The sequence below is a fragment of the Schistocerca gregaria genome, chromosome 1 (assembly GCF_023897955.1).
Source record: "Schistocerca gregaria isolate iqSchGreg1 chromosome 1, iqSchGreg1.2, whole genome shotgun sequence".
Taxonomy (NCBI): Eukaryota; Metazoa; Arthropoda; class Insecta; order Orthoptera; family Acrididae; genus Schistocerca; species Schistocerca gregaria.
In genome coordinates this window covers 527,041,315-527,185,493 of record NC_064920.1, presented here as the reverse complement: position 1 = coordinate 527,185,493, position 144,179 = coordinate 527,041,315, and positions in this window count along the sequence as shown.

Here is a 144,179-nt window from a genome sequence, read left to right as displayed (position 1 = left end):
AAAAGTAAAACAGTAGCTAGAATCGATCCAGAGGCCTCGTGCTTAGGAAACAAAACGTTTACTGGTTGCTACGGATTAGGTAACATAAGCGGCCCTGCAAAACGTACAGCATAGGTACTTCTATAATTTTCATACTCCATTTTCTCAATAGCGGTTGACAGTTGCGTCTTCCTGTTTGCATATGTGTCCTACACATACCGTCAGTATGCATCAAATCGGCGAGGAGAATTTCGAACTGTCTCCTTGAGAAAACCAACCCTAAAGTTCATGACGCGAGCTCTATTCAAAATGGACGGAATCGATAGATAATTGAAAACTGAGCATTTTTCCTCTTCATTATATATACAGTCCGCAAACAATTATTTGACGGGAAACTGAATAAGAAATTTTTAGGACTGCTACGTATATACTCGTAACGATGAAACCCTAAGTGAAAGCAGCACTGGTTTTTCCATCAAGACAACTGGCTAGGGGCTGCAGGAACGTTTTACTCCTGAATGTCTTGAGTGCTTTTTTTATTCTTCTTCGTATAGAAATGAACATAAATATCGGAGGGTTAACAAGACAGATAAATCAATAAAGAGTAACAACAAGTTAGACAATAATAAGAGATTATACCGATCCTCCATGATGCACAAAACAGGTCAGAATATTGTTGTAGAAAGGTTGCCAAAATTTAAAAGAATGAAAAACCCCCAAGATTGACAAAGATTTACCGAACCGCGAAGCGCGGACTTCAATGTGATGTACTTCCTGATAACAACGGTGACGTTACGAATGTGAGTGTTAGTAAAGCAGAGTTACTAAACAAAGTTTTCAGAAATTCCTTCACCAAGGAAGCCAAAGTAAATATCCCTCAATTCGAATCATGAGCAACTGTCAACATGAGTAACGTGGAAGTAGAAATCCTTGGCGCGCCAAAGCAGCTTAAATCAGGACGTATACCAGTCAGGTTCCTTTCAGAGAATGCTGATAGAATAGCTTCACACTTATCAATCGTATTCAAAAGTTGCAGTAGTCATACCAATACTCTAGAAAAGCTGTAGGTGTAATCCGCTGATTTACAAACCCATATCTAAAATCTCAATTTGCAGTAGGATTTTGAAACATATAATGTCTTCGAACATTATGGGGTGCCTCGAAGAACGATTTAGTGAGGAACAGACAATGCAGATTCAGAAAATATCGGTCTTATGAAACTCAACTAGCTCTTTCTGCTCCTGAAGTAATGGGTGCTGTGGAAAGGGGTGTCAAATTGACGCCACATTTTTAGACTTCCAGAAGGCTTTTGACACCTTTCCTCACAAGAGACTTCTAATCAAATTATGTGCCTACGGAGTATCGTCTTAGTTTCACGACCGGACTTGTGATTTACTGTCAGACGGGAGATCTCATGTAAAACGTAAGTCATATCTGGCGCATCCCAAGGAAGTGTTAAAGGTGCTCTCGTTCCTGGTCTACATGAGCGATTTAGGAGGCAATCTGAGCAGTCCTCTGCCGCCCACAGTGGCCGAGCGGTTCTAGGCGCTACAGTCTGGAACCACGCAACCGCTACGGTCGCAGGTTCGAATCCTGCCTCGGGCATGGATGTGTGTGATGTCCTTATGTTAGTTAAGTTTAAGTAGTTCTAAGTTCTAGGGGACTGATGACCTCAGAAGTTAAGTCCCATAGTTCTCAGAGCCATTTGAACCATTTTTTTGGAGCAGTCCTCTTAGGCCGTTTGTAGATGATGCTGCCATTTACCCTCTTATAAAGTAATCAGATGATCAAAATAAATTGCCAACTATTTGAACAAGATACCTGTATGGTGGGAAAAGTGACAATTGACTCTAAATAATGAAAAGTGTGAAAGCAACCACATGAGTACTAAAAGTAATCGGCTAAATTTCGGTTACAGGATAAAACACACAAGCCTAAAGACTGTAAACTTAGGGATTATAGTTACGAATAATTGTAATGGGAACGACCACATAGAAAACGTTGGGGGAAGAGATTGCGATTTATCGGCAGAAAATTTAGAAAATGCAACAGGTCTAATAAAGAGACTGCTTACATTACTCCTGTCCACCCTCTTCAGTATTGCTATGCGGTGTGGGACTTGCATCAGAAGACATTAAAAATGTTCAAAGAAGGGTAGCTCGTTTTGTATTATCGTGAAAAAGTAGAGAGAGTGCCACGAATACGATACATGAATTCGGATGGCAATCATTAAAGCAAAGACGATTGCGTCAGGATCTTGCCGTGAAATTTCAGTCACCAGCGTCGTGCTCAGAGTGCGAAAATACTTTTTTTGGCGCCCACCTACAGAGGGAAAATTGATCCCCACAGTAAAATGTGAGAAATCAGAACTCGCACGGAAAGATTAAAGTGTTCGTTTTTTCCTGCGCTGCACTCGAGACTGGAACTGTAGAGAAATAGCATGAAGGTGATTAGACGAATCCTGTGCCAGGCACTTAATTGTGAATTTGCAGAGTAGACAGATGTTGTTCTGATTTTCAGTCCAACGAGTAACATGATGCAGCTATGCTACTCTATCCTGTGGGAGCCTCTTCATGTCCCAATAACTGCTGCAATATGCATCCTTCTGAATGTTCTTTCTGTATTCGTCTCTTGGTGTCCTTCCACGATTGCCCGCCCCCCCCCCCCTCATTTTTCTCAATACTAAATTGTTGATCCCTTGATGTCCCAGAATGTGCCCTAACAACCTATTCTTCTTTTACCCGAATTGTGCCACAAATTTCTTTTCCCCCGATTCTGTTCTGTACCTCCTTAAGTGTTATGTGATCTACCCATCTAATCTACATTCTCCTGTAACATCACATTTCGAAAGCTTCTATTCCTTTTTGTTTTGGTAACACTCGAGACACATAATTTCAAAAGAGACTTCCTAAAACTTAAATCTGTATTCGATGTTAATAAACTTCTCTTCTTCATAAATGCTTTTCTTGCCATTCTCAGTCTACAATTTATATCCTGTCTACTTCGGCCATCATCCATTATTTTGCTGCCGAAATAACTGATCTCATCTACTATTTTAAGTGTCTCGTTTCCTACTCTAATTTCCTCGGCGTCACCTTATTTTATTCGACTACATTCAATGGCCCTTGTTCTACTTTTATCAATATTAATCTTACCCTCCCTTCAAGACACTGTCGATTCTGAAATTTCTGGCAGAAGTGAAGCTGTGAGGACCGGACCTGTGTCGTGCTTCGGTAGCTCAGACGGTAGAGCACTTGCCCGTGAAAAGCAAAGGTTCCGAGTTCGAGTTTCGGTCGGGCACACAGTTTTAATCTTCCAGGAAGTTTCATGTCAGTGCACACTCCGCTGCAGAGTGAAAATCTCATTCTGGACTGTCGATTCTGTTTAACTGGTCTTCCAAGCCCTTTCCTGTCTCTGACAGAATTAAAATTTCATCGGCAAATCTCAAAGCTTTTATTTCTTTTCCGTGAAGTTTAATTCCTACTCCAAAATTTTTCTTGGTTTCCTTTACTGCTTGTTCAGTGTACAAATCGAATAACATTTGGGATAGGTTACAACCCTTTCTAACTCCGTTGTAAACACCTGTTCCCTTTTATGCCCCTCGATTCACATAGCTGTCGTCTGATTTGTGTACAAGTTGTACATAGCCTTTCGCTTCCTGCATTGTACCCCTGCCACTTTTAGAGTTTGAAAGAGAATATTCCAGTCAACATTGTCGAAAGCTTTCTCAATGTCTACAAGTGCTATGAAGATAGATTTACCGTTCCTTAACCTATCTTGTAAGATAAGTCGTAGAATCAGTATTGCCTCGCGTATTCTTACATTTCTCCGGAATCCAAACTGATCTTCCCCGAGGTCGGCTTCTACCAGTTTTTCCACTCTCTGTAAACAATTCGTGTGAGTATTTTGCAACCATCACGAATTAAACATTCTTCTTAAAGTATGAGAGTACGTAGATGTGGATGTAAATTTCTGCTGGAACTTGGATTAGCGGCGAATTAACTACATTTGTCCTTCACGCTGCGTGAGGCCTCATTTACCTAGCGCTTAGCATCGCCCTATTATGAGAAAAGTGCGTTGCTCTTCGACCGACCTGAATGTCGGTGTGACTTTAAGTGTGCGCATCGCATCGCATGGTACGTTTGCCTGCAGCCGACAGCGCCGCCTCCTGCGACTCTCAGAGGCGGCTGGCCGGCAGGCAGTGGCACCGCGGGGCGGAGCGGCGGGCAGCGCTAACACGGCGAGGGAGGGCGCGCCCAACTTGCGGACGGCGCCCGCTCGCCACTCAGCCAAGTTAAATTACCAGCGGGCGGCGCGCCCTGGCCTCGCCGGTCCGGGAAAGCAGTCCCGCCACCACCCGGACTCCACTAAATCTGCTACTCACCCCCGGCGCCGGCTTGCACACGTTTAACGGCCAGAATGCCGTGTAGTCCCGAACCACATGTGTCTCCCTTAATGAAAGCCCCTCGTGGGTCGTAGGCTGTCCCAGGGCGATTCACTCTCACGTTGGCGAGGACAAAGCAACCGCTAACTACATTCAGCCCGTGCAAAGAAACATCGTTCTATAAATTGAGACATGTAAATTCACTTCACAAATTCTTACCGCTACTGAAATTAGAAATCCAATTAATGCAATCGCAGGCCGATTACTTATCTATTAAGCAAGTTGGAAGTAGGCTGTTTAGGATTTCTTATTGGTAACGCCACATAGCGCTCTGTATGAAAAATACCTGGCTGTGCTGTGCGCAGTCTGTAGCTAGTTTGCATTGTTGTCTGCCATTGTAGTGTTGGGCAGATGGATGTTAACAGCGCGTAGCATTGGCAGTTGGAGGTTAGCCGCCAGCAGTGGTGGATGTGGGGAGAGAGATGGCGAAGTTTTGAAATTTGTAAGACTGGATGTCATGAAGTGCTATGTATATTATGACTTTTGAGCACTAGCAATGTAAATACATTGTAATGTTACTTAAAAACCGTCTTGATTGCAAATATTTTTATTCATATGACCAGTTTCGGTTCATTCAGAACCATCTTCAGATCTGATATTTCAGTTACAGGAGTAACCCGTCCAAATCCAGCAGTTTTCATATGCTACGTCACATCTACAGGAGTAACCCGTCCAAATCCAGCAGTTTTCACATGCTACTTCACATCTACGCATGTGAAAACTGCTGGATTTGGACGGGTTACCCCTGTAACTGAAATATCAGATCTGAAGATGGTTCTGAATGAACCGAAACTGGTCATATGAATAAAAATATTTGCAATCAAGATGGTTTTTAAGTAACATTATAATTTCACTGATTGCTGTTGTCCCATAATACATTATGTCTGTTTTTGTAAATACATTGTTTGTTCTCTATCAAAATATTTCATTTGCTAACTATGCCTATCAGTAGTTAGCGCCTTCAGTAGTTTGAATCTTTTATTTAGTTGGCAGTAGTGGCGCTCGCTGTATTGCAGTAGCTTGAGTAACGAAGATTTTTGTGAGGTAAGTGATTTGTGAAAGGTATAGGTTAATGTTAGTCAGGGCCATTCTTTTATAGGGATTATTGAAAGTCAGGTTGACTTGCGCATAAATATTGTGTGTCAGTTTAAGCACATTCGTGTATAATTTTTCTAAGGGGAGGTTTCAGAGTACATAAACTTAATACGCAGATCTCTCCGAATAGATCAATTATGTACGAAGTTCTGAAACTGTCTGTGTGTCGTGGAAGGAATGGACCGTTAGGCCCTAACGTTAAAATATGTGATACCATTTGGGCCACAGGAAATAGTTGTGGTGCAAAGCGGCTGGGGTTTTTGAAGTCATAATTGCTTAATGAGTTATATAGACGTTTATTAACAAAAACTTCAGTAAGTCAGAGTGCATGAGTAAAAGTAGGGCGCAAGAAAAGTTACCAGCACTCAATCCACAAATAACGCATTAAAAATATTAAGTTAATGCATAACATGCCAAATTATCAAATTCCTGTCCCTCAAATTAATTCTAGCTTTACAATAAAAGAAGGGCATAAAACAAAAGATAACCATACCAAGGGCACTTATACAGGGTGGTCCATTGATAGTGACTGGGCCAAATATCTCACGAAATAAGCATGAAACGAAAAAACTACAAAGAACGAAACTTCTCTAGCTTGAAGGGGGAAACCAGATGGCGCTATGGTTGGGCGCTGCCATAGGTCAACTGCATTTTTTAAAATATGAACCCCCATTTTTTATTAAATATTCGTGTAATACGTAAGGAAATATGAATGTTTTAGATGTTTTAGTTGGACCACTTTTTTCGCTTTGTGACAGATGGCGCTGTAATAGTCACAATCGTATAAGTACGTGATATCATGTAACATACCGCCACTGCGGACGGTATTTGCTTCGTGATACGTTACCCGTGTTAAAATGGACCGTTCACCAATTCAACGTCGGTGTTGAGAATGCTACATCAACATCGATTGCACCCGTACCATATTTCTATGCACCAGGAATTGCATGGCGACGACTTTGAACGTCGTGTACAGTTCTGCCACTGGGCACAAGAGAAATTATGGGACGATGACAGATCTTTTGCGCGCGTTCTATTTAGCGACGAAGCGTCATTCACCAACAGCGGTAACGTAAAACGGCATAATATGCACTACTGAGCAACGGGAAAGCCACGTTGGCTGCGACTATTGGAACATCAGCGACCTTGGTGGGTTAATGTATGGCGTGACATTATGGGAGAAAAGATAATTGTCCCCATTTTATCGACGGCGATCTAAATGGTGCAATGTATACTGATTTCCTACGTAATGTTTTACCAATGTTACTACAAGATGTTTCATTGCAAGACAGAATGGCGATGTACTTCCAACATGATGCATGTCCAGCACGTAACTCGCGTGCGTTTGAAGCGGTATTAAATACCATATTCCACGACAGGCGGGTTGGTCGTCGAAGCATCATACCATGGCCCGCACGTTCACCGGATCTGACGTCCCCGGATTTCTTTCTGTGGGGAAAGTTGAAGAATATTTGCTGTCGTGATCCACCGACAACGCCTGACTACATGCGTCAGCGCATTGTCAATGCATGTGCGAACACTACGGAAGGTGAACTACTCGCTGTTGAGAGGAATGTCGTTCACGTATTGCCAAGTGCACTGAGGTTGACGGACATCATTGTGAGCATTTATTAGATTAATGTGGTATTCACAGGTAATCACTTTCTCAGAAATCATAAGTTCACAAAGGTACATGTATCACATTGCAACAACCGAAATAAAATGTTCCAACGTACCTACGTTCTGTATTTTAATTTAAAAAACCTACCTGTTACCAACTGTTCGTCTAAAATTGTGAGCCATATGTTTGTGACTATTACAGCGCCATCTATCACAAATCGAAAAAAGAGGTCCAGCTAAAACATTCATATTTCTTTATATACTACACGAATATGTAATAAAAATGGGGGTTCCTATTAAAAAAAAAGAACAACTCTGTTGATATCCGTTTGACCTATGGCAGCGCGATCTAGAGGACCAACCATAGCGCCATCTGGTTTCCCCCTTTAAGCTAGACAAGTTTCGGTCTTTGTAGTTTTTCCGTTTGACGCTTATTTCGTGAGAGATTTGGCCAGGTCACGATGAATTGACCACCCTATATAATGGTTTGTAGGGGGGTGGGGAAGGAGAGGTGGGCGGGGCTGAACGTGGGCGTATGGAGTATTTCTAATAATTTTGAAGAAGAATGGTGACTTGTAAGTAGTCATAAAAAATTCCAGTTCCAGCCTTGTTAAAAACCTGCATAATACCGATCTTTCAGATCATTTTCTTCAAAGAAAAACCCCTGACTTCACTAAATTTCATCCTTTCCCTGTGAGCTAGGGGAGATGGCGGCCCGCCTTGCCTCAAGGTACAGGCGCCCTTGAACCATACCGCTAATAGCTGTACGAAAGAATACTAGAACTGAGAAACGAAATGCCTCTGAGCACTATGGGACTTAACATCTTAGGTCATCAGTCCCCTAGAACGTAGAACTACTTAAACCTAAGAACGTAACCCACATCCATGCCCGAGGCAGGATTCGAACCTGCGACCGCAACGGTCGTGCGGTTCCAGACTGAAGGCCTAGAACCACACAGAAACTGAGAAACCAAGCCCCAAAACTTATACAAATACAACTAATCAATTAGAGTAATACTAACTAGATAATTAAGGCAAACTGAACCAACTACACAATGCTGGCCAAATGACAAAATAAACCCAATCAGTAGTTCACCCAAGGCCAGCAGTCCCGAGATCAGGGAGGTAAAACAGATGAGCACAATTGATGCTAATGTAAGATACCCTTAGTACATAATTCGCACAAAATCTTTTTCTGCCAAAGCTTGTTTCATGTATCAAAATTACGCCTTGCAGCAGCTTCGCCATTTTGGCAGTGTAATAAATAGCACAGCTTCCTGGTGAACACAGTAAGACCGAATCGTCCCCATAACCTAACTTTTCTGTTAATCGTAGCTGGCACAACACACTTCTTGGGTGCCATCTTCCAAGAGCATACACCACAACTGTTACCTGCTGGGATCTCATCAGAGCTTCACTGAAGCCAATACGCCAGGCAACATTCACTTACCTAAAACAGGAACCGAAGCCCTGTGTTGATAACAAGTCAGTGCTAGCTAAGAACCACGCTCCACCAGGCCGCCCCCACTATTAGCCATTCGAACTTGCCGCTCCGTTTGGTCCAGCTGACTGCCATGTCAGTTTATAGCTTGTTCTAATCAATGGTCGTTGGCTCTCGGAATACTGTCCATCACTGCTTACGCTCCTTAATTCCAATATCCATGATGACAGCAGTCACCCCATCCTCCATGTACAACGGTTCGCTATAATTTGCTGCCAGCATCCAACTGTTCCCTCATCCAAGGCTCCGGTGCTCGCCAGCCACTTCCTTAACTAGCCACTCCAGGATGTAAACAACACCAGCCAGCATGGTATCCGTGGTCCTGCACTGTAGTCTCATCCTGTTTCTGATGCCCAAGGCCCCTGTCCCTGGCTTCAAGTTCTTGCCGCTTTCTTGTCCCACACTATACTGCTCTGCGCAGTCACTTATGACCACTCTATGTCTCGGCATATGCACTTCTGCATATGCTCTGCTGCAGATGGAACATATCACTAGTCAACTGTCAACTGAGGTGAGATTTCAGCTGTGCCATAAATCGCTAATTCACAAAACACACAAATCTCTTTTATTAAAAGCCACAATATGGTTATCAGAACAAGCTGATTAAGTACAAATTCTGTTTGTGCCTCACATGATCACAGAGGCAGACATTTATCTTTGGGTCGGTATCTCATGGAGAAGGTAACACTAGAGTTAAAAAGTCCTCGCTGCACCACACGCATATAACAGGGTAGGTCGGTGTGGCTGCTCTTTAGGGCTGGCAATGCAGACTAATTTTTTTAACTCATGGAAACATACAACCCAGGAGACTGCTAGAGAGGCCACGCACGCTCTGTCTCACTCAGTTTACTCATTCGTTTCATGTCATTAGTTTCTGATTAGTTTCTTATTCCATCTACGCTAACGTGCCATTGGTGAAAGCAGTCTGTCGCCACATTAGATAACAGCACGCTCTGACCCCCATTACACTGGAGTCAAGGTTGAAGGGGCTAGGCTTACTATTAATTCTGTAGCATCACGATGGAATGGCATAGACAGATGCCGGAAAGGGACCAGGCACAATTGGGGACGATGTTATGGATTGACGTCAGTTTATGTGAAGTTGACACGTTAGTTAAGGCTATTGGTCGTTGCCGCCCCTTGCAACGAGTCTCTGGAACCCTCATGACTAATTAACAACTTCCATTTTCTCTTTATAGTTTACCCCTAATTGCATTTGAAATTGGAATGATTTCATTTGTTTCTTATGTACGCATGGTAGTTACTTAATCTGCCTCGGTCTTGTCGCTCCGTTTATAAGATGCTATAGCCTGGAGTAAGTTTTCTAATAATATCCCGTGTGTAATATGGCTTTCTTTTAATGATCCGCGCCGGCCGGTGTGACCGAGCAGTTCTAGATTCTACAGTCTGTGACCGCGCGACCGCTACGGTCGCAAATTCGAATCCCGCCTCGGGCATGGATGTGTGTGATGTCCTTAGGTTAGTTAGGTCTAAGTAGTTCTAAGTTCTAGGGGACTGCTGACCTTAGAAGTTCTATAGTGCTCATAGCCATTTCAACCATTTTAATTATCCAAAATTGTAGATTAATGATTCCAGCAATGGAAGGGCTGAACTTTATTGAAGAATATATCTACATATGCAAACATTCTACTATATCTCGTGCGTAGCCGTACCACCAGCTCAAGTACATGTTAACAGCATAGTTCGGCAGAGACACCTGCAATAAGAAAAAAAATTTCGACGCTGCCACGGTCATGGTGACAGGAGAATTTCTGTGGAAGTAATAAATTACGAATCTGTCAAAAGGAGGAGAAGCGGCAGTTGCAGGGTAGACCACAGACAAGATTTACACCCTGGAATAGACAGACACGCCAATTTGTAATTTACACATGCAAGATGTGTGTAGATATCTCAATGTTCTGCACGTGACGTCAGCAAGAGCAAGAAGATCAGGATTTTATGTCACGTCAACTATAGTCTCATTGCAGTTAGTTCACAAGCTCGTATTGTGGAAGAATGGGGAAGAAAAATTTGCCGTTCTCTTTTCAAAGCAACCATCCTACAACACATCTGAAGGAAATTATATGAAAATCATGGAAAACCTAAATAGGGATGAGTGGAAGGGATTTGAACCCTCGTCCTCCCGAATGTCAGTAGAGTGTGCCGGCAGTATCATGTGCTGAATTTGTGTGTGAAGTCTCCATAAGATCATCTAAGCGTCACGGGAGGGAAGATCAAACCTTATTACCACTGCCGACTGCGAAATTGAATGCCGCCCGGTGGATTTTCGGACCCGTCATGCATTAAGAAAAGTACCCAAGCGGAGCAGAGAAGAATAGGCAGTCTTCCAAGCGATGATACGAATCGCAAATGAGGAAATCCACTGACGAAGGCGTCTCTGATAAAGGCTAGATTATAACAGCCCGGCTGCTGGCAACCAGCGTCTCTGAGAAGGAGAAGCTGTACGCCTATTCCTGTGCTGTTTTCCGTGAGCGTCTATGGAAAGTGGTTGAAGGACAGTAAAAATACGAGTAGGCGTAGGTTGTTGAACACACACACCTTATCACAGAGAGTGGAGGTCAGAGGCTTCCTCGCTTTGTAAAGCTGGATATGTGGTGATTTTTTGGCAGATGGGACAACAGAGTACAACAGTGGTGCAGGTACAGGTCTTTCAGAGCACACCATTCAGCGCACGTTGTTGAACATGGGGTGCCGCTAGAGTTGTAAAACTACGGTAGGCGATCGTAAATAACCGTAGACTACGATAGCTTCCACAGTAGCTTTGGTGAGTTAAGGTTGTACTAAAGTTACTTGTGCGTTGTGTGTGTTGCATGCTTATCGGCCGTTACCTCAGAACAATCGCGTTCTTTGCGTATGAGATCAATGTCCTATTAGATTCCCCCAAAAACCGGAAGCTGTGAGCCGTCTAGACACTAAGTGAGGATATAAAAGGAGCCAGGTAACCTATGGAACATTTTTGTTCTATAAAGTATCCTCCAGTCTGTTACTTAAAAGCAAGCAGTAGTTGTAGTAAAACTAAAGTTGTCAATAGTTAATTCAGATTTTTGATTTGTAATATGAAACAAAGAGATGTTGCAGTAAAAATTAAGAAACAATACAGATTTACCATACAGTGCCAGATACCGCAATTTCCTCCATTAAAATAAAAATAAAAACAAAAATACAAAACAAAACTATATCAAACATCGCTTCAATACTTCATCGAACTAATATAAAGCATGTTTCTGTTATTGATTAACAATTTTCGCATTTATAATAGTAACAGGAAACTTTTGCCTGTATCTGTGTGTGTGTCTGTGTTGGTGCATATAAAATGTACTTGCATAAAAAATAATTGTTTTGTTACATAAAAGCTCCGAAGTTACCAGATTAACTAATTTTTATTACTTATAAAACCCAATTTATATTCTGTGAGACATTGAATTATATGCTCTTCTAATTATGTGGAAACAAACAAACTAAAAAAGAAAAACAAAGATGTGTCATCGGCTGCCAGTTTTTCTCTTACGGATTTATTTATGTATCTTCCCCCAACAATAATACCAATACTCCGTGTAATCCTACCATTTACTACGTCATCTATATAGTGTGCCAAAATTACCGAAAGGTAGTTGCTCCAGGACGATGATGGTGTCAGGATACACCGTCACCCATGCTCGTAACATGTAGGGTCCTTTTTGTGCTAGGCGGGATATTCACCTGGTCTTCCTTCCGACCTGTGGTAATAATCTAAAGCACCATGACAGCTGTGGACTAGGTAAAATGTATTGCGGAACGCTTGTCTACCTTCACGCTTGAAGCCTTTGATGACAGCGTGGGCTCTTTCAGCGGGATAACCGTCCGCGTACAAAGCCAGAACCTGACTACAGTGGTTTCAGGATAGTGAATTCACGTACATCTCTTGGCCACCAAATCCGCCTGATCTGAGTCCGGTGGAACGCTTTTTGTGTCCTATCGGACGCCAGCTCCACTGCTGCAAACAACTGGCCCTAAATTAGGAATTGCGTAACCTGCCTATAGACATCTGATGTCACGTATCTCCGAAAAGTTGCCAAGTAATTGGCGAATCCATATCACGCAGAATGTGATGGGCCACTCATATCGGCCGTCTGTCAGTCCTGTTGATCCCTATTGTTGGTAGCAGCATCGACTCAGCTGTGAACGAGGTGACACTTCGTCTAAGCGTCGAAGTTTGTGGTGGTCCGCTTGTATCGGCCGTCTTAAATAAGAATACCTAGAGATCAAACGGGCAAAGCATGTCTTAATTTGAGATTCCGTAGATAGCTTGCGAGGGTCAGTCACTGTCCGGGCAGGGGGAGGGGGGGGGGGGGAATTTTCACGTTGTTTATACAAACTGAAAATTGTTGTAGAAAGCCGACAACAATGTGAGGATAAGGTCCCGCCAAAGAATTCGCGGTGGCAAAAAATTATTGAAAAGACATTTTAAAAAGTCGTGTTCTCTTCTAATAATACGAAAAAATACAGTGGCGTTGATTTTAATTTCTGTTGAAGGTGATTTCTAATCGAACTCTTGATTTTTTATTCTGCTGATCTGTAGTGACACCAGATGCCTTAACTGGAAACTTAGTTCGATTAGCGCTAGTTTTGGTCAAAGTATTGACGATCAGATTTTGCAAATGAAGTTTATTTATTATGTACAAGTGAGTTGCTCTAAGGAAATTGTGATTTTATTCAAGATTCGTAACATTCAAGTTCGTCCTCAGCTATTTCTGAGTAGCCAGACAAATTATTAATTCTGGGCTTGATTACTATCATAAGATAGTAAAATATCCGGAAATAATCATACAGGCCTCTCCCTAGGCCGGTAACTAGTTCTCGGTACGCCTAGGTTCCTACTGGCCAGTTGGTTGACAAAAGAGTTTACTCCTAGCATACTAAGGGCCAGAAGAACGCAAGAGAACCGCTACAAGAATCGCTGCTGTATTGCGTTACAACTGTGGACCAACATGTTGTTAACGAGGTGGTCGTAATGGCCAGAGTAAACAGGTACTTGAAACAAACATGCTTGTATAACACGTCTCCGTTTCCAATGGTGCCTGAGATAAACACTTGTAATCACGTTCTTCTTACACCAGGTCGATGGTCGCGTCTGAAGACGCCGTCATCCAGCGTGTTTTTCTTTCGGACAGGCCTTCTCGTGAATACGTTTGTTCAAGTGTCGAAGAGCAACATTTATTTGACACCGCCGCGTTTTCTCCCGGTGTTCCTTCTCCTTTATTTCGTCCACAGACAATAATCTTTCCTCGTTGGCCGTTACTGAAAACTGTGGACGTTATTAATAAACTGTCTTACCGTGTCACTGTGGGCTACAGTTTCTTTATATCCTTTCCTGAGTCTTTTTGTCTCCATCAGCCACATTAAATGGACGTTTTGCAGTAAATGAACATATGCTTGGTGACTATATTACGAAGAAATCTTTTGTCATGGCCGTAAATAGCTCCCCATTTTCCTGACATTATAAAAAAGATTCTCTGTATGAGAGTAAAACAATGAACTGTGGTGTCTCTGGTATTCTTCGTCTTTCAGCAGTGTACCCAAGGTCGTTCAAAGAATTTTTTTCTCACACTTTCGTTTTTCAATGAAACTTTTTCTCTCTTGTTATACACAATGTTATACAAGGCCTTCGGGATGATAACTGTTGTCTACTGTTTTAGCTTTATATTACACAATAACCAATTGTTGTTGCAGATGTTTCTGTCAGACTGTAGGCTAAGTTCATCTAATCAACTCTAGCGAAAAGTAATGCGTTTCCTAAAAACAAGGTTTAATCTCTCTACCGAAATCTCGTATGGCATGGCATGAAAACTGCGTTTCATTCAGTTGTAGTAAGAAGGTGCAAAAGTAAAAATTATCGATATGCCATAATATTACTTGCAACTGAGGAAAACAAGCATACAAAAGTAGAAGATTCAAAATACTTGTCGGACAGATGTCCGTAAATTTTTGGTAGTGAATCACCAGTTTAAACGATCCACACTACATTATTAAAAATATCTGATATCAACACGAATGCAGTGATTTACTCTCAGGAAAAGGTGTTACAGTGATTGCTTTAGCTTATGTGTAAGCTTACCCTGGTTCACGAGCCAACAGAACCAATTTGCTTCATCGTCGTATTAGAACTAACTGGCGAGTTCTTGTGGTAGAACTCAGAATGTTAATACCTGACTTTCTTCCCTCGTCTCTATGGCAACTGTCAACTATCAGCAATGCACGAAATGTATTCGCACTTGAGAACACGAACAACCGTCAACTGCGAATAACGACGATGAAAATTGGTGCCGTACAGGGACTCGAACCATAATTTCCCGCTTTAAGCGAGCAGCCGCATTAACCGCTTTGGCTTTCCGTGCACGTACACACATTATGTAATTCCCATACAGGACATTTTAACTTAAAGTCGCTGCCTGCTGTCGGTGAATAAATACGATGTTGCAACGCCTGTGTTGCTAAGAAGAACGATGTAATGTTCCTTTGTATCGTTCTAAGCAATACAGGCACTCGTAAACCGCATCTGCGGGATCAAGTCCACACTTAGAAAACCACAATTTGGGATGGTGTGACGCGCCTATTTCAACAGTTTCCGACAAGCATACTATAAAACTCCCCCTTCTCTGTTACTAGCTTTAAATGTACAGGAATCGAATGCTCATCACCCAAAAACAGAACTAGGGACTAAGTATTTTGATTATTTGCCTCATTAAGCGTGCCAAAGGCGACACATTAAAACTAGGAACACGGAAAACTATATAGCTACTGCATTCATATAAGTCTAGTTCCCAGTAAAACAAGACAGCCTTTAAAGGGCAGTGTTTTCCACCTGAGCGCAGGGGGAAGAGATATCCCTTGGTCTGAAAACTTCTTTCCCTTCGAGCTACTTCTTGTACTTTACTTTGATTCAGTCGTGCTCTTATCGAAACTTCTCTTCTCCCTCCCTGCTACAACGGGGATATCTCCCAACAAATTACACGGCCTGTGTGTGTCAACAGCAAACATTCTTGGCTGCAGTATCAGTCACCCCACATCAATCGATATCCACAATCTCTGGCGGTCACGTCTTCCTCCAGCCTTCGTTCCGGTAGAAAGATGTCCTCAATATCCCTAATAGCAGTCTTTGATGTATTTACAGAAATGTTTGTGAAGTGAATCGTAATCGCGAAGATTGTCAGCAAGGTTAGTTCCGGTACAATGAAACAAAATTGCAGTATGATCGTGTTTAGCGCATACGCAAGTTCGTACCTTCCATCATCTTCGAATATGGTTTTCTCTGTTATTACGGCACTCGTAGCTGTGGGCATGTATTTGTACATCTCATTCCTATGATACGGCTACCTGTCACAACATCCAGCTTCTGACATTTTCATTCACATCGTCATGGTGGTGTGGTGAAAAAAATTGGGAGTGAAAATCAGTGATAAAGAGATTAAGTCTGCTGAAATCAGTTCCTTAATGATAGGGGAAGAAAGTAAGTTTAGAAAATATCAGCTAGACGACGTCTGCTTTACTCTATAACGACAATTTTAATTGGACAAGAGCAGAGGAGAATATGAACGCGTCATGCATGCGTCTAAAATGATTTAGAAAAACCTCGGATAGCTTATTTATGTGTCCTAATGGCAATCCAAACGTTGTTCCTCATCTTCAATTAAAAGATGGTTTTTTTTATCACGGTCGAGCTTATAACGCCATTATTAAGAAAACTACTTTTTTTGTAAAATGAAGAAACCGCACAACAATTGCTTGCTTAACAATCTTTTATTCTATACACGACCTGTTGCGGAACACTTAAAGTTCCATCATCTCGTGTAAATTGTAATAATGAAATATTGCGTACAATACAGTGAGAAGGGATCCTCAAGATTAAAATGTCGGATAATGAACTATACTGCTAAAATCCCTAAAATGAATTAAAATAAATTAAAGAGAGAACTGGACGTTGCTTACAAATAAAATCACTTAACCATCTGAGATCATCTTCACCCTTATTCCGTCATGTAACAAAAGTTCCGTGTTAAACCGATAAAAGAGGTACCTAGAAAAATCCTAAAAAACTTATATCACAACCGAACACCAAAAGTCATCAGAATCTTGATAAACATAAAATTCAATAAACAGGGGAAGACAAATCACACATTGTGTGGAATTACTTACATAAATTCAGTAAAAACCGTTCCTCGTTCTGCCCGACAGGGTCCATTAACAGGAAAACTATATACCCGTGAGTACAGAGGTCGAACAGTGACCTATAGCGTTGGCACAGCATGTAACAGATATGTGGTTGGTGAACTGTTTAAACTGGGAAAGCGGGAAGCAACAGCAGAAACCATCACAATATTAGAAGGGAAGAAAACTTGTACATTAAAAAAATTAAATTAAATAAAAAAGAAGAAAAAGGAATAAATATTAACTAAACAAGCTGTCTTTAGCCTTGTTTCACAATTTGTTATTAATGTCATTGCACAACCTAGGTTTCGGGTTATAAGCTCATTTCCAAGTACATTACTGATTCCCAAAGATGATAATACATCGATAAACATGATGACAGCGTCTTAGAAATCGATCCATAGCTTAATGAACACATACATCAATGACCATTTTTAACAAATTACATCCATTAGTACACATTTACCAATTAAACTACAATGACCAGACCAAAGTTATGCATCAGCTAAGATATTTTTAACTACAATAGACTGGGGCCCAAAGTCTTGCTTCTATCCTGGTGTTGTGATCTCATCTAAAGGAGGTGAATAATTGAATTGAGTTTGCTCTTTTAATAATAGATGTTGAGATATTCACATCAGTTATTGTATTTCTAAAACTTCTAATTGGTCGAGTTTGGCCACATTTTCCTCTATATGTAGGACTTGTATATGTACTGTGTATTTGTGACTATGGTTCAGGCAATGTTCTTCAAAGCCTGAACCAAGCTTACTCAATCTCCAGATTCTGTGCTGTTCCTTAAGCTTGGTACAGATTGACCTCTCCGTCTGTTCAGAGTAGCAAGATTGACACTCGCGGAATGTGATTTTATAAACCCCACTTTTTGTGATAGCTAGTTGGTTTTCTTTCGCATTCAACAAGAAACCACCTATTGTCTGAGGGACATAGAAAAAAAAAACAAAGAAACTCTTTGCCTTTAAGATGTTACTTATGCTATTTGATGTTTTCCCTCTAAAAGGTAATCTGCACCATTTCTTTTCCTGTTTGCCTATGTTTTTCTTTGGGAGCAGTAGGGACCTGGCTTGCTTCTTCATCTTTTTACCTACAATTTTATCAATGATGTTGGGGTCAAATTAATTATTTATGGCTATTGTTTTTTTTGTGTTAAGTTCCTAGTCAAAGTCTTCTAGGGACATCGGGATAGAAAGGAGACGGTGGATCATGTGATGGAATACTGCAAGTTTGTAGGTTGCAGAATGTTGGGAGGAAGCCGGGATGAAAGTATCAGTGAAGGAATCTTCTGGGTAAAATTTTAAATTTTTGGTTATGTCTTCCATCTGTAAGCTAATGTCCAGAAAATTTATGTTGCCCTCCGCCGTACCATGCTGACCTTTATATTAGTGTGCCACTGGTTCATATTTTCCACAGATTTAGAAGCTTTTCTGTTGGAACCTTCCCACAAACAAAGAATATCATCTACGTACCTGTACGAATACGCAGCATGTTTTGCCAGTGGTTCTCTCTTCAGAAAATCAGTCTAGCACTGTCCATGAACGTTTCTGCTAGTAAGAGAGATAAAGGTGAACCCATTGCCAGACCATCTGTTTGCTGATAACAGCTGCCTTGAAAGCAGAAATAATTTTGATTTATACAACTTTTACCACTTTGGCCTCCCTAAAATAAAAACGTTCTTACAGGAACTTGTAACAACATTCTCAAGTTTGTAACCTGTAGGGCTTAGTTCACTGACGACTAGTATCGCCGAATGTTCAGGTTTATGTAAGTTGTGCTTTACTGTTCATCATTATAGGTTGTTTCTTGCACTTCTCATCCAGAAAAATCCTACTTTCTTTTAATATCTTCCCGATTTCTTCGGAGTCCATTTTTTTTTTTTTTGTCTGATCGCCGCAGTAACAATAATTTGCTCAACTTTTTCCACTTACTACTACTGAGAAAGGACAACAGTCATTTTTTCTGTGCCAACACAGACGAATATGGCATCATTAACTACAAGTTTTTTTATTAAGTGACTCTGACGACTGCCACTTTGCCCTCCTTTTTCCTCTAAACGCCCTACTTTTATAATGCCTTTGACCTTGTACGAACATATTTGAAACTGAATTTCAGCAATAAACATTGCCAAAACATGCTTTCATCTTGTTTCGGATACATTTATTTTGGTAATCAGTGTATAAACAACTACTCATAGAGTCATGAAATCAGCATGTTCGTGGCCGAAAGCATTATTAGTCCTTGTACTCTACACGTCGTCGTTAAATAGCAAATACAAGGAAAAAGCTGGTTTCCCAATGGGACAAATACTAGAATAAATGTTCCACCTCGCTGTACGGAGCACAACGTGAATTTTAGAGGTAATTAAGTACATAAATGAGTTCAGACTTCACCATCCTGTAGCACTGACCACTGCGCAAGGTGGCTGGAGTCAAGAAATCAAATTCTGTCGGTTCCTTGGCTGTGGCTGTGGCACAGATTAACAGTTCACCACGGGTGGAGAAATTCCATTGCTAAACAAGATCTGGATAGTAAGAGCTATGGTTTATCCGAACGACACGCGGTGTCGGGTGTCACGGAATAAACGCATCCAAACACTGCTGGATGGATGGTTGATTTGGGGGAGGGGACCAAACAGCGAGGTCATCGGTCCCATCGGATTACAATTTTTTTGACAAAATTCACTTTTATCGTAGAACATCTGGTTTATTTCCGTAGTATATTTTGTCCGTTTCCAGTGAAAAATTCTATTATTTAAAATCATACCTATCTCCTTCAACGCATAATTACAAAATTAAGGCAAAACTTATTAACTTAAATTTTAATAAGATGACGGGCTGGTTTTTATTTTCGCAAGTAGGATAAGTAATACTTAGGTTTGCTGAACCAAATCTAATTCGATGTCGAGTCTGTCACGGTTTTTTTGTTTTTCAACACACAAGCTGAGAACCCTTTTACAAGCATTTAATTAGTTGTCATATGGTAAAAGTACCACACAACCTTATATAACAAAAGAGGAATTTCAGACAGATCTTCCAGACATCCACTTGACCACTTGACAAACACTGTGGGACACACTTGCTCTAAATGTCGGCTAAACGCATTGGGATTATTTTTTGTAACTGGCCAGTGTTTCCTCAGAAAATCGTTTTAGATACCGTAACTAAAATATTCTTCCAACATTATTTGTCTTGCATTATCATAGGACGTCGTCTTTCTCTAATATAATAGTTTCGTGTTGCTCAATAGCCTGGTGCACGCCTTTCGTTTCGTCACCACTTCCGTATTTCTGGCGAATGTCCACGTAACTGAGAAGTGAATGCTAGATTGAAAGATCGACTAAGACGTCAATCATCCGACCGCCATTCGATTCCGTGAACCTTTCGATTCGTAGGCACGCTCTTTACCATTAGAGGATTTCGTAATATCAAATGGTTCAAATGGCTCTAAGCACTATGGAACTTAACATCTGAGGTCATCACTCCTCTAGACTTGGAACTACTTAAACCTAACTAACCGTGGCCGAACGGTTCTGGGTGCTTGATCCGGGAACCACGCTGCTGCTACGGTTGCAGCTTCGAATCCTGCCTCGGGCATGGATGTGTGTGATGTCCTTAGGTTAGTTAGGTTCAAGTAGTTCTAAGTTCTAGGGGACTGATGACCTCGGATGTTAAGTCCCATAGTGCTCAGAGCCATATGTACCCTAACAAGCCTAAGGACATCACACACATCCAAGCCCGAGACAGGATTCGAACCTGCGACCGTAACAGAAGCCCGGTTCCGGACAGAAGCGCCTAGAACTGCTCGGCCACAGCGGATTGGCTCTTAATGTCCTCAGTATAATTATAGTATAGACGATTCGGCTATTGTGGAACACCATTCACATTTCTGATCATAATTTACTACAGAATTATTAAAATATAAAAATCCAAAACGAAAAGGGGCTGTTAATTATGTTGGTTAGTTACACGGAGCGCGTTAAATAAGTAATACAATAAATTCTTTTTCTCGCCTAATTTCGGTTGAAAAACTGCAAAATTCGTTATGGAACATCCTTCCAGATTCAGTCGCTATAGTTTCATGAAGTTTCGATAGATGGCGGCACTTCACGTACTTTTAAAATTGGCGTCCATAACGGAGTTGCGTTCCAAGCAGGTAGCTACCACTGAGCATCTTTTGGCGGGAAACCAGGAGCATTGCTGATATTCGTGGGTGCTTGCAGAATGACTCCGGAGACCCAGCAGTGAACAAAGCACGGTGAGTCGTCTGGTGAAATGTCTGTCAGCAACACAACGAGGTCGAGCAAAGCCGTCCGATCTGCCGAGTGCAGTGCAGGTCGGTCGCACGCAGCCATGACTCCAGCGATGAAGCAACGTGCGGGTACTCTCAGTCGAGGAGGTCGACGGATCACAGACCCCCCGCTCCTCAAGTGGACGCCTCTCTTGGTAGTCTTGAAACATTCGTCCACCAGCTGGAGTAATCGAAAGTCAGTGCCCGCTGGGTTACTCGCCTCCTATAAAACACCACAAGAGCAACGAAGGACTAATTGCGCCAAACTGCTTACGAGTTACGAAGCTCATCGTGACAATTTTTTGTCGAACATCGTCTCAGGCCATGAAACATGGGTTCACTTCGAACAGGAAACAATACATGCAGTGGCGCCACACCACCTCTCCTTAAAAAAAAAATATAAAAAAAATAAAACAGAGAGAGAGAGAGATATAGAGAGAGAGAAAAAAAGTTCAGAGCCGCACCAGCAATCGGTAAAGTCACGGTGACGATCTTCTGGGGTTCTGAAGGCGTTATTCTGTTAGATTCCCTCTCTCATGGTGCTACCATAAACTCGGAAGTGTATTGTGCTACCCCTCAGGAACCTAAAGAAATGACTTCAGCGTTTCATTGCCACAAAAATACAAACAAATTTCTCCCTCTCCATGACAACGCACGGCCTCATACAAGTCTGCGTACCCGAGAGGGGCTCACAAAATTTCATTAGACTGTTCTTCCTCATCCACTCTACAGCCAGAATCACGCACCTTCCATCTATTTGGCCCAGTGAAGGACACACTTAGCTGGAAGCGGTACGTGGATGGCGGTGTGGTTCAAAATTGGTTCAAATGGCTCTGAGCACTATGGGACTTATCATCTGAGGTTATCAGTCCCCTAGAACTTAGAACTACTTGAACCTAACTAACCTAAGGACTTCACACACATCCATGCCCGAGGCAGGATTCGAACCTGCGACCGTAGCGGTCGCGCGGTTCCAGACTGAAGCGCCTAGAAGCGCTCGGCCACTCTGGCGGGCGATGGCGGTGTGGTCATTGATGCAGTAAGACGTTGGCTCCGACGTCGACCAGTAGAGTGGTACCGTGCAGGCGTACATGCCCTCACAGAAAGGGGGCGTAAGGCCGTCGCATTGGAGATTATGTTGAAAAATAGGTTGTTGTAACCAAAAGAGTGGGGAATAATATAGTGTATCCTGAATAAAACCCACCTTGTTTCAAAAAAAATGTGTTGCATGGCGCACTAAACGCCCATTGTATCTTGTGAAAAACAAATTTGGAAAAATTTTTCTTATAAAAAAGAAATGGTATTGAAAAAGTTTCAAATAGCGTATAAAAGACGAAACTCACGAATAATATGGAATAAACGGTTGAAGATACAGAAATTAAACAACATTTGGCAAAAAAGATGAGGCTGTTCCGAAAGTAAGGTCCGATCAGTCGCGAAATAAAAAGCACGTGGAAAATCAAAAAAAATTTATTCGCAACATTTAGCCACACCTTCCAGCTACCTCTGTAAATAGTCGCCTCTCCGACTTTATACATTTGTCGTGCAGCTGTACAAACTCTGCAGTACAAGACTCACAGAAAGCAGCCGCCTGTGCCACCCGCCAATTCTCTACACTGGTCTGTCTTCCGTTGTTTGTGCGAAAATGTTGCATTCGTATCCAGTGGTTTATGTGAGCAGAGATGAACATCGGAGGGAGTCAATTAAGGGCTGTAATGTGGGTGATCAAACACTTCTCGTAGAAAAGGCTGCAGGAGCGTCTTCATAGCCCTTGCAGAATGCGGCTGAAAATTTTCTTCAAGAGAGATATGCATGACATTTCTGTTATGTGGGTTGCATAGCTTCAGACGAAATCTGTCACCAGATCAGCATACTTGGCGGGAAACACTATTGTTCTAGGCATTTCGATGTGATCACTTTGCGCTCTGAAGTGAAAAGAGCGACGTGAAGCGATCGACACCCACACTAAATATAATACCTAACATATCTGTGCAAAGATCCATCGGATTATCACAGTGGTGTCCATTTCGGAACTTACTTTCCGAATACGCCTCATATGTGTAATGAGATTTAGACAACACATAATATGTAATATAATTGACGATACCGTTTTACAGTTCAGTAATGCAACTTGACTTATTTTGTTTGCAGAAATCTCAAGCATGATCTTCCTTTTCCAAGACATCACAATCGAGGTGGGCCCAGAGAGAACAAGCCAAACATTACACCCAGATCTCTCCTTGCTGAACTTCGGAAAAGTTTTCGTCGCAAAAGGAGTGTTAACAGTTGTTGTCTTCTGGATGGTAAGAAATTCATTTCAGATGCTACCTGAGTCATCCTACCAAGGCAAATGTCGTTTCTTGAAGAATTTTTCTCCTTTTTTTCGAAGCTTTCTGATTTCTTCTGTTTCAGGTAGTAGCCCTCAGAATTTTTTTTAAGCTATTGTTTAGCTCATATTTCAGCCTCTATCTCCGTCTGTAATGACCGTGCTGTCGACTCTAATCTTCATTCTTCCCTTTGGCCTCTAATTGACTTTTGTAAGGAGAGTAGGTTAGTAAAGATGATGCCCTAGCTTTTATATCCTTATTGAACATGTTTTTTTTCTGGTGGTGATGATAGTTCCAAGAGTAGAACGAAAGTTTTCAGTGAACAAGGAGCAGTTGTATAGTAACGCTTACAAGAAAAGCAACAGTTGCATCGAATCTCTTATGTGATACATTTTAGAAAGAAGAATATCCTTTCTACCATTGAGAAAAAAAACTCGTCAATGAAAAAGGCCAGTGCTTAATAAACTGTTATTCTCTGAATATCGATTACATTTGATCTGAGTATATAAGATATTTGTTAATGGTCAACTGCCGAAATTTCGCAAACTGAGACACAAAACTTCTTTTAACAACGAATAAAGCAATCCTGGTAAGCCGTTAAAACCTAACGGAGGAGAAATACTGGCATCCCATAGTACCTAGCTGTTTCATAATATCCGCATCTGGTCAACTCCACATTGGTATAATGACAAACATCAGCTACAGATTATGAGTTTAGGTGAAAAATGCACACTGCCAGTTCATGAGCCAGTCTCTTTAAGACTTTCAGAAGAATTGATTGATACGGTAGTATAAGAATCTGTTTTATGGTTACTAATTTTTCTTTCATTTTGATAATAGATCCCTTTCAGGTCCATACACGTCTTCCAATTTTTTTCCAGTCAGTAGTTCAACTCTAGAAGGGCAATTCTAGAAGGTCTTAAGTTTTCATATCCAGTTCAGTGGATTAATAAAATCTTCTCCGGCCTCCAGCCGCCCCAGATAATTAAAATCTCATGAACTTTCGACCGGCCTCTCCTCGGCCTTTGTCAAGTGGTAAATGATTCGTGGGATTTTAACCACCTGACGTGGCTGGAAGCCCCAGAAGTTTTTATTACTTCATATTGCTGCGAGACCATGCATTCATTTACTTCAGTGGATGGCTAAGAAACTACAGCTGCCTTCACGCAGAATGGAAATTGTCAAAACTGATGGCCACTCATAACGTTTCTGTGGTAAGTGTCATTTGCTGCAAAATTTCTAACTGATCAGTAGACCATCTACATAAGCTGTTACGGTCTGAAATAATCTCTCTCCAGCATCTTCCACACGTTCTCTAATGAAAGCTGGTGATAAATATTTAAGGAAACAGACTCATCTTTTAAGTGGTATCAGCGGCTGTTTTGTGAAATTACTGTGCATATTCTACTGTAATTGCTGTTGTGGTCTTCAGTCCAGAGACTGGTTTGATGCAGCTCTCCGTGCTGCTCTATACTGTGCAAGCTTCTTCATCTCCGAGTAACTACTGCAACCTACACCCTTTGAATCTGCTTAGTGTATTCATTTCTTGGTCTCCCTCTACGATTTTTATCCTCCACCCTTCCCTCCAGTAGAAAATTGGTGATCCCTTGATGCCGCGGAATGTGTCCTACTAACCGATCCCTTCTTCTAGTCAAGTTGTGCCACAAATTCCTCTTCTCCCCGATTCTGTTCAGTACTTCCCCATTAGTTACGTGATCTGCCCATCTAATCTTCAGCTTTCTTCTGTAGCACCACATTTCGAAAGTTTCTATTCTCTTCTTTCCAAACTGTATGTCGTCCATTGTTGACATCCATACATGGCTACATTCCATACAAATACTTTTAGAAAAGACTTCCTGGCACTTAAATCTATAGTTGATTTTAACAAATTTCTGTTCTTCAGAAATTCTTTTTTTTCCATTGATAGTCTGCATCTTATATCCTCTCTACTTCGGCAATCATCTGTTATTTTGCTCCCTAAATAGCAGAACTCACCTACTACTTTAAGTGTCTCCTTTCCTAATCTAAATCCCTTAGTATCTCCTCATTTAATTATACTACATTCCATTATCCTCGTTTTGCTTTTCTTGACGTTCATCTTATATCCGCCTTTCAAGACAGTGTCCATTCCGTTCAACTGCTCTTCCAGGTCCTTTGCTGTCTCTGACAGAATTACAATGTCAGCGGCAAACCTGAAAGTTTTTGTTTCCTCTCCTACTCCAAATATTTCTTTTGTTTCCTTTACTGCTTGCTCAATATACATATCGAATAACATCGGGAATAGGCTACAACCCTGTGTCACTCACTTTCCAACCGCTGCTTCACTTTCATGCCCCTCGATTCTTATAACTGCCATCTGGTTCTTGAGCAAACTGTAAATAGCCTTTCGCTCCCTGTATTTGACCCCTGCCACCTTCAGATTTGAGAGAGAGTATTCCAGCCAACCCTGTCTACTGTCCGAGTTCAAAACCGGCAGCCATCAGTTGCTCATAGGTCAAGACTTGTCAGATATTTTAGGTATTTAAAGCTCTTTCAGTATTTTCAGGGTGAGTTTTTTGTGGTAGTATTATAGCATTCACGCCCCCACGTGTCTTTTATGAAGTGAGCAGATCCATCTGTCTTGTTATCCATATGAACTGCACTGTATTATTCACCAGATACACATCGATAATGTCATTTGTCAACACGAGTTGAACTTTTAATACTTTAAATTGCATCCACTTAACAGAAGATATAAGATAAAATTTAATCTGAAATGGCACATGCTGTTTTGTTTCTAACCGACGAACACACCTTTTCATTAATGACGGCTTCGTTAAATTTACATGTGAGTTACTACGTGATAATATGGAGAATTCTTCTTTCTCTGCTTCAGGAAGCTGAAATGTATCTTCAGTTTCCTTTCGCATTTCATTAGCAATGTCGTATGTGAACTCATTCCCTATTTTATTGACTTCATAGTCACAAAGTAACTGATTTGCGATTCCTTCATTTCTCATTTTCTTCGTGATTATCACACTCGTTTCCCAGTGCCCTCATATTTTTTGTTGACGAAACCATTAAAATAATTTTACATTCACCCGGATTCTGCATAAACATAAAAATTCTTCCAAAATATTACCAAAAATATCTCTAAGCCAAGCCATATCCACAATTCGTGCAATATTTTAAGATTTGATTAACAGGACACTCTTTTCATGTTCATTCTTTTGAATTCTGAATGTTAGCAAAGCTTGACCTCATACAGGTTTTTCTCTTATTGCGAGTCATATTTATTACTCAGGTACAGTATAATCAACTACAAACACGGGGAACATCGTTTGCTGTTCTGACTCCGAAATAAATATTCTGAAAAAACATGTAGCTCACTACCTGAATCCAGTAAAATGTAGATGTCCGCTCTGTAAGTTTTCATATCTCTCAGTCTAATCTAATGCTTCAGTCCTGTCATCGACTAAACATTATCAGTGCCTTGGTATGCTGTAAGGGCTAACTTTGCAAATCTTACTACCGATAACTTTTGAATGAAAATTTCAGATATTCTTTGTCTCTAATCGGCTAAGCGAGGTATGTCTTATGATCCCAGTAATATTGTAGTCTTTAACAGTACTCTCAGTTCTTGTATTGACGTGTGAAGAGAGGGACATAGATATTATCAGCTGTTTGCTGCCCATTCCGCTCTTACTTCTTTAACTGTAGAATAATTTTCTGCAATATGGATCCTTCATATGAGTAAATCATTTTTCATGTGACGTACACGTCATCCGTTTGTCTTTCAAGTCACTATTGGGAGAATGTGTTTTTAACGTTATTGATAAACATAGCTGAAAGTAGGTCTTTGTTCAACTTAAACTCTTCAAATGTTTGAATTTTATCCATAATGGATGCAGATGAACTACGTGACTGTTCCTTTCAGGGTGTTGAATGAAAACCGCTACCAGTCACAATTGAAGGTATTTATTTACAGCACGACCGGTTTCAGGCTTTTGCCCATCTTCAGGTGCTTACATTCAGAAACATGTGACGTTCAATGATGGAGTTCAATACAGATGGATTATCCATATTGTTGTCACGCTAATCTTGCAGTTTTTGGTCTTTATGTGAAGAAGAACGAACACAAGACCAAAAACTGCAAGATTAGCGTGACAACAATATGGATAATCCATCTGTATTGAACTCCATCATTGAACGTCACATGTTTCTGAATGTAAGCACCTGAAGATGGGCAAAAGCCTGAAACCGGTCGTGCTGTAAATAAATACCTTCAATTGTGACTGGTAGCGGTTTTCATTCAACACCCTCTTCAAATGTCTTATTATTCCAGCGGATATTCTGTCAATGTCTTTGATATCCAATAACGTGATAAAAATTCGGAAAGCACTATGCCATGAGAAGATCGTAGGATTGTCCGACTCACTGTGACTAATAGACGTATAACAACAGCTGAAATCCAAGAAAAGTATCTTTTAGAAACAAATTATGGGCAGTTGTGTTGAGATCTTTCCATGTGTCGCCGCTGATACTGCGCTACTGGCGACAGAGACTCTCACGGTGTGGTACAAGAAGTGGCACTCTGTGATGATTAACGGCGAGTCTCACGTCTATTTGAGACGGTCAGATCGACTTCAACGCTTTCAGACAGGAGCCGATCAAAGATCACAGAAAGCAGCGCTTCTCGAGAACGACACCATTCCAACTGGAATTATGGTGTGGTAAGCTACTGGACATGACAGAAGGTCCAGTTTGGTGATTTATAATTGAGGCTGAATGCTCTACAGTACACAGCAAGAAAAGTAAACTCTGTTGTCATATACTTCATTCTGGTACTGGGCTGCGCGGAAGCTGAATGCCCACCGTAGTAAATGGACCTCGATGGACGATAGGGCGGTGGGGAGAGGGGGGGAGGGGGGGTAGTTGCGGCAGGGCTGCACTCGCCCACTCGACCAGTGATCGCGCCACCATCTCGCCACGTGAATACATCGGCCAATAGCGTCCCCCGCAGCCGGCATAAACATCGCCGCACTTCGACCACTCAGTCAGTCTTGTACTTCGTCTGATAGCACTCGTTACTACCTTCGCCCTACTACTGACAACTCGCCGATGATTTCACTTTGATATTGGTTTTCCTCTTTGGTCTCGATTTCGATTGTGGCCCGTACTTCATCTGTTGTTAGCGTTGTGTCGAAAGCTCGTTGCCCTTCGTTGTAGCCTAGATTGCTAATGCCTTGCTCTTGTTGTGTCGGGTCCGCCGTTCGGTCTGCCCTGTTGCTCGGCTCCGGCGTGGATTGAGTTCCGCCACAGGCGGGCTTCCCGCCTTGCGCCGTCACGTTGCTCGCCTGTTTTTCCGACGTGTGCACCGGTATCCGGCGACTCACGGAGATAGCATTCATCACCAGGGAAACAGAAGTCATATTCCAGCAGGATAATGCAAAATATCTCACTAGAGTTGACACTATGAACATTCAACGCTGTTGCTATAATGCCGCAGTGCATACAAGAATGCATTCGTGCTGTGTGTTCACGCATCACACTGATGTTGATTAACGACATCGATTCTGAATGGAACGAAAGTTTATTCAGTCAATAACTCTTATTTGATGAATATATAGACAAATTCTGATAAATATTACACTGATGCTTCATTGCGTAACATATACCATTTCCGGAAGCGTATTACAGATAAATAAGTTGCAGCTGACTTTTAACTTCACTCTTTCTTCAGTCCCTGCAGATGAGCTAGGGATGGGACGGACTGCCAAATGTCATAATGTAACTTACAGTCACATTGTAACCTACTGTGTCTGATCAAAAGTTCCGGACACCACTATGCAATGCGGAACTGACCAACAGATGTCACGAAAAGCAGTAACAGCAGAATGGGTCGGTCAGGAGAGCTCAGCAACTTCGATGGTGAAATGGTTATTGAATGTCACCTGAGTAAGAAATCCTTTACAGAGCTTCTAAGGCTGCGCAAGTGGACTGTTGGTGACGTGACTGGGACCTGGGAACGCGAAGGATCAATCACAGCTAAATCAAGGCCAGACAGATCTCATGTACTGAGGGGCAGAAACCATCGAACGTTGCGGAGGATGGTTGTAAAAAAGCGCTTAAAACCAGAAGAAGAGATTACTCGTGAGTTCCAAACTGCTACTGGAAGTCCAGCTACGACAATTAATTTTCCTAGCTTATCAAAAAGAATGGTGTACGATGGCCGAGCAGCTCCCCATAATTCGTATACACGGGAGCCCCAAGGAAACTGATATAGGCATGCGTATTCAGAGATATGTAAACAGAGGGAATACGGCTCTGCCGTCGGCAGCACCTATATAAGACAACAAGTGTTTAACGTAGGTGTAGGATCGGTTACAGCTGCTACAATGGCAGGTTATCAAGATTTAAGTGAGATTGAACGTGGTGTTAAGCCGTCGCACGAACGACGGGACACAGTGTCTCAGAGATAGCGATGAAGTGGGGATTTTCCCGTAGGACCATTTCACGAGCGTACAGTGAATATCAGAAATCCGGTGAAAAATCAAATCTCCAACATCGCTGCGGCCGGAGAAAGATCCTGCAAGAATGGGACCAACGACGACTGAAGAGAATCGTTCAACGTGACCGAAGTGCAACCCTTCCGCAAGCTACTGCAGATTTCAAAGCTGGGCCATCAAGAAGTGTCAGCGTGTGAACCATTCAAGGAAACATGATCTATATTGGCTTTCGGAGCCGTAGGTCCACTAGTGTACTCTTAATGACTGCAAGACACAAAGGTTTACGCCTCGCCTGGGCCAGTCAACACCTACATTGGACTGTTGATGACTGGAAACGTGTTGCCTGCTCGGACGAGTCTTGTTTCAAATTATATTGAGCGAATGGAAGTGCACGGGTATGGAGCAACCTCATGAATCCATGGACCCTGCATGAAAGCATGGGACTGTTTAAGCTGGTGGAGACTCTGTAACGGTGTGAGGCGTGTACAGTTGTTGTGATATGGGACCCCTGAAACGTCGAGACACGACTCTGTCAGGTGACACGTACGTAAGCATCCTGTCTGATCACTTGCATCCATTCATGTCCATTGTGCATTCGGACAGGCTGGGGAAATTCCAGCAGGACAATGCGACACCCAACACATCCAGAATTCCTATATAGTTGCTCCAGGAACACTCTCTTCCGTGTTTAAACACTTCCGCTGGCCACCAAACCAGACATGAACATATCTGGGATGATTTGCAACTTGCTGTTCAGAAGAGATCTCCACCCTATTGCCCTGCAGCATTCATGATGTCAGTTCCCTCCAGCAGTGCTTCAGACATCAGTAGAGTCCATGCCACGTCATGTTGCGGCACTTCTGCGTGTAAGCGGCGGCCCTACACGATATTATGCAGGCGTACCAGTTCATTATATGTATCATTAGCTGGTACCGTTCCACCAATTTTAGGGAAGATGCGATCCCTCGTGTCTGCTTTGTAATGGCAGTGCCCCTGTGTCTAGAGGCTTCCGGTGCAGCGACAGTCCGCTGTGTAGTGAATTAGCGAGCGGCGCCCCGCCGCCCCGCAGCCTGCCACCGCCTGGCTGCGTGTGGTCCGTGGCGTGGGCGGTGGGTGGGGGCGTGAGCTGCGCCTGAGAGCTGCTGATTGCCTCGCGCCCTCCCCGCCAGCTGCGCTGTTAGCACCATCTGTCGCTGACGAGGCTTGCTGGGCGACAACAGCTCCAGCCTCACTCGATTACGCCAGCCGCCAGCAGCGCCCCACTGTCTCACTAGAGGCGGACACCACAGCTCGCGTCCACTAGCCACCGTCTCAGATCAGGTCACGTCTTTGAAAAGTAAACGTAATTCCTTTCTAATTAATGTTCAAAAGGCGACCTTCAGATTCGATACATATCTCAGAATAAGTCACCACTGATTCTGAATCTGCATCTACATCTACATACCTACCAAGCAAACCATCATACTGTGTGTGGCGGAGGGTACCTTGTACCACTACTAGTCATTTCCTTTCCTCTTCCACTCGAAAACAAAACGGCGGAAAAAGGACAGTCTAAACGCCTCCGTACGAGCCCTAATTTCTCTCATCTTCTCTTCGTCTGATTCTTACGCGTAATCTACGTTGGGGAGCAGTAGAATCATTCTGCAGACATCCTCAAATGCCAGTTCTCTAAATTTGCTCAATAGCGCCTTGCGGAACGAGCATCATCGCTCCTCCAGGGTTTTTCATTTGAGAACACGAACCATCTCCACAGTACTTGCGTTGTGTGTTAATCAAAGCTACCGGTAAATCACACAGCACACCTCTGAATCGTTCCGATGTCTTCCTTTAATCCAACCCGATGGGGACCTCAAACATTCGAATGGATCGCACTAGTGTTCTACACGCCGTTTTCTTTATGGATGACCAACACTTTCCAAAATACTCGCAATGAAACAAAGTAGACCATTCGCCTTCCCTGCTACCAACCTGACGTGCTCATTCGATTTCATATCGTTTTGCAATGTTACGCCTAGATATTTAATCCAAAAGCTTCACCTTACAGGTGTCGTATTCGAATGTTGCAGGACTGTCTTTTCTACTCATCCGCATTGCCATAACTTACAAATGGTTCAAGTGGTTCTGAGTACTATGTGACTTAACATCTGAGGAAATCACACACATTCATGCCCGAGGCAGGATTCGAACCTGCGACCGTAGCAGTCGCGCGGTTCCAGACTGAAGCGCCTAGAACCTCTCCGCCACCGCGGCCGGAACCGTAACTTACACTTTTTTCTAAATTTAGAGTAACCCGCCATTTAACACACCAACTCGAAATTTTGTCTAAATCGTCTTGTATCTTCCTACAGTCAACAACGACACCTTCCAATACACCACTGTGTCATCAGCAGACAGCAATAGATTGTTGCTCGTCCTGTTCGTCAGACCATTTATTTATATAGAGAATAAGTGCGGTCGTAATACACTTCCCTGACGTTAATCTTGTCTCTGATGAACACCCGCCGTCGATAAACACATACTGGGTCATATTACTTAAAATCTTTTTGCCGCTCACATATCTGGGAACCTAAACGGCGCTTGGACCTTCGTTAATAATCTTCAGCGGATCACCGTGTAAAATGCTATCCGCAAATCTAGGAATATTGAATCTGCACGTTGTCCTTCATCCATGGTCCGTATGATATCATGTGAGAAAAGGGCAAGTTGACTTTCCCAAGAGGAATGCTTTATAATTCCATGCTTATTTGTGAACACAAACTTTTCTGTCTCACTGAAATTTATTACATTCTAACTCAGAACGCGTTCTAGATTTCTGCAACAAACCGAAGTTTAGGAATTGGTCTCTAATTATGTGGATCAGTTATTTTACCGTTCTATATCAGCTGTCATCTGCGTTTTCTTTCCATTCACTGGGCGAGATATTCGCGATAAGTGCAAGCTAACTAAGGGAGCAATATCGCAGAGTACTCTCTGTAAGATCGAACTGGGATTCCATCTTGTTTTCAACTCCTTCAGTTGCTTCTCTACGGCATGGATGCCTATTTTGTCCATGCGGGAATCTGTACGACAGTCAAATGACGGTATGTTCTTACGATCATCTTGCTTGAAATTTAAAAAATCAACTTTCCATTTGCTGTCTTCTATTTCCACCCCAAACTGGTCGATGAAGTGACTGAGTAGAGGTCTTTGACGCGCTTAGTAAATTTATGTACGACCAAAATTTTCTCGGGTTCTCGAAAAGATCTTTCGCTACAGTACGACAGTGGAAGTTGTATGCTCGGTGCATTGATCTTCTTACGGTCGGACAAGTTTCTACTATGTACCTTCTACCTATCAGTTTCTTCGCACCTTTTTTTGAACCGACAGTGCAACAGTCTCGTTTCCTCAACATTTTTCAAGTTCTGTTATACTTCGTACCAAAATGTCAAATGGTATTTCTTCAAACACAATTTGAATCTCATTCCAAAGTGTGTCCAGGTTACGTGGTATACGGTCGTACGTCTCATCTTGTACTGTGCCCCATAAGAATAAATCGAGCAGCGGAACATCTGGAGAGCGTGGAGGAAACTCGGTATGGCCCTGAGTCCTATCCGCAGGCCTGGCAAATGTTGATCCAGTTATGCTCCTACATTTTTCTGGAAGTGCGGTGGGGCGCCATCTTGTTGCTAATAAAACTTGTTATTGCCCCATACTTCACGAAAGGCAAGAAGTATGGAATCAAGAAGCACTGTTAGGTAATTTCTCCGTTTGTATTACCTTCAAAGCAGAAGGGCCCAGTGAGCCCTCTTGCAAGACAAACCACGCAGCACGCTTATATCAGACAAATTCATAGCCTTTACAACTGTAATGTGAGGATTGTCTTCAGTTCGGTACACTCAATCCTGCATATTGACAGTTCCATTAAGTTTTAATTCGACTTCGTCGAACCATATTTTGCTACCCATAAATCCCAGTTCACGCCTCACCATCTGATGCATTTACAAAACTCTAACCTTCGATCTGGATCGCCGTCACTTAAATATTGCACCAGCCTTTGGATGTATATACGACACATACCTTTCTTTAGAATGCGTCGCATACTACTAGCGCTTATGTTACTCTCACGTACCTCTTGCCTTGACGATTTTTTACGTGAAGGCTGAAACAGTTTTGCAGCCGATGATTCATAACTTGTAGCTGAACGAGGTCGCGCTTTACACTGTTCCACGAGCTTAGAGTTTGTCTCGTAGACATGTAATTGTTAACTTTAAAAGGTGGTTCTTTACCATACTCACTTCTCCATTGTCTTTGAACCGGAGTAACCTTCTTACGCTTACAGTACCACTTAGTCACTTGCTTCCCCGATCCACAATTCAAATGTACGTCACACATGTTGAAGTTACTTCCTTGCCACTAACTGGGTTGAGTACCTAGAGCGACGATGCTGCTGCCACCTGCTAAGGAAATATGACATTACTTTCTCCAAAGAACTGAACCTTGTAGAGTGTCAAATAATTTTTTCATGACAGTTCAAAGTGTATATACATTTGGTGGCACTTCCTGCCCGGCCGGTGAGGCCGAGCTGTTCTAGGCGCTTCAGTGTGGAACCGCGTGACCGCTACGGTCGCAGGTTCGAATCCTGCCTCGAACATGGATGTGTGTGATGTCCTTAGGTTAGTTAGGTTTAAGTAGTTCTAAGTTATCGAGGACTGATGACCTCAGATGTTAATTCCCACAGTGTTCAGAGCCAATTTTTCTTACGCTTCCTGTAGTTTTAGTTTTAGTTCATTCATTTCTGAGTACACCAATACTACTTGTTCATATGTGAAGGATTGCTACCATGTTTCCACGAGGTTTCGAAGTTCGCATGTGGGATGATGTCGTCATCTCGTCACGATATCTTGGCTGACAACCCTACAGCTATCTTTAGGCGTGTTTTACACTGGAGACTGCTGGTGCACGTTGCTAAGTTTTTATCAAAAATTGATGCTGGGGCGCATGTGCATAGGCTATAGCTACATGAAGGTATCTATTTATTTCTGTACTTATTTCTCAAGTAAAGACCTGCTGCCTATTATTATATAGTTGGTCGTACGTTGTGTGATTTTACATGTTATATCATACAAATTCAGTTTTATTACTAGTACACTTTTTGCCGAAAATTTTACAAAAGGATAAATTTAAAAAAACAAATAATTATATATATATAAAGTACAAATCCATATATACAATTTCGTTTAAACTTGTTGCTCACTTATACTTAATTTAATATATTGATTAGTTAGATTATAGGTCTCATGTGTTTCCGGACTTAAAGTGACAGTGGAGATTGAGAGTTGATTTAAATGTCATAGTGAGCTGCAGTAGGGGCGAGGGCCAGTCACACCTGATGCAGCGAAAGAAGAAGAAATATCACATCTGCATGAACATCTTCTGTCGAGTTTTGTGATCTCTGTCGAATATTTTCGATCTGAGGTGTGCAGTGCGTAACAGTGGTACAGTGTACACGCCCTCTATCACACTGCAGGTCAGGGAAGTTACAATTCGGTGGTCAGAATAATAAAATTCGGACGCTAGATATAGGATTATGAGTAACTGTTTTTTTATCTTTCTAAGAATATTACAAAAACTAGTCGGTCCAAAATCTAATCAAGTTGAAAGCCGAAGATTAATACGATTTTCCGTCAAACGTATTCCACAAATCCCTCAATAATTGAATCCCAGAAATATCTCGTCGGGTCATGATTTTCGTGGCAGAGGCTGAATTTACCCTATAGATACAATGCCCAGCTACGGCTGATTTACTGGTCTGCGAAAGGCGAATGTAGCGACCGTGTTCCACGCACCTTTCACGTACCGCATGTGTGGTGTGATAAACTTAGGCTCTGCCACACTGCCTTAGCATTCTGTAGACTCCAGCCTTCCGCAAAACCAGGTATGCTTCACCGAGCCGAGAAAGAACAGGCTTTTGTAAGCGACCAGAAGATTATTGTAACATAATGATTCTGAAGGATCCTTCCCAAACATTACTGACATGTACGAGGAACATCTTGGACGTGAACAGCTCCTTCACCTTTTGATCTTCTGAGTGTTCACGTTTCTTCCTTGTTAAAGCTGTGCTGGTTTGATGCGGAAGATAACCATTATCTTTCAATACAGTTTGTTGGTGTTCCTTATAACTTTGCAAGGTTGACTCTATCAGACACTATGTGCGCCAGATGTATCAAAGTTCGAGGGTTTGTGCTGATAGGTATACGAAAGGAAATGTATGTCCATATATGTGACCGTACTACAAATAGAACGCCCTAACGACCTCATCTACATTTACATGTTTAATCCGAAAACTCCAAAATCGACTTAAATGTATGTGGCGGACGTTACAGTATGATCACCGTCACTTCCTCCGTTTCCTGCTTCAGTCGTCAATAACTCTCGTGAAGAACGTTTGTTGTTAAGCCACAGTGTGAGCTCGAAACCAGTTTTACCCCCACAGACTTTTTGCGACATGTACGTATGAGGTAATTTAGGAAAGTACGCTCTGCAAATTTTAACAGTACATCACACTGTGATACAGAACGCCTCTCTTGCAGCATCTGCCACTGACATTGGCCGAGCATCTCCGTGACGCTGTCACGCTTACTAAATGAGAATGTAACGAAACACGCTGCTATTCTGGGAATCGTCTTTATCTCCTCCATCAATCCTATCTGGTACGGATTTCACGTTGACGAGCAATATTCAAGTACTTGTTGAAAGAAGGCTTTGTAAGCTACTTCCTTTGCTGAATATTTTTTCTGAAGATTCTTCAGGTGAGTCTCGGCCTGGCATCTGTCTTATCCGTACACGGTCGTTACACTTTAAATAGCTCATATATAGGGTCCCTCAAACTTTTTGGATCAAACTGAAACAGGTCATAGTGGTCCACAACCAATTATTTTGAGATAGGGAACCAATGGTCGGAAATACGTATTTCTTGTATTATTGAAATACACAGTGTACACTGCATAACAACAGCGTAGCTCATAGTAATTGTTCAAAGCGACGACCGCCAATTTCAATGCATGTATTGCAACGGCGCGTACAGTTCTGCCGCACTCTCGGTCGTCTACCTAGGAAGAAGCAGCCGTTAACTTGTCCGTGAAACCCGAACTTCGAATGATGCAGTGTGTAGAGTACTGATACAACGGGTATTACGCCACTATCATAAAGAAAGTAGTCAAGGACTGGGAGCAACAGTTGTTGAACCTCATTTTCACTTCTGAATATGGATTATCCACTGCAGTACCGTAGTGCCAAACTTCGTACAGTTTGTATTGTTTACTGATGAGTACTCGTTCACCCGTGATGCTGTTTTTAACTGCCGCAACAGCCATATCCGGAGTAGGGACAGCGTAAAATTATTATCTGTCAACGTATGGGCGAGCATTGTCCAAGATAACGTAATCGGATCTTATTTGCTGCATTTCCGTTTGACAAGCCCAAGTTACCTGGTGTTCCTGCCAGATGTACTGCAACAGTTCTTGAAGAGTGTACCCCCTTTTTGTCACGAAAGGATGTGGTTTCAACACGACAGTGCACCAGCGAGCGCCTGAACGACACGTAGTCTCACGGTTGGATTGGAAGAGGAGGTCCTGCCCCATGGCCAATCGGATCGTCGGATCTCACACCTCTGGACTTTTTCCTCTGGGGTTACCACAAGACTTTGGTGTACGGAACTCCCGTAGAGACGGCGAAGACCAGCTTGCTACGTACAAGCCGCCTGTCTCCTGGTACGACAGACACCAGGGACTTTGAGACAGTGCGGCAGAAATGCACGTGCCATTGCGATGCAGCCACTGGCACTGGCGGTCGTCACATTGAACAATTACTATGAGCTTCGTCGTTATCATGCGGTGTACGCTGTGTACGTCCATAACAAAACAAAATGTGTACTCCGACATTTGGTTCCCTACCTCCTATCATATGAGGTACCATGTATTTATTCTCTGTATACCAAAGAATCATCCGCAAAAAGCCTAAAGCAACTTACACGTTATCCATGAGGAGATTCATCTATATTGTGAAAAGTAAAGGTCCTATGGCACTTCCCTGGGTAACGAAGAAAGTTACTTTTATGTCTGAAGCTTTCCCTCCTTTATGAGTGATATTCTGTGTTCTGTTCGCTAGAAACTCTGCATCCAATGACGTAGCTGGTCTCATATTCCGTACGCTCGTATTTTGTTCATTTTATGGCAGTGAGGTACGTATCAGACGCTTTCCTGAAGTCAAGCAACACGGTATCAATCTGGGCGTCGGTAACTTCCGCTTTCTGAGTCTCGTAAACGAACAGCTGGAGCTGGATTTCACACTATCGCTTTCGGAATCCATGCATCAGGGGGGAGTCTTCAGTTCTCCATCCAGTATCCGGCGGTCAAAAAGTCTATATCCTAGATCGTCACAGAATCGTCTATGCCTCTGCTTTAAGCCTTCCATTCGGCTCCAAACCAGAGGAGCGCGATAGGTTCTGGGAACGATGCTGGAAAACGCTAGCTCTGCTTCCACCTCATTAGCTTTACCGAAGCGGCTTGCCGCCTGAAGGAACAGAGGATGGTCTCTGTACCGAGGTGGCAGGCGCCATTCGTGCCGACATATGCCATTTCTCTTATGGGACATTCAGCAGTGGGCGGTACCTTGTATCTGATTTTTAGGCGTATGAGGGAAGCCATGCAGTCAGCGCCCACTTTCAACTTCTGCACAGAAATTCACGACGCTGCCACTGGTAGCCATTCATCGTCAAGTAACTGTCGACTGGTCGAGACAAGCAAACGGGAAGGTACCGTGACGTCAGCATTTCAGGTGACGCTACAATCTCCAGAGGTATCAGAGTATTCGTTTCAAGTGTCTCTATGCCACAGCAGCCATGGCCACTAGCGTGAAGCCAACACGGCTTCCAGACGTTTAAGGACAGCGGTTACTAACCCCGAAATCCGTTGACAACAGGCGTCGTCTCTATCTACATAAAATCACGTTTCGTCTATGCCGCAAGTAATGTAACACTAATCCAAGCAGTGGTTGGGTGCAATTTCAGTTCTGCTGTTGCGCTACTCCTGGATTTTACCACCACCCAGAGCTATGCAAATACACCAAAATTTGCGCAGAACCTTGGAAAACCTTGGAAAATATGGTGTACAGTACTCAACACAGTCAAATACATCGATGCGGTTCAGTTCTTCACAGAAGCACATGAGAACAAAAACCAAACTATCCTGTGTATAAACAGAAACTGTTACTGCTACCCGTCCCCTTTCCGATTAAGACGTGCACTAGCAGTCTTTATCGACGCCATCCAACTGCAATCCTGAAACACCTTTGATTATTGATAATACCGGGGAAATTTGAAGAACTGCAAAGCAGTTTAAAACACAAATTTAATAATCAATAATGATAACACATAATTAAGTACAGCGGCCTAAAAGTGTCTACGTTTTAGATTAACAAACTAATTTTTAAACTGTCATACAAACGCAAAGTCATCATTCATATTTCAATGCCAACTTTTAGAAAGAATTCAGCGAGCAGTTTGTAGATGTTTATATTGATAGCTGTCAGGAGTATCAACAGAGTAGAGGGAAGTTTTTGTTTCATTTTGATCGGTTCTGTAAGTAGAAAGTGACATTCCTTTAAAGTATAGGGCAGCCAGTGAACACTGGTGTGCAAAAACTAAGAACGAAAATAGCTTTGACATGAAGTGTCACTGTGTAGTAACGTAGCTCTATCAGTCTTGGACCACAGAAAGAATTGCTACAGTACGTTACAGAACATAACAGAAAAAAGTACGCAGTGAGACGAACGGGAATGACACATGGACTTTGGTGCTCGTGAACGTTCTGAAACATATCCCGCACGTGATCGATGGTATTTAAGTCGGGGAAACGGGCAGGGAAGTCCATTCGACAAATATCCCCTCGTTCCTAGAGCTCCCCCACCTGCGTCGTTCAGTGCGGTTGCTCATTGTCATCCACGAAAACCAAGTCAGTGCCGAATGCACACCTGAAAAAACACACTTGAGGAAGGAGTAAACTGTCGATGACACTGTCAGGTGGGTATATCGTGTTCAAAAATTCGGAGGTCAGTACGCCCATGCAACGTTATGCCTCCCACATCATACACCATGGACCACCGGAATTATCATGTTCGACAATGCTGGACGTTTCATCATATGGTGAAGCGTGCCAATGTGTAACACGCCCAAGAACAACAGTCGTAAAATCAACTCCAATTATATATAATTACTATATCTTATGCCATAGCTACATACTGAGTTCCGTGAAAACCTTTGTAGGCTAATGCAGTACAACGAACTGAAGTTACTCTTACCGACAGGAGGCCGTGAAATACGCATTTGTTCCTTCTTAGGAGGCCATGGCCACAAAACCGCCTGATGGGTGACTAGAGATTACATAATTATGAAAAACAGTACGACATAATCTGAATAAGTAAAATATTCGTAACACTTGTAGCGAGTGGCAAAATAAAACTAGCCCGCATTTAGGCATTTTCTGACTACGAAATTTAAAAAGCGAAGAGGTAATTAGAAATTCGAACAGAAACTTTTATGTGTGATAATTTTATAAAGAGCAGTTCTGCTGCTCAGTAACCAGCGTCGCACTTAATGTCAAACTTTGAAACATTTTTACTGGTCAGTTTTATCTCTGGGGCTCTGCATTTATTCAGAATGGAGTACCATACAGCTGTATATCAATAACCGCATTCCAGGCATAGCGATAATTATCCTTAGTTTTTGTCTGCAAAATTAATGGCTCCCATAGCTCTAGGCCCGTTCACCGTGTTTTTGCTTATTGTACTACTTGAATCCAAAGATACACATTGGCAGGCCGTCATTATTTATGATAAATAAAGATATTCGTCTTTATGCATCAGAAATATCGAATTAAATGCTTCTCACTACTAAGAAAAATTTCATGCCTTGTCTAATGGTTGTTCTTAACTGACACGTCGGACATTTGTAATCGTAACTACATTATCACTTGTTCTAGAGCACGATACAAATTTATACGAAACGAAAGTGAGATTCACACGTCGCCTCCACACTAAGGCCACTGTGCGCTCCAGCATTGGCGCATTGTCAGAACACAACACATATTCCGGCTTTCCTGCAGGCACAGCTCCACTGCGGTGAGTGTAACAGGTGCGTTACAGTGTGCGAGTGAAATGGCACGGTACTGAAAACGCACTCCAAAATTAGAGTAAACAGAACAATATGATTCTTGTGCACAAAACATGTAAATTTCGCAGAGATTCACGCCGAAACTCTGGCGTTGTATGAGCAAAATGCGGTGTGGCTTCAAGTAGTGATACGGTGCCAAAAATTTAGACACAGCAGTAGAGCCGCGAGTGATGCTTATCGGGAAGGAAGACCATCGTAGTATTCAATAAAGATTACTAGGTCTACCACAGTAATGGGTAACTTAATTTTTCAAGTCCCTTCGAACACAGCTGAAGTATCAACATTCTTTTTCTTCCTAAAACACTTATGTTTAATTTACCATGTGCTTTCTGTACACTTCTCATTTCTTTCGTTTCAGTAAAATCCGTTATATTTTCGATTTCATCAACGAATCTCTTGACCTTCTTCTCCACGTAGTTTTCCTGTATTGTTCTTAGCCTCCCTCGTCCTCTGCTGCCGTTCCCTCCTCTCCAGAATATCTCTGTTCATAACGTTACGCTGTACGTGTCGATCCAATCATTCGTGCTTTGTGAATAGTCTTCATTCAACGTTGTATGCTTAGCGCCATCGATATTTTTTTTCACTCCCACTTTTAAAGTTAATCTCATGCATTTCTGCTTTTCTGTCAACGAGATTACAACGAATTGCTAGGGAAGTTTAAGAGAATGCATGTTCATTAATTTTAAATTTGGGTCAGTGCGCCATTTAGGAACTTGTAAATGGCCGGCATGAAGCCACCAACTGATAATAGTTCCGTGTACGTATCCTATAAATTGACTCGTTCCACGTCATTTCCAGGAAAAAAGATGTTGAAATGATATATAGAGCATATAATTAACTCCCATTTCTACAATACTTCTCGTATTGCTAGATTTTCACTTTGCTTCTACTCGCGCTACATCCGGTACGTGCGTGCTCGTTTTACTGAAGAGGTACTTCTACATACATACTCCGAAAGTCCCAATCCGGTGCTTGGCGGAGGCACCTTGTAACTCTGCTAGTTGTTCCCTTTTATGTTCCACTTGCAAAAGGAACGACTGCATATATGTTTCGGTACGAGCCTTGATTTCTCGTATACCGTGTTGGAGGTTTCTACGCGTCGCAAATACCGATTATCTAAACTTTCCTGACACTTGAGCCGTGTATGGGACATTCGTGACCTGCTCCATAATTTTTATTAAAAATGAAATTCCTCCAGCTGTACTTAAGATTTTATATTTACTTTGCTACTAGTTTCGACGTTGCGTCAACGCCATCTTCAGGCGTGTACATTGTGATGAAATCAGTTGTGTGTGGCTCAGTCTAGAAGTTCGCGGTGAGACCAACACGTGAGCCACACACAATTGATTTCATCAAAGTGTACGGACCTGAGGATGGCGTCGACGCAACGTCGAAACTAGTAGCGAAGTAAATATAAAATCTTAAGTACAGCTGGAGGAATTTCATTTTTAATAAAAATTATGGAGCAGGTCACGAGTGTCCCATACACGGCTCAAGTGTCATCGAGTTTAAATATGGATGTACAAAGATGTATGTAATTCTTTCGTTGGCCACTATTTTGTACTATTGCCTAGACTGTTGAATTTCTGTGACGTTGTATCAAATAATTTCATTAATAATTACGCTTAATTTTACTTTCTATGTAAAAATGTTAAAAAAGAAAAATCCAGTTTCACGTAGAACCACGGACGAGTCAGCTCTGACCCCACTGTTGCAGCCGTTATAGAAATGTCATATCTCGTATCGCTTCATTTTTATTTCTATACCGTGCTTGCTCAACAATCTCATATCTCACTTTACGTCCGTAAGTGATGACGTTGCAGTTCAGCAAGAGCAAAAGGGGAGACGGGAGAGATCATATTGACACACGTCTGATCATGCACACAGCCAATGCTTAGTTCCATGGAATACGATGTTAGTTGTGGATTCTAACTGTATGAATAGTGATTGCAAAATAAACATGTAATGTAGCCTAACGTCAATGGCCGAGCGTCAAAGAAGAGGACATTGTAAATGTCATAAATGAGATTTTGGCTAATGAATCTGAGGATGTGCCACTGGAGTATTCATGTGAGGATAAATTGTCACAACATGAGTGTCGATTTCTTCATCAGAAGAAGACATTACATCGCATGATGATTTACTGATGATTCACTGAATACTGATGCGTTAGGTGTGCATGTTTCAATGTTTATTTTATAACTATTTAACTATGTTCTGCAAAGACTACCTGCATAGATCATCTGATTTAAAATCATTTCTCCCGGCAACTCATTCTATTCCATTGAGAAAATTGTTCTTAAAAACTGGCAACCAGTAAGACAAAAATTTAAAAAACTATTAAAAATTAAGTGTAAATGCGTGTGTAAGACTAAAAATATATGTGTTCATTAATATTAACACCACGCATACATATCCTATTAATTGACTCGACCCACCTCATTTCGATAAAAGAACCGTTCAAATGATCCGTGGAACATGTAACTAATTAACTAACTAACTGAAGCACTTTTCAATTGCAACGATTGTGTTCATACACCGTTGCAACGCTACTTGAGTAAGGGAAGAAATGTCACATGTAAAATGTTTTCCACCTCCTTGGCTGTCTATGAAACATTGTTGAAAGCAAGGGGGGGGGGGGCTCTATAAATCGATCTCGGAGATAAATACCAGTCTCTGTCAACAAAGCAAAAGAAGAGTTACATAGCACAATGTTGAAGAAGAAGAATGATACGAAATTGACTTTTATCTGGGAAGGAGCAGCAAGAATGTAATAATTTCCGGGTATTTGCATCGTTATGTGAAAAGTGAGACTAGTTTGAAAAAGAAGCCAGATATGTTACATTTTATAACTGATCAAATATGGGTGGACGTGCTCCGCCAAATGCCCCCCCCCCCCCCCCTCGTATACTCAGTCAAAGCGCCAACCAGGCGTTGGCTTGTTCACACATTTTACAAATTGCTGTATTTGCCAGGGATAATTGCCTGGGTATTGTAAAATGCTTTAAAGGAGGGAAAATTGAAGCGCAGGAACTTCAAACGGCAGTTAGGAGGGAGCTTGCTGAGAAATACACAAAAACAGGAAGACTAGTAGCTCCATCACTCCGGAACATATTTCTGAGGGACAATAAAACCGAACAAGTTGGCTTGTAACGTCTTACTGCGGTGGAAACAAATTATTTGGAAAGTATCATATGTGTAACAAAACTATCTGCAATAAATGCACGTCAAAATACTATAACATGTGCTTAATATAAGATGCTAGCCACTAAAGGCTTACAACAAATGTGTGCAAGTTTTATTAATAATAACCGATAACTTGAGGAAAGCCCGCAGGGATTTTCTCTGCCTCGTGATGGCTGGGTGTTGTGTGATGTCCTTAGGTTAGTTAGGTTTAAGCAGTTCTGAGTTCTAGGGACTGATGACCTAAGATGTTGAGTCCCATTTTGAACTTGAGGAAAGGTACTTTATTTTTGTTGAATTCTTGAAAAGGTATCCAGCACTTTAAAGAACAGATTCATTAGTAGCTACAATAACCTAGTGTGTCGCAAGCGATCCAGCCTGAGTTATGGGTGTGACCAAATATCAGCGGTTCTAATGTTAATGGTATTTCGCGAAAATAGCTTTTTCTGCCCTCCATGGTTTCGTTTTAAGTTTACGAAGCATTTCCGTAAAACCCGTGTGTTGATGGAAAAATCCAGTAATAAATCTAGCGGAACACCCTAAAATGGATCGATAATTTCCTTTAATTCGACCTGGTACAGATCGCAAACACTCAAGGAGTACTCAAGAATGTGTCACACAAGAGTTGTGTATGCGTGCTCCATTATACATGAACTACACTTTCCCCAACAACCCGAAGTCAACAATTTGCCTTCGCTACGACCAAACTTACTTACTTTTTGCATTTCGTGTCACTTTGTAGCATTAATTCTAGACATTTAATGAACACCACTGTCTCAATAAGGATACCAGTAATAATAAATTGGGACATTGCAAGATTGTTTTTCCTACTCATTTGCATTAACTTACATTTTTCAACATTTAGAACAAGATGCCATCCACCACACCAAACAGAAAGTCTCTCCGTGATATCCTACATCTTCCTATAGTCACTCCAAGGATGACGTTTTCTCACGCACTCACGAACGAGTCGCACAAGTGTTCTGTATGCAGCCTTCTTTGTAGATGGACTATGCTTTCCTAGAATTCTCGCAATAAACAGTCGTCGATCATTCATCTTCCCTGCAACCGGCATTACTTACTCGTTCCTTTTCATGTCGCTCTGCAAATTCACTCCTAGATATTTAACTGTCGTGACTGAGTCAAGCTGTGCGCACTGAGACTATATTCGAACATTACAGGAGTCTTTTCCTACTTTTCAACATTAGCTTACATTTCTCCAGATTCAGAGCAAGACACCACTCATCACAACAAAAATAAATTCTGTTTAAGTCGTCGTTTATCATCCTACAGCCAAACAACGATAAAACTTACTCATAAACTAAACCGTCATCTACAGTCACAGAATGCTGTTAACCCTGTCCGTCAGATGGTTTGTGTATACGGAGAGCAAGAGCGATCCTGGACAACGCAATGGGTTCTATTATTTAAAAGTCCTTCGAGCCACTTACATGTCTTACAATCTGTTCACTTTGTGCAGACCACTGTCAACAGACTAAGTGTTAGGCTGTGTTAAAGCTTTATGGAAATACAGCAATACTGGTTCTGCCTTTTGTCCTTCATCTGCTGTTTGTAGGATATCGTGCGAGAAAATCGAAAGTTGAGTTCCGAACGAGCAATTCTTTCTGAATTCCCGTTAATTTATGGTCAGCAGATTTTCTCCTTGAAGACTATTTATAATATTCGAACTTGGAATGCGTTCAAGAGTTTTGTAGCTAATGAACATTAAAGACAAGGCCTTAATATTACCGGTCCGTTGTATTATACAAAGGCGTCACTTACACTTTTTTCCAGGAACTTGGGAGTCTATTCTGGGCGAGAGCTTCGAGATAAATGTAAAGCCGTTGGTATATGAATCGTGCATTCGGACTTTCAGCGTTGAGCACGCCGAGTTTCTGACGCCATAGCGTGTACGAAGCACTTTGGGGAGTCTTTCCGAACGTGCAGGGAAATGTCTAGCATGTCAGTTATTCCGAACGTGCACCGGAACGAAAAGGAAGAATGGCACCTACTTCAGATGACACCAGGTTTCTTCTGTACAAAGTCGCGAGACGCCATTCTGGCTTTCTCTTGAAGCGCAAATGTATATTTATTTATTTATTTATTTATTTATTTATGCATTTATTTTACCTGGCAAGATTAGGGCCTTCAGGCCCTCTCTTACACCTAACCAGGCATACTCAGATTGAACGAGTTACAGTTTCTAAATAACATTAAGAACATTTAACGTATTATGCAGTATTGATGTCAAACGAAAAAAATTTGAGATTATAACAGTAGTACAATGATAGTTATAACAATAAAAATAATTATAACAATCAACAATAATAATGATAATAATAATGATAATAGTAATAATAATAATAATAATAGTGACTAAGTATATGAAAGTAAACATACATTTCTTTTGTGAATGTCAGTTAGTTGGGAATTTTCTCGTTATATTCTTGCAGCTTGTGAGTTATTCTCATCGAGCAGAGACATAAGACGATAGAATGGGGTGAAAGAGATATATAAGAGGTAGATAGGTTAGAGGAAGAGAAAAAGAATGGTAAAATTCGAAGCTGTGATGGAGAGAAGAAAGAAAGAGATGTTAGGGGCACAACAATGGTGGCTATACCGTCCCTAATATGTAAGTTTTGAGTTCCCTCTTGAATGTTGAGTAGTTCTGGATAAGACGCAGATCACAGGGGAGTGCGTTCCATAGTCGTATGGCTGAGATGGAGAATGACACGGAGAAAGATTTTGTGTTATGTAAAGGTACAGCCAAGATGATAGACGTATCCGATCTGGTATTGCGATTGTGGAATGATGATAGATGTTTAATGTGAGAAGATAAGTATTGGGGGCACCAGTGGCTAAGAAATCGATGAAGTAAGCACATCGTGTGGAGATCGCGTGCCTTATGTGGGCGTATCCAACCTAGCTGGGAGTATGAAGGACTGATATGATCATACAACCGAATATTGCACACGTATCTGACGCAAGCATTCATCACTAGCTCGAGGCATCTAGAATTTTCACTATTTGTGCCGTGTTGAACTACATCGCAGTAGTAAAGATTAGGCAAGACTAGTGTTTGGACTAATTTTTGTTTAACATGGGTTGGAAATATTTTTCTAAATTTTTTAATTGCATGTAGGGAGGAGAGCGATTTCCGGCAAGCTGTGACTGTTTGTTCTTCCCAGTTTAGGTGTTCATCCAAGATTATTCCAAGGTCTTTTACTGTTTTTTGGTATGGTAGTTGGGTACCATTGAGGAGTATTTTAGGGAGCGTTTCGCGAAAGTACCGGCTGATTAACTTTGGATGAGATATAAGTGTGACCTGGGATTTCTTGGGGTTTAGTTTCAGACCTAGGTTCTGTGCCCATCGAGAAACAGAGCAAAGATCTGCGTTCATACTCGCTACTGCGCTAGCAATGTTTTTGGGGCTTGCACTTATGTACAGTTGGATGTCGTCAGCATATAGATGGTATCTGCAGGAGTGAATCACTGAAGAAATATCATTAATATACAGTGAGAAGAGTAGTGGACCAAGGACGGAGCCTTGGGGAACTCCAGAGTGCACCCTTTTCCATGATGACTTTTCCGACCCACAAACGACTTGTTGACTTCTGTTTTTGAGGTAGCTGTCGAACCAGTGTATTGCGCTGATTGAGAAATTCAGCTGTTTCATTTTAATTAGTAATATATCGAAGTCAACTGTGTCAAAAGCCTTGCTAAAGTCAAGCAGTGTTAGGATAGTAGCTTCACGTCTGTCCATAGCATGTTTAATGTCATCAGTTACTTTGATTAATGCAGTTGCTGTACTATGGTGCTTTCGAAAGCCTGACTGATATTCGTCATGGATGTTATGAGTTTTGAGGTAATCCGTCAGCTGTTCATGGACGATGTATTCTAGGGCTTTAGATATTGCAGGTAGTATGCTGATCGGCCTGTAGTCACCTGGCGACTTAGGGTTGTCAGTCTTGGGTATAGGCTGGATTAAACTTTGCTTCCACTCAGTAGGATATATACTACTGACAAGAGACAGGTTGAAGATGTCTGTGATAACTGGAATAATAGTGGCTACGACGTTTTTAATCATGCCAATGCTCACTCCATCATTTCCTACTGCCTCGGAAGAGATTCTCATAATTGCCTTGTGTACTGTGCCGGTAGTGACATGTTTTAGGAAAAACTTGTCTCTCAAGAGATTGATATCTTGGGGCTGGTAATTTGTCGCTGCGTGGCAGATTACAGCTGTTGAGAAGAAATCGTTTAATTCTTCTGCAGACGCTTGATAAACAGCGTCATATCTTCGCTTCCCTATACCGAAACTGCGCAGCTTTTTCCACAGTGCAGCAGGTTTTGATATGCCGCATACGACAGAGCGGGCATGTCTGATTTTGGCATTTCTCACGCTTTGCTTCGTTCTGTTTCGGAGTTTCCTATAAGCTTCGTACGCCTCGGGAGTTGGGTTACGCTTGAAGGCCCTGTGTGCAGCATCACGTTTATTCATTAACTGGCGTAATGCAGTGGTGAGCCATGGAGCAGGAGCTCTCTTTACCTTGACAGTGCGTTGAGGAGCATGTTTATCATACAGTGCAATAATTTTGCTACATAATTGCCGAATTTTTCCGTCTAAAGTCGGTTCATTGCTTATATCATGCCAAGGGATGTCTGAGCAATCCTTTTGAAGAGCGTCATGGTTAACATTTTTTAAGTTTCTGTAGGTTACCAAGTGAGATTTTTCTTTGGTAGTATGCACTGAGTAATTTAAGAATATCACGTCATGAGCAGAGAGTCCCGGAGCGGATGTCTGATTGGCGCGGATTATTTTATCTGGTCGCTTTGTTGCTATTATATCTATGAATGTGTGGCTGTGTGACGTGTGATGAGTTGGGTCCAGCGGTGTTAAACTCATATCATTGGAGTGGAACAGTCGCCTTAGTTTTTCGGCAGAGGCGTTTCGAAGCAAGAGAAAGTTGTAGACCTCTCAAAATCTGTCGTTAATTGTATAACGATGGGAAACATCATACTGGTGGTTAAAGAATTATTCTAATTTGCGTTTTGTGAAAGTATGCCGATTCAAGCAACTGAGTATTGAGGATCCGTCAATTCGCATTGTTCTTGGTGCACTTTATTAAAATTAAATGCCAGTGAATACGTTAATACTAGTAAAGATTTGAGGAGACGCTAAGAGGCAAAGCAAAGAAGTAAGTCCTTTATGGTTAGTGTAGCGTAATGAGTAGAGTCCCAGTTTGGCAACGTAATATACGCTCTCTGTCTGGTTCACGTGCCACTAAATAAAATTTTTTTCCTAACCTTCGCGTTTCTCAAAAGGGTCTGACGCCTTCTTATTGGTTTAATAGAAGTATATTCCATAATAATCGATGTTATGTAAATATAAGTGCGCTCTTTCTGAGGATTATGTTCGATTGGCTTGCAGTAATTGCAGTAATATATTTTGCAGTTTCTTGTTTCAAGTTTTGTATGCCCCATGTTACAAAAGTTCTGCTATTGAATAGAAACAGTGATCAAGTAAGAATTACGGTAAGGTTTAACTAAAAAGTGAGATTCATTAAATAATTTTAACTTATGTGGAAAACAACTGAAATTGGTATCGCCCTATTTGTGTTGGAACTTTTGTCGGCAATGTCCTTATTGACTTGACATGGTACTTTCCTTTTCGCCTTATACTAAGTTCACTGCTGTTGATAGTTTTATTTATGAATACTATAGGCAAAACAACATGACAGCATATGGACAAGGCAGGAAATATGCGTTTTAATAGAGCTAATTCAGGAATTTTAAAGCCGTCTATTTCGTAAAAAGTCCGATTTGCGAGCCAGTTACAGCCAACAACTGCCGCTGGAGCGCTGATACCACATACCGTATAGAGAGCCTGTATAGGGTGAGAGTGGCCAACCGAACTGCGGGCAGGACTTTTGAATGGCCAGTAGTGCAGTGGTGGAGTACACACTCACCGAATCCAAAACACAATACAATACGGTGAAATCATTAGTTAAATGCCTTTCTTTACAAATATAATATACTCATAGTAGCCTAATACGTACAGCTCAAGAAAAGCTGGTACAGTGGCTGTAAGAAAAAGGGTTCAAAGGCTCTGAGCACTATGGGACTTAACTTCTGAGGTCATCAGTCCCCTGGAACTTAGAACTACTTAAATCTAACTAACCTAAGGACATCACACACATCCATGAGTGAGGCAGGATTCGAACCTGCGACCGTAGCGGTAGCGCGGTTCCAGACTGTAGCGCCTAGAACCACTCAGCCACTCCGGCCGGCGGTTGTTTATTCGTTAGTAAAAAGAAAAACCGGCATACTTCGCACAGATAAGAGTACTTGGTTGGTTTCCACAAGGGTGCTGTTTGATTTATGTCAGCCCTGTTGACTGCGACTGCCCACTGCTTTCATCTTTCTTCATTGCGTTGAAATGCTAACATGCGAAATCTACCTTCGCCTCTATTGGAACAACGAAATGCAGCACAAATGGTTCAAAAGGCTCTGAGTACTATGAGACTCAACTTCTGAGGTCATTAGTCCCCTAGAACTTAGAACTAGTTAAACCTAACTAACGGAAGGACATCACACAAATCCATGCCCAAGGCAGGATTCGAACCTGCGACCGTCAAATGCAGCACAACCTGGCAGCGTTTACGCACGTCTGCACAACGAATTACAGATGTCAAAAACAATACTGTACAATTACTAACGTGTTTACTTCAAACATGTAGGCCTGCCGACGTCATCACAAAACGCTTCATTATTTCAACTCGTATTTAAGATCGCAAACGCTAATTACGTACTAAAAACGATATACAACCAAATCGAACATGTATGCACTGCGTATAACAAGTCTCTCAATAATTCAGACACCTTTTAATCGTTTCCAAAAGTCCTCTGAACTTCAATTCAACTCAAAATCACGGCGAAGATAGGAAGCGCGAGAGACGTTTGGCAAAAAAATGGCGCCAAAGCTAATCAACCAATCTCCCTGTATACAGGCTCTCTAATACCGTATACGGTGTTGGGGCAAACCTATCGCACGCACAAGCGTATCGTTCCAGAGCGTTCAACAGCACGCTGAACTCGGCACGCTCTGAACTGAACCAGTGCCGACAAGTGCTCTATCTAAAACCGGACTGGGAATTTATCTGGACGTGGAGACTTACTTGTTTCCAGATCTTTCGACTGTTTTCAACGCTAGGATTGCCTATTTCTGCGTTCTTCATATGGGCTAGAAGCAGCTGCGGAAAGGAGACGAATTTCGCGCGAGACAGACGAGATCGTGAGGGTGGCGAAAAGGTCCGTTGTCGACCAGGCAAGACAGTCTGGAGAGCAGCCGCTGCAGAGGAGGAGAAGGAGAAGGCGGCGGTCCCCAGCGCCCACCACCAGCTGGTCGCGACAGCAACGCAGCACGGCCGACCGCGGCACGCCGTGCGTCACGGCCGCCGCTGTCGCCTGCCCTCACGGGGCACGTCACCGCCAATCACTGCACTGCCACCGACACCAACATCTCACCGTGATATATGGTGCAACGCGTGAGTTGTGTCGACCACGCTTTGTGGACTAAGAATCTGAGTATCTCTGGCCAGAATCTTGATGAGCAAAGAAAAATGAAGAGGATTTGGCCCACTTATAACAATACAACGTGCAAATCATCTAAACCACCACACCTGGAATAAAAATCTACGTCTTTCTAACACTTAAATTACTAATACAGGTTCTGTAACAGGTACCTAGAGTTATTGTCTGCTCTGTTTTAAATATTCTGTGCTACTATCAACACTGAACTATGCATATTTTCCTGGCCTTGTTCATTGTCACTGAGCTATACCCTGTAGAGTCCATTCCTTAGGGTAGGTCAGTACAGTGCAAGCGATGATCAACGAACTTAAAATGGAAACCTCAGGAAAAAAAATCTTATACACTACTGGCCATTAAAATTGCTACACCAAGAAGAAATGCAGATGATAAACGGGTATTCATTGGACAAACATATTATACTCGAACTGACATGTGATTACACTTTCAAGCAATTTGGGTTCATAGACCCTCAGAAACAACCACCTCTGGCCGTAATAACGTCCTCGATACGCCTGGGCATTGGGTCAAACAGAGCTCGGATGGCGTATACAGGTACAGTTGCCCACGCAGCTTCAACACGATACCACAGTTCATCAAGAGTAGTGACTGGCGTATTGTGACGAGCCAGTTGCTCGGCCACCATTGACCAGACGTTTTCAATTCGTGAGAGATCTGGAGAATGTCCTGGCCAGGGCAGCAGTCGAACATTTTCTATATCCAGAAAGGCCCGTACAGGACCTGCAACATGCGGTCGTGCATTATCGTGCTGAAATGTAGGGTTTTTGCAGGGATTGAATGAAGGGTAGAGCCACGGGTCGTAACACATTTGAAATGTAATGTCCACTGTTTCAAAGTGCCGTCAATGCGAACAAGAGGTGACCGAGACGTGTGACCAATGGCACCTCATACCATCACGCCGGGTGATACGCCAGTATGGCAATGACGAATACACGCTTCCAATGTGCATTCACCACGATGTCGGCAAACACGGATGCGACCATTATGATGCTGTAAACAGAACCTGGATTCATCCGAAAAAATGACGTTTTGCCATTCATGCACGCAGGTTCGTCGTTGTGTACACCATCGCAGGCGCTCTTGTCTGTGATGCAGCGTCAAGGATAACCGCAGCCACGGTCTCCGACCTGATAGTCCACGCTGCTGCAAACGTCGTCGAACTGTTCGTGCAGACGGTTGTTGTCTTGCAAACGTCCCCATCTGTTGACTCAGGGATCGAGATGCTGCACGATCCGTTAGAACCATGCGGATAAGATGCCTGTCATCTCGACTGCTAGTGATACGAGGCCGTTGGGATCCACCACAGCGTTCCGTATTACCCTCCTGAACCCCTTGACTCCATATTGTGCTAACTGTCATTGGATCTCGATCAACGCGAGCAACAATGACGTGATACGATAAACCGCAGCCGCGATAGGCTACAATCCGACCTTTATCAAAGTCGGAAACGTGATGTTACGCATTTCTGCTCCTTACACGAGACATCACGACAACGTTTCACCAGGCAACGCTGGTCATCTGCTGTTTGTGTATGAGAAATCGGTTGGAAACTTTCCTCGTGTCAACACGTTGTAGATGTCGCCACTGGCGCCAACCTTGTGTGAACGCTCTGAAAAACTAATCATTTACATATCACAGCATCTTCTTCCCGTCGGTTAAATTTCGCGTCTCTAGCACGTCATCTTCGTAGTGTAGCAATTTTAATGGCCAGTAGTGTATTTTACTCGCGAAATCATTTAGGGTATATACGTACCTCTACCTCTATTCAGAAAAAAGCACAATAAAGCTGTTGCTTCCACTATATACACTCTAAGACCAAAAAAATGCATCACGAAGGGATTAACCGTATGAGACGGAATTCAGTAGGTGCGATGTACAAGTACAGTCAATCAAATCATTACAATTTCAGAAAAACTAGATGATTTATTCAAGAGAAAGAGCTTCACGAGCTGAGCAAGTCAATAACATGCTGGTCCACCTCTGGCCCTGATGCAAGCTATTTTTCAGTTTGGCATTCACTGATAGAGTCTTCGCGAGTGACAGCGTGCTGTAAGAGTGGCGCGAATGACTATCAATAGGGTCCTACTATGAAAAGAAGTGGCACATCCCAGATCATCGGCCTGGTTGTTGGGCTTTACGGCGGGCGACAGCTAAGATAATATCCCACCGCTGTCCGGGTCGTCTCCAGACACGATTTCACTGTTCATCGAGGCTTATTTCTAAGCGGGACTCATCACTGAAGACAGTTCTACCCCGTTCAATGAGATTTCAGACTGAAGACGTACTTCGAGATGCCTCTAAGAGTGGTGGGACACCAATCTGACTGTTGTCCGCCATATGGCCGAACAGCCAGGAGTGGTGGTCCGGGGTGTCATTTTATTTCATAGCAGGACCCCTTTTGGTTGTCGTCCGCAGCACCCTTATGCCACAGCGATACGTCGACAATATTCTACGCCCCGTTTTGTTGCCCTTCATGCGAAATCATCCTGCGCTTACATTTCTGGAAAATAATGTCCTCCATCACACGACGAGACTTTCTACTGTTCGTGTTGGTGCTCGTCAGACCTTACCTTGGCCAGAAAGGTCGTCGGATCTCTCACCAATCCAGAAAGTTTGCAACATTATGGGCAGAGACTCCCAACCAGCTCCAAATTTTGATTATGTGAGGGATCAGTTGGACAGATTTTGGAACGATATTCCCAAGGACAACATCCAACAACTTTATCAATCAATGCCAAGCCAAATAACTCCTTGAATAAGGGCTAGAGATGGGCCAACGGGTCTTTAACTTGCTCAATTTCTGTAGCTTTCTCTTGACAAAATCATCCAATCTTGATAAATTCTAAGCATTTGTTTGTCTCTATAGGTACGTCACATACACGGCTCTCCGTCTCATTTGTATAGTTCTTTCGTGGTGCTTCTTTTTTTTTCTTTTTTGTATTACGATGTATTACGCATATGACTCATTAAGCCAACAGATATTAGCGTATATACCGAAGCATCCAGTCGCTTCAGTCCCGCTCCATAGAAATAGAATTGAAACCCGTTAATGTACGTAATATCTTCCCCTATACAACCCACAGTGATGTGTAGGGTTGAAAGCGTCCTACTTCTTTTCTTATTAACTAAATTGAGAACATAAAAGATGTGACTCAAATGAAAGTACCGAGGATAGATCGAGTGACGAGGTCGATGAGCTGCAACCCCACACTGACGGTAACCAGCGATGAGGTGAGTAGATGCCAGTTAGAAACCTAGTGAGACGGCAGTAGTTCTTGCCTACTGAGGTAAACGCTGACCAGCACATGGATCGTAGCAGCGTCAACACTGGTGAGGCTGCGAGTCCGCAGACCCCATTGAGCCGACTCACTGCGACACCCACACAGCCCAGTGAACACTGGCAGCCTCGGCAGTAGGCGACCAGGTAGGGCATGACCACGACGTAGACTGCATACAGAAAGAACAGCCTTCAGCAGCTTAGTCTGCCCATGTGTACAGCTCAGGCAGAAAATAGTTTGCCTGCACACGTGGTAGTGGATTAGCACCACCCCATCCCCAGCCGCGAAGCACACTGCACAAGCACAGCGGCGCTACTAGAATTGCCTAAGTACACCGGAGAAGACTGTGGACCGTAGCTGGATGCCAGTAGACTGAGATATCTCTTCCTGAAAATGATGAACACTTATGCATGTCTGGACTGTGCTTGTTTTTTTACAGCTCTGGTTCCTTCCACTCAAATCACAACAGAACCCAACGTATGGGGTAATCAGATCATCCACATCAAAGTCACTAACTCTTACTGTTGTATCGGTACTTGTGCGCCTCTGGTAACTCGGAATGGCGACACACTGAAGCAACCATCTTGATGGGGCAGCCGTAACATTTGTTATACAAGCAGGCATTCCACGTTGAAAGTCTGTCTGGTATTGTGGTCCGAACCACTTTCAGAGCTTTTTGTCTTACCAGGGAAGGCATCTTATGTTTACGCACCTACACCAAATCCTTTTTTGCGGTTCCACATGCCCCTCTCCTTTAAAACCCCGCCCTGGATTTTGGTTGGGGTGTCTCTGGAAAAACCTTGACATACATCCACAAACCAACAATACATTGTTAGTTTCTCTGTTATTCTAGCTTAAAACACCAGGATCATTGAGTATGTTCTCAATTTGAAAACATCATTAGCTAAGTCAAGTCCACTGAAGTGTCTTGCAACCTCACATAAATGTATTCCGACTGAGACATCATTTACAAACTAGTATAATCATTTCATCCTATTCTGTCATTTCAACCGATTCTCACAAACACTCCACAGCTATTATCAATCTCGCTTACTTTTGCTCATTTATCAAGTAGTTTTTACTCCAGTCTTATTTGACTAATCCTTACTTGCAACTGGTTATCCATTCCTCTGGTATTTGATGCAATGATAGTTCGTGGGCGTGTCTGGATTTGTGTTTAGTGTAAAACGTTACACAAGACGCAGTCAGAACAGTTATATCACTAAAAACTGATATTCTTACATCACTGTGGCGGTGCTCATCATGTCGTGCATGCTGTAACATTTGTTTGGAAGTTATCCATCTCTCTCATCATGCTATCAACTCATTTCGAGAATGAAAGAGCTCGGGAGTGAGTGTATGTCCTTCAGAATGATTAGATTCTGGAAAGGCAACACATCTATGTGCTTCTCGTGCCAAAACAACAAAAGCTATGTCAGATTCATCACAGTGTTTCAGTGACAGTAGCTAGAAGTGAAACGTCGCCCCTGCAGTGTCACATATTGCACCCCTAACGAGCAATCCGCTATCCTGTAACTCCAACCTTGCATGCTTTCTAAAAACGTGCAGTGTCAGCGCTTTCCTCTGTCACCTGGCTGCGTCTGATTCCCCAAAAATGATTGTACTACACATGACTGCACACTAACCTGGACCACCGTAGCCAGGCTATCGTCTCAGTCCACATTCGGTACATGGGTAGTTTCTCAGCTGTTTTTAATGTATAGGTTTCCTTCCATTCCAAGATTAGCAACTCTGCCTCTTACTTCATCCATACAAAGATAATGACGAATTATGGAGCACTGGTACCTTGTATCACTACCAGCAGCTGGTAACCATGTGGTGCTCGACGTCCTGTCTCCTTGTCCTCAACCAAACTTTCTCGGCTTTGGGATGATCATTCGTTTTTAATCTCCAGTAACCCACTAATGCATGGTCATGTGCTTGAATTAACACTTCATCCTTCAAATCTGCCGGTACCATCACATGTGGTCTGCACTTCGTCTTCACACACAATAGGCCCTTGTGCGCTGTAAACTTTGGCTGTGCCCTAAATACTTGGCAGTCAGAGTCAGAAGCCTGTGCGTCTTTCCACTCAGCAAGGCTCCTTCCCAACATATACATGACCCCAGTCTTTCTACACAAGTTTTCGAAATTACTGGTTTGCTTGCCTGGTTTGGGTACGACTTCACAACCAGTTTCGGAGCCCAATACCTTAACCTAAGCTTTCAACTTTTTTCCACGTAAGTAACAAGGGAAATATGCAATACTATAAATGACAGCTAACATTTCTTCCTCTGTGATTGAATAATACTGTCCTGCTTTATTGAACTTTCTCGCAAGGCTATTTCGATAATATTTTGCCTCACAAACACATTGCATCCCGTCCCCCTTTCTTCTATTATGCACTATCAGCTGTGGTAGTTTTTGCTGCTAATTGTGGTACACAATATACAAATCTGGCACTTGGTTGCACCTCTCAGCTTGCAGCCCCCCCCCCCCCCCCTCTCCAAATGGCTACCACTATATGTTTTTGTCCTTTATGGAAACCTTACAGTAGTGGCCTCTCTGGCGACTCTCTCAGATTGGTTCCCCCACTGGTGGCTTGCGTCACTTGGGCCTTAAGCCGGCCCTGCTGCCTCGATGTATAAGCCACTGAATGTTTCTTGCAATCTACATTCTGACTGATAATACGTCCAATCACCTGACTGCTCACATCACATGGGTCGCATGATAGGATAAATTCCCTCTTATACTATAGAAATATAGTACTGGGATCATTGATAACACTTCCTTTAATTTTTAAAATGCTGCCTGACACTCAGTTGATCACTGAAACTTCACACCTTTATTCAACAAATCAATAAGTGACTAAGAAATTTCAGCAAACCCCTTAACAAATTTCCTGTCCTAAAACCGATTGAAGCTGCTTTGTTGTTTTTTTTTTGGTAACCAGTCAGTATGACAGAGATCAAATGTGGGTAAGTTCTCACACATTTATTACCAATAATGTGACCATCATATTTTACCTGTGTTTTTGTGAAATGAGACTTCTCAGTACTGTGTGCTAAATATGCTGAATGCAGGCTCTTAAAATGTTCCTGCACTCTGCGCATGTGCTCTTCTACGTCCTTAGAAAATACAATTGTGTTGTCAAGATAAATCATACAATGTCTCGGTTTTAATGCTATAAGAAACCCCATTCAGTAGTCTCTTAACGGTAACTGGAACATTATTAAGGCCAAATGGCACCTGATGATTCCAGAATGAGATTTAAAAAAATGGATCCAATCGCTCCGAGCACTATGGGACTTAACATCTTAGGTCATCAGTCCCCTAGACCTTAGAACCACTTAAACCTAACTAACCTAAGGACATCACACACATCAATGCCCGAGGCAGGATTCGAAGCTGCGACCGCAGCAGTCCCACGGTTCCGGACTGCAGCGCCTAGAACCGCACGGCCACCGCGGCCGGCTGAGATTTTCAATCTGCAGTGGAGTGTGCGATGATATGAAACTTCGTGGCACATTAAAACTGTGTGCCGGAACGAGACTCGAACTTGGGACCTTTGCCTTTCGCCTACCGACTGAGCTACCCAAGCACGACTCACGCCCCATCCTCACAGCTTTACTTCTGCCAGTACCTCGTCTCCTCCCTTCCAAACTTTACAGAAGCTCTCCTGCGAACCTTACAGATCTAGCACTCCTGAAAGAAAGGATATTGCGGAGACATGGCTTAGCTGGAGCCTGGGGGATGTTTCCAGAATGAGATTCTGGCAGAAGTAAAGCTGTGAGGACGGGGCGTGAGTCGTGCTTGGGTAGCTCAGTCGCCAGAGCACTTGCCCGCGAAAGGCAAAGGTCCGAGTTCGAGTCTCTGTCCGGCACACAGTTTTAATCTGCCGGGAAGTTTCACGGCACCTGATGATAGTTGTAGATAGTGGCCTCCAGTGACAGTGTTCACCAAAAGAAGTCTTCTGGAACAACTTCCAACTAGAGATAAGAATTATTTACACTGACGTGTCAGAAGTCTCTATTACACTTAGTACAGGATATGCATCTGTAATAGTTCTTGTATTTAGGTATCTGCAGTCATAGAAAAATGTATAGTTCTTTGTTCCATCTGATGATTTCTTCAAGACAATTACAGCTGCTCCTCATGGGTTATCACTTTCTCCAATAATGCTCTCAGGCAACTGTTGATAGACTAATTTTTGCATAATTTGCTGTACATTCCTAGAGGTTCTGTAAGATTTATTGCCCAGAGAAGCGTTATGACTAATTGGTATCCTATATTGTGTTAGCAGTGTTGCAAATAATGATCAACTAGGACTGAACAGATCAACGAATCAAATTAAGAAGGCTTCCATAGAGGACCTAACTCTTTCCTTCAAATTCTTTACCTTCTCATACAGTGCAGGTGCATTGATGGTCTGTTGGTGGAAAAGGCCCTCACTCGACCAATCCAGATCATCCTTGTCTAGGTTGTCAAAGTTTTCAATCAACGAACATTTTGGTAGACTTACCTCAATAGAGTCAAAACTATCCACACTTACCAGAACCTCATCTGTTTTCGTCACATATACCACACTTCTATATATAAAACATTGTGACATATCCTTCTCATCACTGTCATTGCATTCCAATGGCTCTATAGGACTCATCATTTCACATGTTAGGTCAGTGCCCACTATACCAAGGATAGTTTCCGTGTACCTCTCAGAAGTTTATCATACGAATTTAGCATTTTACTGCAAATTTCTGCTGTTCATTTGATACTACCATCCTGACTGGTGAACATTGCGACAATGTAACACTTGAAGTGGTCAGTTTCAGCTGGAATAATGACCCACTGAGCTCGATCGTATACATGAAAGTTCAGTTTTGTGTGATGCTTATCCAGAAAACATAGTCTCAGTATCACGCAATACCTCTCACCAACCTGTGGCAATATTTCCATATTTTCCAGGAAATTCCTCGCTCCAAACCTGAAATATAGCAATGTTGATCTCAATGATGCCATATCGTTGTTCCCTACTGCGTGTGGCTTATACTGGAAATGTTTTAGTGTTATCCTACCTACCAGGCCCAGGCCCAGGCTAGCTACCGAGACATGAGTCCTTGTGTCCTCCAAAATCTTATGTTCTTTCTGTTCACTTTACTCATCAAGCGGCACTCCACCTTTCCATATGCTTTTGCAGTACTCTGTTTTATCGGAAATCCCATCCACCGGTTGAGGTATTCACATCAGTGAGGAACGAACACTTATCGTGACTGTGTCTGCTTTCCCCCTTATTCTGGTAATCTTGCACACATGTAGGTTCACGACATTTCTTCATAATGTGGCCTGTATGTCCACATCTATAACGTTTCACCTGTGAGGAAAAAGCACTAAGCCTGTCTTGTCTTCGGGTCACAATGACGATCTCTTCCAGCCGTGTAGCAGCCATAACAGCGGCGAGAAAATCCTTCTGTTTTTCCATTCTTACTCCTCTCAGCATATCAGCTGGAAGTTCTCTCAAAAATATACCCAGTGCCCTGTGTTCCATCTCTCGTTGAATGACTGTATCTGCCTCTACATACCGGATCAACTGGTAGTTTTGTACGTTACTCTTCCTAATTCAGACCGAGAACGCCTCTACCAACTCGCTTCATTTCTGAGACAATCCATTAAGCTGTTCCCTGAAAAACCTTGCTTTCAATAACGTTGATAAAGCCTTTCTTAAGTTTCTTAACTGTCTATGCCTAATTCAGCACTTCAGGGTACAATGACATATGTTATTGCATCATCAACTGACCGTAAATGATGTCTCATCGGACCAATTATGCAACTTAGCTTATCATCCAGGTCACCAACAAACAATAACACATCCTCACATAGTTTAGCCATAAAATAGATTAGCTGCATTACGACCCACAGAAGGGACAGGTGCACATACCAAAGCTTCGGTTTCCACTACCTCAATTTGTTTATGCTCAATCACGATTTCTGAAGCGTCTGCCTACCACTGCATTGCCTCATTGCTCTCTGTCAGCTTGGCAATCTGCCTGGACAAAACTTCAACATGTCCTGAATCGCCATTGCTCGCTTTTCTGTTATTTATGCAACCTGTATCTAACAACACAATGTAAATTAAGACATCAACTAGAACATACAGACACGAATACTACAGCAAAATACAGTAATCGTTACGATGAATCATAGCCCAACGTGATCCAGAGCACTGATGTGGTTCATGGCCATTCCGTCATCATGTGCTACACACAACCAGCAGCGCTTCCAAGTCACGCCCAGCCAAATTACAATCTGACACATCTTTAGTCGTAAATAACTTTCCCTATAATTACCACTAAATTGTGAAAAATCCTGCTGCTCTACAAACCTGACACTCATCAGCGTCGCAATGCTGGACCGTGTGCTGCAGCTGAAGTCGTAGTCATGGACACAGCTGCAGATGTCATTGAGCAAATGATGGCCATTGAGGTAGATAACCTGTAACACCCAAAGTGCAGGATGCATGGCACCTGCCACCGATATATAATTTTTTTCTGAACTGTATGTAAATATTTGCAATTTAAATTGCTTTCTTTTAATAAGTAAGCACATTGATTCACTGTACGTGTAAATTTAGGTAGAAGTCTGTTGACGTTTCGTGGTATTTATCTGTGTCTTACTGTGGAACTTATAAGCTATGGGAAAAAGCCAAAGGAATTCTTATTTGCATCGACTAGCAACGACAATAGCAGTGCATGTGGGTTGTAAAATCTTTGGGTAGGGAGTTGTTGTGCGGAGCGAGCGGAGAGAGGGGGAGACGGGTTCCAGCGCTTGCAGTTCCTTCTCTAGATGGTCGCACAGATGACAAAATGGTAGATATCCAAATAGACGTCAGAGGGATAGAGAAACAATTAAAATTGCTCAAAAGTGGAAAGGCCATTGGACCTGATGTGATACCAGTTCGATTTTACACAGAGTACGCGAAGGAACTTGCCCCCTTCTTGCTGCGGTGTACCGTAGCTCTCTAGAAGAGCGTAGCGTTCCAAAGGATTGGAAAAGGGTACAGGTCATCCCCGTTTTCAAGAAGGGACAGATGTGCAGAACTATAGACCTATGTCTCTAACGTCTATCAGTTGTAGAATCTTGGAACACGTATTATGTTCGAGTATAATGACTTTCCTGGAGACTAGAAATCTACTCTGTAGGAATCAGCATGGGTTTAGAAAAAGACAGTCGTGTGAAACCCAGCTCGCGCTATTCGCCCACGAGACTCAGAGGGCCATAGACACGGGTTCACAGGTATATGCCGTGTTTCTTGACTTCCGCAAGGTGTTCGATACAGTTCCCCACAGTCGTTTAATGAACAAAGTAAGAGCATATGGACTATCAGACCAATTGTGTGATTGCATTGAAGAGTTCCTAGATAACAGAACGCAGCATGTCATTCTCAATGGAGAGAAGTCTTCCGAAGTAAGAGGTATGCCGCAGGGGAGTGTCATAGGACCGTTGCTATTCACAATATACGTAAATGACCTTGTGGATGACATCGGAAGTTCACTGAGGCATTTTGCAGATGATGCTGTGGTGTATCGAGAGGTTGTAACAATGGAAAATTGTACTGAAATACAGGAGGGTCTGCAGCGCATGGTGCAGGGAACGACAATTGAATCTCAATGTAGACAAGTGTAGTGTGATGCGAATACATAGAAAGGTAGATCCCTTATCATTTAGTTACAAAATAGCAGGTCAGCAACTGGAAGCAGTTAATTCCATAAATTATCTGGGAGTATGCATTAGGAGTGACTTAAAATGGAATGATCATATACAGTTGATCGTTAGTAAAGCAGATGCCAGATTCAGATTCATTGGAAGAATCCTAAGGAAACGCAATCCGAAAACAAAGGAAGAAGGTTACAGTAAGCTTGTTCGACCACTGCTCGAATACTGCTCAGCAGTGTGGGATCCGTACCAGATAGGGTTGATAGAAGAGATAGAGAAGATCCAACGTAGAGCAGCGCGCTTCGTTACAGGATCATTTAGTAATCGCGAAAGCGTTACGGAGATGATAGATAAACTCCAGTGGAAGACTCTGCAGGAGAGACGCTCAGTAGCTCGGTACGGGCTGTTGTTAAAGTTTCGAGAACATACCTTCACCGAAGAGTCAAGCAATATATTGCTCCCTCCTAAGTATGTCTGGCAAAGAGACCATGAGAATAAAATCAGAGAGATTAGAGGCCACACAGAAGCATACCGACACTCCTTCTTTCCACGAACAATACGAGACTGGAATAGAATGGAGAACCGATAGAGGTACTCAAGGTACCCTTCGCCACACACCGTCAGGTGGCTTGCTGAGTATGGATGTAGATGTAGATGTAGATGTAATGTGTGGAAATGTGGTGTTAACGCTCTCGCAGTAGAGAGTTCCATTTTCGGTGGCATCATGTAGGCGCGCCGGCCCGATGTCTAGCAGCAGGAGTACGGACAGTCGACGGGCGGAAGAGGCTGTATTAATAACGATTGCCTGTTCCTGTAATTAGCCGTGGCTCCATGGCATGCTACCGTCTTCAACAACAGTAGCAGTTCCAGCAACACAGTTTCGTCGTCATCTCCGAGCATAGCACTGAAGTAAGTCTGTTCATTGGTAGAAGGTATTAACAGCTAACCCAGCGGCAACACTGAATGTGATTTGATGGATAAAATTTATTTAAATAATCATCAGATAAACTCAGGGTGACTGTGTGCTCACTGGCCAGCCGCAGTGGTTCAAATGGCTCTGAGCACTATGGGACTCAACTTCTGTGGTCATTAGTCCCCTAGAACTTAGAACTAATTAAACCTAACTAACCTAAGGACATCACACACATCCATGCCCGAGGCAGGATTCGAACTTGCGACCGTAGCAATCGCACGGTTCCGGACTGCGCGCCTAGAACTGCGAGACCACCGCGGCCGGCCCGCCACAGTGGCCGTGCGGTTCTGGGCGCTACAGTCTGGAGCCGAGCGACCGCTCCGGTCGCAGGTTCGAATCCTGCCTCGGGCATGGATGTGTGTGATGTCCTTACGTTAGTTAGGTTTAAATAGTTCTAAGTCCTAGGCGACTGATGACCTCAGAAGTTAAGTCACATAGTGCTCTGAGCCATTTGAACCATTTTTGTGTGCTCATTGCCCCCCAGACATTGTTACCAAGCAGGGTTCTTGTTCCTTTTTTTCCTTATATACTGAGTGACATACGAAACAAATTGAATACGGACAGCCAGATTATTAATGAATAATTTCACTTTTAAGAATTTTAGCCTCAGTCTACTTTCAGTTAACTGTTGTACAACACAGGTTTCAGTATATGACTAAACTAAAGCAATTTAATTTTTCAAGTTTGAAAATCAGTAACGGGAAAAAATCCAAATATAAAGAAATGCACAAATTAAGTGTGCGAGAGCTTTATTTATTTTACATATAGCTTGGAGTACATGGCTGTTTGGTTTGATACGTATTCTAGTGTTTAATTATGTTCAAGTCAGCAAAATAGGCTCAGTTATTCAGACAATATTTGAAATCCAATTTCCAAAATACGTAATGGCAAAGTAAAAAGTGCTTGCTTTTTTTCTAAATTTCTTTGATGACGTTATGTTGAGGTCACTGATGTCATGGTTTACGTAACGAAGTTGAGTACTAACATATAGCTTAATTACATATTTTCAAATCATTACTTGATTGCCTTTTTCAAAATTTAATGCCAAACATAACGTAAGTATGACTTCTCAGTTTTCTTTATTTACATACTCACTTAAAATTAGTGTCAAAAAAGCGTGACAACCTTCAGTTGCTACGTCAGTGTTTAATAATACATGGTTTTCTTTCCCATCGTCTTGTACATGATTTTGCCCTACTGGTCTGGCGACCGTTAATTACTTCCTTTTCGTTCATTACTGTAGCTTTTGGATTCATGATCAGTAGTACCCCTTTTCTTTCCAGTGTTCATTTTCCAAATTATAGCCCTGTTCGGTTTAATTACTTTCTATTTTTAGTAGGCTTTTCATCAGAAGGGTCGGTTTTACACTTTCCTCCTACTTACCGCTATCACTTCTTCGGGAAATATAGCCTTATCCAGTTAGAAAAAATCCATTAGGCATACACGCCATCCACGGTCATATTATATATTGCAAGCCGGTTAGTAAGAGGGAGGTTACAAACTCTGGAGGATAGATCGAGTTCAGGAGGTCGATGAACCACCACCACGTGGTAAGGAGAGCTATGTTGAGGTCAGTGGATGCCTGTTAAGCACCCAGTGAGACATCACTGAAACAGTACAGAGAACATGAATATTTATTGTACAGTGTACATCTGTAACTGAGGTGTTATTCCAGGGAGCCAGCGCTCTCAGGACGACAGTAGTGCAGGTAAATGCTGACCAGCACATGGGTCACAGCTGCAAGCGAGTGACGTCGAAGAGAGCAGTTGAATCAGCACTGGCCACCGCTGTTGCTGACCCCACAGAGTCAGAGAGTGGCCCAGTGGTCACTAGCAGCCTCAGGAGTAGACGATCAGGGCGGACATGACCACGGCGTGGACCATGTACAGACGGAGCAACGCCAGCGGCAGATCTACTCATGTGAACAGCGCAGACATAGAGCGGCTTGCCCACACATGTGGGAATGGAGTAGCAGCTGCACATCCCGTCCGAACTAGTGGTCACCGAGAAGTCCTCCAGCTGTACAGCACGAAGTACCCAGAGTTGGACACTGCACGAGCATAGTGACGCGGTTGTTAGCACCTCTAAGACATATACACCCATGGAAATCGTAGATCAGCAGATGTGGAGACTGTTCAGTCTGGAACCGCGCGACCGCTACGGTCACAGGCTCGAACCCTGCCTCGGGCATGGATATGTGTGATGTCCTTAGGTTTAAGTAGTTCTATGTTCTAGGGCACTGATGTCCTCAGATGTTAAGTCCCTTAGTGCTCAGAGCCATTTTGATGTGGAGACTGCAGATCATCGTAGGTCTCACATGATAGCTGGACGCTAGCAGACTGAGATAGTTTTTCTGTAGCTCTGGTTTCTTCCACTCAAGTCATAACAGAACACCAGAATGCTAATGGTTACTTATGAGATAACCATGCCATCAGCGCCATGGACACTCCGTCTGTCTGCTGTGTCGGTACTTAACGCACTTGTAGCTGCTCAGTTTGGCGACAGTGTGGAGCAAGCGCCTTTATGGCGCGGCTGTAGCACTTGCTACATCGTTGGACATTCCATGTCGACATTTCGCCTGCCTGTTGTCGTCTGATCCCTTTCACTGGATTCTTGCCCTACCAGGCAAGGAGCCTTAATTTTGCATGACTGAGCCAAGTACATTATTTTGAGTGTGCAACAGCGTGAACTATTTATAACTCGAATTTCAGAGTGTGCACATTAATATAGATGCACTATTTCAAAGAATTTTCATAGTCGCTAAAGTGACATTGCATCAGTTGTACACATCTGGCGAAACCTTGTAGATCACTACTCACCAGTCTAGAAATGATTTCTGCCACTGCAGTATACGCATCGTCTAATATGATTTAAACATTCGCTCAGTGACTTCTGGACTGAAAAACAATTTGAAATTCTACAATTTTCCCAACAGGACAGAAATTAGGGAGGAGAGGATTCAAAATCTGTCCAAACCATCAGCCTAAGGTTTTCTGTGGTTTCCACAAATACAGTAAGGAGGATGACGGGGTCATTCCTCTGAAGATGACGCTACGTATTCTTCTACCCGCTTCCCCTCCCCTTCCACTCCTCCTTGACCCCTTTCCCCAAATCCGATCTTTCGTCGTATTTCCAGTGCCCTTGTTCACTTTGTTAACAGGTTTCCAAGGCAAATTAAAATGAAAATTCTGGCTGTAAATACCAGATTTTCATATATAGCTTGGGAGGCGTCGTTACAACAGACTCCCATTATTGTTACTCAATTCAAATCCATATAAGCAAACACTAAAATGGCAATTTATCTTAATGCACGGATTTCGTTTTATTGATCTGATGCATCGTCAGTGGTTTATAATAAAAATATTAACAATTTCGGCTTTATTCTAAATCTGCAAACAGTTCATTTCATCAGCTATGAAAATGTGATTTTTATTTACTGCATTTCCATGTGTTTTCTCATTACGTCTGTAAGTGTCGTCTGAAAGCAGCATGAGTTCTTCTCTCTAACTTTGAAACGTTTGCTGTCATGAATCTATAATATCGACAAGGACAAGATGAATATTTCTCAGTGTAGCGTAGATATCTAAAACTACATCTACACCCATACTCTGCAAACCACCATGAAACGCATGGAAGGCCGTAAGTCCCATTGTATCAGTTATTAGAGTTTCTTCCCGTTCCACTTACGTATGGAGCGTGGAAAGAATGATTGTCTGAATGCCTCTCAGAGTATTGTAATTATTCTAATCTTGTCCTCAAGATCGCTGTGTGAGAGATACGTCGGAGGTTATAGTATATTCCTAGAGTCATCACTTAAAACAGGCTCTTGAAACTTTGTTAGTAGACCTTCTCGCGATAGTTTACATCTATCTTCAGGAGACCCACACTTCAGTCACCTCTGTGACATCCTTCCACTGGTCAAACTACTCTGTGACCATTCGTGTTACCCTTCTTTGTATACCATCAATTCCCCCATGCTAGTCCTATTTGGCATGAGTCTCGTACACTTCAGCACAATTCTATAACGCATCTCAGGAGTGATTTATATAGAATGACTGCTCTTCCTCAGTATTGCAGCAATATACCGAAGACTACCATCTGCTTTACATGTGTAATCATTCTACTTCACATCCCTACAAAGTCTTACACCCGCCGGCCGGGACGGCCGAGCGGTTCTACGCGCTGCAGTCTGGAACCACACGACCGCTACGGTCGCAGGTTCGAATCCTGCCTCGTTCATGGATGTGTGTGGTGTCCTTAGGTTAGTTAGGATTAAGTAGTTCTAAGTTCTAGGGGACTGATGACCTTATCAGATAATTTTACAAGTCTGAAGATTTAAGGCAACTTGCCAGTCATTGCACCAGTTTGAAATCTGATCAAGTGAACAAGATCTGACTGAATACTTATGCAGCTTCTTTCAGATAGTACATCGTTATAGACAACTGCGCCATCCGCAAAAAGTGTGAGGTTGCTAATAACAGTCTTCTGTAGCACCACATACTAAAGACGTACACTCTCATCTTATCAGTGGTGTTTATCGAACGCATTTCATTTCAGTTCAAAGCTGCTCCCCTGACGCATACCTTCAGAAAAAACTTCCAAATACTCGTACTTCAATTTTTATATGACACTATCATTTTATTTCAGAATACATGTTCTTGCTACTCGATCACTCCTTTAATATCCTCTTTATTGCAGCAGTCGTCAGGTGATTTGCTACTAAAGCTATTACTTTTAGCGTCACAGTTCCTAAGCTAGCTTATTCTGCATTCCCTTACACAAATCGACTACACTTTATTATCCTTGTTTTACTTATATTCTTCTTATAACCTGAACGAATTTTCACTCCGCAGCAGAGTGTACGCTAATATGAAATTTCTTGGTAGATTAAAACTGTATGTCTGACCGGTTCTCGAACCCATGACTTTTGCGTTTCGGGTGGTGCGGGGAGGGGGGGGGGCGGAGCGGGGAGAGGGGAGAGAGAAGTGTTCATTAACTGAGCTACCCGAGTAAGACTCACAGGCGGAAGCACTTTTGTCTTCCAGGAGTGCTAGATGTCACTGGCAGGCCTCAAAAGTATTATTTCTTTTTCGTGAATTTTAATTCTCTTTGAATTTTTCCCTTGACTTCCTTTAGTGCCGTAAAATGGTATGAGCAGAAACGATACGATGAATAGAACGCAACTACCAAGAAAATTCTCCGCTATTATGTCGGAAGACAAAGATTTATTCGTGTATGTTAGTAGCGAATCAATCCAAAAGTGAAATTGTGAATTTCGAAGTTGACGACACTGTCAGTTGAGGTTTTGTTCGCTCTATGACAAACATCGCATATGGTGCTGAATGTGCTTATTTCTAACTTTATTTGTAAGTACTCATCCAAACTGCGTTGTTTTCAGTACAAGTAAGCAAACTTATAATCCCGTTTTATTAATTATAAGTTGTTTTAAAGCATAATTTAATCTGACATCTGTTTCAGCCAACTGAAAAAAAAGGGTTGTGTTTCCGTAACTTGTGGAGTTAATAGAAGCAGTAATTGCCAATGTTTCTTTACCAAGAGTTTAACGAAATGAACACGTAGCCCTATTCTGAACCCAGGAGGCTATGCTATGATTAAAGAGTATAGAAAAAGTAATCAGTCATACAGATTACCTACATGTAACATTTTTTATTTAGAAGGCGAAGGTTATGTTAACGTGTTTTTGAAAAAACAAGACGGATTAAACATCTTTATTTTAACAGATGAGGAGTCTTTGTTTCAGTCAAGGTGATGCCTTTGCAAGTCGAAAGCTCTTCGTACTTCTGGGGGCACAAATTTTAGATCCAAAGAAATCACGTTTAAAAAGTTTTCGATGGTATTAAGCCACAGTGATACAGTATTTTTTAACAAATAAACCACATTTATCAACTCAACGTTACATTAAGTAATTAGCGATATAATGATTTCTATTTGGAAAACAAAATAAAAGATCACAATTCATGAAATGTTTTTAGTGTCTATGCAGAATGGGCCTATTTGAACTGTATAACTTTTGTTTCTTATTTTCATAAATCCAAAACAGATTTTGACTAGCCCCTATTCACCGAAAGACCAGTAGATGGAAAAACCATAAGATTTACACTGCTGTTTCTATTCCTCCCTCTCTGCTGGGTGACTAGAAACACTAAGTGTCTATTTTATTTATTTTTTATGTTATGGAAGCGTGAGCTAGGTCACATATCTAATCAGAAGTTTAAAGTTAGGTACATGTCAAATTGATTTTCATACTACTTTTTAAAATAACGAATGTTTTCTTTCGAAATTGAAAGCTGTGTCTGTTTGCCTCATTTTATGGTACATGCTGTATGTATAGACTGAATAACAACTCTATCTCAGTCTGCCCCTCAGCAACTGCCTCCCTTTGATGTCATTCAACTTTTAGAATTGCACTATGGTTTCTGTAGAAATACGAATTATCGATAGACTTTCTCTCCCTATTTTTTATTTTTTTTCCCCTTTGGACTACTTAAGTTCAAATAAGGCACAAGAGATAGCTAACATTTCATCAGAATTTCTAAAAGCATTGGGGAAAGTGGCAACAAAAAGACTGTTCACGTTGGTCTGTAGATTATATGAGACTGGCGATAAAACTTTTTCCACACAGTTTCGAAGATAGCAAAAGTCGACGAGCACGAGAGTTATCGCACAATCAGTTTAACAGCTCGTGCATCCAAGTTGCTGACAGGAATAGTATACAAACACGCGATCTAGTGTATTGTGGATCTGTTAGATGGCGATCAGTTTGGCTATAGGAAAGGTAAAGGCAACAGAGAGACAGTTCTGACTTTTAGATAGATAACTGAAGCAAGACTGAAGAAAAAGCACTGCACCTTCATACGAGTTGTCGACCTCAGTGGAAGTGAGCAAATATTACAGAGTCTAATGAGTACAAGATATGGACTGAAGTAAATCGAAGAAAGAAGAAAGTACTGGGAAGTAGCAGAGATGAAAACAGCGAGGAACTTAATAACATAGTTGAGGTCACGAAGTTAAGGAATTCTGCTGCCTAGGTAGCAAAATAAGCCTTGATAGACGAAGCAAGGAGAACACAAAAAGAAAAAAAAGCAGATTAGCGCTAGTAAAAAGGCCATTCCTGGCCAGTAGAAGTCTGATATTATCAAATATAGGCCTTAATTTGAGGAAGAAGTTTCTGAGACTACGTTTGGAGCACAGCATTGTGTGGTAGTGGAACATGGACTGTGGTAAAACCTGAACAGAGCAGAATCGAAGCTGTTGAGACGCGGTGCTACAGAAGAATGTTCAAAATTGAGTAGACTGATAAGATAAGGAATGAGTTGGTTCGCCGTACAATCGGCCAGGAATGGTTTATACGGAAAACACTGAAAAGAAGAAGGGACATAATGATAGGACATGTGTTAAGATAACTTTCATGGTACGAGAGTGAGCTGTGGAAGGTAAATCTGTAGAGTTCGAGTCTCGGTCGGGCACACAGTTTTAATCTGCCAGGAAGTTTCATATCAGCGCATACTCCGCTGCAGAGTGAAAATCTCATTCTGGATACTCATTCTTATTTGAGGACGTGGTTTATGGAGAAGCTGGCAGCTCGCTACGGGCCCTTTGAACTGGACTGGCGATGACGGCATAAAAACGGTAAGGCGATAAATTCAGCTGGGCGTAATTTACGACCTGCGCCTTCTATGCCGACGGACGTAAGGAGAGCTTCCGGCTTGCCCTCTTCCGACTCCATCAGACCACGCCACAGATGAGTTCCGCTCTACTGGCAGTAAACACGGCCCGCTCTCCGAGGCGCGCCCCGCCATTTCCGTTTTATGAAAACAGCTACACGTTGCAGAATCTTTGCAAACAACGCCACGTCGTTTTAACGGCGCCAGGTTATGGCGCCTCTCGCGTCGTAACATCCAGTGCTTCACATGAGCAGGAGAACACTCGGTGCACCTCTCGGGAAATCTGCGGAATACGCTGCGTACGCCAGTTTTTCGAGCGATAAAACTCCTATCCTTGAAACGAGGGTAAACAGGTCTCTTCGACTGCAATGCCAAACATTTTCTTTACCCGCTTCTTCTCTTCACTCTAATTACTGTGCGTGTGGCAGCCAAGAGGTTACTCTTCTCAGAAACGCACCGTCTCTCAAACGAATGCGTTAGGTCTACGATGATTTTTGAAAAACTTGAGTTTACACCTATGATATAAAATACTACGATCACTGCTATCACGAGTGTGATAGCGCCCAGAGACAAGGTGGATACCTGATATGATTATGAGACATATGTACGAGGGTTATTCGGAAAGGAACGATCGGTCGCGAAATGTAAAATACAGTGTAAATCTGATGAATCTTTGCACAGATGGGTTGGGCACTGTGTCTAGTACGCCCGTCGATCGTATCGTGTCGCTCTTTTCAGTTCTGAGCTGACAGTGAGAACGTAAAGATGGCTAGAAATTAGCGTCTCCCGCCAAGTCTGAGGGCCTGGCGAAATATGTCGCCTGAAGCTATGCAATCCACATAACGTAATTGTCATGCTGTTCGTTCTGCACGACAATTATCGGCCGCACTCTGCAGGGGCAATGAAGATGCTCCTACAACTTTTTCATTAGGAAGTGTTTGATCACGCACAATACTGCCTGCAAGTGGCTAACCCTGAGGTTCATCTCTGCTCAGATGAACCGCTGGCTATGAAGACAATATTTCGACACAGGAAACGAGCTGCAGTCCAGAGTAGAAAATTGTCGAAAAGCACTGGCGGGTGTTTTCTATAACGAGGAAATTGAAATGTTGGTACAACGCTACGAAAGATGTCTAAGTCTGAGCGCCGACTGTGAAGAGAAGTAGCTGGAAGGTGTAGCTAACTGTTGCAAATAAAACAGTTTTGATTTTCAGTGTGGTTTCCAATTCACGACCTATCGATCCCTACTTTCCGAATAGCCCTCGTATAATCATTTCAGTGACAATATGTGCCGTGGTTGGAAAAATTCACTGACGCGAGTTAGTTTCACAAAGCGCAGATTCTAATGGCAGTATATGGTACCAGAAACCTTTTCAAGTCTCAAACATTTATTATGTATGTATGCATACTGAGGCAACGAGTGAAAATTTGCACCACAGCCAAAATTGTAAGAGTGATCTCTTGCTAACTAGACAGATGTGCTAACCACTGGGCCACCCACGCTCAGTGGCTTTGGAGTAGCTCAGCACGCCTCCTTCCTCAAGCCAGATTCCAGCAGCAGATCCATGTTCGAGGAGGAGGAGAAGGTTAGTTTTTAACGTCCAGTCGACAAAGAGGTCGTTAGAGACGGAGCACAAGCTCGGATTAGGGAAGGATGGGGGAGGAAAATGGTCGTGCCATTTCAAAGGAACCATCCCGGCATTTACCTGAAGCAATTTAGAGAAATCACGGAAAACTTAAATCTGGATGGCCGGACGCGGGTATGAACCGTCGTCTTCGTGAATGCGAGTACAGTGAACTAACCACTGCGCCACCTCGCTCGGTCCCAGGTTCGAATCTCAGCCTTGGTACAAATTTTCATTCGTCGTTTCAGTCTAACACACTACTTTCCGGGAGGATTAGGAACCATGTCCAGTGTGCTGGCCAGTCTGTGGCTGGTTTTGAAGGCAGATTTTCCATCTTCCTCGGCAAATGCGGGCTAGTTACCCTTATTCAGCTTCAGTTACACTACGTCGCCGATTGCTGAGCAAGCACTGTCTCCAAATAAGCGTACACCGTACTTACTCTACCACGCACATATTGAGGTTACACTCGTCTTGTGTGAGACGTTCCCGGGAGGGGGAGAGGGGGGCGGGGTCCACTGTGGACCGCACCGCACAATAACCCTGGGTTCGCTGTGGGGTGAGTGGACTGCAAGAGCCTGTTGTGGGGTTGTGAACTACTGAGGGCTACGGCGGGGACGAAGTGTCTCCGTCGTTTCTAGGTCCCCAGTTCCATACAATACATCACAATCCAATGCATATACCAATGCCTGAAGAGGTCTCTGGAACCATATACTGTAGTTTCATTTGATTGTCGGCCGGGGTGGCGGAGCGGCGCTACAGTCTGGAACCGCGCGACCGCTACGGTCGCAGGTTCGAATCCTGCCTGGGGCATGGGTGTGTGTGATGTCCTTAGGTTAGTTAGGTTTAAGTAGTTCTAAGTTCTAGGGGACTGATGACCTCAGAAGTTAAGTCCCACAGTGCTCAGAGCCATTTGAACCATTTCATTTGATTAAAGCACTTGCACCTGGGTTTCAGGCAGGGTCCTCCTGAATCGTTGGGTGCTAAGGTGATATTCCAACACAGTTTGAGTGCCTCTGCAATGGTGTTCGAGTTTAGGACCTAGAACCGCTCGGCCACAGTGGCCGGCTGTTGGTCTGAAATCGTTCTATTGTCTGTGCGTTCTCTAGCTTCAGAGTTCTTTCTATTAGTTGTTTCAGTCTTTACTTACAATAGGCGACCTTTTGCCTGTACGTCGTCCGTGTAGTTGTCACTGAGTCAACAGGAAATTTCTTGATGATGGCGGATGGTAGCCAGCTGTCGTACTTCAGTATTTCAGACCACATTTATAATACGGAAGATTTTCTTGGTTAATCCAAAGTCTATTATTCAAACTATATATATACAAAATTTCTGCGCCTTTCCGCGTATTGAAATCGCATCGTTCCGTCATGGGATTCTGACAGAGGTACTTACCGTACAGTGTTGCCAGATTTCCAATGCTTGAAATCCATTTACTGCTCAAAATATGCACAAGACGAAATTTTGTGAGAAATATTTTGTATTGCCAGTGTGTGAGGAATCACGCTGTGTGTGTGTGTGTGTGTGTGTGTGTGTGTGTGTGTGTGTGGTATGGATACTTTAATAGATTATCCAGAAACGGCCGTGGGACAGAACAGTTACAGTTACGAGGGTCATTCAGTATGTACTAAAACAGGTTTTTTTCCGGAAGCAGATTAGTTTTAATCAGGACTAGTACACACCATATTATTCCCCACTCTCTTGGCCACAAAACCCTATTTTCGGTATAATCTCCGTTCAATACGACGGCCTTAGCCACCTTACTGGTAGGACCTGTATGCCAGCATGGTACTACTCCACTGGTCGACGTCGGAACCAACGCCTTGCTCCACCAATATCCTCCCCATCATCCGAGTACTGCTTCTCGTGGAGTGCATCGTTCATTGGGACAAACAGATGTCAGTCGGAAGGTTCAAGGTACGGGGTGTGGGGAGGATGACAAAGAACAGTGCAATGGAGTGTTGTGAGCTTCTCTCGGGTGCGCAGGTATGTGCAAGGCCTTGCGTTGCCTTGGAGAAAGAGAAGTTCGTTGGTTTTTTGGAGCGACGAATACAGTAAAGTTATTTCTGCGGCATCGGTCGCTATCCGTCGCTTTCAAATACGCTCGCCGCCTGCTAAGCCGCAGCATTTTCCACAGTGCCACGGCGCCACGAGGGCGCCCCCATGAACGATTACGCCGCTGCCAATGAGATGCAAATACGACCTCTCCGGAGCTTCAGAGGCGGGTGTACTTAATTTCGAGCATTCATATACAACACGCGATCTAGTGTTGCCCGATGAATAACATTTACAGACTTTAACAGTGGCCACGGCTCGTGATATACTCAATAATTATTGTGTCGAAGACTGACTGATTTGTAAATTTGCCGTATCTTTGTATGTTCCAACATTCAAAGTTATTGTTAGCAACTAACACTGCAACTACTGCAACAGAGTCATGTATGAATTTTACTATTTGATATTAGACGTAGAACAAATTAATATCTCAATTCCCTGTTCATGAACGGAGTTGTTCGTCTCCCCTGTATCCACTAAAGGACAACACAGCGTGAAGGGCGCTATAAAAGTGTACTTAATTTCATGAGGGTTGCATAGCTGTGTCCGACGTGCCTGCACACTGGAGATCGGATAAGTTTGGACGAGCTTGTTGCCACGATCACAGACGTCTCGACCAACGACTCATCGTGCTTTTCTTCACTGCGAAGTCTTCATAGACATTATGCAAACGCTTATGAATATCTGCGAAGCTCTGATTTTCTACCAAAAGAAACTCAATGACAGCGCTCTGCTTGGAACGCACCTTCGTTACAGACGCCATTTTGAAGGCTACGTATAGAGCTGCCGCCTGTCAGAACCTCATGAAACTATACGGGCTGAAGCGAAAATATTCCACGATGTCCCACAACAAATTACGCATTATTTTCAACCGAAACTGGCCGAGAAAAAATGTGTAGCATCGTTTATTGAACGCCCCTTGTAAAGCATAGTAGTTTTGTCTCTCTGAGCGTGCTAGATATTTGCATAATGATAGTTATCAGGAGTCCAGACAATATCATTTAAATGCTAACACAGTCAATATGTGGTCTTATATGTGACGTTGTCAACTGATTTTCGTTCCAAATTCTCCAGGGTCACTCGTAACCAATAGCGTGTAGGACCCATTTTTGTCACCATCAGAACATTAAATCGTCAAAGAAAACTTACCACTTAGCTCTGATGCAGTAAATGTTGTACATCTCTGCTAGTTTCCTGAGGTGTGAAACAGCTGTCTCCAGGTGCTGGGACTAATATTCATATCAAGCAGTCGACACTAATTCATTCCCAGTTGTGTTCATCACGTTTCGGTCGGTTTTCTGACTAGTCATTTCAACAGCTTCAGTCGATGATCTGTGAACAAGAATGTAATGGTTTTTTGCTTTATGGGTAGGGACATCAACACGATGCTGTACCCGCCTTCCTAGCCGAGTTCCTAATAGTGCCTATGCAGTACAGACTAACAGCTACGGGTCTAATCCTGGTTTTGGAAGAAAGTCTCCCACATTCACCTCCTCCTCCTACACATTAGCCGCATGGTCTCAGGCGCCTTGTCACGGTCCCTGCGGCTCCCCTCGTTGGAGGTTCGAGTCCTCTCTCGGGCATGGAGGAATGTGTTGTCCGTAGCGCAAGTTAGTTTAATTAGTGTGTAGGCTTAGGGACCCATGGCCTCAGCAGCTTGGTCCCATAAGCCATTACCACAAAAATTCCTACACAGTATTTCGCCAGAGTGGGAAGAAGACGTGGTGTCGTCAAGTTCCTGATCATCAGACTTTCCATCTGTGCCTTGAATTAACACAGGGTGTGTGACGCTCTCGAATCTATGACGTTTACGTGTTGCGTATACACTCATGCAGAGCGTCAACACATTTAGAGTCAAATTATGTGGGTTTGAGATGATCCAAAATTGAATACGAAAAAATTAACCGAAGGGATGGAAAAGTTAAATATCAGGATTTATAAAGTAGCATAATTTTCATATAAAGTTAACATTGAAAAGGGAGGAGCCGCAAGACATGTAAAAGTTGGATACAAATTCAAAGCTATTGAAACAAATAGTTTTTGTGTGGATCATAACCTAGAAGCAAGTCCTTGTGAGTTGTTACTGAAACAGTTAATAGTCTGTGGAGAATTCAATGTAGATTTATTAATTGATACTGAAACGAAAATTGAAGTTGACAGTTTTTCAAGATAGAAGTAAACTGATTGATAACAATTTTACAGGCTGTGCTCAGACTAAAACAATTAACGTACTCCCAGTTGTTAATGTACTATCTGATCATGATGCAGAGTCCACGGAAATAAGCAATAGAGCACACTGCAGTCCTGCGGCAGATTCATATAAAGCAGTCAGGCTTGTTAATGAGAACAAGATACGATGTATTAAGAGTAAATTAAAATAAATGGTTTGAGATGAGGTACACATAGGAAGAGATGCTGAAGTACATTTCTGTCAGTATACGAACGTAGATTTCTGTAAACATTATCCAGAAAAGCTATCAAAAAGCAAGTCAGCCATAGATAACTAAAGGAATTAAAATCTCATGCAGAAGGAAAAGGGTAATTTATATAAAAGCCAGACTAAATCAAAATCCAACATTACTTGCGTACTACAAAAAATACTGTTATGTTTTAAATAAAATCGTTAAAATGTAAAGAAGTACACATGTCTTGACAGAAATTGATAATGTGGACAGTAAGATTAAAACTATATGGGATATTGTCAAATGGAAGACAGGACAGTCGGTCAGTGTACAAGATATCACAGCAATTAAACTAAATGACAATGTCGTAACTGGTAATGCACAAGTCTGTGAGTACTTGTAGCAATTTTTTTCTAAATGAAGCAGCAAAAATACTATTAAATGGTTCATTTGAAGAAGCAAAGGGATATATTAAAAATGTAGGTAGAAGCAGCACCAACATACGTCACTGAAATTAGTAAAATTATAAAGTCCCTAAATAACAAAAACTCATATTATGGTATTGACGGAATTTCAAACAGAAGTTTGAAAAGTTGTTCTAACTTAAAAAGTAATGATCTCAGTGACACATGTAATGCGTCAGTGGCATAGAGACGATTTCCAGACAGATTAAAACATACAGTGTCTAAAACTCTTTTTAATAAAGGCGACAAGAAAGGCTTACATAATTATCGTCCAGTTACGTTACTGACATCTTTTCCAAAATAATAAATATAAATGTATTCAAGAATAGTCTCACATTTCAGTAAGAAAATGAATTACTTATCGTATCACCATTTGGATTCCAGATGGGCTGCTCAACTAATAATGCTATTTATACATTCACTCATCAAATATTGTGTAAAATGTTTTTCAAAGAATTATTAAATGTATGTCTGAAAAATGAACTCTTCCTATTTTTTTACAAAAAGAAACACATTATATTGAGTTCTATAATCAAACAGGATAATACATATTGGGCGATGTCCATACCTTCCGCAATAGATGAAAAATGGCCTTTATTAACCATTATTAATGCTGTCAGTGGCTCAGAAAGGAGTTCAATATGCAGCAATAAAAATTTTTGGTCATTTGCCCAATAACATAAAATGTCTACCACTAGCAAATTAAGTTTTAAATCTAACTTGAAATCATTTCGTTTGGACAACTTTTTCTGTTCCAAGACTAATTTTATTTTAAAACAAATCAATAAGAAAGAAAATCAATAAGAATCAAATCAATAAGAAAGAAAAGACATTAAAAAACTTTTTTAAGTGCAGTTGCATGCCTAGGAATAAGAAATAATGCATTCATTAATTTTAACATACGTGTCCTATAAAATGACTGTTCCACGTAAATTCGACAGAATAATCGTTCAAATGATCTATGGAACATGTAACTAACTAACTATTGACGTAAGTAGCTTACATCTTGCAGGAAGAATTGATGCTCTTAGGAACTGCTGAAACTGGCGATCACCAGTCTCTATGCAAACATTGCAAGGTCGTGTACAAATCTGTCGAGTCGCGTCAGTTGTAGAAAAGAAACAGATAACCAGGTACTTCCTACAAATCCTCCTTTAATTTCTTGTGTTGTTTAACATACTTATAACTTAACGTATCTCCACAGGACAAAAACGACTATCGACAAACCATAGACGACTTTGTATTTTTGTCAAGACAGTGCCGTGAGAGTTGGAGGTTAGAAATGAGTGAGCAATCCAGTGGCCTATACATACTGAGATGTGGACTTTGAGCACAATTTATTAGTTATGAACTGTAGATTAAAACTGAAGAAATTGCAACAAGGTAGGTAATTAAGAAGATGGGCCTTGGTTAAGTTGAAAGAACGAGACGTTGTTGAGAATCTCAGAGGGAGCATTAGGAAACGATTGACTAGAATATCAGAAAATAATGTAGTAGAAGACGAATGGGTAGCTTTGAGGGATGAAATAGTGAAAGCAGCACAGGATCAAATAGATTAATAGACAAGTCCTTGTAGAAGTCTTTGAATTAGAAAATGAGATTGACAAGAAATGTAAATGGCTAAGCAGAAATGGCTGGAAGTCAAATATAAGTACACTCCTGGAAATTGAAATAAGAACACCGTGAATTCATTGTCCCAGGAAGGGGAAACTTTATTGACACATTCCTGGGGTCAGATACATCACATGATCACACTGACAGAACCACAGGCACATAGACACAGGCAACAGAGCATGCACAATGTCGGCACTAGTACAGTGTATATCCACCTTTCGCAGCAATGCAAGCGGCTATTCTCCCATGGAGACGATCGTAGAGATGCTGGATGTAGTCCTGTGGAACGGCTTGCCATGCCATTTCCACCTGGCGCCTCAGTTGGACCAGCGTTCTTGCTGGACGTGCAGATCGCGTGAGACGACGCTTCATCCAGTCCCAAACATGCTCAATGGGGGACAGATCCGGAGATCTTGCTGGCCAGGGTAGTTGACTTACACCTTCTAGAGCACGTTGGGTGGCACGGGATACATGCGCACGTGCATTGTCCTGTTGGAACAGCAAGTTCCCTTGCCGGTCTAGGAATGGTAGAACGATGGGTTCGATGACGGTTTGGATGTACCGTGCACTATTCAGTGTCCCCTCGACGATCACCAGAGGTGTACGGCCAGTGTAGGAGATCGCTCCCCACACCATGATGCCGGGTCGTATGCAGTCCTGATTGTGGCGCTCACCTGCGCGGCGACAAACACGTATACGACCATCATTGGCACCAAGGCAGAAGCGACTCTCATCGCTGAAGACGACACGCCTCCATTCGTCCCTCCATTCACGCCTGTCGCGACACCACTGGAGGCGGGCTGCACGATGTTGGGGCGTGAGCGGAAGACGGCCTAACGGTGTGCGGGACCGTAGCCCAGCTTCATGGAGACGGTTGCGAATGGTCCTCGCCGATACCCCAGGAGCAACAGTGTCCCTAATTTGCTGGGAAGTGTCGGTGCGGTCCCCTACGGCACTGCGTAGGATCCTACGGTCTTGGCGTGCATCCGTGCGTCGCTGCTTTCCGGTCCCAGGTCGACGGGCACGTGCACCTTCCGCCGACCACTGGCGACAACATCGATGTACTGTGGAAACCTCACGCCCCACGTGTTGAGCAATTCGGCGGTACGTCCACCCGGCCTCCCGCATGCCCACTATACGCCCTCGCTCAAAGTCCGTCAACTGCACATACGGTTCACGTCCACGCTGTCGCGGCGTGCTACCAGTGTTAAAGACTGCGATGGAGCTCCGTATGCCACGGCAAACTGGCTGACACTGACGGCGGCGGTGCACAAATGCTGCGCAGCTAGCGCCATTCGACGGCCAACACCGCGGTTCCTGGTGTGTCCACTGTGCCGTGCGTGTGATCATTGCTTGTACAGCCCTCTCGCAGTGTCCGGAGCAAGTATGGTGGGTCTGACACACCGGTGTCAATGTGTTCTTTTTTCCATTTCCAGGAGTGTATATAGAGACATACTTCACTAGGGAAAGATAGATACTGCCTACAGGAAAAATAAAGAGCCCTTTGAAGAAAAGAGAAGCAGCTATATGAATATTGAAATTAATGAGCGAAGAGAGCAAACTGAGAAGTTGAAGGAGTATATAGATGGACTATACAAGGGAAGTGAAATTTAAGACATTATTATAGATAGGGAAGAGAACATAACTGAAGATGATTTGGGAGATATGATACTGCGAGAGGAATTTGAATGAGCAACGAAAGACCTAAGTCGAAACAAGCCCTCTGGAGTAGACGACATTCCGTAAGAACTACTGATAGCCTTGGTAATGCCAGCCATGACAAAACTATTCCATTTTCTGTGCAAGGTGTATGAGACAAGCGAAATACCCTCAGATTTTGAGAAGAATGTAGTAATTCCAACCCCAAATAAAGCAGTTGCTGACAGGCGTGAGTATTACTGAACTATCAGTCCAATAACTTATGGTTGCAAAATTCTAACACGAATTCTTTAAAGAATAACGGGCAATAAATTAGAATCCCACGTCGGGGAAGATCAGTCTGGATTTCAGAGAAATGTAGGAAGGATGTGAGGTAGTACCAATGCTACTTCTTCTCTTACAGGATACGCTTAGAGTAGGCAAACCTATGTTTATAGCATTTCTAGGCTTACAGAAATATTTTGACAATATTAACTGAATACTATTTTTGAGATTATGACGGTAGCAGGGGTGAAATACAGGGAACGAAAGGCTACGTGTACAGAAACCGGATGGCAGCCAAAAGAACCGAGGGGCATGAGAGACAAGTAGTGGTTGAGAAGAGAGTGAGACCTTGTTGTAGTCTATCCGCGATGTTATTCAGTCTGTACAGTGAACAAGCAGTAAAGGAAACGAAATGAAAATTTGGAGTAGTAATTAAAGGAATTAATGTCCAGAAAGCAGAAATTAAATTTTGAGATTTGCCAATGACATTGTAACTTTGTCAGAGACAGAGAAGGACTTGGAAGAGCAGTTGAACGGAATGGACAGCTTGTTGAAACGAGGATATAAGATGAAAATCAACAAAAGCAAAATAAGGATAATAAAATGTAGTCGAATTAAATCAGGTGATGCAGAGGGGTTTAGATTAGGAAACGAGCCTCCAAAGTAGTAGATTAATTTTGTTACTAATGCAGCAAAATAATCGTAGATGATAGAATAGATACGATATAAAATACAGACTGACAATGGCAACAAAAGCATTTGTGAAGAAGAGAAATTTGTTAACACTTAAGATGGTACACAACGACATACAACCACAAATAAACACACGAAATATCCTATATTTTCAAAACAGAAGGCATAAAAATATCCCAATAAAGCAACAATTCAATTCAAAGCCACTTCCCAAAGAGACAGAAAAAACTGATCTATGTCAAGAATCAGGAATACACTAACTGAAATACAACACGCATGATGGAAGATACATCGATCAAGCCAGAAGGACCTTTGACGCCAGATACCGAGAAAACATACATAAGAACATAGAACTATACGACAAATCATTTAACATACACAGAACACTTACAGCAACACCAACATAAAATTATCACTGGGGACACAGACATGGAAATCATAAGGATAAACAACAACAAAAAAGCACCTTCTCAACTTACAAGAAAACTGCCACATCCAAAAAACTATAACGAAATCAAAACAACTCATAAATCATCAGACCAACCTAGCAAACCACATACTGTTTGAACTGGCTAAGCTTTTAATACAACATTAAATATATACATATAACAACAGTCTCCACCCGCAACATCTCACATCTATGCCAAACATACAATATATATTCACAAATTTCCTCTCCCTCCTCCCCCATCCAGTTCCCCATATATATATATATATATATATATATATATATATATATATATATATATATATATATATATCCTTCTCTGTCTCGCTCTCTCTCCCCCTCTCCCTCTCTCTATTCCTCTAAACACGCACACACAAGTTACTAATTATATTTAAAAAAGTGAAATTCCACACGTTGGTAGTGCGCACAATCTGCACGAAAACAAACGAACAGCCATAAATATTATAATACTGTGCTGAGTGAGCACACACCTAACTTCAGTTTCATTTCCAAAAGTGAGTTGCAGTGTAAATAACGCAAATGTAGCTTAAGAAAATGTGCAAGAAGGAAAGAACTGCCAAGTGTGTATGTGAAACGAAGCCTTTCAAAATCAGCTTCTGCTAACAAAGAGGGAGGAAACAGTGGTTTGGAGAACATATAAACAAGACCCAGAAACACCGTAAGTAAACTGCACACCCGTTTTATAAAAAAAGTGCTGCTTTTAATCTAAAGCAACCAAAATTGTACCAACATATGAATCCAATTTGCAGATTAACCACAGAGATGCTTTATAAAAAAGTAATATAAAAAATAAAAAAAGCGAAATGTGCCTGGTCTAAAAATCTTTTTAATTAAGAAGGAGAAACAATAACAACTGATTTAAAGAGTGTGTTTCGCGAAGACAGGTCGTCTTCCCTCCAGGGATTCCCACTTGAGTTCATGGAGCATTTCAGTAATACTCGCATGTTGATCGAACCCACCGGTAACAGATCTAGCAGCCCGCCTCTGAATTGCTTCGATGTCTTCCTTCAATCCGACCTGGTGGAACACCAAGCACTAGCACAGTACACAATAAAGTATCTCACTAGTGCTCTATAAGCGGTCTTCTTTATAAATGAGCTACACCTTTCCAATATTTTCCTAGTAATCCGAAGGCGACCGTTTGGTTTCGACGGTTCACCTTCTCTTCTATCGTCCTTACTTACTCGTTCCATTTCACATCGGTCTGTGACGTTAGACCTAGATATTTAGCCGACAGGACTGTCTCAAGCAGTAAACGCTCTTGATGTGGTCGAACACTAAGGGATTGTTTTTTTCTGACCATGTAAATTAACTTACATTTTTTCTACATTTAGAGCAAGATGCTTTCTAAATCTCATGATGATTTATGGTCAGTGCCTTTCCCATTTTAAGGGAAATTTATTACATTCTAACTCAGAATACGTTCAAAAATTGTGCAGCAAACCGATGTTGAAGTATAGGTGTGTAATATTGGGGGGCAGCTCTACCCATCTTATACACAGGAGTCACACGCGGTTTTTTTCCAGTCGCTTGGAACTTGACTCTGGGCGAGAGATTAGCGACACCTGCGAGCTAAATAAGGAGACAATGCCATAAAGTACTCTCTGTAATCCAAACCTGGTGACTTATTTGTTTTCACTGCATGCTGCTCTGGCTTCGTACTTTGTTGCATAATACCGTAAAATACTCTCATCCTTCCAAATACTATGAAGAGTGGTCTAAGATTCTACAACCTTTTCGGAAAAATTCTCTCGCAAAATGATTAAATCATGGGACTCCGCAGGTTCGTGGTTTATTAATAATCTAGATTTCGAATTTAAGGAAAATGTGTAGTGAAGTAATGTGCTGGGTCAGTGTTTCCACGTTCGGCTAGCACTTCCTCACACCTTGGAGAGAAGTACACTCCCAGTATCTGAGAGCCGGCGCTGGCTGTATGTCAGGTAGGGGGCGGTCGTGAAATATTCAAGCGCAGAATACAGGCGGCACCTGCAACATGCATGTACGGAGACTAGGCAGCACGAGTGCGCTGTCGCGCGTGTAGCTGTCCTCTGTAATGGCAGGCGCTGCGACTTCCCGGAAGCACCTGCCCATCATTCCCGTGACTGCAGTGGTGCATTCACTGTGACAACTGAGTTATGCGTTTCTTATGTTTCTTCTCGCCTTCGCACACAATTTGATATGTATTTGCCGTTAGTTGAAAAACCAGTCGGGCGTTTAAAAACTGTAATGATTCTGCAAGCTAAATGTATGTATAAGGTGACATACGTAGGGATTTTAAAACGTAAGTTACTTTTCGATCCACGCTAAGATCATTGCCCCGCAAGAGTGGTGCATTGTCTGAAGAGAGTACTTCTTTCAGTTTTCCTGTCGACACACTTCCGCTGCGGCACAGATAACATATAAACCACAGTGTGCGACTGAAATGTGGCAGAAACAGAAAACATTCTCGAATTTGAAATAGGCGGCACACTACGTTTCTTGTGGACAAAAATTTTAAGCTGTACACGGATTCACCTTGAAATCCTGGCGGTGCAAGGACCAGATGCAATGTCGAGTCCAACCATAGTGAAATGTCGCCAAGAATTTGAACGGAGCCACACAGAACTGAGTGATGCTGATGGGAGCTATCAAAGCTTGCAGATTCGATCTCCATCTTTTAGGCATTTGCGGGATAAGAGATTTCCAAAGATGAGGACGTTCACACAGCAGTTCTCGAATGCCTCCGTGACGGAGGAGCGAATTTATATCGCCGATAAATTCAGCGACTATATTCAAAAATCGTTTCATGTACCTGTCACTTGGACGTGTAGTGCAGCATTCAATACAAGTTACTTGACCCACCATAATAATGTGTAACTTATGTTTTTAACAACTCCTCATAGATACAGTGGTGCACAAACTGAAGGACGAAAATAACTTTCGCATGATGTGCCTCTCCAAAGTAACATGGCTCGAAGAAACTAGAACCATATATAGAAAGAACTGCTACAGTATAGTACAGAATGTAACTGATAGCCGCCCGGTGTGCCTGAGCGGTTCTAGGCGCTTCAGTCTGGAACCGAGTGACCGCTACGGTCGCAGGTTCGAATCCTGTCTGGGGCATGGATGTGTGTGATGTCCTTAGGTTAGTTAGGTTTAACTAGTTCTAAGTTCTAGGGGACTGGTGGCCTCAGATGTTAAGTCCCATAGTGCCCAGAGCTATTTGAACCATTAGTAACTGACAGAAATACGCAATGAGCGAACAGAAATGGCACTTTTATTCAAAGAAAATAATTGCAGTAAAGTCATCACAATGCATTACCGTCACCAAGGGTGGAAATGATGCATAAAAGGGTGTGCGGCTATACATACTCTGCCACGTGTTCCCAAGCTGGTAAGGAGTTTGTGGCGAAACAAGCGCTGTTTCATTTGAGACATGCAGAGGAGAGCGAGTGTGCCGGGACTTACCCCAGTTCGCTGCTAGTAGCACCACGTCACCACAACGCGTCAGTGCGTAGCGCACAAGTACTGAACTATAATTTAAGAATGGCATTAAAAGTTAAAGTTGCTTTGTCAGCATGTGCTTAAGTATATTAATTTTTAAACTGTCAAAACTTTGATTGATGAGATCAATAACTTTCCTTAAATAAATCTTTTTAAGAAAAAATAAGTGGTGCTAAATAATAAAGCTAGGAATCCAAAAACTGGTCACAATGTGCAGATGTATGTCAAAATTAACTGGTACAAGTCTGAACGTGATGAAAGCAATATTTTGGTTAGAGTTCACATTTTTAAGAAAAGACTCTAAATATTAGACTTAGAAATATGAAAATTTGTATAATGCTTCAGTTTGGTATAAATACATTAATTATGTAATTCCATTGCGCTACCTCTAATAGTTTTCGAGTAATTTGCTGAAAACTAAACCTGGAAAAAAGTCCTTAATTGTAGTAGATTAAGTATCTGTTATCTTAATGCTAGAAAGTTTTGGTTACAGCACTTGATGAAACCTATTCAACAATAGAGCTATAACAAGTTTCAGGGGCTTGATGCTAATAGCGTCCAAAACGAGGTCTCTTAAAGTTGAGGTTCGGAGGTCATATTCTACTGTCAGTACCGTTCTACAAGTTCTAGACGGCAAAGTTTAAAAGCAGGCAAGCTAAAACTTTTTCTGTCATTTGAACCATCATAACTAAATTCATACAAAAATTACGGAAATTAAAAAAATTATTACACAACCGTGTTATAAAGTATTATGTGTCCGAGAAAGCGGCCGTTTATAGGCTGCTACCGTGGCCATAGAGCAGATAACAGCAGATGTTCTCTTGGCCGTCCGGTGCGCCCGTGTATAAACACAACCCAAGAGGCACTGTTCTTCAGTTCTCACCCAGCCACAGTACGATCCCAGTTAGTCAAACGCCGGAGTACGCGCTGCCTCGGATGACGTCACAGCCAAACCGCAACTAAACTCATGTTTTCGGTACAAATAGGAAGTGAAATCGCGAGGACTGTACACTGTTGTTGATCGCTTACATTTAACGTGATTGACTGCTAATGTGCCGCCCGTAATGTTAACAGATCTACGTGACCAGTGGTGACTACTATTTTCCGCTTTTGAGGCGAGCAGTTAAAATGGTTCAAATGGCTCTGAGGACTATGGGACTCAACTGCTGCGGTCATTAGTCCCCTAGAACTTAGAACTACTTAAACCTAACTAACCTAAGGACATCATACACATCCATGCCCGAGGCAGGATTCGAACCTGCGACCGTAGCAGTCGCACGGTTCCGGACTGCGCGCCTAGAACCGCCAGACCACCGCGGCCGGTGGCGAACAGTTATTTTGATTATCAGAAGTCAGGGCGAAAGACAGTTTAATAGAAACTTACTGATAATAGTGCTGTTGAGGACAGAGAGATTTATTATTAGTATTAACCCCTTGAATATTACGATGTGGTGCATGTGGAAGTTTACCAATTGTATCTATCAATTCGAACTCAAAATCTTCATTTACAATCACAGCCCTAATCCCGCTGAGCAAATAGAGAATAGAAACATTTCTTTCAGTAGGCTGGACAATAATGTGTACTTGCAGACTAGGAAATATGGTCAGTACGTTCTCCATCGCTTTCTGGCTGATGACAGAAATAGTTTCCTGGCTCTCGTAAAAGACGGCGAAGAATATCTTAATATTTCCTCCTATTCCTTATGACTGATTGTTATTCTTATTATTATTATTATTAACCCTCCGCTCCGCAAGGTCTTGTAGTAGGTAGTACCATTGCTTCACCATCGAGGCTGACAACTGCTGCATGGTCTTAGGTGCATGTGGGCTTGTTGCAAAACGCCTCCCCAACGCACCCCACACGTACACGATGGGTTTATGTCGGGGCAGCGGGCAGACCAGTCAACTTCTCGAACATTCCTCTCATAGCAAGAGCTCCTCCACCCACGCAGTTCGACGCGGTTGCGCACTGTCATCCATAAAAACGAAGTCAGGGACCAACACACAGCTGGAAAGATGCGCGTGGCGAGTGACTATAGTGCCACAATAACGTTGACCAATGTGTGCACCGTCTTCAAAGATTCGAGGACCATTACGCCCACGTAACATTAATGCCTCCCACAACATCAAAACCTGGACCACCAAAACGATCATGAACGACAGGTGGGAACACGTAATCCACCCAGGGACATCGTCACCTCCTTTACCTACGACTGAGCCTATTTATTCGTTCAATTTCATATCTCGTGTGTATACAAATTGTTACACTAACCCATTTGCATGAGTTGTATTATTTGAATTGTGACTCATTAATGTAGTAGTCACAAAATACTAAGGTTTTTTAGTTTTTTTGAAGTGTATAATTTTACATTTATGAACATTTGAAACAAGTTTCCGGGCTTTGCGTCACATTGAAATCTTTTCAAGATATCACTGAATGTGTGTGAAGCATATTTCAGACAGTACTTCATTACAGATAACTTAATCAAGCTCTCCATAAAACGGGCAGCACACGCCGGCCATAATCATACATGCTCTGCCAGCTAGAACTTTATACGACGAAGCTCACTTTTCATCGATTGAGACCTGCTGCTGATGAATTTAAACGATACCGCTGTTTCCTGGTACCACCCTGCTCAGTGACTGTAACAGCCTACTAGGCAACCGTTACCTCAGCTCTTTTATTACGCTCTACTTTATTATTTGTGTTCATCCGATGATTGTCAGCTGACGCAAATCCGAAAGTATTGGTACTAAATGCGTCGATAATATGCCTGTCCTCTATTGTTGTCAGCGTCCAGCAAATGTACAGTCGTAGTACACGGAGTGGCAAAGAAAATAAATTGATAAATTAGAGCAGTGAAGATTTACATTATAGACGTTCACTAAAGTATTGCACTAACTGTGTTGGCGAGCGTCGGAACGCGACTGAAATCAGAAAAGTTGCGCTCTCTGCAATCGGAGACCTGATGTAGTCCAGACACCCTCCAAAGTTTCTCATAATTCGCGAAAAGATACCTCGCCACCCCCCACCCTCCGACCCCTTCCGCCCCCCCTCCCCCCCCCCCCACACACACAAGGATCCGCAAATTTCTCCCTACCGATATATTGCCATTAAAGATTTTTTGAGTACACTTCCAAGTTTTTAGGAGCGAAGTCACTTCGTTTTCTTTTTTTTTTTTATGCTAAACTATTGTTTTATTCTTCATTAACGCTTAGGGAAAATAAACTTCTGTTTGCACACGGTCATCTTCCACACTATAGGTACTTCTGGTACAGCTGCCTATTGCGAGTACTTTATAATAAACAAAATCGTTTGAAAATGTGTGCAGTACGAAGGATAGGTCGTCACATATAAATTTTATCTGCAGGTGAACATTACTCGGAATGTGTACACTTTCTACAAATCGACTAGGAGCACACTACCAAAAATATTTGGCACCTGTGTCGTAGATATTTGGCCATACAGTCGCAACAATTAGCCCTACAGCATTAAATCCTTATTACACGGGGTCTCCATATTTTTGATCATATTAAGCTCCTTTTGCTACAATCAGCGCTTTGTCGTACTTACCTGTGACAAGAAATATTTCTTTGACATAGTAAATTCTATTTTAATCCGAGCAGCAGCAGTTATTCACAACTGCTGTAAGTAATAAACAAACGTGCAGAAATAAGGCAACTCTCTTCGAGCAAAACATAAAGAACAGCGTCGCACCAACTTCAAGGGGTTATTTTAGTTTTATGTTTGTTAAAATCGCAGTATGCTGTGTGCAGTTGGTTCAAATGGCTCTGAGCACTATGGGACTTAACTACTCTGGTCATCAGTCCCCTAGAACTTAGAACTACTTAAACCTAACTAACCTAAGGACATCACACTAATCCATGCCCGAGGCAGGATTCGAACCTGCGACCGTAGCAGTCGCGCGGTTCCTGACTGCGCGCCTAGAACCGCTAGACCACCGCGGCCGGCCCTGTGTGCAGTAGTTATTCCTACTCTAGGGCGCATCATCCAAAATACCTACATGAGAAAAATCAACACATATCTGTTCATCCACATTTGTTTACTAGATTTACAGGGAATGTAGCAATGTTTTATGATCCAGAAAACTTTGTTGAAACGTGTCCATCACTCAGCATACACTAATGTATTTATAGTCGAATCGTTTTCGTGGTGTATTAAGAGAACTGATTCCTATGATGTAGAATCATCATTTCATTCACGATCTAGAGTAAAAATAAATATAGTCTCTGAACAACCGAAAAATGCTCATGTTGGAGCACAAAAAGGCGAATCTGCCCCCTTTAAAATAATCTGACAGAAAAGTGGTGCACCTAACTGCCTCAGTCCTCTTTCTGTCTTCCTCATCAAAAATATTTCTGTCTTCCTCCTCAAAATTTTGGCAAGCGAAATAATCACACTCTTTTAACACAAATCATTCCAAATCCTTTCATCCAGCCTCTCTTTGAAGTGACTCCTTCGTACTCAGTCTCTCCCTCACCCTGTCACTCTCTAAGTATGTCCCTCTACCACAGACTTGTTTTTCTACCAGTGGCATCTTCATCCCTTTTCCTATCTCTTCCTTAACAATGTCTCCCTCTCTGTAACTTTCACTGTCTCCCTGTCCCATTGCATTGTCCCCTGTCTTTCTCATTTAGGGTCTGCTGTCCTTCTCTTGAGCCAATATTGTCTCCTCACCACACATAATTTTTTCGTGTTGAAATCCGCCGATTTGAGGTGGAGTGGGGGATCTAGAAGAACCCCCCCCCCCCCCCCCCCCCAAGCCTACGTATAGTCCCCACTCATTTCTCTTTAACATTTCTGCTGTTTCATCTCCCTTTGCTCCCACTGCCACTTTCTCCGTCCATCTCTCTTTCTCCTTTACTGCCGCCTTCTCTCAATGATCGTCATTATCTCGTCCCACTTTGGTTCCCACTGCTGTTGTCTTCGTCCATCTCTCTTGCTCCTTCACTGTTACTTTCTCTCCCAAACCATCACTACTGTCTCCTCTCCCTTTCTCTCCCATTAGCACTGCGTCCCCTCTCTTCTACCGACACTGCCCCTCTCTATTGTTCGATTCCCTGCTGGAATCAGAGGCGACAAGGATTGTACAAACAAATGACAATCGCGGGTTGCTTGATTGCCGAATTATGTGCGCGCTTACGGGCTTTAGAAGTCATGATCGCTTGTCAGATCCGAACTGCTGGGATGATGAGAATGTTCAGAATTAATGGGTCGTGGAATGCCGTTACGCTGTTAGCAATGCAAATTGGACGGCCGCTCCAGCTAAAGCACCACTGCAGGCCGAACGATTGACGCACCGAAGCCAGAGGAGAAATATTTGCGTTCTGACTCAGCCAGACCGTGGTAATGTACATTTGAGGGCCGACCTAGCTACTTTGGTACATCATGCCGAATAATGGCTCGTTTCAGAGAAGTGAGGGTATTGCCTGGATGTCATGGATCGTCCGATAGGATACACAGCCGGCGTACGTCACTGGATAGTGCCAGCAGTAAACGTCCACTAACAGTGGTGGCCTGAGGTAATTGCTGCTCTGTCACTGTGGAACAGTAGATTGCCACTTTTACTGCGTCAGACAACGGTCGTTTAACAGTCTAGATGAGATCATTCATTCCCTGTGCGAACTGTTAATGTACGTTCTCCAGCGAACGTATTCGATTACGCTATTAGCCTTGCTTTTCTGAAATGCCTACTCGCCGCCGTCCTGTCTACCATCAGATTCGGTAATTTAATTCGCATGCGGTGATAAGATCTTTGTACAGAATAATTCCTTGCGTTTTCTTTATAGCACACTATTTCTTTCTTTGCAGCTTTGATTCCTGATATGTTTCTTTAATATCATATTCTTTGTACTCCTACATCGCGATTGAAGAATTTCGAATGATCTATAAACAAACGCCATACATGTACTATTTTTCAGTGAGCCGCCTTTGAGGTTGACGTAATTATTGCGCTCGAGAATTGGGCACAAAATTATACACTTCTAGCTAGCTGCGACCTGACAACTATTGGAGCGATGCATTTTGTACTGCGTATAATGTCTCTCAAAGTACATTCAACAGACAACATTTTTTTCCATTTTATCACTTTATGACAGAAACAGGCGGAAAGTAGGTATTTTAGATAAAACTGTATACATTGACAGGTGCTCTTTCATTTTTAATTCTCGATCTCAAGGAGTAGAACGGGCTGTTTGAGACTCGCCCATTTCAGAATCGGATTTTTTTCAGCCGACACGAAGGAGAGCTGGTATTGGGACAGAGAGAATCCCAATTAGGAGTAAGTGGGAGAGCGTCACTCAGTACGGCGCCTGCAGTGTGCCCGGATTCTCATCCAAAAAATTCTATCCAAACCAGTGGAGGGGATAGGCTCTATTTCTCTTTGTTGGTAATGTTGTAATTTTTCCTGTACAAAAAGTAAAACATCTGCTTTCCAAACTCGAAATTTTTACGTTATTGGCACACGACTGCAAGTCTGAAAAATTGTTCCCAGTTACAAATATTATCAGTGTGGTATCATACATCTCTACCAACCTCATCGGCGTCTCGCAGTTGACAATGGAAAGGTGTGTCTTCGACAGATGCTGATAGCGGCCGTGTGTACCCAGTGGATCCAATGATACACGCCCGCTGAGCCAAACCTTCAGCAGTTCTGACGACGAGCGCCCTCTGCCTCTATAGGATGGCCGCTGGAAGCAACGTGGACAAGTCGCAGTCGTAGTTTTCGACGGTCTTCAACCTTAGTCAGCCTCCAACAGTTTGCTATTGCATTAAAAGTGAAAGCCTCACACTGCACGATGCTCTTCAGTTGGTTGTTATAATAGCTGGACGTCATTGGCGTTTGTTCTTTTTTAAGGTTTCTTCGCAACTCTTGGAGAAAACTGTAAGTTAAGTAAAACTTCTGTTCACTGTATTTACGTGTTTGCTGATCATTTATGCTCCTGTCCAGCTTCCCAACGATGACACCTGCTCCACCGCCGCCACGTGGGGTAGCCCCGCGGTCTAGGGCGTCTCGTCGCGGTCGGCGAGGATCCCCCCGTCGGAGGTTCGAGTCCTCTCTCGGGCATGGGAATGGTTGCGCCCTTAGCGTAAGTTAGGTTAAGTTAGGGACCAATGACCTCAGTAGTTTGGTCCCATAAAACCTTACCACAAATTTCCAATTCGGTGCACTGCCCTGTAGCCCACCTCTCCTTACTGGAGTGTACGAAGTAGAGCACAAAACAGAGTATTTGCGCCACAGAGCGATACACGACTAGTATATCTTCTAATATCACCTAGGCAAGATGGTATTGGTGCAGACCGAATCCCAGTTGGAGATAAGTGGGAGAGGTTCATCCAGTCCGGCGTCTATGGTATGCAGGGATTTATTCTGAAAATGGCAGTGGCCATTACTACCCACCACAACAGCTACGAGATGAACCACACTCCCTCCATTTCCCTCCGTCCCTCTCTCTCTCTCTCTCTCTCTCTCTCTCTCTCTCTCTCTCTCTCTGTCTGTCTGTCTGTCTGTCTCTCTATCTCTCTATCTATCTCCCCATTTCCCTTTCTGCCTGTGTGTTATTGTTGTCAATGTTCAAAAAAAATTTCAAATGTATGTCAGTTCCTAAGGTACCAAACTGCTGAGGTCATCGAAAAAAATGGTTCAAATGGCTCCAAGCAATATGGGACTTAAGATCTGAGGTCATCAGTCCCCTAGACTTAGAACTACTTAAACCTAACTAACCTAAGGACAGCACATACATCCATGTCCGAGGCAGGATTCGAACCTGCGACCTGAAGCGCCTAGAACCGATCGGCCACAGCGGCCGGCCTGAGGCCATCGGTCCCTATACTTACACACTACATAAACTATCTTAAACTAACGTACGTTAAGGACAACACGCACACCCATGCCCGAGGGATGACTCTTAGCTCCGGCCGGAGGGGCCGTGCATTTCGTGACATGGCGCCTCTATCCGCCTGTTGTCAATGTGTCAATGTAATCCACATGCATGCGTAACATTGATTCTCCTGTGGTAGACCACATAAAAAGAAGAACTTAGCTTAGAAGGTCACAGAACGTTGTGTCTCGTCTTATTCGAATTTGGCACCGTTTGCTGCAGCTACAATATCAGATTCTTCATAGACCATGTTTTCTCCATCTCTGAACAATACATTTTCGTTCATCACAATAGTCACTCACAATCGGCATTCTTCATCGTTTCAAAAAGATGTGAGAATCTACAGTTGTATGATTACTCTGCACTTCACCATTAAGTGCCTGGCAGAAGGTTCATCGAACCAGCCTGACGTTATTTCTCTACCGTTCTACTCTCGAACAGCACGTGGTAAAAACGAACACTTAAATCTTTTCGTGCGAGCTCTGGTCTCTCTTATTTTGTTACAATGATCATTTCTCCATACGTAGGTAAACACCTACAAAATATTTTCGCATTCGAAGGAGAAAGTCGGTGATTGAAATTGTATGAGAAGATCCTGCCGCAACGAAACTCGATAGTCCGGGCAGATTCATGTCATCTTCTGAAGCGTGTGCGTTAACTGAATATAACTCTAATGAACACAGCCGCGGTGGCCAAGCGGTTCTAGGCGCTTCGGTCTGGAACCGCGCGACCGCTATGGTCGCAGGTTCGAATCCTACTTCGGGCATGGATGTGTGTGATGTTCTTAGGTTAGTTAGGTTTAAGTAGTTCTAAGTTCTAGGGGACTAATGACCTCAGCTGTTAAGTCTCATAGTGCTCAGAGCCATTTGAACCAAGAAACTAGCGGACCCTCTGCCTCACACATGTTACAAGCTATTAGTGCGCTGTTTCCTGGGGATGACTGGCTGTTTGTTCGGAGAGATTATAAACAAACTATCACAACCTTCTCTAATCAGGTGTAGGATGTTTTTACAAAATATGTAAGACATTGGCAGCATTTGTGAAACCCTGGTTAGCACTGTGATGAAATCATACTAATTCTGGGCTGTAACTGGAATTCAATCCAAAAATAGCTCTGTTTCAGATGGTAATAAATCTGTCCGAAGGTAGTCATGGTTGGCATATTACCACCAGCTTCGCACGCCGCCTCGTAAAATAGCGAAGAAAAGTCACCCTTTTAAAGGAGTTGACAATGCGAAGACGGATACCTGCAGCCACATACGGGCAGTTATTTCTCACGTGGGACCATGCGAAATTTGTGCACCGAAGCATCAACACAGTGAACCTGGTCCCAGGTGATCAAAACCGGACCTCTGGCTGAAAATGACGTACAAGCTCGTGACGCCCTCCATCGGTAACGGTGTAATCCAATATGGTGTTAGTCCACCCTTAGCCTTGATCACAACTTCCACTCTCGCATTCATACGTTGAGTCATGTGCTGGAAGGTTTCTTGGGGAATGGCAGCCCATTCTTTACCGAGTGCTGCACTGAGGACAGGTATCAATGTCGGTCGGTATTGCCTGGCACGAAGTCGGTGTTCCGAAACATACCAAAGGTGTTCCAAGGGATTCAATTCACGACTCCGTGCAGACCATCAATTACAGGGATGTTATTGTCGTGTAACCACTCCGCGACAGATCGTGCATTATGAACAGGTGCTCGATCGTGTTGAAAGATGCAATCGCCTTCCACGAATTGGAATTGCTCTTCAATAGTGGAAAGCAAGAGGAGCTTAAAACATAATTTTAAGCCTGTGCTGTTACAGTTCCACGCAAAACAACAAGGGATGCAAGACCCCTTCATGAAGAACACGACCACATCATAACACCACCGCCTCCGAATTTCACTGTTGGCACTACGCACGCTGGAAGGTGACGTTCATCGGTCATTCACCACACCCACAAACTGCCATCGGACTGCCACATTGTGTACCGTGATTCGTCACTCCATACAACGATTGTCCACCGTTCAATAGTCCAATGTTTACGCTCCTTACACCAAACGAGGCGTCGTTTAGCATTTATCGGCGTGATGTGCGGCTTATGAGCAGCAGCTCGGCCATGAAATCCAAGTTTTCTCACCTCCATACTAACTGTAATAGTACTAGCAGTGCGTGTTGATGTAGTTTGGGTTCCTGTGTGATGGTCTGGATAGATTTCTGCCTATTACACATTACAACCCTCTTCAGCTGTTGGTAGCTGGCCGCAGTGGCCGAGGGGTTGTAGACGCTTCAGTCTGGAACGGTGCGACAGCTACGGTCGTAGGTTAGAATCCTGCCTCGGGCATGGATGTGTGTGATGTCCTTCAGTTAGTTAAGTTTAAGTAGTTCTAAGTTCTAGGGGACTGATGATCTCAGATGTTAAGTCCCGTAGTGCTCAGAGCCATTTGAACCATTTCAACTGTTGGCGGTCTCTGTCAGTTCACAGGCGTGGTCGGCCTGCGCGCTTTTGTGCTTTACGTGCCCCTTCACGTTTCCACTTCACTATCACATCGGAAACAGAGGACATAGGGACGTTTATGAGTGCGGAAAACTCGCGCACAGACGTATGACACAAGTGACTCCCGATCACCTGACCACGTTCAAAGTCCGTGAGTTTCGCGTAGCGTCCCATTCTGCTCTCTCACGATGTCTAACGACTTCTGAGGACACTGATGTGGAGTACCTGACAGTAGGTGGCAGAACCAATGCAACTAATATGAAAAAACGTATGTTTTTGGGGATGTACGGATACTTTTGATCACATAGTGTACGAGAGATCACTCTGTCCGCCTACATCGAGTAACCACTGAGGAAGCTTACCTCACCCCACTGACACGTAGTCAGTGTTCGCCCGTAATCGCCACTCGTGGGACTGGGCAGTCCAAGAATAGGTTTCGGAATGAATGCCTTTCGGTCTGTCCACGGATTTCGTTGGATCAGATAGTGCTGCTGAATCGTGTGAAGCTTGTGGTCCGATCTTCAAAAATTGACATGAGTAATTTTGCACAACGCAGATTGGGAATAATAAAATTGTAAGACAGCCAGCTAAAACGGTGTAAGACAGCGGTAGTTTAAGAATTCATGTCGAAGGAGCAAGGAAAGGTGTGAAATGGACTTCCACAACATGAATAAAGAAATAAAGGAAACAGGTATAAGAAGAATGGCTGATGACTTCGTTCAAAAGTCGAGAAGTATGGAGGTTGTTAAAGAATTATTGATCAGGCTGCTACAATCTGGGTAAGCTACACTAAAAAGTATGATAGTTTTGAAGTGTAGCTGATTATAAGATATAAAAGCAGAAATGAATGAATGCTATCTAGAAAACAAAATTGCTCAAGACGGGCCAGGCACGAAACACACTCATAAACGTAGAAAGTAAAATGTCTTTTCTGCTTACTCATGTTGAATGAACACACAGTTCGGTCTTGTGAGATCTGTGACTACTTCTGTAAGTCCCCTCTGACACGCTCGAGGAAAGAGAACCATTGACTCAAATATGCTTCAGTCACATATTTTTATTGATACAGGTGGTCAAAAGATATTTCGTGGTTGTCAAATAGAGCTACGGTACTTTCATTTAAAAAAATGCTGTCATCGCAAGATTAATTGCAGTGTACGGAGATACATAATGTGATTCGAGCAAAGCATTGAGAATGATGTTTTGTTTCTTGCCTGATGCTCTGCACTCGGCACTGAGTCATGTTATTTCCCACTGTGGAATCAATATAGATTAGGGGAAAAATGCGACAACATGTGCTTTGTTCATTCTTTCAACCGAGCGGTCTTGGACGCTGCAGTCATGGACTGTGCGGCTGGTCCCGGCGGAGGTTCGAGTCCTCCCTCGGGCATGTGTGTGTGTGTTTGTCCTTAGGATAATTTAGGCTAAGTAGCGCGTAAGCATAGGGACTAATGACCTTCGCAGTTAAGTCCCATAAGATTTCACACACATTTGAACATTTTTTAACATTCTTTCAAGAACCGTTCTGATTTTGCAAGAATGTATACTGCTCTGCAAAATTAAGGACGTGATAGATAAAACAGCAAAAAATATTGACTACTCGTTGGAAATGAATGTAAGTGTAACAGAAAGTTGCCAGTGGTCTTCCAGTTGTGAATAGAAAGTTGTACATCTCATGCTACGGCGTAACCAAAGAAACCTTTCTTCAGGGGGAGGCTTCCAATAGCGTCAAATATAGACCGGAAACGGAAGACGCAGTTTTTCAGAGTCAGTGCTAGGGTCACAACATTATACACGAGTCGAACATGGGCCGTCAAAAAATTCAAAGAAACGGAAAATGAATAGGTAATGGGGTAAAAGCTTAACGGAAAGTGAACAGGTAATGGGGAAATACTTACCGGAAGAACTGCCTAATGCTTGCACTAAAGCTTCAAGTATACTTAATTTCTCAATAAAAGGAGGATAAAAAATAGGGAAAGGCAAAGACAGGAATATCCTAAGCAGATTGCTGACAAAACAGCAATGATGTGTTGAAAAAAACTGTACGAAATAGAGAAGCATGATGCGTTTACCATAATAAAAAACTAAACCAAATAAAAAATCAAGTACACGATTTATTTGGGCATGTTTGAGGAATTAATCTATAGCCAGAGTGTTCGATATATTTCCAAGTACTTCTATCGTGATTTACGACGCATTCTTATGGCAGGAAAGGCAGGTAATTTGCGAGTATCTATGGCAGTCGATCACCTCTGTATGCTGATTCAGAGCGCAAAAAGCAGGAACGCCGAGAGCGTTCTGTGCACAGAGGCTCCTTTGATACAGTCCACAAATAGCCGCCTGTTGCTGCCCGCTTTGATCTCTGATAGTCCGGAGAAGCTTAACAGGGCTTAGTCTAGACTCATTTGGAAATGGTGCCATCATTAGCCTGGTAGTGCGCTACAGAGGAAGGGATTAATTCACCATTTTTTTAAGCGCCATCTGCGTCTGGGAGTACTTCGTTCATGATGTGCTCAGTACACTCTCTCTGGCGAAAATCGATTCATCATAGCTGTCCAGGACTGAATTTACTATTGTGGATGTTTAATTATATCTCAGAGTTCTTCGTTGTGTATGTAAGTTGTTGAAGCTGCCCACAAATTTCATCTGTTCCGTCTATGCGTGTTTAACTCGACCTGCGTCAGGCCACTAGATGCGAAGAGTTAAAATCGGAATTCTTCTCTTCTTCACTCCACTAGTTACTAATATACGCAACGTACACCTTCAAAGAACAGATTTAAAATGAAACTTAAGGAAACGGAAGCGAACTGATGTTTTTGTAATTAACTGATACTGCCTACTGATGAGTGAAGTACAGGTTTGTGACACGGGGAACGAATCGACCTATTATGCTAACGGAAACCTATTCGTAAGTACATGAGGCAGGGCAAATAATGAAAATAACACATCGGATACCCGTATGTGGAGAAACTGCACATCCGACTAATTGCCCGAGAATCCAAACAGAATGGCAGTTGTAGCTATCTTCCTAGTTATTTGAATGACAGGGGGTAGAGGGGGCACCAGCGCTTTCCACAGTGGTAGCGGAAGGCTATTAAACAGATACTGCCCTGGCACCTGAAAACAAGCCCACACTTACTACAACATTTCTGTTCTACTATCGTAGAAGTTTAGTAGAATGAACTTTTAATGCCTCTCCATTTTCAGTAGGTGTTCGTTTACCAACTGATCTTGCATTGGTAACTGATGTGTTGATGCAGCCTAGCACAATCTGAGAGGCCTTAGTATCTCGACATCAGTGCAACTAGAATGAGATTTTCACTCTGCAGCGGAGTGTGCGCTGATATGAAACTTCCTGGCAGATTAAAACTGTGTGCCGAACCGAGACTCGAACTCGAGACCTTTGGAAGGTAGGAGACGAGGTACTGGCGGACTAAAGCGGCGAGGAAGGAGCGTGAGTCGTGCTTGGGTAGCTCAGATGGACGCCGTCACGGTAACTCAGCGTGTTCGGTCAGAGGGTTAGCAGCCCTCTGTAATAAAAAAAACTGAGTTAATGGATCAGTGACGAACTGAAACGGATGTCTTGTGACATCCGCCCCGAGCAGATGCAACGAACGAAAACGAACAAAATGAGATTTAAAAATAAATGATGGTAGAGCACTTGCCCGCGAAGGCAAAGGTCTCGAGTTCGAGTCTCGGTCCGGCACACAGTTTTAATCTGCCAGGAAGTTTCATCAGTGCAACTTCCTGAATTACATGCTTCATAACACTGTCAGGTTGTCACATACGTGTATGAACCTCGACATCAATTTGTTTCATTTTATCGCTGATGGTTTGAGAACACTGTGGCTGTTTTCGTAAACGTCACTGAAGAAAAGACAGCAACCGGACACATGTTGTAAATTAATTTTTCATTCCACCGCACTATTTTTCAGCCTGGGATCATCATCAGCCGACAGCGAGGATTTCTCGTACAGGTTTCAGTCCTTTTCCTATAGCAAAAGAGTCGTCACTTTCTGGTTTACAAAAGCTTTTAAACAATATACAAGCCGTTTGTATTTTACTTACTGGAGAAGAAGTTGTGCGTTACACATTACAGTACTCAGACCTGGTTGATTGGTTGCTTGATTTGGGGGAGGGAACCATTGAGCGAGGTCATCGGTCCCATCGGATTAGGGCACGATGGGAAAGGCAGTCAGCCGTGGACTTTCAAAGGAACCGTCCTGGCATTTGCCTCAAGCGATGTGGGGAAAACCTGAATCAGGATGGTCAAACGAGGGTTTGAACCGTCGTCCTCCGGAATGAGAGTCCAGTGTGCCAACCACTGACCCACTTCGCTTGGTCTGAGGCCTGCACAATTGATGTATGACGTGCTTAGCCATGAGCTAGACTACAGACAAGATGACGGACACATGTTACTACCTCACGTCAGCCAGTGTTTAATTGGCTGTATAATAGGAAAAGATTGTTCAGCAGTGAAATCAGGTATGATTTGTTGTTGTTGTTGTTGTCTTCAGTCCTGAGACTGGTTTGATGCAGCTCTCCATGCTACTCTATCCTGTGCAAGCTGCTTCATCTCCCAGTACCTACTACAACCTACATCCTTCTGAATCTGCTTAGTGTACTCATCTCTCGGTCTCCCTCTACGATTTTTACCCTCCACACTGCCCTCCAATGCTAAATTTGTGATCCCTTGATGCCTCAAAACATGTCCTACCAACCGATCCCTTCTTCTAGTCAAGTTGTGCCACAAACTTCTCTTCTCCCCAATCCTATTCAATACCTCCTCATTAGTTACGTGATCTATCCACCTTATCTTCAGTATTCTTCTGTAGCACCACATTTCGAAAGCTTCTATTCTCTTCTTGTCCAAACTAGTTATCGTCCATGTTTCACTCCAAACAAATATTTTCAGAAATGACTTCCTGACACTTAAATCTATATTCGATGTTAACAAATTTCTCTTCTTCAGAAACGCTTTCCTTGCCATTGCCAGTCTACATTTTATATCCTCTCTACTTCGACCATCATCAGTTATTTTACTTCCTAAATAGCAAAACTCCTTTACTACTTTAAGTGTCTCATTTCCTAATCTAATTCCCTCAGCAACACCTGATTTAATTTGACTACATTCCATTATCCTCGTTTTGCTTTTGTTGATGTTCATCTTATATCCTCCTTTCAAGACACTGTCCATTCCGTTCAACTGCTCTTCCAAGTCCTTTGCCGTCTCTGACAGAATTACAATGTCATCGGCGAACCTCAAAGTTTTTACTTCGTCTCCATGAATTTTAATACCTACTCCAAATTTTTCCTTTGTTTCCTTTACTGCTTGCTCAATATACAGATTGAATAACATCGGGGAGGGCTACAACCCTGTCTCACTCCTTTCCCAACCACTGCTTCCCTTTCATGCCCCTCGACTCTTATGACTGCCATCTGGTTTCTGTACAAATTGTAAATAGCCTTTCGCTCCCTGTATTTTACCCCTGCCACCGTTAGAATTTGAAAAAGAGTATTCCAGTCAACAATGTCAAAAGCTTTCTCTAAGTCTACAAATGCTAGAAACGTAGGTTTGCCTTTTCTTAATCTTTCTTTTAAGATAAGTCGTAAGGTCAGTATTGCCTCACGTGTTCCAACATTTCGACGGAATCCAAACTGATCCTCCCCGAGGTACGCATCTACCAGTTTTTCCATTCGTCTGTAAAGAATTCGCGTTAGTATTTTGCAGCTGTGACTTATTAAACTGATAGTTCGGTAATTTTCACATCTGTCAGCACCTGCTTTCTTTGGGATTGGAATTATTATATTCTTCTTGAAGTCTGAGGGTATTTCGTCTGTCTCATACATCTTGCTCACCAGCTGGTAGAGTTTTGTCATGCCTGGCTCTCCCAAGGCCGTCAGTAGTTCTAATGGAATGTTGTCTACTCCTGGGGCCTTGTTTCGACTCAGGTCTTTCAGTGCTCTGTCAAACTCTTCACGCAGTATCGTATCTCCCATTTCGTCTTCATCTACATCCTCTTCCATTTCCATAATATTGTCCTCAAGTACATCACCCTTGTATAAACCTTCTATATACTCCTTCCACCTTTCTGCCTTCCCTTCTTTGCTTAGAACTGGGTTGCCATCTGAGCTCTTGATATTCATACACGTGGTTCTCTTCTCTCCAAAGGTCTCTTTAATTTTCCTGTAGGCAGTATCTATCTTACCCCTAGTGAGATAAGCTTCTACATCCTTACATTTGTCCTCTAGCCATCCCTGTTTAGCCATTTTGCACTTCCTGTCGATCTCATTTTTGAGACGTTTGTATTCCTTTTTGCCTGCTTCATTTACTGCATTTTTATATTTTCTCCTTTCATCAATTAAATTCAATATTTCTTCTGTTACCCAAGGATTTCTAGCAGCCCTCGTCTTTTTACCTACTTTATCCTCTGCTGCCCTCACTACTTCATCCCTCAGAGCTACCCATTCTTCTTCTACTGTATTTCTTTCCCCTATTCCTGTCAATTGTTCCCTTATGCTCTCCCTGAAACTCTGTACAACCTCTGGTTCTTTCAGTTTATCCAGGTCCCATCTCCTTAATTTCCCACATTTTTGCAGTTTCTTCAGTTTTAATCTACAGGTCATAACCAATAGATTGTGGTCAGAGTCCACATCTGCCCCTGGAAATGTCTTACAATTTAAAACCTGGTTCCTAAATCTCTGTCTTACCATTATATAATCTATCTGATACCTTTTAGTATCTCCAGGGTTCTTCCACGTATACAACCTTCTTTCATGATTCTTAAACCAAGTGTTAGCTATGATTAAGTTGTGCTCTGTACAAAATTCTACTAGGCGGCTTCCTCTTTCATTTCTTAGCCCCAATCCATATTCCCCTACTATGTTTCCTTCTCTCCCTTTTCCTACACTCGAATTCCAGTCACCCATTACTATTAAATTTTTGTCTCCCTTCACTATCTGAATAATTTCTTTTATTTCATCGTACATTTCTTCAATTTCTTCGTCATCTGCAGAGCTAGTTGGCATATAAACTTGCACTACTGTAGTAGGTGTGGGCTTCGTATCTATCTTGGCCACAATAATGCGTTCACTATGCTGTTTGTAGTAGCTTACCCGCATTCCTATTTTCCTATTCATTATTAAACATACTCCTGCATTACCCCTATTTGATTTTGTGTTTATAACCCTATAGTCACCTGACCAGAAGTCTTGTTCCTCCTGCCACCGAACTTCACTAATTCCCACTATATCTAACTTTAACCTATCCATTTCCCTATTTAAATTTTCTAACCTACCTGCCCGATTAAGGGATCTGACATTCCACGCTCCGATCCGTAGAACGCCAGTTTTCTTTCTCCTGATAACGACATCCTCCTGAGTAGTCCCCGCCCGGAGATCCGAATGGGGGACTATTTTACCTCCGGAATAGTTTACCCAAGAGGATGCCATCATCATTTAATCATACAGTAAAGCTGCATGTCCTCGGGAAAAATAACGGCTGTAGTTTCCCCTTGCTTTCAGCCGTTCGCAGTAGCAGCACAGCAAGGCCGTTTTGGTTAATGTTGCAAGGCCAGATCAGTCAATCATCCAGACTGTTGCCCCTGCAACTACTGAAAAGGCTGCTGCCCCTCTTCAGGAACCACACGTTTGTCTGGCCTCTCAACAGATACGCCTCCGTTGTGGTTGCACCTACGGTACGGCCATCTGTATCGCTGAGGCACGCAAGCCTCCCCACCAACGGCAAGGTCCATGGTTCATGGGGGAGAAGGTATGATTTATATTGAAAAGATAACATTCTTACCCTACTCAGTGATGGAATCCATGACTTTTTTAAGTCGAATGATGTCCTTGTTCTTTTTTGCAATAATGTTTGCTTTTTTTCATTAATCATCTAACTATGAAAGCTTAGATACTCATTTGATAATGCAAAATTATAGAAGTTGGATGAAATTTTGCAGGTACGTCTGATTTCTTAACTTTAATCATTCAAAACGGAAATAGGTTCAAATGGCTCTGAGCACTATGAGACTTAACTTCTGAGTTCATGAGTTTCCTAGAACTTAGAACTACATAAACCTAGCTAACCTAAGGATGTCACACACGTCCATGCCCGAGGCAGGATTCGAACCTGCGAGCGTAGCGATCACGCGATTCCAGACTGTAGCTCGGCCACACCGGCTGGCGAAACAGGTTCGTTGTGGATGCTCTTGTATATTTAGATTTCTTCCAAAAAAAATTCATCTACACTCCTTTCTCTGGAGAAAGTAGTATTTCTAAGTTTTCTTCAATGCTTTCTCTGTGTCTCCATATTGGGTCATGAGGGCAGCAAAAGTTGATTTATGAAAGTTGTTAAGCTTGAGTGAATCCATGTATCCTTGGTATCTTATGTTGAAATTTCTATCCCACGTGCTTTCGGTATCTTGTGTCGAATCTGCTGACAGTTATGGCCACATAAAATTTTACAGTTTTATTTCATGATTTCAGTCTGTCTATGGTAATGAGTTCTTCCTGGTCATGCACAGTATTCGATTTTCTCGGTATATTCCATAGTCAATTGATCGGACAGAAGATAGAAGCGTGTAATTCTGAAACACCTAACATACCGTGCTCACAAATAGTAAAAATAGAGGTAGCTGGATCACATTAAACATAAATTGTTAATAATGGTGCTGAACGCCCATGAATTATGTTTGCAGTAGTGGATTCCATGCACAAAAAGGGAAACGCGATATTTGGTGGTTGCTGGTAATGTTTCTGTTTTATTCTTCCTTCCGTTCATACAAATCAATGTTAACTGCTATCACTACTTTCTTCAAGTCGGTTTTCTATATCAAACTTTTCCTCGTGAAAAATTCGTAAATCTGTTGACGAAACTGACTTCAGCATAAGGAGTCACATTCAATACAGTCACCGAATATGTTCACAGTGAAAGAAAACATTGCATCAATTACAATGATTTAGCGTAGCAGTTCATAATCTGTTCAAAAGCTTACCTCTTTTAGTAAAGTTTTAGTAAGGATAAATATTGAGTATTAGATGGGTAGATCACATAACTAATGAAGAGGTATTGAATAAAATTGCGGAGGAGTTTGTGGCACAACTTGTCAAGAAGAAGGGACCGGTTGGTAGGACATGTTCTGAGGCATCAAGGTATCACCAATTTAGCATTGAAGGGCAGCGTGGAGTCTAAAAATTGTAGAGGGAGACCAAGAGATGAATACACTAAGCAGATTCAGACGGATGTAGGTTGCAGTAAGTACTGGGAGATGAAGAAGGTTGCACAGGATAGAGTAGCATGGAGAGCTGCATCAAACCAGTCTCAGGACTGAAGACCACAACAACAACAAATAGTAAATAGGTAATAACCTTAGTGGAGTCGGCACCTTGGATTCCGTATAACTGAAATAAATAGCCGCTAGTGAAAGCACTGTATTCAAGACATCTTTAAATCATTTTATTGTTACTTGTCATTCGTCACTTTCGGAGACAACTTCCATCAAATCCTTTTTTTTTTAATAAAGACAGCCGGCCGCTGTGACCGAGCGATTCTAGCCGCTTCTGTCTGGAACCGCGCGACCACTACGGCCGCAGGTTCGAATCCTGCCTCGGGTATTTATGTGTGTGGCGTCCTTAGGTTAGTTAGGTTTAAGTAGTTCTAAGTTCTAGGGCAGTGATGACCTGGGTGTTAGGTCCCATAGTGCTGAGAGCCATAAGAACCATTTTTTAATAAATACAGAATTGGCGAACTACGGCTGTTACTTGATAATAATGTTAAAGCATTTTTGATTTACTTGATCGAAAAAGCAACATTACCGGTTTGGAGTTTACACATGGATCATCAGACGGGTTGCATGTTTTCAACAAAACACATGTATGTTGATCAGCAGGCGAGTCGCTGTGGTATGACTGCCGGGAATATTTATTTTGGCACATTCGCATTTTGTTGCATCGAATAGCAGTCACATTATTCTTAATGTTTTTGTATTTACTCACAACATCTTCATTATTATTCACTTGTGTTGGGCACCAAATAAGTCACAGATGTAATGTGTGTTTTGACTGAATTATTTTAAAATATTCTATACGTCATCAGTGAAGTGCTCAGTGACTGGCTCGCTCCCTATCCACCCTCCAGCGAACGTATGACGCAGGTGTTCTCTAGCAAGGCGTACATAGACACCTGCAGCTTCATGATAGGGCGCCGGCCGGAGTGGCCGTGCGGTTCTAGGCGCTACAGTCTGGAGCCGAGCGACCGCTACGGTCGCAGGTTCGAATCCTGCCTCGGGCATGGATGTGTGTGGTGTCCCTAGCTTAGTTAGTTTTAACTAGTTCTAAGTACTAGGCGACTGATGACCTCAGAAGTTAATTCGCATAGTGCTCAGAGCCGTTTGAACCATGATAGGGCAACATTCGCATATGAAAATCAAGTGGGATATGTTCCAGCAACACGAAGACTGTCTCTCATAAACACGATGCACACTGGGCAGTTAAATAAGACGGAAGCAGATACGGGACTAGGCTTGCAGGTTAAAACGGTAGTGACGCAATTTACAGAGTTCACTGGTGTCTTTGGAGCGCTACAGATGTTGCAGACTCATACCAGACGATTATGTGACCCTATACTACTGATGTAGGTCGTAGCACGCATGCGCCAGTCAATTGTACGAAATCAACGCAGTAAGATGGGTGGAGATATGGCACCTCTATATCTACATCTACAGGGTGTTTCAAAAATGACCGGTATATTTGAAAGGGCAATACAAACTAAACGAGCAGCGATAGAAATACACCGTTTGTTGCAATATGCTTGGGACAACAGCACATTTTCAGGCAGACAAACTTTCCAAAATTACAGTAGTTACAATTGTCAACAACAGATGGCGCTGCGGTCTGGGAAACTCTATAGTACGATATTTTCCACATATCCACCATGCGTAGCAATAATATGGCGTAGTCTCTGAATGAAATTACCCGAAACCTTTGACAAGTGTCTGGCGGAACGGCTTCACATACAGATGAGATGTACTGCTCCAGCTGTTCAATTGTTTCTGGATTCTGGCGGTACACCTGGTCTTTCAAGTGTCCCCACAGAAAGAAGTCACAGGGGTTCATGTCTGGCGAATAGGGAGACCAATCCACGCCGTCTCCTGTATGTTTCGGATAGCCCAAAGCAATCATACGATCATCGAAATATTCATTCAGGAAATTAAAGACGTCGGCCGTGCGATGTGGCCGGGCACCATCTTGCATAAACCACGAGGTGTTCGCAGTGTCTTCTAAGGCAGTTTGTACCGCCACAAATTCACGAAGAATGTCCAAATAGCGTGATGCAGTAATCGTTTCGGATCTGAAAAATGGGCCAATGATTCCTTTGGAAGAAATGGTGGCCCAGACCAGTACTTTTTGAGGATGCAGGGACGATGGGACTGCAACATGGAGCTTTTCGGTTCTCCATATGCGCCAGTTCTGTTTATTGACGAAGCCGTCGAGGTAAAAATAAGCTTCGTCAGTAAACCAAATGCTGCCCACATGCATATCGCCGTCATCAATCCTGTGCACTATATCGTTAGCGAATGTCTCTCGTGCAGCAATGGTAGCGGCGCTGAGGGGTTGCCGCGTTTGAATTTTGTATGGATAGAGGTGTAAACTCTGGCGCATGAGACGATACGTGGACGTTGGCGTCATTTGGACCGCAGCTGCAGCACGGCGAACGGAAACTCGAGGCCGCTGTTGGATCACCTGCTGCACTAGCTGCGCGTTGCCCTCTGTGGTTGCCGTACGCGGTCGCCCTACCTTTCCAGCACGTTCGTCCGTCACGTTCCCAGTCCCTTGAAATTTTTCAAACAGATCCTTTATTGTATCGCTTTTCGGTCCTTTGGTTACATTAAACCTCCGTTGAAAACTTATTCTTGTTGCAACAACACTGTGTTCTATGCGGTGGAATTCCAACACCAGAAAAATCCTCTGTTCTAAGGAATAAACCATGTTGTCCACAGCACATTTGCACGTTGTGAACAGCACACGCTTACAGCAGAAAGACGACGTACAGAATGGCGCACCCACAAACTGCGTTGTCTTCTATATCTTTCACATCACTTGCAGCGCCATCTGTTGTTGAAAATTGTAACTACTGTAATTTCGAAAGTTTGTCCGCCTGAAAATGTACTGTTGTCCCAAGCATATTGCAACAAACGGTCTATTTCTATCGCTGCTCGTTTAGTTCTTATTGCCGTTTCAAATATAGCGGTCATTTTTAAAACACCCTGTATATCTACATCTACAAGCCACCGTATGGAGCGTGGTGGAGGGTACCCCAACCACTCCTAGTCATTTCCTTCCAAGTTCCACTCGCAAACAGAACGACAGAAAAACGAATGATATATGCCTCCGTGTGAGCCCCAATTACTCGTATCTTATCTTTGTGGTTCTTACTTGCAGTGTATGTTGGACGCAGTAGAATCGTTCTGGACTAAGCTTCAAATCCCGTTTCTCTAAATTTTCTCAATAGTGGTGGAGGTGTGTTCCTTCTAAGCAACTAAGTTGCTTCTTTTATTTGTAAAGCATCTTCAGTGGTTTTTAATACATGTTCATATTTTTTCATATAAAAATGTATTATGTGGTAGTTAAAATATATTAATATGTTACATTTTGTCATGTTTATTTATTATTTTTTACATTAGAACCAAGTTTTGTAGCACAAGTTTCGTGGTGTGACATTATGGTTCAGTGTTACTTACGATTTCCAGTGCTGTTAGTTCAAGTGTGTGGTCCTGGAGATGTGTTCATTAGTCTCCATGCTCCAGTCTGCTGCTTTCCGGCGTTCTTTCACCCACGTTTGACTCAATACGTCGCGTACAACATTTGCACTTTACATTTTGTGTTCAAGAGGTGTGCGTTTTCGGTGTGTAATGTTTCAAGAGTAGATGTGTGTTTGTCTCTCGTCTTTTCTTTGTGTTGTGTGTCTGGTGTGATATTGTCATTTATTGTGTGTATGTATGTATGTGTGTGTGTGTGTGTGTGTGTGTGTGTGTGTGTGTGTGTGTGTGTGTGTGTGTTGTGTGTGTGTCCGCACGCGCTCTTGTCTGTGTATTTTGTAGTGCGTAAATGTGTGTGATTTTTTTTTCTTTTTCATTGCAATGGCTCTTTGTATGTGAAGTTTTCTTGGGATGCGAGGAGCTTTTTGTTGTGATCATTTACTCTAATAACTGTCATGTCGGATTCCACGTTTGATTGTGATGATGAGCCTAATACAAAAAATTGAACAGCAAGAACACAAATGAAAAATCAGAACACTCACTATCAAAAGTAACCAGGAAGGAAAGTACTTCAAAGTACAACACACCAACCACCAAAACTTTCATCCAAAATTAATAAATTTCACAGACACAGAATGAACTGGGAAAGAAACACAACTATTACAGAAATGGATCAAACAAAACATCAGTAACAGAAAAATAGATAACCACTACAAGGAAAATCTGAACTGTAGAAACAAAAATTATCCTGACAGAGGGAGAGAAACAAGAAAAAACACTATAAATATTGGGCTAATACGAGGACTAGTGAAGAAGGAATGGACAACAGAATCTCTATGTCAAAGAAAGAGCAAAACAGAAAATAACAACACTTGAAATTTTTTTTAAGAAAACTGCAAACTTACAGTATCATAGTCACAAGAGCTGATAAAAGGAACAGCACAGTACTGATCAATAAAGAACAATATATAGAAAAAACTATAGATTTCATCCACTCTAACAATATCACAAAACTGATATCTGATCCAACAGCACGTTGTCAGTTCTACTTAAAAAAACAACCTCAAAGACATCGAAGACATACTCACAGATAAAAAAAGACAACACGTCACACAGAAGAGCCTAAAAGCACCAACACTCAGAGGCCAAGCCCAGGTCCACTAACCCGTTATTCCAATGACACCTGTTATTAAGCTCTTGAATACACCATTATACCAAGTGGCAAAACACATGAATAAAATTATAATGCAACATTACAAAATCAAGAACCGTAGAACAGTGAAAAAAGAAAACAGATGAACTCATAACAAAAATAAAAGACTTACATATACTACAAACTGCATCACTCATCTCTTTTGACATAGACAACATGATCACGTCAACACCCACTGCAGATACAATAAAAGTAATTGAAGAAAACTTGCTGGCATACAACAAACTACCTACATACAATAGTAATGAGATAACTAAAACTCTCAGAAAAATCGCACCATAACTTACATGAAGATGGGCTTCTATTCCAGTATCAGGAACATTGCAAAACATATTCATCAACCACATAGAAAATACAATCTTCCATACAGTTATAACAAAGAAAGGATACAAAATTGTTTACTGGTACGGAGATCTGGATGAAATAATATTTATGGTAGATGAATGAACAAAGAGAATTGATCAACTTCATACAGATATAAACAATATACATAAAAAAATACAATTCACGACGGAAAAAGAAACACAAAAGCAAATAAATTTTTTGGACGTCACAATGAAGAGGGACAACAAGAAACAAACTTTTGACATCTTCAGAAAGCCAACAGCCAGAGATAATTATACATGCTTCATTAAACCACCCGCAAAATCAAATTTTAGCAGCTATATGACACGTGTTACACTGACTAAATAACATCCAACTCAGCAAAGAAAACTATGAAACAGAATTACAAACAATTCAACTCATAGCCACAAATTATGGTTATAATATCCATATAGTACAAAAACTCGACCAAAAAATTAAAACACAGCTATAGAAAAATGAAAACAATCAGTGAATACGAACACCAAAGAACCCCATAGACACTACAGCACACCCGGAAACACAAAATAGTAATAGTTATGACATGACTAACAGAAAAAATGGTACACTTTAAAGTACAAACTTAAAGCAGCAAACAAGATAACAAATACTTTACAGAAAAAGAGATAACACATTCCTTATAGAACAAGAAACACACTTCAATCTCATTTACAAACAATAGTCAAACAGCATACACATCGAGGAGCAGGTACATAGTAGTCAGAGTTTTAGGAATGTAAATCAGTATATCTGGGTATGACAGGTACTAACTTCAAAACTAGATATAAGGAACATATAAGAAGCTGCAAATATGAAAGTAGCCGTTCTGCCTTTTCTGAACACCTGACAAAACTTGGACATGAACCATCCAACGTGAAACCTGGCATGACAGTTATTAAAGTGAATAATCACAACAAAAAGCTCCTCACATTGCAAGAAAACTTCCACATACAAAGAGCCGTTTCTGATCACATTAGCCACAAAAACAGTAACAAACAGAGATTCGAAACATAAAGAGAATAAATAATTAATGAATTTTTATCTCCCCCATCTGCCTCTGTCTGCCCCTCCCCTCTCCCTCCCTCTCTCTCTCTCTCTCTCTCTCTCTCTCTCTCCCCCACACCCACACCCACACTCACAAATATCTATTAAAAACAAAGTTCACATTCTGACAAAAAAAAAGCTACAAACCGAAAACACACACAAGTTGAACACAAATTGTAAAGTGCAAGTGATGTACGTGATGTGTATAGTCAAATCTTCAGCACCATACACATGCACTAAATTTCGTGCTAGAAAAGTTGATTCTAAGCACACAAAAAAGCGAAAAAAATGACAAACGTAACATAGTAACATATTTTAAGTACCACATAACACATTTTTATCTGACAAGAAATGATCATACGTTACAGGACGCTGAAGATGCTTCGCAAATAAAAGAAGCGAAATGCTTGTGGTAATAAATAAACTGCCTTCAATTAGTTGCATTGACGGAACATACTCACACGAATTTTGAACCGACTAAGGAATGACGGAAAACAGAAAAAATGACAATTAGGAACGACGTAAAACAGAAAAAAATGACAATTAGGAACGACAGAAAACAGAAAAAATGACAATTTCTCAATAGTATCCCTCAAAAAGAATGTGACCTTCTCTCCACGTATTCCCATTTGAGTTGCCGAAGCATCTCCGCAACGCTTGCGTGCTGTTCGAACCTAACGGTAACAAACCTAGTAGCCCGAATCTGAATTGATTCGAAGTCTTCCTTTAATCCTACCGAGTGCGGATACCAAACACTAGATCAGTACAATAGAACAGGTCGCACTATCGGCCTAGATGCGATATCCTTCACCGATGAAGCACACTTTCCGAAAACTCTCCCAATAAACGGAAGCTGACAATTCGCCTTCTCTACCTCAATCTTCAGATGCTCGTTCCTTTTCATATCGATTTGTAACGTGAAGCCCAGGTATTTAAAAGGCGTTCCTGTGTCAAGCAGGACATAAAAAATGCTGTATCCGAACATCATAGGTTTGTTTTTCCTACTCATTCCCATTAAATTACATTTTTATGCATTTGGAACTAGCTGCTGTTTATCATACCAACTATAAATTTTGTCTAAGTCAACATGTGTCTTCCTGCGGCAAACCGCAGATCGTGTCTGCCCCCCCCCCCCCCCCCCTGCCAGAGCATTCACATTTACTTGGGGCACTCCTGAAGATACACTTGTCATTGAAAAACACTCGCCGTCGAGGACAACATACTAGCTTCTAGTACTTAAGAAGTCACATATCTCTGAATATATTCCGTATGCTCGTATCTTCGTAAACAGTCTGCAGTGGAGTACCGTGTCAGATGTTCTCCGGAAACCTAGAAATGTGGAATCTGCCTGTTGCCATTCGTCCATACTTCGTCGTATATCCTGTGAGAAAAGGCAAGCTGAGTTTCACACGAAAGATGCTTTCGAAAAGGGTTAAAAGTTAAGGCAAGTTAATGTAATTATCATTTTAGTCTGCATTTTAACCTAGCATTCACTTCTCAGTTATGTGAATACCAGCCAGGAATGATACATGATTTGGGTTCCACGTTAAACTCTACGTCCCCTTCCCCGAATAGATACTGTGACTGGTTGCAGTAAGGGACGTGTAAGCTGCCCAAGTGGCGTCCAACTGAAAGGCCACAGAGCCACTCGCAATTATTGTTGTTATTGTTATTCTGAGGAGTGCAACTCTATCTTAATACTCTTCAGCTATAGAGTGGGAACTCTCAACGGCAAAGTTACGTCACAACACGTATGGCTTTAAAAGTTCTAAAAGAGTTGTTTCCAGACTAGGATTCCTTATCTCAAATTGATACACTTACTCGTTTCTGTTACCTCTGGTAGTTGATATCATCATCACTGAAACATGCTATAGATTCCGGTAAAAAAGATCACGTAAACTACGTTTTAAGTGCTCAGTTCTATAGCTTTCGTTTAGGTACCACGGTTATTTCCAGCTTAAGACTCATTTTTGCCTTCCTTTCGATAGCAAGTAAATTCTAGATTTCACTAGGTCGCTTCTCGAGAGCCGCAAGAAGCTCGTAAAGACCAGCACGGGAAAGCTGGACTCAACCCGGGACACGAAGCACCTTATGACGCGCACGAGCACAAACAGCAGATTATAGAACCTACCGTCGGTGTAATAAGTATCATGACCGATACTCGATCCGTTTTATCGGCATTCCTCGGGATTTAAGCAAGTCTGGCCACGCGTTTTCCGTGTTTCCTATAGCACTTCGCGTGGGAACTGATATTTGGGAGATGGCTTATCTGGAGATTGTTGCAGCAAGCACAGCAGGCGTGGGATGCCGCTAACGCAACTGCCCCCTAATTGCCGCCATAACCGTCCCCGTCCATTTTGCGGCGACTGGTGGAGCACCAGTGGCCACCTGCTCTCTCCAATCACTGTTCTGTACGATGCTGCTTTCCCTGCCCTTTTCTCAGCATGTCAGCTAGCAAATTCACGACGATATCTTACGAACACGGAAATGTGAACATCACACAAGATAACGTATGTGAAGACTAGTCGTACGTTGTTATCAAGTCTCAAAAAGTACTTAACTGACCTCCATCAAATTTTTATATGATGCTTTAATAAACAAGCGGACGGACATATATAATTCCCAAAAACTTCTTGAGCGATTTGCTTAAAATTTTTACACGATACTCTAATAAAAGTGGCCGGCCACTGTGGCCGAGCAGTTTTAGGCGCTTCAGTCTGGAACCGATCGACTGCTAAAGTCGCAAGTTCGAATCCTGCCCCCGGCGTGGATGTATGTGATGTCCCCAGGTTTAAGTAGTTCTATGTCTAGGGGGACATGACCGCAGGTGTTAAGTCCCATAGTGCTCAGAGAAATTTGAACTAATAAACGTTCACACGGAAATAGGCATTGTATTAGAATACGAACTAAATTTGTCAAGATCTTCTTTACAGGCTTTGGTAACAACATTCCCCCCTCACGTATTACAGTTATATTTATGTAAAATACGAATTAGTAAATTTGTAACCATTCTTAGTAACAACCGCAAAGAGTTCTTGACCGATTTACTTCAGATGTTTACATGCTACATTAATAAACATTGAGACAGACATATGTCTTTTTCTTTGAGCGATGATCTATGGATTTCCTCATACAACAGATTGGGAGAAGAAAACATACGGCTTCGTTTAATTTCTCGCAGTGACTTTTAACTATGATATCAGTGCATGTTAACTGTGAGATAAATTGTTTATTCCACATATAACCCTTCTCCTTGCATATAATTTTAACATTGTTTATGTACATATTAATGCGCTGTTTTGTTTTCTTCCTAGTCGTCAGTTTTAAAGAAAACAGTGAAGTACTATTTATCGCCTTATCGCCTTATCAGAATCTGAATCGTCCGAAACTCATAATCCTACTCATTTGCAGGTTAAAACTAAGCAGAATACTCTCATCGGGAGCTACTATCCTCACATATTCAGTAGCTAGAGAAAGCTCTCTCATAACCCATATACAAGTGATTCCAACTGATTTCCCCACTCATTTTAAGCGACTTCAGTGCCCAAACGGGGGGGGGGGGGGGAGGGGTGGAATGAGCTAGAGAGAGGCAAGGAGCAGATGGACAGGGAGAGGTGGAGACAGGAGATGGACAGGGAGAGGAAGAAGATGGGCAGAGAAAGGGGGAAGAGGAGATGGACAGAGACAGGAGAGAAGGTGTGTACGATGTATATCCCATTGCTATGTATTTATTTAGCAACTGCAAAGCACTAACAGGTTCGCTAGCAAAACACAATAAATGAGTTCAAAAAATTTCCTCTAGAACTCAAGATTTAATTACTTATGGTGTGGCACTATTACAATCATATTTGTGAACAGAGACTAAGAGTAACAATCATAAAGGCATATCTGGCTTACAAGTATCGTTCATTGAACCATCAGTCATATTTGGGAAGTCTTCAAATTGTCCCGTCTAGGTTCTTAGTGAACATGTCTGCCCTACATGCTGGATTATCTGCCATTTCACTCCGCATTTGCACTCGGAACATATATTTAGTTACCATTTACACAATGAGTCCACAGATTTACCACGGTTGGTCCTAATTCGGTTTAGAATTATACAGTATTTCCTTAGGATGTCAAAATCATTCGGTTTTGTAGAGGTACGTGGGAATTTCTACAAATTGCAGTTACAGTATCTTCCCAGGCTTTTCTCCACTATCAGTGTTATTTCCTAAGTATACGGGTTCGACAAATGGTAGTTTTCGAGAGCATAGTCGTATACCATTTATATAGTCAAAGAACATATGAAAAGATTGTTACTGATTGTTTCCAATTTTTCTAAATTATCTTACCCTCTAACAACCACAAGAGAACACCAATAACGCGACAGTCAATAGCTTTCGAAGCAGTCAATGTGTAAGTAGGCTGTTTAGGTTTTCTTATTGGTAACGCCGCTTAGCGCTCGGTATGGAAAATCACTGGCTGTGCTGTGCGCAGTCTGTGTTTAGTTTGCATTGTTGTCTGCCATTGTAGTGTTAGGCAGCGGCAGCTGGATGCTAACAGCGCGTAGCGTTGCGCAGTTGGAGGTGAGCCGCCAGCAGTGGTGGACATGGGGTGAGAGATGGCGGAGTTTTGAAATTTGTAAGAATTGGTGTCATGAACTGATATATCTATTATGACTATAAAGGTAAATACATTGTTTGTTCCCTATTAAAATCTTTCATTTGCTAACTGTGCCTATCAGTAGTTAGTGACTTCCGAAGTTTGAATCTTTTAGTTAGCTGGCAGTAGTGGCGCTTGCTGTATTGCAGTAGTTCGAGTAACGAAGATTTTTGTGAGGTAAGTGATTTGTGAAACATATAGGTTAATGTTAGTCAGGGCCATTCTTTTGTAGGGATTATTGAAAGTCAGATTGCGTTGCGCTAAAAACTATTGTGTGTCAGTTTAAGCACAGTCGTGTACAGTTTTTCAAAGGGGACGTTTCATATAAACCAGTCTTGTATAATTTTTCTAAGGGGACGTTTCAAATGCAGATTTAACTGTTGGTTGGCAAGTAAGAAACGTGAACAAAGCTCACATACCAAACCGACACTCTCAGTCAAAGTGCGTTGAGATCTACCCATGTTTCGTTTCTTACTGTTACGGCGTAAAATCAAGCGTCGGCACGCCAGTTGGGAACGATAGAGCAAGAAGACTGTGAGAAGAGGTCAGCCAATAGCACGCTTACCGACCCCTCTCCAGGACGACAACGCGGCAGCAGCGGCCCCTACGTGGAGAGCACATAAGTCCCGCGCCCGACTGATCGCGCCCCAGTCGAACAGTAGTCTCAAGTCTAGCGACTTCCATAGAAACGTCAAAGCTCATTACTTCCTTCGAACCCTCTATGTATCAGACTTTGGAATTGTTATACTTCATTATTTCGTAAGTCACCCTTTGCTTGCGACACATCTGTGTAACACAAAGTTAAGTATTTTAATAGCTCATTTAGTAATAAACCTCATTAATATGAATTGTTTGAATGTTGTCTATCGATCCAAGAAAGCAAGTTTCCTAGGCACGCCACATTGACGAGTAGGCAAGCTTTAACACTTACTTTACAAAAATCGAGTTCCCATCAGCAGAGTATCAAATTAACAATTCCCACTGATCTACTTAGCTTGTGGCCATTGGCTGTTTAGCTTTGCAGATGCATTTTATCTTGTAAGTAATATGGCCTTCATAAAAAACAAAAAATTGAAGTAATATTAATTTTCTGTTCTTGTCAAAAAGAAAGACATCTTGTGTTGCCTCAGTCATTGTAGCCAACATATTATTTAATAGAACTGAAACGTCAGACACTCCAAAACTGTATTCACAAATTTCCACCTTCAGCTCAGGCTGCTTTTCTTATTCTGGTGGGTGATAACGCCACTCCCACGACGTCTAACAAGCCCTAGGTCAAGACTGCAACGTATGTTATGTGTAAAATTAGCTACGCTGATGGCCAGTTATATAAACAGTTCAGTGTATCTAGATACATTCGGATATCTACACAAATTGCCGGTACTGTTACTGCATACAGTATGCAAAATTAAAAACCACTACAAAAATGCCAAAATAGGAATAAAACAGAATGTTGCTCTGATGATTATATTAATTGATAGCAATTAAAAAATCGTCTGTTAAGTAATACTATACTGCCGGAAGAAAACCCAACTCCCGCAAGGACGAAGTTATTTTATTGATGAGTAAGATGACAGGCTGTTCATCATTGTAGGAATATAGTATGATAATGAATTCTGACTAAATGAAACAGACCTGTCGCAGTGAAGGATGCCCAAACAGAAGAATCGGTACGCAATGCCGCCCACCTTGTGGGAAACGCAGGCGTGTATTCTCGCATGCAAACGATGACAGCCGGCCGCTGCGGTCAAGCGGTTCTAGGAGCTTCAGTGCGGAACCGCGCTGCTGCTACGGTCGTAAGTTCGTTCCTGCCTCGGGCATGGATGTGTCTGATGTCCTTAGGTTAGTTAGGTTTAAATACTTCTAAGACTAGGGGACTGATGACCTCAGATGTTAAGTCCCATAGTGCTTCGAGCCATTTGAGCCATTTGAAACAGTGATGAAGCTGCCGAATGGCTTCTTGCGACAAATTGTCTCTAGCACCTTGCGCCTTTTGTTGCAATTCCGGAATGGTTCTTTCAGATTAAGAACTATGAATAAGTTCCCGCTTCATCATATCCTAAATGTGTTCACTTGGAGAGATATCTGGTGACCTTGCTGGCCAGGGCAGTAGTTGTACACCATGAAGAATAAGTTGCGTCTCGACAGTCGCATGTGGGTGAGCGTTGTCCTGCTGAAAAGCACATCCCCTTCCTATTGAAGAAATGGCAGTAGCACGGGGGCAATAGCGTGTGCAATGTTGCCAGCACTAGTCACTTACCCCTGAAGAAACACCGAATGTGCCTGCGAGTTGTAACTGATGGGCCCCCGCATCGTGAAGCCTGGGAAGGAACCAGTGTGTCGTGAGCGAATGCACTCTGAAATAGACAGTTCACCGGGTCTATACCGTACATGTGTACGTGCGTCACTCACTTACAGAAAGAACCTACTCTCATCACTGAAGACAACAGAGCGTCATTCCATTGTCCCGTAACTCCATCAGGAACTAGAGTAGCCATGTTTGGCGGTGTCGTGGTGCCAGTGGTGGCCTGGCCAGAGGCACACGTTATCATGATCCTGCTGCAAGCAGACAGTTGCCAGTGGATCCCCATGACACAGCAGGTGCAACACGTACCCCAGTTTCGGAGATGGATGATGTTTGGTCTGGCGCGCGGGATTAGCCGAGCGGTCTTGGGGCACTGCAGTCATGGCCTGTGCGGCTGGTCCCGGCGAAGGTTCGAGACCTCCCTCGGGCATGGGTGAGTGTGTTTGTCCTTAGGATAATTTAGGTTAAGTAGTGTGTAAGCTTAGGGACTGATGACCTTAGTAGTTAAGTCCCATAAGGTTTCACACACATTTGAACAACATTTTTGATGTTTGGCCTGCTACCACTGCTCGCACAGTTCGTCCATCATGACGTGTGGCTGTACTGAGTGGACGTCCAGAGCCTGGTCTGCAGGTGCGGGAATGTTGCACCGACCACTGTTGAAAGCAATAACACACCACTGATACATTGTCCTCAACATGTGCACCAATTTGCCGATACGTCCGTCCAGCTTCTCGTAGGCCTACAATGCGAACCCGTTCAAATGGCTGAAGCTGTTCAACAGGAATACAAATTCGTTGGTGGGGCATGGTCGTACCTTTCAGTGAAAGTTGCAAACAGTGTTCTGGTATATGTTCATCACAGCTACTGCCTGCACAATCAAGACAGAGGGTGCACTTACAAACTCACAGAGTGCCATCTGTTCGCCCATGACTGTGGAAAATGAATAATTAACGTTACAACCCCTCAGTATGCAGATTTTATACGCTACTGCCACTGAATACAGTCCTCGAGCGCGTTGCATTTTCTTCGCCTGTGTATTTATCGTAACTGTGGTATATTAGCACCGGACTTCTACTGAAATACTTAAATTACGTCAGAAGGTGTTTTTCAGTTTAAGATGAACAGTGCACCCATGTCAGGGTTTGCAGGATTATTTCATTGGACTTGTCCCCCAAAAAACCTTCACTCCAAACAGAAAGCCGCCCGGGTTGGCCGAGCGGCCCTAGGCGCTACAGTCTGGAACCGCGCGACCGCTGAGGTCACAGGTTCGGATCCTGCCTCGGGCATGGATGTTTGTGATGTCCTTAGGTTAGTTAGGTTTAAGTAGTTCTAAGTTCTAGGGGACTGATGACCTCAGAAGTTAAGTCCCATAGTGCTCAGAGCCATTTTTGAACCCAACAGAAAAAAAGCCATGCGCAACGAAGAAGTTATGCAAACTGGTCACAGGTATAGACGCAAACTACAAAAATGTAAACTTTGGCGGCCGATGGATGAATGTGTAACGCTGCAGCGGAGTTTTACTGCACATGTGGCAAGGATAGTAAACAGGGAACATGGAAAAACAAGGGCATAAAGTCTTGGCGAATTTCATTCCATGTAAGTTGGACATTAATTGTACCTCGCAGACACGCGTGTGACCAATATTCGCAGATGTCAGCAGCAGTAGAGGGAGGAAGTGTATTAGTACTGAAAGGAGCCGGTTTGATAAATCGGCGAATCGCTCGATATTTGTATAGAATAGATGCCACTATTCGATGACTTTAGAAGGAAAGTTTGAACCACGGAAGACCACAGCTCAAGAAGAAAGCGGTAGATGTAGAGAGACAACAGAATGTGAGGATCGGACAATCGTCAGAGAGGCACTCAGAGCCACAGATTGATCATTATTATCAATCTGACGTACAACTGGTGCTTCAGTGATCACAAGAATCAATAATCGGCGGCCTACAGAAAACGGGCTCAGGTAACGACACCCCGTGCACTGACTGCCATTGACCTCTGTACACGAATAAGCTCTCATTGACTGAGTAGGATTCTCTTTAATGATGAATTTGGCTTTGAATTGACCCCGATTACTATCGCCAGCCATAAGGCCCGACAACCAGGATTGTTGGTCTGCGGTGTAATTTTTTTTTTTTTTTTCACAGCAGTACCGTCTCCCCTTTTCGTTGCACTTCAAAGTAAGTCATTCTGAGCTTACATTTCACCACGATAATTCCCGCCCGCACACGGCATGCTTTTCTGCTGGGCTTGTCTAGGTGCTTGCCAAAACCCACTTTGGCTGTCGAGGCCGCCGGATATCCCGAACTGAGAACTTTTGCAGAGTTATGGGCAACACACACCCGTCATCTCGGGATTCTGACGATCTAACGCAGCAACTGGACAGAGTTTGGTACGATATCCCTCAGGAAGACACCAAACTTCTCTTATGAATCAGTGCCAAGCCAAATAACTGGTTGCATAACGGTCAGAGATGGAACAATGCGAAACTAACTTGCTCAGTTTGTGAAGCTCTTTCTCTGGAATAAAACACCCAATTTTTCCGAAATTGTATTCGTTCACTTGTTTGTACCTTTATTTCACATCTACCGATTTCCGCCGCATTTGGAAAATTCCTTCCTGGAGCGTCATGGTGAGTATTATGTCACAGCGGATATGAGGTTGTTCTGACTTCCAACACATGTCAGCACAGTTGAGTATAATTTCCAAAAAAGTAACCAAATACGAAAAGTAAATGCACGTAAAAAGGTCAGTATGGAATGGAACCTAAGTATAATTTAAATCTACTTCTAATAGTGGCCGAAGGCATCTGCAATGTTACATTGAACCAACTTTTATTGCGCAGAATTTCAGGTTGCGCCTTATAAAGCACTTTTCATCGGAAGTAATCGATTTCGGTTTTGTGAAAAGGCCGGAGAATTCAATAGCATTATATCAAAGCGCCAGTCTCTCTCTCAACGTATGTTCAAAGAACTTTCGCATATTCATGTGGATAAAAGAATGTCTGAATGAATTCTGACGGTGTGAATGAAAACACGCCCTACTCATTGTTTCTTTGTTTATCGCGGAATGCGATGCCCCCCCCCCCCCACCAACCCCCCCTCCCCGTAACCCCGCTACGCCCCCCCCCCCCCCCAGCCCCATCACTGCCGCGACTGACACTGCGAGATCTCATTCCCGCAGCTGCGACCTCCTGCGGCGCCTCTCGGTGGAAAATTGAAAAAGTTCCTGGCCGCGGCAAAGTTCCTGCCCGACCCCGGACCCCTTCCCACAATACAGCGAATATGTGCCTCTGAATTTCCACCGTGGGAGACGGCAACACGTATTGTGTGTCTGATACCCACCTCCAGCTGCCTGGAGGAAAAAGGAAGTGACAAAATTCCCTCCGATAAAAATGGCTTTCGCTCGCCACCGGGAACCGAATCGGCCAGCATACTGTGCAGGAGGATATTCAGTTTTCTAGCAAATATGAGCTCAATACTGCATCACCAAGAAAGTTCCTCAGGAAGTGTATTTCTTTTACCTTCTCCTGGAAGGTGGGCTTCCTATCTTCTGTAATGTAGTTCATGAGTGATCGCATCACTCGCCTCTATACTGTCAGTGGACGATATGAACAGCCATTTGCTAGAGCAAAATTGATAAATGTTTCAGATATTCTAAGCTGTTACCGTACAAATCGAGGTGTAATGAAGGGCGATATTGTTACTATAGATTTCTAACTATCATTAGTTTCGTTGTTTTTATGGAGCTGCACCATTAACTTCCATTTCATTTGTGCCAGTGGAGTTTCTTTTCGCTGAAGTAGAAATCTGACCATCATACGCACTGCTACAAATGAGGAGGCTAGTACCAAATACAACCAAGTCCACTTTTTTCGCCGGCCGCAGTGGCCGAGAGGTTCTAGGCGCTACAGTCTGGAACCGCGCGACCGCTACCGTCGCACGTTAGAATCCAGCCTCGGGCATGGATGTGTGTGATGTCCTTAGGTTAGTTAGGTATAAGTAGTTCTAAGTTCTAGTGGACTCATGACCTCAGATGTTAAGTCCCATAGTGCTCAGAGCCATTTGAACCACTTTTTTCGATTTTCTGATATCGACGTTGTTTACAGTATTTTCAGCTCTGAATCGGATTGTAGCATCATTTATTGTAAAAAATCCGATGAAAATGCTTTAAAAAGCGGTTTAAAAGTGCGGCATTGCTTCAAAATCTGCCAAATCCTAGCTGATGTTTGAAAAGTGGTCAGCTGCATCAGTAGCCAATCATAACATAGGTTTCGGTACGTGGCACCCATCTTGTACTGTGTGTGTGTGTGGGTTTTTTTGCGTTTTTATTATTCTGTTTCTGTTCAGTTTCGAATCGATTTCTTTGCTTCTTAAAATTGAAATTAATATGTCAGAAGTTCCTCCAAACAAGGCACGCGAAAGAAAATGTAAATGTTTGTAACATGTTATGTACTTCTTTTTTTTACTCAAGGGCAACCAGTGCTAAAATTCATAGATACTTTGCGTGGCGGAGGGTATCCTGTACTACTTCTTGAGATTTCCCCTTCTGTTCCACTCGCAAATCGAGCCGGCGAGAAACGACTGTCTGTAGGTCTCCGTATGAGCCCTAATTTCTCTTATTTTATTTTCGTGGTCCTTAACCACGATGTATGCTGGCGGCAGTAGAATTGTTGGCAGTCAGCTTCAAAACCGATTCTCTAAATTTTTTTAATAGTGTTTCCCGAAAAGGAAGCCGCCTTCCCTCCAGGAATTCCCATTTGACTTCCCGAAGCATCTCCGTAACACGTTTTGTTCGAACCTACCGGTAACAAATCTAGCAGCCCCTCTCTGAGTTGCTTCGATGTCTTCCTTCAGTCCGACTTGGTACGGATCCCAAAAACTCGAGCAGTACTCAAGAAAAGGTTGAACCAGCGTCCTAATTCGGGCTCCTTTACAGGCCAACCACTCTCTCCGAATAAGCCGAAGTCGACCATTTGCCTTCCCTGCCACGTTTTTCACCTGCTCGTTCCACCTCTTATCGCTTTGAAACGTTACGCCCAAATATTTAAACGACTTTACTGTGTCGAGCTAGACACTAGTAATACTGTATTTGAGCATTATAGATTTGTTTTTCCTATTCAAATGCAATAAATTACATTTACCGCAGTTAGTGCTAGCTGCCATTCATCACACCAACTGCAAATTTTGTCTAAGTCGTCTTGTATCCTCCTGCAGTTAATCGACTTCGACACCTTACCGTACACCAAGACATCATTGACAAAAACCGCAGACTGCTGCCCATCCCGCCCGTCAGATCCTTTATGTATATAAAGAACAACAGCGGTCCTGTCAAACTTCCCTGGGACACTTCTGGCGATACCCTTGTCTCTGATGAACACCCGCCGTCGAGGACAACCTACTGGGTTTTATTATTTAAGACGTCTTCGAGCCACTCACATATCTGTGAACTTATTCCAGATGCTCTTACCTTCGTTAACAGCCTGCAATTGGCACCATGTCAAATGCTTTTCGGAAATCTATAATTGTAGAATCTGCCTGTTGCCCTTCATCTATAGTCCTCAAGTACATCATGTGAGAAAAGGGAGAGCTGATTTTCGGACGAGCGATGCTTTATAAAACTATGTTGATTCCTGAACATAAGCTGCTTAGCCTCAAGAAAGTTTATTATATTCGAATCGAGAATGTGTTCAAGCTTGTTAAGGCTTTCGTGACCACTTGTTGACAAACTGCCTATTGGCTTCTGTCTCGGGTTATTCGGCCAACGTTCATCTAATGATTTTTCTGATGTTTCGCCAGCACGAGTGGCTGGCATTGTCAGCTGGAAGACGTCGCCATGGGTAGTCCTCTCAGCCCAGTGATGGCCAACTTCTTCATGGAACAATTCGAAGCACAGGCACTGGACTCAGCTACTTACAAACCTAAGGTGTGGTACAGGTACGTCGATGATACTTTCGTGGTGTGGAGCCATGGTGAAGAACAGCTCGGTGACTTCCTAAGACACTTGAACAGCCTCCATGCCAACATAACATTTACCATGGAAGTAGAAAAGGACAAGAAACTTCCATTTCTAGATGTGCTGGTCATAAGGGACGGCGAAAACCTGGGACACAGCGTGTATCGAAAACCGACACACACGGACCGATACTTGCACAAACTGTCAAACCACCACCCGAGCCAGAAAAGAGGCATGATTAGTACGCTCGTAACGAGGGCAGGACGAATATGTGAGCCGCAACACCTTAAAAGAGAAATGCAACACCTGGAAACTATTCTGAGGAGCAATGGGTACTCCACAAATTACATTGGAAGTGTAACAGAGCCGAACACTCGGCGAAGTAAGGAACGAGAGAAAGAAATGTCGGGTACGGCCTTTCTGTCATACATTTCCAGAGTGACGGACAGAATCGGCCGTATATTGCGCAAACATGGGGTAAAGACGATTTTCAAACCGATAAGGAAGATCAAAGAATGTCTTAGGTCGGCGAAGGAGAAAAAAGACCCACTTGCAATGTCGGGAATATACCATGTACCATGCACATGCGGAAAAGTTTATGTCGGAATGACTGGACGATCAATTAACACCAGGATCAAAGAGCATAAGCAACATTGCAGGTTGGGGCAGGTGGAGAAATCGGCCGTGGCAGAGCACGCACTGAATGAGACCGACCACGTAATAAAATTCGCCGACACGGAAGTTCTGGCTGTAGAGAAGCACTATCACGCGCGCTTGTTCAGAGAAGCTGTAGAAATACAAAAACACGTGAACAGTTTCAACAAGAAAGAGGAAAGCCTTAAGGTAAACGGATCCTGGATTCCCGTACTGCAGCAAACGACCGTCGCAGGTAGCAAGAGAGGAACCGCACCGGAAATGACCGCGGAGAAGCCCTCGGACGTTGGCGCGCCAGGTACATTTAGTCTGCGGCCGCGACCTCGGCTCCAGTTCACCACCGGCAATGGAGGGTGAAGCTTTGACAATGCCAGCCACTCGTGCTGGCGAAACGTCAGAAAAATCATTAGATGAACGTCGGCCGAAGGACCCTATACAGAAGCCAATAGGCAGTTTGTCAATGTGTTCAAGGTTTCTGCAGTCAACAGAAGTTAAGGGATATTTTTCCGGGTCCGTTAATGTTAATGTAACTTTTTCTCCTTTCTGTGTTCTATACTAACTGTCAGTAGGGTCATTCTTAAAACAAAAGTGCGTAAGGTACTTATTGTTAACTTTTTTCCTTCTTTACATACAGGAAAGACTAATCCAAGAAGTGCTTGGCTACATTTTGGTTAAAACAGTAGTTAGTATCAAAGCTGACCAAATCCATCTTTTAACCTATTTTTAGGCTCAACTATTGGCTTTTGCCACATTTCGTTACTGTAAGTCACTTGCTTGACATAACAGAAGGCAGACAAAAAATTTTACATGATCGGGTATTCTGGTATTATGAATTTCAGTTTTCTGGCTCTCCTGTAAACTAATTCGATAATGGATGATTGATATTAGGCTCGTCAAATATTGTCGAACGAACAATTTATATTTATGAGGTGTTTTGAAGACTTTCTTACAACTTACCAATTGAAAACCGAATTTAGAACAATTCAGGTTAAATTTACTAGCGATTATAGTTCATTTCCGGGGAGCTCTGTTTCTGCTAGAACGTTTGTATCTAAAGCAACGTATGTTGTTTGATCTGTTTCAGGAACGAGCAATACTTCATTTTAAAAAAGTTCACACAGAGCGGTAAGTGACGCACTAGCAGGAGAGACAGAAAGATGATGCTTCACAGCCATTAAAAACAAACATCATCTGTGTTTTTACGTTGTTCTCTATCACGCGATGGTCCACAACCAAAACGAAGAAGCAGTATTGCTATAGGAGAGAATTCGTGTACAATAGTTATAGTTTCCATGACAAGTGAAAGGTACCCACGCTAGTTATGCAGTTATTTTCAAACTGGAAGGTCGCAGGTATATTTAAAATTACTTTGAGCATAGACTGTTTGGCAAGTGCATAGTAACGAAGTGAAACATTTAAAAATTAATGCTTGCTTACCTAGAGATAATTTTCTAGTACCTCATTTTCATCGTGTAAATTATTATTATTATTATTATTATTATTATTATTATTATTATTATTATTATTACTTTTTGTAGTTGGATGTTATTTCTGAAAATCAGTTTTTGTCCTTTTCGTGTCTCTGTTGGTGTACACGATCTTCTTGATTTTTAAAGTGCATGATTGTACCACTGTTGCTGCGTCTCGCGTCAGAAAATAATTATTTTGTTAGGCAACTTATATGCTTAATTGAGAGACAAACAAGACGCATGCCAGCAATAAGTGATACCCTACACCCAAGATGACCAACAAAATCAGAATGACGTTTGTGGGAGATTCATCTGCAGGTGATTTTACAGAACTAAACCAGTGAACAGAAGACATGACGATTATCCAGGAATTTAACTGTATAGAAACAGATTGACCATACAGCGTCCCCCAGTGAGATCCGTGAAAAAAGTTATGAAAGAAAAACACAAGCCGCACTCAGTTTCATTCTGACCAGTAGTTCACTAAGATGAATCTATTAGATGTCTTGAAACAATATGAACAACAACTGAATTCTGAGTCCAAGAACTTAGCACCCGAACACGGAATCATAGGTAGTGGAATGATACATGTGACGAAGCAATGGGATGCAGAACAGATTTTGGGAAAAGTGGAACTCGGACAAGGAGCACGAAAACTTGGTCGCGTTTCGTGACATTAGAAGCAATACAGCCAAGGAATACCGACACTGGAAGTGACTTTATTAGCAATACGGTGGTACAGATTGATGAGCAATTCCGAAAATTCATTCTTCCCAACTCTAAAGTCCAACACCAGCTTGAGTTTTACAGGTGAAAATTGGTACTTAAATATAAAAAATAAACAAAACCGTCAAACATGTACGTGGCCATATTTGTTGATGTTACGCACGTTACTCTGTGGGTCTACCACTATTACTTACTGTTCTGGAAGAGTTTGGATTATATCCGGTATCCAAAACCTGATGCAAAAATTCTCGTAAGCACCGTACCGAAAGATCAAGACTCGAGTCGCTCCCTTCACTTTCTAAAAAAATAATAATCAGAGAATGGAGAAAAATACCAAGTTAATAAGAAGAGACTTATTTATTACTATGGATCCCTCATTCAAAGCAATGGGGGAAAGTTCAGCAAAACGGCAAAACGGCCATTCTAAGGCAAATTGAAATTTCACCAGACTGTGGTTAGTGACAGAATCTTGCCGTTTACTTATTTTGAATCTACATATTATCACACGCAATATTTTTAAGTGAAAGTGAAAAAACTATACACGAACTATATACTTTTTCACAAGGCTTACACACCGACTACTTTTCTCTACCTAAGGAGGTAACGTGGCCAGTACCATCGCAGCAATATACCATGTCTGTTGTTCTGATTTCTGGACATATCTTCCATGCATCTTGAAGCCCTAGTATATGAAACAATACCACAAACAGACCGTTTTCAATTGGATTTTTGTATTAGGCCATATACACAGGAGAACAAAAAAAAGTGATTGATACGCCTGACTAAGATCGTGTAGGGGTCCCGCGAGCAACCAGAAGTGCCGCAACATGAATTGGCATGGACTCGACTAATGTCTAAAGTAGTGCTGGAGGGATTTGACACCATGAATCCTACAGGGCTGTCCATAAATCCGTCAGACTACGACGGGGTGGAGATTTCTGAACAGCACGTTGCAAGTCATCCTAAATATGCTCAATAATGTTCATGTCTGGGAAGTTTGGTGGCCAATGGAAGTATTTAAACTCAGAACAGTGCTCCTAGAGCCAGCCATGTAGCAGCACAAACACAACTAAACATTTGGGGGGAACCATACAAAATAGTGACAGAAAAAGTAAAGAGCCCACTGGTTCTGGGAACGCTGCGACAGGAAGACGGCGCGATGACTAAGGGCTGGAGACGCACAGCGGAGTTCCTGCTAAGCAAACTCCTGCCTGATGACATCGCTGACACTGACACATCAGAACAAGCAGCACTGAAACGCGAACTCGACACAGCATACATTACACCAACTGTCGTCTGTCCTTTTGCACAGGAAGAAGTCGCGATAGCGATTTCAGAACTAAAAAACAAAAAGGCGCCAGGACCAAACGGTATCCACTCTGAGGTACTAAAACAAATTGCACCGCAGATCACCCCATATCTCACAGCATTGCTAAACGACGCATTAAGGCTGGGTCGAGTGCCTGCAGTGTGGAAGTCCTCGAAGGCGGTCATCATCAAAAAAGCCCCAGACAAAGACCCCTCAGATCCCAAGTCATACAGACCAATATGCCTCATCAACACACTGGGTAAAATACAAGAGAAACTACTTTGTAAACGACTACGAGCACATAGAACACTACGGGGACTAACACCACACCAATACGGCTTCAGGGAAGGGAAATCTATAGACGACGCAATAAACAGAGCACTCCAAATAGTACATAACACACCTAACAAATACACACTTGCCATTATGATAGATATATCAGGTGCTTTCGATAACCTGTGGTGGCCGGCCTTGTTCAAGAGGCTCAGACACCTGCAGGTGCCGGAATCCCTGTACAATAGCTTCATCGACTATTGCAAAGACAGGACAGTCGTTTGGCACATGGACAATCAGAAAGTAATCAAACGTATTACAAAAGGCTGTCCACAAGGGTCGATCTGCGGCCCCATCTTCTGGGACATAGTGATTGAACCGCTCCTACAGTTACTAGAGGAGCACACTTTGACAGATGGAGTTGTCGCCTATGCTGACGATCTACTCGTGGTTGTATCAGCAAATAACCGGGCCCAGCTAGAAGAAAGAGCCAATGGAACACTTCATACAATAACCAAATGGTGTGCTAAGAACAAACTAAAGATAGCAGAAACCAAAACAACATACACACTGTTAAAGGGCATCCTACGCAGGAACCCAACAGTCAAAATAGGGGACACAAATATAAAAAGACTCGCGGTTACACGCTATCTAGGAGTATACATTGACGAACGTTTGAACTTCCACGAACACATGCGAATATGCACAAACAAAGCAGAAAAGCTACTACACAAACTGGCAAGGCTAAATTCGGAACAATTTAGACTACCCCTGTCAGTCACACGAACATACCATTGTGCTCTCTTCGAGTCAGTACTATGCTTTGCTGCCAGTACATGGGCCCACAGATTGAGTCTCTCAACCAACAGAACCATCGTACGTAGAGGACAAAGAAGTGTTTTACTTCGATTAACTGGGGCCTTCAACACAACGTCAATTGATGCACTATGTGTGGTCATGGGAATCTTCCCAATAGACATCACAATCAGGTACCGTGCAGCAATGTACTGGCTTAGGATGGGGAGAATAGACCAGGTTCGGCAGATCACTGGTGTACCGATTGAGTCAACACGCCAACTTAAAACATGGCGAGTGGATACCTGGCAGAGCGAGTGGGACAACAGCGATAAGGGCCGCCGAGTATACAACTTCTTCCCTGACATCCGGGAAAGACTAAAACTGAAACATATCGATCCCAGCCGCGGTATGGTACACTTCATCACAGGACACGGCCCCTATCCCATGCACCTGAACCGCGTGAGTCTGCAGCAGACTAATAGATGCACATGCGGGGAAGAAGGTTCCCCTGAACACATCGTCTTTTTCTGCGGACAACGCACGATCACAAGACACACAGTACACGTAGACCACTTGAACACACAAAATGAACTACATGCCATAGTACGCGATCCTGAAAGGTGGACTGAACTTAATACACTGACTGACGAAATCTCAAAGATTCAACATGTTGAATATTTACGCAACAGACCATACAGAAGGCAAGTCGGCACAACCAGACAACAGGATGCCCAGGGGATCACAGACATTACTGATACATCGAGTGAAGAAGAAGAAGACACAGATGCAGACCAAGGCACCAACACAGATATTGAGGCGTCCAGCGCGTATGACCCATAGTGTCAACTAAAGTGTCCTCAAAGACTTTTCCCGAAAGACCGACAAATGGTGCATATGTCACATAAATTCTGGAAAACTGATTGCACCTAAATGTAAATATGTATATAGTTAATAGTACCTCCATGTCTAACATGAGCTTAAAGCTAGGCACCTCTTCAAGGGACCTACGCCTTCTGGTAAGAGGCAGCGCACGGCCTGGATGGAAGGATCTTAATTGTGGTCCCTCTTGACTGAGCCCAACCCGACGGATACATATTGTAGATCGGGGAAAACCACCTTTCAGGCTGTGTTGCTGGCGGGGCCGGGAGGTGCTAACTAACGCATTATGCAGTATCATAAGCCTTATTGCTTCAACACAAATTGTCAGTTTTAATGCACCTGTACAACCGCTACCATAACCACTATTTTACCAATACCATCGAAGCCAAAGCTTAAAGGTAGGCACCTCCTCAAGGGACCTACGCCTCCTGGTAAGAGGCGGCACACGGCCTGGATGGAAGGATCTTAATTGTGGTTCCTCTTGACTGAGCCCAACCCGACAGATACATCTTGTAGATCGGGGAAAACCACCGTTCAGGCCGTGTTGTCGGCGGGGCCGGCAGGTGCTAACAACCGAACAGTCTTTATTAGGAGCCATGCAAGCCCGAAATAAACAGCCACATCCCATCTCACCTCTATTACCATTACCATAACAACTTTCCACCAATAACTTCTGAGCCAGATCATAAAGCTGGGCATTATTTGTTATTCATCACAAGGTAGCTTTGCAGACTAGACATGGAGGGTTAGTTGGCTAATGTACCTCAACCTTCCATAGTTAAGTAAGTACTTAGAATGGCAGACATTAGAAGGAATGGTGAGCGACGTCCAGCGACTTGAGGATCATTCCAAGACCCTGGACGCCGCCCACAACCAGGTGACGGGCCCATACTACACCATTCCTTTCCCTATTCCTTTCCCTTTTCTCTACTTCTTCCAAACATCCTATTAATTATTAAGTTTTTGTATTATTACACTCCTGGAAATTGAAATAAGAACACCATGAATGCATTGTCCCAGGAAGGGGAAACTTTATTGACACATTCCTGGGGTCAGATACATCACATGATCACACTGACAGAACCACAGGCACATAGACACAGGCAACAGAGCATGCACAATGTCGGCACTAGTACAGTGTATATCCACCTTTCACAGCAATGCAGGCTGCTATTCTCCCATGGAGACGATCGTAGAGATGCTGGATGTAGTCATGTGGAACGGTTTGCCATGCCATTTTCACCTGGCGCCACAGTTGGACCAGCGTTCGTGCTGGACGTGCAGACCGCGTGAGACGACGCTTCATCCAGTCCCAAACATGCTCAATGGGGGACAGATCCGGAGATCTTGCTGGCCAGGGTAGTTGACTTACACCTTCTAGAGCACGTTGGGTGGAATGGGATACATGCGGACGTGCATTGTCCTGTTGGAACAGCAAGTTCCCTTGCCGGTCTAGGAATGGTAGAACGATGGGTTCGATGTCGGTTTGGATGTACCGTGCACTATTCAGTGTCCCCTCGACGATCACCAGAGGTGTACGGCCGGTGTAGGAGATCGCTCCCCACACCATGATGCCGGGTGTTGGCCCTGTGTGCCTCGGTCGTATGCAGTCCTGATTGTGGCGCTCACCTGCACGGCGCCAAACACGCATACGACCATCATTGGCACCAAGCCAGAAGCGACTCTCATCGCTGAAGACGACACGTCTCCATTTTCGTCCCTCCATTCACGCCTGTCGCGACACCACTGGAGGCAGGCTGCACGATGTTGGGGCGTGAGCGTACGACGGCCTAACGGTGTGCGGGACCTTACCCCAGCTTCATGGAGACGGTTGCGAATGGTCCTCGCCGATACCCCAGGACCAACAGTGTCCCTAATTTGCTGGGAAGTGGCGGTGCGGTCCCCTACGGCACTGCGTAGGATCCTACGGTCTTGGCGTGCATCCGTGCGTCGCTGCGGTTCGGTCCCAGGTCGACGGGCACGTGCACCTTCCGCCGACCACTGGCGACAACACCGATGTACTGTGGAGACCTCACGCCCCACGTGTTGAGCAATTCGGCGGTACGTCCAACCAGCCTCCCGCATGCCCACTATACACCCTCGCACAAAGTCCGTCAGCTGCACATACGGTTCACGTTCACGCTGTCGCGGCATGCTACCAGTGTTAAAGACTGCGATGGAGCTCCGTATGTCACGGCAAACTGGCTGACACTGACGGCGGCGGTACACAAATGCTGCGCAGCTAGCGCCATTCGACGGCCAACACCGCGGTTCCTGGTGTGTCCGCTGTGCCGTGCGTGTGATCATTGCTTGTACAGCCCTCTCGCAGTGTCCGGAGCAAGTATGGTGGGTCTGACACACCGGTGTCAATGTGTTCTTTTTTCCATTTCCAGGAGTGTATTTTCTTAATTCTTTCGTATACTTGTCTGTCTGTCTGTATCCTACTTATTTTATATTTTATATTAGTTTTAAGATTTTAATATGCTGCACAATAACAAAAAAAAAGATAAGAACCATACAAAGCCCGCCTCCATGTGGCGGGACACGGGCAACGGTGTGGGTGGGGACGGGAGCCGGGGTGATGGCACAATCAGCCACTCCGGACCCCGGACCCAGCCACAGCGGCCAAGAGGCTATATAAGACCCACCATAAGAAATTAGGCGGTGGGTCATTAAATATAAAGCAGCAAGTGGAACAAGTGTGTGGAAGTCTTTAACACTGGTAGCATGCCGCGACAGCGTGGACGTGAACCGCATGTGCAGTTGACGGACTTTGAGCGAGGGCGTATAGTGGGCATGCGGGAGGCCGGGTGGACGTACCGCCGAATTGCTCAACACGTGGGGCGTGAGGTCTCCACAGTACATCGATGTTGTCGCCAGTGGTCGGCGGAAGGTGCACGTGCCCGTCGACCTGGGACCGGACCGCAGCGACGCACGGATGCACGCCAAGACCGTAGGATCCTACGCAGTGCCGTAGGGGACCGCACCGCCACTTCCCAGCAAATTAGGGACACTGTTGCTCCTGGGGTATCGGCGAGGACCATTCGCAACCGTCTCCATGAAGCTGGGCTACGGTCCCACACACCGTTAGGCTGTCTTCCGCTCACGCCCCAACATCGTGCAGCCCGCCTCCAGTGGTGTCGCGACAGGCGTGAATGGAGGGACGAATGGAGACGTGTCGTCTTCAGTGACGAGAGTCGCTTCTGCCTTGGTGCCAATGATGGCATCATGGTGTGGGGAGCGATCTCCGAGAATGCGACTCTTTCAACTTCAACATCTGTGACTTGAAAGTCCTGACCAATTGTTCAGCGACACCGTTTGACTGTGGCGAAAACGGCGCGGACGTCAGATGTTGAATACCATTGGCCTTGCAGAATAACTGAAATTCTGCGGACATGAATTGTGGGCCATTGTCGGAAACAATAGTCTGTGGAAGACCTTCAATACTAAAGATAGCGAATAACGCTTGGATGGCGGCAGATGACGTCGTGGAAGACATCCAGACAACAAAAGGAAAATTACTGAATGAATCTACCACAACCAACCATCGAGCATTTCCGAATGGACCAGCAAAAGCGATGTGTAAGCGTTGCCAAGGGGAAGTGGCTTTTGGCCATGGAAAGAATTTCCGCGGTGGCGCTGATTGTTGTTCGGCACACACCATGCAAGAAGAGCACATATTCGTAATCGCGGCATCGATTCCGAACCAAGTACACTGCTGACGAGCAACTTGTTTCGTTCTCACTATACACCAATGTCCTCGGCGGAGAAGCTGTAAGACAGAGGACTGTAACGAACGTGGTACCACGACCCTGGACTGATCATTATCAGAACGCAACAGCAAAACACCACGTCGTACAAAAAGTCTCTCCTTGTGAGTAAAAAATCGGCGAACCAACGCGACCCCGATCTGTGACTTTGACAAGGGCCATGGCGTAGTAACAAAACCCAGAACGGGAGCAAGGACAGGGTCGGCAGCTGTGGCTGTAGCTACACGACAAAAATTAATCGGAAACGATTCGACCACGTCATCGGTTTCCGCATCAAGGAACATCCAAGCAACTTCGGAGGAATCGAATGCCCTATCCGCAGCAACAGGCAAGCGGGACACCGCATCGGTGTATCCGTGCTTAGCAGTGGACCGATACAAGATATCGTAGCGGTACTGCGAGAGGAAAAGAGACCAGCGAATGAATTTCTGCGCTGTACGTGGAGGTACAGGCTTGGTCGGATGAAAAAGCGATGTCAAAGGTTTGTAGTCTGTGATTATGGTAAAGTGACGACCATACAAGAAATCATGAAACTTTGTAACACCAAATACGAGAGCCAATGCTTCTTTCTCGATCTGTGAATAATTTCTATGCGCAGACGAGAGCAATTTGGACGCAATGGCAATAGGGCAATCGTGCGATCCATCTTTGTGCGCAAGCACAGCATCGATCCCGAAATCCGATGCATCCACCATCAACAAGAGGGGCTTCTGGGGATCGAACGGCGTAAGGCAAGAATTGGAAAGCAACGCCGATTTCAACTGGCGAAATGCGCGGTCCCATTCCGTCGACCAGACGAACGGAACACCCTTACGGCGTAAGCGATGAAGCGGAGCGGAAACGGAAGAGGCGTGCGGCACAAATTTCTTATAATAGTTGATTTTTACCAGCACACTCTGTAGCTGCTTCAAATTCTGCAGCGAAGGCAAGTTTTGTACGGCACGGAGGTGCGTTGGACTGGGATGTATGCCTTGGGCATTGATTACATGTCCAGGTATGGCAAATCCCGAGCAAAAAACACAATTTGTCCTTCCGCAAGCGAAGACCATGTTGTCGCAAGACCTGAAATAATGTTCTTCTTCCGTCTTTCCGGAGATCACAGTATCGCCCAGATAATTTGCTGTAGTAGGGACCGACGCACAAACAGTTTGTAGATATTGCTGAAACAATGCAGGGGCGGATGCACACCCGAATGGCAGTCGTTTGAATCGATACAAACCAAGATGCATGCTAACCACCAAAACGCGCTGGGATTCTTCGTCCACCGATATTTGCAAGTATGCATCTGCGAGGTCCGACTTTGAAAAATATTTACCCGGGCACAGTTTATCAAAAAGATCTTCGGGGCGGGATAAAGGAAAAGTTACAATCAGTAGTTGTGGATTCACTGTTGCCTCCAAGTCCACGCAAAGTCTCAACTTTCCCGAAGGTTTTGGCAGAATTACAAAGGGTGATGCCCAGAGAGAAGCCTGCACACGTTCAATTACACCTTGCAATTCCAAATCGTGTAATGTTTTTGCTACCTCATCAAGTAATGCGTGGTGAACATTGCGCGCTCTGAAAAATTTCGGTTGTGCGTTTACTTTCAGTTCCAAATGTGCTTTATACACTCCTGGAAATGGAAAAAAGAACACATTGACACCGGTGTGTCAGATCCACCATACTTGCTCCGGACACTGCGAGAGGGCTGTACAAGCAATGATCACACGCACGACACAGCGGACACACCAAGAACCGCGGTGTTGGCCGTCGAATGGCGCTAGCTGCGCAGCATTTGTGCACCGCCGCCGTCAGTGTCAGCCAGTTTGCCGTGGCATACGGAGCTCCATCGCAGTCTTTAACACTGGTAGCATGCCGCGACAGCGTGGACGTGAACCGTATGTCCAGTTGACGGACTTTGAGCGAGGGCGTATAGTGGGCATGCGGGAGGCCGGGTGGACGTACCGCCGAATTCGGCGGAAGGTGCACGTGCCCGTCGACCTGGGACCGGACCGCAGCGACGCACGGATGCACGCCAAGACCGTAGGATCCTACGCAGTGCCGTAGGGGACCGCACCGCCACTTCCCAGCAAATTAGGGACACTGTTGCTCCTGGGGTATCGGCGAGGACCATTCGCAACCGTCTCCATGAAGCTGGGCTACGGTCCCGCACACCGTTAGGCCGTCTTCCGCTCACGCCCCAACATCGTGCAGCCCGCCTCCAGTGCGTCGCGACAGGCGTGAATGGAGGGACGAATGGAGACGTGTCGTCTTCAGCGATGAGAGTCGCTTCTGCCTTGGTGCCAATGATGGTCGTATGCGTGTTTGGCGCCGTGCAGGTGAGCGCCACAATCAGGACTGCATACGGCCGAGGCACACAGGGCCAACACCCGGCATCCCCTTCCTGGGACAATGAATTCACGGTGTCCTTATTTCAATTTCCAGGAGTGTAGTTCTTAGCGCAACCGAGGCCCGGTGCAAAAATGTCCGCAAATTCTTCACATAGACGAGAAACACTGTCTGAAGGCACAGTCTGGTTCACTGAGAGGACCTGATTTACTATAGACAAGTTAAACAACTGAAATAAATCTGAACCAAACAAGTTCACTGCAGAAGAAGAACGAAGGACGTAAATGACACAAGTTTTGTTTGTCCTGTGTTTGTTGCAAGAAGGCTGCACTGTCCTAACACTGGAATACGTTGCCCCGAATAGCTTGTTAACTGAATATTTGCGGTACGCAACGGAGGTGTGCCCAGAAGTTTGTAAGTGTCTTGATTGATCAGTGAAACTGCAGCACCGGTATCGAGCTGGAATGGTATCACTTTGCCGTTAATATCCAAGTCTACAAAAAGTTTATTGTCCTGCTGACGACAAGAGCGACTGTCTCGTGCAACGTGAACTGACACTGGTACATAATCACTTGCGACTTGACGGGAGTTCCGGCGATGTCGACGCACACTATTTTTGGGACGAACACTGTTAGAGCGAGTGGCACTGGGCGGAGTGGAATGAACTACATGAATTTCCATGGGCGAAGTTTCGCGAGCCTGAGTATCCTTGGTTCGATTCCGATTCCGGCGCGAAGCAAAGGGCCTGGAACGGTTTTGGGCTTCCGATCTGAGCTGTTTCTGGCAAACACTCTGAACATGTTCTTTTTTATTACAATAAAAGCAAATAGCCTGGCGTGACGGGCAGTTCTCACGCGAATGTTTAGTAGCACACCGCGGGCATGATTTGATCAATGCATTTGTTTGCCGGCGCGGTACAAGTGGCTGAGAGCCTGGCGGCAGCGGCGCGGCCGGGCGCGAGGGCCGTTTACTGCTCCGTACAGCTCGCCCGGCGGGCCGGTTAACCTGACATACTGCTGGCGAAGTTTCAAATGATTCCTGAGCAAAGTCAAGTGTGTCCTGCGGATCCAATATGTCCATAACTTGTTGAAGGGAGGGATTTACTAGTTTCAAAATCTGTTCGCTTATACGAACTTCAGAAACGTTCTCTGCAATTGCATCACATACCATAGTATCTGAATAAGGGAGTCCACATTGACACTCAAAACCACAATCCCTAGTAAGGCCTTGCAAGGTTGCAACCCAATCACGATTAGTCTGACCTGCCGTACGTTTTGTACGAAAGAAGGTATACCGTTTGGCAACTACATTGATTCTTTGAAATATGCGTCTAATGCAGACAAAATTTCTTCATAGGGCAGAGTTGCTACGTCGCGTCGGGGAAATAGTTTGACTATCACACGGTACGTTTGTACCCCGACGGATGAAAGGAGAAAAGGCTGCCGCTTGTTACCTAGAATTCTGTTGGCGAACAGTCAGAAACCCATTCTGCACTTTGTCGTTTTGTGGTAGCTTGCTATTGATAATACCAAGTCTCGTCATCCGTGAGGATTTCTTCCGGAAAAGAATTTTTCCGTATTTTTCATTTCATTCAAGTCGTTGCTGGTGTTCATGAGTCATTTTTTTTTTTGAGCTGATGTCGAGGTGTGAGGGATAAACTTTGCACACACTTTTCGCTTCTTCAAACAATTTTCAGAATGTCTTGATCACTTGGTTTAGAGATGTTTACGTAGTTTGTTGCTCCAACAACGTTTGCATACTACGGTCGTACGTCCACTACTTAACACTGCCTGCTCATAACTGACTGGTCGAACCTACATCTGTCATTTACAGTTGCGTCAGGCATAAAATAAGTGTCGGAACCTTTTAGATAGAAGGTGTATAGCAAACTATTCAGAATACTCTAAGTGATCAAAATTATACGGACACCTGGCTGAAAATGACTTACAAGTTCGCAGCGTCCTCCATCGGTAATGGTGGAATTCAATGTGGTGTTGGCCCACCCTTAGCCTCGATCACAGCCTCCACTCTCGCAGGTATTTTCAATCAGGTTGGAAGGTTTCTTGAGGAATGGCAGCCCATTCTTCACGGAGTGCTGCGCTGAGGAGAGGTATAGATAACGGTCGGTGAGACCTGGCACGAAGTCGGCGCTCCAAAACATCCCAAAGGTGTTCTATGGGATTCAGGTCAGGACTCCGTGCGGGCCAGTCCATTACAATGATGTTAATGTCTTGTAACCACTCCGCCACAGGCCGTACATTATGAACAGGTGTTCACTCGTGTAGAAAGATGCAGTCGCCATCCCCAAATTGCTCTTCAACAGTGGGAAGCAAGAAGGGGCTTAAAACATCAACGTAGGCATGTGCTGTGATAGTGCCACGCAAAACCCACGGGGACTAGTCCCTCCATGAAAAACTTGACCACACAATAACACCACCGTCTCCAAGACTTAGTGTTGGCACTACATACGCTGACAGATGACGTTCACCGGGCATTCGCCATAGCCACAACCTGACATCGGACTGCCACATTGTGTACCGTCATTCGACACTCCACACAACGTTTTTCCAATGTTACGCTCCTTACACCAAGCGAGGCGTCGTTTGGCATTTACCGGCGTGATATGTGGCTTATGAGCAGCCCCTCGACCATGAAATCAAAGTTTCTTCACCTACAGACTAGCTGTCACAGTATTTTCAGTGTATCCTGATGCAGGTTGGAATTCCTGTGTGTTGGTCTGGACAGATGTCTGCCTATTACACATTATAACCCTCTTCAAAGGTCGGCAGTCTCTGTCAGTCAACAGATGCAATCGGACTGTACGTTTTTATGCTGCGCGTGTCCCTTCACGTTTCCACTTCATTATCACATCGGAAACAGTGAACCTAGGGATGTTTAAAAGTGTGGAAATCTTGCGTGCAGACGTATAATACAACTGACACCCAATCCCCTGACGACGTTCGAAGTCCGTGAGTTCCGCGGAGTGACCTATTCTGTTCTCTCACTATGTCTAATGACTACTGAGGTCCCTGATATGGAGTACCTGACAATAGGTGGGAGCACAATGCACCTGATGTGAACTACTTATTTTTTGGGAGTGTCCGGATACTTTTGATCACATAGTGTATATCCTTTACCGGCCTCCGTAATTTTCATGATGGTGTTTAAAGCAGTCCGTCTTCATGTCCAAAGTGGACCATCGGGACCATCCGACCGCCGTGTCATCCTCAGCTGAGGATGCGGATAGGAGGGGCGTGTGATCAGCACACCGTTCTTCCGGTTGTTATGATGATTTTCTTTGACTGGAGCCGCTACTATTTGGTCGAGTAGTTCCTCATTTGGCATCACATGGTTGAGGTCACCCAGAAGAATGTCAACAGTGCATGTCGGCCTGGATGATCACCCCTCCAAGTGCTGGCCACGACAGCTCTTAACTTCGATGATCTCACGGGAAACGGTGTATCCACTGCGTCTAGGCCGTTGCCATGATGGTGTTTAGCTAATTCCTTTATAAAATGGCTGCTTTAATAAAGAAGTATGGAACTAGAACAACTTTTCTGAAATAGCTGTATCATTGACTGCTACTGATGATGTGACTGTAGAGAAGTAATGTAAAATCATCACATTAGCGCTCTCGATTACTGCTGTAATTAATCTAATATTTGCTGAGCTGAAATTGGGATTCAATTCAATAGAAACACTAGCTGAAATGTTCATCGATATTTAATTCTCCAGTTGCCAATTATGCCGTAGTTTCTTATTTTTTGTAGAACTGGTACGGTCACAAAGTTTTTACTCCATCTGACAACTAAGCAGGTTATCGGAACTCATAAATCATTATACGAACTTGCTGTCCTTGGTGTAAGCATTTAACACACTTGAAACTCACTCGTAACTAAGTCAAAAATAGTCGTACTAATAAAAATTCAGAATAAAGGGAAAGTGGAGCGTATGATTTTAGTAAATATGCAGTGAAGAACTGTGGTATAGCTACGGCGCTTCGAGGAGTGGAAACGCGGTTACTGTCACATGCTCAAGACGATAAAAATCATTAATGGTTTCATAAGTCGTAAAGAGCTATTAGTGTACTTCAACTACCGCTTAAGCAATGAAATTAAGCAATTATGAAACTTAAGAGTGAATACTACGCGAAATTAATAACTGTTGTCCATTAACCTCTCTCTCTCTCTCTCTCTCTCTCTCTCGCTCTCTGTCTCTCTCTCCGTCTCTCTCTTCCACTTTCCATTAGCAGACTGAGACTAGGTCCAAGATTACACATTGCAATGAAATCACGTTTAATCACCTTTTATCATAAGGATATAAAGTGTAGGTAGATTACTCATATGGCCAGCCTGAGGCCATAGATATTTTTGACACAAATATGAGTTTAATTGCAAATTAAATAACACCTACACTTCCGCTTGGCACATAATCAATGGGGGCTCGTAACTGGCATATAAAATGTTATTAACATAATCAGTTATCTTGCAACTCGTCTGAATCTTTCGCATTCCTATGTGGTGAAAATTACTGTCGCGGCCTTTGTAATCATGGCATCGACCTATCTGGTTATAGCGCTGTCCTTCATTGACACTAAGCATCTACTAGTACTGCCCCTAATTAACCATCACTTAATGTAATGAGATATGTCGCAGTAGACCATATCCCAATGACTCATCGCAATGACAGGAAGATCGATAGTGAGTAATTATAACACGAGACACCAACAGATGACAGAAGTAATGTTTCATCACAAAATTCCTTAAGCCTGTATTCTCTTGACAAAAGAGTAACAATGAAAGACATAGTAAGTTTAATATGTTTTCAATTACAGCAACTATGTATACAAATAAGTAGCATGTTCCAAAAGCATTGAAAGTAGTAAAACGTGCATATGCAGTGGCAACATAAAAACACAACATGCTATTAATTTTAAGTCAGACAGAAAAATAAATTACAAACACAATGAAGGTAGTTCATAATCTGCTGTGTCGTCCCCAATGATGATGTGTTCAACCCATTAGGAAGGTCCATTACTGTAAATTCAACACTGACCACTCCTCATGGTATTCAGCCATATTTTTCTTTAGTGGACTAATTTTTGGATTTTTTAATCTTTCTTCTTCTAGCTCCAGTGATTATTCTGGTTCATAATTTACGACTGAAACACAAATTTCCATAGAGTCTATTACAATTTTACCTTGTTTCTCAAGTGTACCATTTATTTCAATTCCAGCATCACTTTTATCAACTCATCTAAGAAGAGCATCTCCTGCACTTGAATTTCAAGTTAAAGTTACTGTTAAATCTTCTCACATCACTTCTTTATAATCGTTGAAAAATCCACAAAACAAATCTACTGGAAAAAGTACTCAATTTTTCTTACTTGTAATCTTAACATTATTAAGAATATGACCTTCCATAATTAACTGACAAGCTACAGTCGAAGTTATTCTCATAAGACCAGATGAAGAAATGAATGGATGTTCCATTCTAGAACAAATATTGTTTCCTTTCTTTACAGTGATGACCTCCAACAACTTTACCACATTGTTATCAATTAACTTTTTATCGGATTTTCCATAATATGATGGAAAATCTGTACCATTAGCTCTGATAATACTAAAACTCATTTGTACATGATTTGTAGGAATCTATCCATCTCCAATATTTACATTCAACTCTGTGTTCTTATTGGGGACATTTAAATTACTTTTAGTCTTATCATTCACAGGCAATGTGTAAAACTGATAACTCTCGATTTTGTTCATGATTTAATAAGAATAAAATTTGCTAAGACATTTCTAAAACTACTGTTACAGGAGCTCCATTGAAATCAATAAGATTACCATTATCATCAGTTACAGTTACTTCTAAATTTTGAATAGGTTCAAAATTGGAATATATACAGGATATTGTGGTCCATGAATTATTGATCCCCAAATTCTGTATTAGATTTCAACGAGGCAATAATATTAGTTTCTTGATGAAAATGATCAGTATGTTTTACAAACATCCTATCAGCCAAATTAAAATTTATATTTATTAATTAAAATGTAACAATTTTATGAACATCAATTTTTTGAACATCATCAGCATTAGCTTCAACAACTTGGTTAATAAATCCAAGCACACTTGCAATACTATCTTTTACATCCACATATAACTTAATATCAGTCTCAATGACAACTCTGTGTAAAATTTCTTCTGGTTTAATATGAATATTAGGCTTTTTCAAATGAATAAATTTTTCCACATTTTTTAAACTATATTGACATACAGGAATTTCTATCGTTTCGCCATCACAATGTAATTTATTATTTTTCTATGTAATATTTGGGCTTAAAAAAGTTGAATAGAAACAAACAAGTGCAACATTAATAAAGCTGTCTCATATAGGTACAGTCAACCTATTTTCAGAACAGATGAATTACAACTCAATTGAAATCACTTGCTTACTTACTATTAAACAATTATTTAATTTAATAAATACTGATTAGAAACCAATAATGAGAATTCCAGAGTGGAAATCAAGAAATAAACATGGTAAACTTTTCCCAAATTGTATTTGATGTGCAATCATAGGACATAGTTGACGTGGAAAAACAACATTAATGGTCGATAATAATATTCTAGCACTGGGATTGTTGAACTGGAATAAAATTAATAATCTGTAAATTTATTCTAAAGGTTTAGATCAACCAAACTATCAAGAATTCATAAAGAGGTGTGTCAAAATTTAAGATAAACATAACAAAAAATTACTACTTTTATTGAAAATAATGAAGAAATTATTCCATTGGATTAGTGAGAACAAAATTCTGTAGCAGCTTTTGATGACTTCATTGTTGAAAATCAGGAAATAGTTAGAGAATATTTGCTATAGGAAGACATAAAGGACTAGATCGATTTTATTTGGCTGAAACTTACTCAAAAATATTGTAACAATTAATCAGAGATAACCTTAATTTTTTAA